At 40.8% G+C, this 141508-nt stretch overlaps 3 protein-coding genes across 6 annotated transcripts; 2 read left to right on the top strand and 1 right to left on the bottom strand.

The window, feature by feature from the left end:
* Positions 1-38240: 38240 nt before the first annotated feature.
* Positions 38241-52808, bottom strand: WDR53 (WD repeat domain 53). 2 transcript variants are annotated; one of them, XM_079922835.1, is made up of 3 exons: positions 52781-52808; positions 47141-47636; positions 38241-39439 (listed from the first exon to the last, which is right to left on the bottom strand). In XM_079922835.1, the coding sequence occupies exons 2-3, from the start codon at positions 47618-47620 to the stop codon at positions 38843-38845; spliced, it is 1077 nt and encodes a 358-aa protein (XP_079778961.1). In that variant the 5' UTR covers positions 47621-47636; positions 52781-52808; the 3' UTR covers positions 38241-38842. The 2 variants fall into 2 exon arrangements, with proteins under 2 accessions (XP_079778961.1, XP_079778962.1); XM_079922836.1 differs by lacking the exon at positions 52781-52808 and adding an exon at positions 51484-51766.
* A 141-nt stretch (positions 52809-52949) lies between these two features.
* Positions 52950-59237, top strand: FBXO45 (F-box protein 45). The gene is made up of 3 exons (XM_079921743.1): positions 52950-53555; positions 54278-54471; positions 59105-59237. Exons 1-2 carry the CDS (start codon positions 53247-53249, stop codon positions 54311-54313), a joined length of 345 nt encoding a protein of 114 aa, XP_079777869.1. The 5' UTR covers positions 52950-53246; the 3' UTR covers positions 54314-54471; positions 59105-59237.
* A 37-nt stretch (positions 59238-59274) lies between these two features.
* On the top strand, positions 59275-140709 carry NRROS (negative regulator of reactive oxygen species; the record flags this gene model as incomplete). Of its 3 annotated transcripts, none has more annotated exons than XM_079921736.1 (3): positions 59275-59461; positions 134344-134464; positions 138557-140709. In XM_079921736.1, 3 exons carry the CDS (start codon positions 59409-59411, stop codon positions 140525-140527), a joined length of 2145 nt encoding a protein of 714 aa, XP_079777862.1. In that variant the 3' UTR covers positions 140528-140709. The 3 variants fall into 3 exon arrangements, with proteins under 3 accessions (XP_079777862.1, XP_079777863.1, XP_079777864.1); XM_079921737.1 differs by lacking the exon at positions 59275-59461 and adding an exon at positions 116806-116935; XM_079921738.1 differs by lacking the exons at positions 59275-59461; positions 134344-134464 and adding an exon at positions 116819-116935.
* Between the last annotated feature and the right edge of the window lie 799 nt (positions 140710-141508).

The raw sequence follows: 141508 nt of genomic DNA, 5'->3' as shown, positions 1-141508 counted from the left end.
GAGTGAAAAGGGAAAGGGACAGACCTTAGAGACAGTATGAGTCCCCAAGGCCTCCTGGGGGTTGGAGTCAGTAAGTCTCACATGAATTTTCAGAAAAGTTTGGGTGTCCTAAAGGAATCAAGTCCTTCCTTGCCTCAGTGGGAAAACCTTGCTAGAGTCTTTGTATCCTACCCAGTGGCCATCCTCCCCAATACCTCCCCACCCCTGCTATTTTTCCCTCATTAACAGAATCTAAATCCAAATACTGTTCGAGCATTGGGCAGCTGTGTACTTCAGGGGACTCTGGGTCTACCCACCCCCTTAGTCACAGGGTGGTGAATCTTGATTAGACCAAACCAATCACAGTAATTTTATTATTGTTGCCATTATCATTGGTTTAGGAATGGGCAGGTGGCAGAATTCTGCCCTATGAAATGTGAGAGGAGATTTACTGTGGGGCTTCTGAGAAAACATTTTTTTAAACTTGTGATAAAATATACATAACATAAAATTTACCATTTTTGGTTGGGGGGGGTGGGTGAAATGGGTGAAGGTAGTCAAAAAGTACAGACTTCTAGTTATAATAAATAAGTCCTGGGTATGTAATGTACAGCATGGTGACTATATTTAATAACACTGTAATTGTATATTTGAAAGTTGCTAAGAGACTTGATTTTAAAAGTTTTCATCACAGGAAAAAAAATTGTAACTGTGTGTGGTGATGGACATTAACTACACTTACAATGGTGATCATCATGTACTGCATACGTATATAGAATCATTACGTTGTATACCTGAAACTAATACAATGTTATACGGCAATTATATCTCAATTTTAAAATGTTACCATTTTTGACCATTTTAAGTGTACAGTTCTGTGACATTAAGAACATACACACTGTTGTCCAAACATTACCACCATTTCCATCTCCAGAACTTTTTCATCTTCCCCAGCTGAAAGTCTGTACCTATTAAATACCAACTTCACATTCTCCCCTCTCCTCAGCCCCTGAAACCACCATTCCACTTTCTGTCTCTGTGAATTTGGCTATTCTAACTCCTCACATAAGGGGAATTGTGCCTTCTTGTGACTGGGAGAAGAGTTTTTCTGATGATAAAAAGAAACACATGGGAGAAAATGTTCTCTTCATCCCTCAATATTGTTGGATTTTCCTTCATATGATGCCAGGGACTGCAGCATCCAGCCTATTACGGCCGTGAGGGGAACCAGCCTCAGGGAGTAAGCCAGGGCAGCAGAGCAGAGAGAGGAAAAGAACCTGTCCCAATGGAAAATAGTATGGAAGTTCCTCAAAAATTAAAAATAGAACTACTACTCTGATCCAGCAATCCCACTTCTGGGTATATATGTATATCTGAAGGAAATGAATACCGGGTATCAACGAGAGACCTGCACTCCCATGTTCACTGCAGCATTATTCACAATAGCCAAGATATGGAAACAAGCTAAGTGTCCAAGAAAGAAGAAAATTCTGATGTTTGCAACAACATGGATAGACCTAGAGGGCATTATGCTAGGTGAAATAAGTCAGACAGAGAAGGACAAATACTGCATGGTACCACTTATATGCGGACTCTAAATATAAAGTTAAATTCATAGAAACAGAGAGTAGAAAAGTGGTTGCCAGGGACCGGGAGGTGGAGGGTGGGGAATAGAAAGAGATTGGAAAAAGGGTAAAGTTTAAAAAAAGGAAGAAAGAAGCTGTCACTGAATTAACCTCCCCTAGAACTCTTTCATTGCTAATGTGCTTATGAGGAATAACAACTTTGCCTTATTGATTAAGCCTTTTATAGTTGGGGCTCTGTCCTTAAGGAGTTCAGCAAAGTGAAGGAGACTTTTTTTTTTTTTGCCACACTGTGCGGCATGTGGGATCTTAGTTCCCCCACCAGGGATCAAACCCGGGCCCCCTGCAGTGGAAGCAGAGAGTCGTAACCACTGGACAGCCAGGGAATTCCGTGCACGAGACTTTATACATCAAGTTCTTCTTTGCTGGGGTTTCTTCAGAAGCCCTTCATTTCTCTGGAGCTAACATTAGTTTTCTTATGGGTAGACCTGTGGCCAGTACCTTGACAAGGAAATAAAACAGAGAAGGAAGGAAACAATGGTGGAAACTCTCACGTAACCTGGCATCTCTGTCCTCAGCGCACTCAGCATGAGCCATTGGGGGACCAGCCCCCAGCCTCTGGAATAATGTTTAGAACAGGGTAAAGAGCAAATGGTTTGGCTCTGGGATCAGAGCCTGCCAATTCCACCCACCAGTGCTGCTTCCTTTAGGATACTGCCTGCCCATCCAGATCCAATACTTGTTCCCTTCTCCCTACTTGCACTGACGACCTATTGTCTGTACAGACCTAAACAGAACCTGCTGATCATTCCATCCTTGATTGCCTCTCTGCTATTTGGCCTGTTGTCTGCCCAATCTTTGAATTTCCTCTTCTCTTCTGCCAGGTTCACCTTCTGGACCTTCCTTGTCCCCTGTCATTTTGCTTTCCAAACTTTTTTTTTTTAACTAATGAACTTTATTTTTTAGAGCAGTTTTAGGTTCCCAGGCAAAAGAGCAGAAAGTACAGAGAGTTTTTATATATCCCTCCCCTCACACAGACTCACCCTCCCCCATGTACCACAGCGGTACATCTGTTACAAGTGATGAACCTACATTTTCACATCCTTATTATCCAAAGTCTCTAGTTTACGTTAGGGTTCACTCTAGGTGTTGTCCAGTACCATGTACCACAGCGGTACATCTGTTACAAGTGGTGAACCTACATTTTCACATCCTTATTATCCAAAGTCTCTAGTTTACGTTAGGGTTCACTCTAGGTGTTGTCCAGTCTATAGGTTTTCACAAATGCATAGTAATCTGTATCCACCATTGTAATATCATACAGAATAGTTGCACTGTGTGCTCTGCCTATTCATCTCTCCCTCCCCACAAATCTCTGGCAGCCACTGATCTTTTCACTATCTCCCTAGTTTTGCTTTTCCCAGAATGTCATATGGTCAGAATCACACAGTATGTAGCCTTTTCAGATTGGCTTCTTTTACTTAGTGATATGCATTTAATTTTCCTCCAAGTCTTTTCATGGCTTGATAGCTCATTTCTTTTCCTTTTTTTAAAAATTTTTTTAAAAAGTATTTATTTATTTTTGGCTGTGTTGGATCTTCGTTGCTGCATGTGGGCTTTCTCTAGTTGTGGCAGGCGGGGGCTACTCTTCGTTGTGGTGCGCGGGCTTCTCATTGCGGTGGCTTTTCTTGTTGCAGAGCACAGGCTCTAGGTGCACGGGCTTCAGTAGTTGCGGCTCACAGGCTTTGTTGCTCCGCGGCATGTGGGATCTTCCCAGACCTGGGCTCGAACCCATGTCCCCTGTATTGGCAGGCGGATTCTTAACCACTGCACTGCCAGGGGAGTCCTGTTAACTCATTTCTTTTTAGCACTGAATAATATTCCATTGCCTGAATGTACCACAGTTTCTTTATCCATTCACCTACTGAAGGAATCTTGAATGCTTCTAAGTTTTGGCAACTATGAATAAAGCTGCTATAAATACACATGTGTAGGTTTTTGTGTGGACATAAGTTTTCAATTTATTGAGTAAATACCAAGGATCTCGATTGCTGGATTGCATGGTAAGAGTATGTTTAGTTTGTAAGTGTCTTCCAAAGTGGCTGTACTATTTTGTATTTCTACCAGCAATGGAGTTAGAGTTCTTTTTACTCTGCATTCTTGCCAGCATTTGGTGTTGTCATTGTTTTAGATTTTGGCCACTCTAATAAGTGTGTAGTGTTATCTAATTATTTTAATTTGTAATTCCCTAATGACAAATGATGTCGAATATCTTTCATATGCTTACTTGCCATCTGTGTATCTTCTTCTGTGAAATCTCTGTTCAAGTGTTTTGCCCTTTTAAAAATCAGGTTGTTTTCTTATTGTTGAGTTTTAGGAGCTCTTTGTATATTTTGAATAATGGTACTTTATCAGTTGTATATTTTAAAAATATTTTCTTCCACAAACCTTTTTCGTAGCAAAGCTGCAACCTAGATTTCTGCCTGCTTTCTGTTGCAGGGTACAGATCTTTGAAAGAACGAGGAACTCAAGACCTAAACAGCAGTGCCAAGAACTAAATAGTACTTTGGTCTGCTAAAACAAGCATCTGAGAAACAAGCTTCTAAAGCAGCAGCAGGTTTTTGTTGTTCATCCTAGAGCTGAATCAAGTACTAACAATTGAATACTTTGAGTACTACCTTTGAGTGCTGAACTCAAAGTACAGACGCTAAGAGAGTAATGCTATTTCTGACCCAGGGAAAAGATCCAGGAGTTTTTGCCAGAGATGAAGTTACCAATAGTAAGTTTACTAATGGCCACCTTGCCCTAAGAGTTCTTGTAAGAGTAGCACATGTGGATGGAAATAGGGCTTGTTAAAATGATACTTTGTCAGGGGGGCTGCCAACCTGGTTTTTCCCACTTTTTTAGATTGCTCACAGTGCAAACTTCAGGAAAATGCATTCAGTCCAGATACTTACCTACACCGGTACATCAGAGGAAGGGGTTCTTTAACTTATGAATTTATAAAGACTACAAAAGGATTCATTGAGAATGTCTGAGCTCATATTCTTGAAAGAGAATTCCATACATTTTATTAGCTCCATCACCAGACTCAACCTTTCACCTGACCCAGTCATCATATAAAAGCAAAATTCAGACACAGTGCCAGTTCCAGGCGATCACTCCATTTGCTTGCAACCTGCTTGCATTGGTTTCCTTTTCCCTCATTTCTAGATTCCAGTTTCTAAAACCTGGCTTGGTGTCCTTCAGGCTAAACTGTCATTGGTCTCTGATCAGATTGGTACAAATTCTTGTTCTACCACTTCTTAACTCTGTGAGCTTGTGCAGATTACTTAATATCTCTCATCCCCCATTTCTGTATTTTAAAATGGGGGCCATCATCAAAAGGACTTTAGAGGGATTGAGCCTCAACTACCCACAGAGGGAACCTGTACTCTGTGTTGGCTATCTTCCCTTCTCTGTCTCACTTTCCTACTTCTGTACTGTGGGTGCTTCCTGAAATTGTAACTGAGCAGGACGCTATGGGGCCTTTCTGGGACAGAACCCCTACACACACACATCTCCTCTGCCTGCCTATTATCTGTAGAAAAACTTTAGCCTCCTAGGCCTTCCCTGAGTTCCAATGAATAAATTTAATCAGAGAAGTGAGAAAATGTGGAGACAAAGGAAAACAGTCAAATAAGACAAGATAATAATAGTTTAGCCACTAAACAAAGTCAAGGACCTTTAGTTCCTCCTCAAGGACTATAGATAATATTCTAAGCCATATTCTTTGAGCTATTTTGCAGATACTGAAACGCTTGCCAGTTAGAAGAAGTTAATTATATCCCGCCTACAAGCACATAGACTCCAGACTAGTCAGAACCAGAAGGTTGATGCTGTTGACTCCTGAGTACCTCACCACCAACCGATCGGAAGAATGTCCATGAGCTGATCACGTAACCCACAACCCTCTCCTCAGGATGTATCCCCTTCTTTTCCAATATAATTTCTGAGTAAAACCTGGGGAGTCAGGAGTTTGTTCTTTGGGACATGAGTCCACCTCTTCCCCAGGATTGCAAGCTTCCTCAGTAAAGCTATCTTTCCTTTTACCCAACACTTGTCTCTCAGTATTGGATTCTTGAGTGATAAGTGGCTGAACCTGAGTTAGGTGACAGAATCATCTCACAAACTACATGCAATTCTCATCTCAGGTCCTACTCTGGGGTAAACCAAATTAAGACTACACCCCTATATCTGTTTGACATTTCTTGTTCAAACATTAATCTCAAAGAATCTTAGCAGACCCTACTAGCTAGATTGGCTATTGACCCCCACTGTGTCTGTGTGATAGGCATGTTCATAGACAGTGGGGTTCTTATGGAAACTTCCATTAATGAACTGGTGAAAAACAAAAATGGTTTAGCTACTTCAAATCTACTGATTTTTTTTTTTGGCCACGCCACATGGCATGTGGGATCTTAGCTTCCCGACCAGGGATCAAACCTGTGCCCCCTGCAGTGGAAGTGTGGAGTCTTAACCACTGGACTGCCAGGGAAGTACCCCTGAATTTTTTTAAATTAATAAGGGTTTTAAAAACATCAAAGTTTGGGGGGCTTCCCTGGTGGCACAGTGGTTAACAATCCGCCTGCCAATGCAGGGGACATGGGTTCGAGCCCTGGTCTGGGAAGATCCCACATGCTGCAGAGCAACTAAGCCTGTGCACCACAACTACTGAGCCTGCACTCTAGAGCCCGCTCGCCACAACTACTGAGGTCACGTGCCACAACTACTGAAGCCCACGTGCCTAGAGCCTGTGCTCCACAGCAAGAGAAGCCACCACAATGAGAAGCCTGCACACCGCAACAAAGGGTAGCCCCCACTCGCCGCAACTAAAGAAGGTCCGCGCGCAGAAAAAAGACCCAACACAGGCAAAAATAAATAAATTTATATTTAAAAAAATCTAAGTGTAACATGCACACAGAAAGCTGTATATTGTAAACCTGTGAAAATTAATAAAGGGAAACCTCACTAAAAATGGCATCAAGAGGCTAGAAGTGGAAGCTCTCATGCAGTACCACTCAAAGTCAACTACAGATCCAAACAGAAGAATCATCAACAGGAAAAAATCACCAGTTACAGGCCCCAACAGGAAGAGGTGTATATTGAGTATCCTACAAGAATTCGACTACCCCAGCAACTCAGCCAATGAGAAAGTGTCATCACCCTGAACCCTCACTTTTCTTCAGTGTGCTTTCATTCAAAACAACCTTTTCCAACTTCCTCCATTTTCTCTATAAAATAACGTTCCTCTGCTTTGTTTGTTGGACTTCCCTATGGTTTTTGCTGTGGCTTATTTGTCCTGAATTGCAACTCTCTGCTATTCCCAATTAAACCAATTTTTGCTGGTAAAATAACTGACTCTTTTATTTTTAAAATCAACAAGCTTGATGACTGTGATATTTTGATATAATAAGAAATACATATTTGGTCTTTGTCCTAGTTCTTGGCACAGAGCTTCTAAAACTCTTTATCACTTCCTAATTGATAAGAGTAATAGGAACATCTCTTCTTATAATTGTTTTTTCTCCCTGGATCCTAAAACAGGTGAAAGAAGCATCTTTTATTATAATATTTGGTTTTATCCCCAGTTGCTGAAATACCTACAGAGTGATAAAGGTGAAAGGAGTGTCCTTTGTTATTCATAACAAGCCACTTTCAAAACACCTGAGTTTATGTTAGTGAGGCAATTTTTATTTTTTATTTATTTTTAATTTCTTTTTTTTTTGCAAATTCAAAGCAATAAAATTTGGTATCCTTTAATCCATTAGATCACATATCCCTGACAATATGTACAATGTTTCTATTTTTTTGTTTTATTTTTTTATACAGCAAGTTCTTATGAGTCATCAGTTTTATACACATCAGTATATACATGTCAATCCCAATCGCCCAATTCATCACACCACCACCACCACCGCCCCGCCACTTTCCCCCCTTGGTGTCCATATGTTTGTTCTCTACATCTGTGTCTCTATTTCTGCCCTGCAAACCGGTTCATCTGTACCATTTTTCTAGGTTCCACATATATGCGTTAATACATGATGTTTTTCTCTTTCTGACTTACTTCACTCTGTATGACAGTCTTTAGATCCATCCACGTCTCTACAAATGACCCAATTTCGTTCCTTTTTATGGCTGAGTAATATTCCATTGTGTATATGTACCACATCTTCTATATCCATTTCTCTGTTGATGGGCATTTAGGTTGCTTCCATGTCTTGGCTATCGTAAACAGTGCTGCAGTGAACATTGAGGTGCACGTGTCTTTTTGAATTACGGTTTTCTCTGGGTATATGCCCAGTAGTGGAATTGCTGGATCATATAGTAATTCTACTTTTAGTTTTTTAAGGAACCTCCATGCTGTTCTCCATAGTGGCTGTATCAATTTACATTCCCACCAACAGTGCAAGAGGATTCCCTTTTCTCCACACCCTCTCCAGCATTTATTGTGTGTAGATTTGCTGATGATGCCCATTCTAACTGGTGTGTGATACCTCACTGTAGTTTTGATTTGCATTTCTCTAATAATTAGTGATGTTGAGCAGCTTTTCATGTGCCGCTTGGCCATCTGTATGTCTTCTTTGGAGAAATGTCTATTTAGGTCCTCTGCCCATTTTTGGATTGGGTTGTTTGTTTTTTTAATATTGAGCTCCTTGAACTGTTTATACATTTTGGAGATTAATCCTTTGTCCATTGATTCGTTTGCAAATATTTTCTCCCATTCTGAGGGTTGTCTTTTTGTCTTTTTTGTAGTTTCCTTTGCTTTGCAAAACCTTCTAAGTTTCATTAAGTCCCATTTGTTTATTTTTGTTTTTATTTCCATTACTCTAGGAGGTGGATCAAAAAAGATCTTGCTGGGATTTATGTCAAAGAGTGTTCTTCTTATGTTTTCCTCTAAGAGTTTTATAGTGTCCGGTCTTAAGTTTAGGTCTCTAATCCATTTTGAGTCTATTTTTGTGTATGGTGTTAGGGAGTATTCTGATTTCATTCTTTTACATGTAGCTGTCCAGTTTTCCCAGCACCATTTCCTGAAGAGACTGTCTTTTCTCCATTGTATATCCTTGCCTCCTTTGTCATAGATTAGCTGACCATAGGTGCATAGGTTTATCTCTGGGCTATCTTGTTCCACTGACCTGTATTTCCGTTTTTGTGCCAGTACCATATTGTTTTGATTACTGTAGCTTTGTAGTATAGTCTGAAGTCAGAGAGTCTGATTCCTCCAGCTCCGTTTTTTCCCCTCAAGACTGCTTTGGCTATTCAGGGTCTTTTGTGTCACAATACAAATTTTAAGATTTTTTTGTTCTAGTTCTGTAAAAAATGCCATTGGTAATTTCATAGGGATTGCACTGAATCTGTAGATTGCTTTGGGTAGTATAGTCATTTTCACAATATTGATTCTTCCAATCCAAGAACATGGTATATCTCTCCATCTGTTGGTATCATCTTTAATTTCTTTCATCAGTGTCTTATACTTTTCTGCATATAGGTCTTTTGTCTCCCTAGGTAAGTTTATTCCTAGGTATTCTTTTTGTTGCAATGGTAAATGTGAGTGATTCCTTAATTTCTCTTTCAAGAGTTTTCATCATTATTATATAGGAATGCAAGAGATTTCTGTGCATTAATTTTGTATGTTGCAACTTTACCAAATTCGTTGATTAGCTGTAGTAGTTTTCTGGTGGCATCTTTAGGATTCTCTATGTATAGTAACATGTCATCTGCAAACAGTGACAGTTTTACTTCTTTTCCAATTTGTATTCCTTTTATTTCTTTTTCTTCTCTGATTGCCGTGGCTAGGACTTCCAAAACTATGTTGAATAATAGTGGTGAGAGTGGACATCCTTGTCTCGTTCCTGATCTTAGAGGAAATGCTTTCAGTTTTTCACCATTGAGAATGATGTTTGCTGTGGGTTTGTCGTATATGGCCTTTCTTATGTTGAGATAGGTTCCCTCTATGCCCACTTTCTGGAGAGTTTTTATCATAAATAGGTGTTGAATTTTGTCAAAAGCTTTTTCTGCATCTATTGAGATGATCATATGGTTTTTATTCTTCAATTTGTTAATACAGTGTATCACATGGATTGATTTGAGTATAGTGAAGAATCCTTGCATCCCTGGGATAAATCCTACTTGATCATGGTGTATGATCCTTTTAATGTGTTGTTGGATTCTGTTTGCTAGTATTTTGTTGAGGATTTTTGCATCTGTATTCATGAGTGATATTGGTCTGTAATTTTCTTTTTTTGTAGTATCTTTGTCTGGTTTTGGTATCAGGGTGATGGTCGCCTCATAGAATGAGTTTGGGAGTGTTCCTGCCTCCACAGTTTTTTGTAAGAGTTTGAGAAGGATGGGTGTTAGCTCTTCTCTAAATGTTTGATAGAATTCACCTGTGAAGCCATCCAGTCCTGGACTTTTGTTTGTTGGAAGATTTTTAATCACAGTTTCAATTTCATTACTTGTGAATGGTCTGTTCATATTTTCTATTTCTTCCTGGTTCAGTCTTGGAAGGTAATACCTTTAGAAGAATTTGTCCATTTCTTCCAGGTTGTCCATTTTATTGGCATAGAGTTGCTTGTAGTAATCTGTTAGGATGCTTTGTATTTCTGCAGTGTCTGTTGTAACTTCTCCTTTTTCATTTTTAATTGTATTGATTTGAGTCCTCTCCCTCTTTTTATTGATGAGTCTGGGTAATGGTTTATCAATTTTGTTTATCTTCTCAAAGAACCAGCTTTTAGTTTTATTGATCTTTGTTATTGTTTTCTTTGTTTCTATTTCATTTATTTCTCCTCTGATTTTATGATTTCTTTCCTTCTGCTAACTTTGGGTTTTTTTGTTCTTCTTTCTCTGGTTCCTTTAGTTGTAAGGTTAGATATTTTATTTGAGATTTTTCTTATTTCTTGAGGTAGGCTTGTATAGCTGTAAACTTCCCTCTTAGAACTGCTTTTGCTGCATCCCATAGTTTTTGGATTGTTGTGTTTTCAGTGTCATTTGTCTCTAGGTATTTTCTGATTTCCTCTTTGATTTCTTCAGTCATCTCTTGGTTATTTAGTAACGTATCCTTTAGCCCCCATGTGTTTGTCTTTTTTACATTTTTTTCCCTGTACTTCATTTCTAATCTCAGAGCATTGTGGTCAGAAAAGATGTTTGATTTGATTTCAATTTTCTTAAATTTACTGCGGCTTGATTTGTGACCCAAGATGTGATCTATCCTGGAGAATGTTCCATCCCCACTTGAGAAGAAAGTGTAATCTGCTGTTTTTGGATGGAATGTCCTATAAATATCAATTAAATCTATCTGGTCTATTGTGTCATTTAAAGCTTGTGTTTCCTTATTTATTTTCATTTTGGATGATCTGTCCATTGGTGTAAGTGAAGTGTTAAAGTCCCCCACTATTATTGTGTTACTGTCTATTTCCTCTTTTATAGCTGTTAGCAGTTGCCTTATGTATTGAGGTGCTCCTATGTTGGGTGCATAAATATTTACAATTGTTATATCTTCTTCTTGGATTGTTCCCTTGATCATTATGTAGTGTCCTTCCTTGTCTCTTGTAACATTCTTTATTTTAAAGTCTATTTTATCTGATGTGAGTATTGCTACCCCAGCTTTCTTTTGATTCCCATTTGCATGGAATATCTTTTTCCATACCCTCACTTTCAGTCTGTATGTGTCCCTAGGTCTGAAGTGGGTCTCTTGTAGACAGCATATATATGAGTCTTGTTTTTGTATCCATTCAGCAAGCCTGTGTCTTTTGGTTGGAGCATTTAATCCATTCATGTCTAAGGTAATTATCGATAATTATGTTCCTATGACCATTTTCTTAATTGTTTTGGGTTTGTTTTTGTAAGTCCTTTTCTTTTGTATTTCCTACTTAGAGAAGTTCCTTTAGCATTTGTTGTAGAGGTGGTTTGGTGGTGCTGAATTCTCTTAGCTTTTGCTTGTCTGTAAAGCTTTTGATTTCTCCATCAAATATGAATGAGGTCCTTGCAGGGTAGAGTCATCTTGGTTGTAGGTTTTTCCCTTTCATCACTTTAAATATGTCATGCCACTCCCTTCTGGCTTGTAGAGTTTCTGCTGAGAAATCAGCTGTTAACCTTATGGGAGTTCCCTTGTATGTTATTTGTCATTTTTCCCTTGCTGCTTTCAATAATTTTTCTTTGTGTTTAATTTTTGCCAATTTGATTATTATGTGTCTCTATGTGTTTCTCCTTGGGTTTATCCTGTATGGGACTCTCTGCAGTTCCTCGACATGGGTGGCTATTTCCTTTCCCATTTTAGGGAATTTTTTGTCTATAATCTCTTCAAATATTTTCTCAGGTCCTTTCTCTCTCTCTTCTCCTTCTGGGACCCCTATGATGCGAATGTTGTTGTGTTTAATGTTGTCCCAGAGGTCTCTTAGGCTGTCTTCATTTCTTTTCACTCTTTTTTCTTTATTCTGTTCAGCAGTAGTGAATTCCAGCATTTTATCTTCCAGGTCACTTATCTGTTCTTCTGCCTCAGCTATTCTGCTATTGATTCCTTCTAGTGTATTTTTCATTTCAGTTATTGTATTGTTCATCTCTGTTTGTTTGTTCTTTAATTCTTCTAGCTCTTTGTTAAACATTTCTTGCATCTTTTCTATCTTTGCCTCTATTCTTTTTCCAAAGTCCTGGATCATCTTCAGTATCATTATTCTGAATTCTTTTTCTGGAAGGTTGCCTATCTCCACTTCATTTAGTTGTTTTTCTGGGGTTTTATCTTGTTTGTTCATATGGTACATAGCCCTCTGCCTTTTCATCTTGTCTGTCTTTCTGTGAATGTGGTTTTTGTTCCACAGGCTACAGGATTGTAGTTCTTGCTTCTGCTGTCAGCCCTCTGGTGGATGAGGCTATCTAAGAGGCTTGTGCAAGTTTCCTGATGGGAGGGACTGGTGATGGGTCTATTTTTAATTTTTTATTTATTTTTTTACCAGGAATTTTTATTCATTTTTTTAAACATCTTTATTTGAGTATAATTGCTTTAAAATGGTGTGTTAGTTTCTGCTGTATAACAAAGTGAATCAGCTATACCTATACATATATCCCCATATCTCCTCCCTCTTGCATCTCCCCCCCCCCCACCCTCCCTATTCCACCCGTGAGCCAATTTTTAGAAAGCCCCTAAAGATGTGGGGCTGGTTGCCAGGAGAATCAACCACGTGATTAGACGGTTGGAATTTTCAGCTCTACTCCTTAACCTCTGGGGAAGGAAGAGTGGCTAAAGGTTAAGTTAACCACTAATGCCAGTGACTTAATCCATTATACCTGTTGTAATGAAGCCTCCATAAAAATCCTAACCAAAGGGGTTTGGAGAGCTTCCAGTTTGGTGAGCAAGAACACATCCATATGCCAGTAGGGTGGTGCACCCCCAACTCTACAGGGACAAAATCTCCTATGCTTGGGACCCTTCTGAACCTCACCCTATGTATCTTTTCAACTGGCTATTCATTTGTATTCTTTAATATATGCTTTGTAATCAATTGGTAATAGTAAGTAAGCTGTGTTCCTGGGTTCTGTGAGCCATTCTACCAAACCATAAAACTTGAGGAGGGGGTCGCAGGAACCCTGGATTTATAGCCAGTCATTCAGAGGTACAAGTGACAGTTTGGGACTTCTGATTGGTGCCTGAAGTGGGGCAATCTTGGGTGACTGAGCCCTTAACCTGTGGGTCTGTGCCAACTCCAGGCAGTTAGTTTTAGAACTGAGTTAAATTGTAGGACATCCAGCAGGTGTATGCCAAGAACTGGAGAATTGTTTGGTGTGGAAAACCCCACACATCTGGTGTCAGAAGTATTGTGTATAGAGGGGAAATGGTGTTTTTCCTTTTAATGATTTATTGCAAAATGAACACATTCATGTAAACTTAACCCAAATTTAAAAAATAGAATATTGCTAATATGCCAGATTTGTCATGGCCTTTGTGGCCCCTCCCAATTACTGCTTTCCCTCTCCTCCTAAAAGATAACCACTATCTCATTAACATTAATTTTGCTTATTTTTGAAATTTTAACAAATGGAATCATACAGTATATATTTATAACAGCTTTACTGAGATATAATTCATATATCATACAAGTGACTCATTTTAAATGTACAAGTCAAGAGTTTTTAGCATATTCACAGAGTTGTACAACCATTACCACAGCAATTTTTGAACATTTACATCACCACAAAAAGAAACCCTATACCTTTCAGCAGTCATTCCCCATTCCTTCCTAATCCCTCCTCCCCCTGCTTATAGATTTGCTTATTCTGGACATTTCATATAAATGGAATCATACAATATGTCGTCTTTTGTGACTGGTTTTATTGACTTCGCATAATGTTTCCAAGGGTCATCCATATTATAGCATGGATCTTTATTTCATTCCTTTTTATTGCCAAATAATATTCCATTATGTGGTGTTACGGACTGAATTGTGTCCCCCACCCCCACTCCAAATTCATATGTTGAAGCCTTAACCCCCAATGTCATTTGGAAATAGGAACTTTAAAGAGGTAATGAAGATTATATGAGGTCATATGGATAGAGCCCTAATCCAATATGACTACTGTCATTACAGGAAGAAGAAGATTCACCAAGGAGGTACATGAGCAAGAGAAAAGGCCATGTGAGGACACAGCGAGAAGGCAGCCATCTACAAGCAAAGGAGAGAGGTCCCAGGAGAAACCAAATATACCAACACCTTGTTACTGGATAGCCTCCAGAAATGTGACAAATAATTTTCTGCTGTTTAAGCCATCCAGTCTGTGGTATTCTGTTATGGCAACCCCAGTAGACTAATACATGAACCAAATGGAAATTCTAGAGCTGAAATACGCAACAACTGAAATTAAAAATTTACTGGGTAAATTAGGCCCTGGAGATGAAAAGAGCAATGAATCTGAAGACAGGGCAATGGAAACTCTTTAAACTGAAGCACAGAGGAGTAAGGCTGAAAAGTAATTAACAGAGCCTCAGTAATCTGTGAGACAATATCAAGCGTTCTGACATATGTGTGTTGGAGTTCCAGCAAGAGAGGGAAGCAGCAAAAAACAGCTGATGTCAGAAATATTTCCAAATTTGATGACACATTAAATTCCAAGAAGTTCAAAGAAGTCCAAGCAGAATATACGTAAGGAAAAGCATACCAATGTGACTACAGTTGATTACACTGTATTGTATAAGTAAAATTTGCTAAGAGAGTAGAACTTAAATGTTCTCACCAATAAAGAGAGAGAGAGGACTTCCCTGGTGGTGCAGTGGTTGGGAGTCTGCCTGCTGATGCATGGGACACGGGTTTGTGCCCCGGTCCGGGAGGATCCCGCATGCCGCGGAGCGGCTGGGCCTGCGCTCCGGAGCCTGTGCTCCACAACGGGAGAGGCCACAGCAGTGAGAGACCCGAGTACCGCAAAAAAAAAAAAAAAAAAAAAAAAAGAGAGAGGGAGAGAGAAAGAAAGAGAGAAAGGGAAAGAGAGAGGTGATGGTTGTGATAATTAACTGGATGGGGGAATCCTTTCACAATGTATACCTATATCAAATCATCATGTTGTACACTTTAAATATCTTACAATTTTATTTGCCAATAATGCTGAAAAAACACCCAGCCATACCAAAGCACAACAAAATCAAATTGTTGAAAAACAGTGAGAAGGGAACATCATAAAAGCACCAAAGAGGGACTTCCCTGGTGGCGCAGTGGTTAAGAATCCGCCTGCCAATGCAGGGGACACTGGTTTGAGGTCTGGGAAGATCCCACATGCCGTGGAGCAACTAAACCCGTGTGCCACAACTACTGAGCCCGTGTGCCACAACTACTGAAGCCTGAGCGCCTAGAGCCCATGCTCTGCAGCAAGAGAAGCCACCACAGTGAGAAGCTTGTGCACCGCAACAAAGAGTAGCCCCTGCTCACCGCCACTAGAGAAAGCCCACGCACAGCAATGAAGACCCAACACAGCCAAAAATAAATAATAAATAAATAAATTTATTTATTTTAAAAAAAAACACCAAGGAATAAATGATGCATTAAATACAGAGAAACCAAGATAAACATTACTGATGAGTTCTCATCAGAAACAATACAAGCCAGGGGAAATTGAACTATCATCTTGAAACTGATGAAACCAAATAAAAACAAGGGTAAAAAAACTACCAACCCACAATTGGTAATAATACCTTTCAACATGAAGGTGAAATAAAAAGATATTTGCAAACAAAGAAGATCAGACTGGAGTAAGGTGGGCAGTTAATCCAATACGATTAGTGTTGTCTTAGTCCCTACAGGCTGCTACAACAAAATACCACAGACTGGGTAGCTTATAAACAACAGACACTTATTTCTCACTCTTCTGGAGGCTGGGAAGTATAAGACCAAGGTACCAGCATGGTTGCCTTCTGATGAGGACCCACATTCTGTTTCCTAGCTAGCATCTATTTGCTGTGTCCTCACACGGTGGAAGGGGCTAGGGATCTCTCTGGAGCCTCTTTTATAAAGCTCACTAATATAAAACTTACTAATCCCATTCATGGGGCCTCCATCCTCATGACTTAAGCACATTCCAAAGTCCCTACCTCCTAATATCTTTGGGGTTATGTTTCAACATATGAATTTTGGGAGAACACATTCAGACCATAGCAAGTGTCTTTATAAGAAGAATAGAAGAGACACAGAGACACAGACACACAAAGGCAGGCTGCCATGTGAGGACAAAGGCAGATAGTAGTCCTACAGCTACAAGCCGAGGAACACCAAGGATTGATGGAAACCCACCAGAAGCTAGGAAGAGGCAAGGAAAGATTCTCCCCTACAGGTTTCTTTGCTTGGCTTTCTATTTGGCCAAAGACACAAGGGAACTCCTGTGCAGATTTCTGGATCTCCTTTGCATATATATGCTCCCATCTCTCTGGTAGTCTGCTCCACAAGTTTTAGCTGCCTCAGTCTCTACAAGCTCTGACTCTTTTCTCCTGAGCTCAGCAAGTCTGTCATGCTTTACTTGGAACCCCCATTCCTATGCTGATATTTGGTAAATGCCACCAGGCAGAAAGCTAGGGAAATTGTAGGGCTTACTCCACTTCTTCCTTTCTCACAGAAATCACTGTCTTGGGCTGCCTATGGTCCAATGACTGAAGACAGTTATTTCATACATATTGTACAGTTGTCTAATTGCTTATGACAGGAGGTTTCGTCTGGTACTAGTTACTCTAGTAACTAGTGTGGCTAGATATGTGTATAATTTTTTGAGTGGTTCCTTTTGCTTAGCATTATGTAAGATTCATCTTTGCTGGTGAGTGAAATAGTTTTCTTTTACTTCTGGACGGTATTCCATTGTATGAATATATCACACAATTTACTTATATATTCTATTGTTGTTAGACATTTGAGTAGTTTCCATTTGGGAGCTATTATAGATAATACTGCTATGAACATTCTTGTACATGTCTTTTGGTATAGAATTCCTGTTGGGTATATATCTAGAAATGGAATTGCTGGGTCATAGGCTGTGCTGATACTCAAGTTTACACATACTGCCGATTAGTTTTGCAAAATGGTTGTACCAGTTTTTATTCTCATGTGCAGAGGATGAGAGTGTCAGTTGTTCCACACTTCATCAACACCTTATATTGTCAGTTTTTAAAATGTTAGCCATTCTGGTGGGTGTGTTTTAGTTTGTAATTTCTAGTTTCCAATAAAATTGATCACCTTTTCATATGATTATTGCTCTTTTGGATATCTGTTGGCCTATTCATGTCTTTTGCCCATTTTTCTGTTGGATTCTCTGACTTTTTTCTCTTATTGATTGATCAGTTAATTGATTGAGTTATTTACTCACTCTGGATTTGAGTCCTTTGTCAGTTATACACATTGCACATATCTTATTCCACTCTGTATCTTGCCTTTTTACCCTCTTAATGATGTTTTGATGAACAGAAGTTCTTAATTTTAATGTAGTCCAATTTATCAGTGTTTTCATTTCATCTAATATATGAAATCTTTCCTTCTCCCAAGGTAATGAAAATGTTCTTTTTCTCTTTAGAAGCTTTATTACATTATCACATTTAGATCTGCAACACACCTAGAAATAGTTTTTTTGATAAGTCTGAAGAAGGGATCAAGATTCATTTCTTCATCATGTAGGTATACAACTGACCGAATCCCATTTATCACAAAGACTGCCCTTTTCTCATTGCTCTGCAGTGCACCTTTGTCATCAGTCAAGTTTCCATATTTGTAAGCATCTATTTCTGTCCTCTATTCTGTCCCATTTATCTATTTATCTATTCTTGTGCCCATACCACAGTCTTAGTTATTGTAGCTTTATATAATAACCCTTAGTATCATATAGTGAGGCTTCCACCTCTGTTCTTCAAGATTATCTGGGCTATTCTGAACCATTTGCATTTTCATATAAAATTTACAACAAACTAATTTTTATAGTAGTGCTAGCTGGGATGTTAATTAGGATTACACTGACATCTTTATAATATTTAGTCTTCTAATTCATGAATATGAGAAAGACTTCTTTTAAATTTTCTTTTTCTCAATCATGTCTTGCAGTTTTCTCTATAGGTTTTTGCATGACTTTCATTAGATTTATTACTAAGTATTTGATGTTTTTTGATACTGTTGTAAATGATATTTAAAATTTTTCCCCTATTGTTGCTGTTATATAGGAATATCAGCAATTTTTGTAAATTTATCTTTTTATTCAGCAACCTCAATTTATTTTTAATTTTAGTAATTCATCTGTAGATTCTTTTGATTTTCTGGATACACAATCATGTTGTCTGTGAATGACAGTTTTACTTCTTACTTTCTAATTCTTATGCCTTTTATTTCTTTTTCTTGCCTCGTACTATCTAGGACCTCCCAGAGGACATCAAATAGAAATAATGAAGGAGATATCCTTCTCTTCTCTTGTTCCCAATATCAGAGGAAAAAGTGTTAATATTTTACTATGTTTCTAAATAATCCATATCTCAAAGAAGAAATCACAATGGAAATTTAAAATGTTGTATTGGAACAATAATGAAAGTGCAGCACACGAAACTGGAAGGATGCAGCTAACGCTATACTTAGAAAAAAAATCAGTGAGTTCTGAGTATCCATCTCAAGATGTTAGAAAAAGCAAGTTAAACCTAAAGATAGTAGAATGAAGGAAATAATAAAGACTGGAGTAGGAACTAATGAAATAGTGATAGAAAACAAATTAATAGAATTATCAAAGGCAAATTTTGGTCCTTTGAAAAGGCTATTAATATTGAAAATCTCCTGACAAGACTAATAAGAGAGAAGCCAGATAGGCAAATAACAGGATTGAAGGAGGGAACATCACTATACATGTAAACAAATATCAAAAAGTGAAGAGGATATTATAAACAAATTCTTGACAATAAATTTGAAAATCTATATGAACATCCAGGTTGCTTCATGTATCAAGTTTGTTCTTTTTTATTCTGAGTAGTATTCCCTGGTGTGAATATATCTCAGCTTGTTTAACCATTTACCTGTTAAAGGAATCTCAGCTGATTCCGGTTTGGGGCTATCATAAATAAAGTCACTATAAACATTTGTGTACAGGTTTTTATGTGAACACATATTTACATTTTTCTTGGATAAAGGCCCAGGAATGCACTGCTGGATCATACGGTAGTGGCATTTTTAGTTTTGTAAGAAACGGCCAAACTGTTTTCTAGAGTGGCTATAGCATTCTACATTCCCACCAGCAGTGGAGGAGAGATTCAGTTTCTCCATATCCTTACCAGCATTTGGTGTTTTCACTTTTTTTTTTCTATTTTTTATTTTAGTCATTCTGACTGGTGTGTAAATCAATTAAAAAATGTCATTCGGGGCTTCCCTGGTGGCGCAGTGGTTAAGAGTCCACCTGCCGATGCAGGAGACACGGGTTCGTGCCCCGGTCCGGGAAGATCCCACATGCCGCGGAGCGGCTAGGCCTCTGAGCCATGGCTGCTGAGCCTGCGCGTCCGGATCCTGTGCTCCGCAACGGGAGAGGCCACAACAGTGAGAGGCCCGCGTATCGCAAAAACAAGAAAAAAAAATGTCATTCAGATTATCTAGTATTTTTGAAGGGTGAGTTGATCTGCAACATGTAAAATCTCTGTAATTGGTACTGAATCAGATATTTGAGGGATAGGACACAGGCATCTAGATATTTTAAAAATGTTAATTGGAGAATCTGAATTGCAGCCAAGATTATGATGATACCTTGGTCTCAGAAGACACAAGCTTTGAAGGAAAAGCCCTATAAAGAAACAGCCTTTCCTTCCTTTCTTACTTCCTCCCTTCCTCCCTCCCTCTCCCTCCCTCCTCCCTTCTTCCCTCCCTCTCCCTCCCTCCCTCCCTTCTTCCCTCCCTCTCCCTCCCTCCCTCCCTTCTTCCCTCCCTCCCCCTCCCTCCCTCCCTTCTTCCCTCCCTCTCCCTCCCTTCTTCCCTCCCTTCTTTTTTTTTTTTTCCCCAAACATAGGATTTTTATGAAAGTGCTGTGGGCAACAAAAAAGAGACAAAATAGCAGTATACCCACTAAAATGTCTGTTCACCTCTTGTTTGACCTTTGATGGCAGTAGAAACATCACAGACACCAAGAGGATTGTAACGTTAGGCTCCTGAGAAGCAGAAAGCCAGCACTGGAAGTCTCTTCAAGGGAAACATCAAATAGCTATTTCCAGTTGTGTCAAGCTTTACAAACAAGCTGAATCCGAGCTCTACAATTTTGCAAATAATTCCACGCAGAAGCCAATGGCACACACATTCCTGAGACTTTCATTGCAGTCGATAAGTTTGCTGTTGCTGTCAGCCTGTGCAATTTCCCTGATTAACTTGCAAAAAGTGTTCTCCTTTATGAATGCTGTTCAGAAGAAAAACAGATATTGTAAAAGGAGACAAGGGCAGGTTCTGGAACTTGAATTCTTGGTGATCTTAAATGATGGTGTATGAAAGAAAGAAAGAGGGAGAACAGTTTGATTTGCTGCAACTAGGTTGACCCAGAAAGGAGAAGAGCAGAAAAACTGCTTTGCCTAAGCAAACATGACGTCAAGTCAGACAAGAGCAGCACTCACAATATCCAGTATTGAAAGCTCATTTAAAAAATATGTAGTCTGGGGGGCTTCCCTGGTGGCGCAGTGGTTGAGAGTCTGCCTGCCGATGCAGGGGACGCGGGTTCGTGCCCCGGTCCGGGAAGATCCCACATGCCGCAGAGCGGCTGGGCCCGTGAGCCATGGCCGCTGAGCCTGCGCGTCCGGAGCCTGTGCTCCGCAACGGGAGAGGCCACAACAGTGAGAGACCTGCATACCGCAAAAAAAAAAAAATAAATAAATAAAAAATATGTAGTCTGGATCTGAAAGACATTTAAATGCCAGTAATAAGTCGTTGCTCAAAAAAAAGAAAAGAAAAACAGCCATATTAAATGATGGGAATGTCATAGACAATGAAAATATGTGGTAGGATACTAGAGCTAAATGTTTCAGAAATATTAACAAGGACTCTATGACCCTGAAAATTACCATATTTTGGAAAATAATTTTTTAAGCTTTTGAAGATTCAAACTAGATTAATTTAATTTAATTAAAAAATTTTTTTTGTTGAAGTATAGTTGAATTACAATATTGTGTTAGTTTCAGGTGTACAGCAAAGTGATTCAATTCAATTATACATGCATATACATCTATTTTTAAAGATTCTTTTCCCTTATAGGTTATTACAAAACCGGATTAATTTTTAACGGGTCTACTTAGACCAAAAGAAAATTTTTAATTTGAATATCAAAATAATAAATGGTTACTTAGAGCCATGAAGAATTCCTTATTAACAAGAAAGAAAGAAAGAAAGAAAGAAAGAAAGAAAGAAAGAAAGAAAGAAAGAAAGAGAAAGAAAGAAAAGAAAAATAAGTTAGTTGATAAGGAGATGTACAATTGTCCCACTCAGAAAAGAACAAAAAATAATAAACTCAGGTAGTGATTAATAAATTAATTGATCAATTTGAGGCTATCAAAATCTCTAAGGACCCGGAAAAAGTTGCGGATTGTGTCTCTAGGGGGACCTGAATCTCTGCAGAGCAATGCAGGAAGGGAAAATATTGAAAATTCTAAGAACCAAAAAAGTAATCCCTCATGAAAAGCATTAGCATCAAGTAGAAAATTAGAATATGTTATTAGAAAGGGAGCAAGACTAAGAGTAAGAGATTTAAGGGAAACAAAGAGAAACAGAAGTGTCTGCTTAGTCCTCCCTCTGGCTTTGTTAACAGACTCTGAACCACCCCTGCCTCTCCAGTGGGATTCTGTCTTGTGCAACCAAAGAGTACTGACTAATAAGAGCAGCTGTGTGTCATTTTGGAGAACTGATGGTAATGACACCAGAAATGCTAGCCAGGGCAAGTCAGGGCAGATCAGGTCTAAGTAGTCAAACCTGTTCACCCTCTTGTGCTCCCTACCTGGATTTATGGCCTCAGGATCCACCCAGTCACTGAAACCAGAAATCTGGGCTTCCTTCTTGACTCCAGTACCTCATACTGATAATTTGACTAGTTTTCCTACCTGGCTACCTTAGAATTTATACTGAAAAGTTCTCTGTGCTCCTTCAGAACACCCTCTTCAGAACAAACTATGAGTTCTATCCTTGCTACTTCCCCACATTCCCCAGCAACATCATTGACTTAGTTGTAGTATCACCTAGAAATGCTAAAAGTCACTCAAGAGGATCTTCAAGACTCTGTGTACAAGCCCATGCATTCAAGCTTGAGTACTGTCCACTTTTAAAAGAAAAAAAATTATTAGACTTCTATGAGTGATTATTATTTAATTATTATACCAAAATTATTTGTCCAAATCCAGCATTAGGTATAAACTTCTTATAACTCTTACATAACTATAAAATCAAAACAAATCTACATATTGAATACAAACCAAATTACAACTAACTAAATTGTCAATATTAATTTATTATGATGGCTGATGCTGTTTTGCTGAAACTAAATCACCTGTAACATCATAGATTTGGTACTACCTGCTTTAGAGGAGATTCTTTTGCATTTGGCAAGTTGATACTACCTTGGGCAGAGTAATGACAATTACAAAACATTTCTGTAATTGAATTACCTCCATCACTTGGTGTATGCATTCTTAGTTTGTAGATTTTAGATTAAAAGAAACACAACACTCTGAATATTTACACCAGCCATGTATTTGAAACATTTTTAGATTTCATGAGTTCTTTTCAAGGCAAAGATACTCTATGACATTGACGACATATTTAAGATCATTTAAAAATCAAAATGGAGTAACTATGGTTCAGGTGTCCAAAATGGAGCTGGGTGGCCATTGTGGATGTGGTTTCAGACATGTTCCTGCATCTCTGAGAACCTGAACTTTCTGAACTGTATAAAACTCAAAGACACCACCAGCCATTTTCAAAACAATATCTACTAGCAGCTGCTAGATGCAACCTTGTAGTTTCAAAGTTCCCCACCCCTACTTAGCAACTATGTAATCATTTTGAACCCCAAACAATCCTTGCTTAACAAGCACCCTTACTTCCCGCCAGCTCCAATCCTAATTCTTTTTTTTTTTTAATAAATTTATTTATTTTTTATTTTTGGCTGTGTTGGGTCTTCGTTGCTGTGCACGGGCTTTCTCTAGTTGCGGCGAGCAGGGGCTACTATTTGTTGTGGTGCGCAGGCTTCTCATTGCAGTGGTTTCTCTTGTTGCGGAGCATGGGCTCTACGTGTGCAGGCTTCAGTAGTTGTAGCATGTGGACTCAGTAGTTGTTGCTCGCAGGCTCTAGAGCACAGGCTCAGTAGTTGTGGCACACGGGCTTAGTTACTCCGCGGCATGTGGGATCTTCCCTGACCAGGGCTCGAACCCGTGTCCCCTGCATTGGCAGGCAGATTCTTAACTACTGCGCCACGAGGGAAGTCCCCAATCCTAATTCTTGACAAACAATTTATGTAAAGCTTCCTCCATTTTGTAGTCTGGTGGGACACAATTCAAGTACTTTCTTGGATTTGTGCTTCCCAGGCTGCAGTTCTAACAAATCCCAAATAAAAGCTTTTTGTTTTGTTTTGCCTCAACCAGGTCTCCATTCTTTGAATTTCTAGTTAACAACATGATTTAGAAGATACATTCTTTCCGTTACTTCTGCTACTGCTGTTGATGAGTGGAGTACTGATCATGGAACATTGGGAGAGTGTTTATTGACACATACTGAGTAACTCTTTTGGCTCTGGGGGGACCTGTGCCTGCTGAACAACCAATCAAAGTGTTTCTGTTGAACACATGCTCAGTTTAAACTCTTGTTTGTGCTATTATTTCTAACACAACTTTCAAACTAAAAAAGAAAGTGTGGAAAAAGTATGTGAAATCTAAGGGGAAAAAAAGCCTAATTTTAAGTGAAAAATTAGTGATAACTCAAAGCAAGACAAACCTTAAAGTCATGAAAGCCTCAAACTTTCTATGTACAAGGACAATGGGTGGTAATAGGTTTGGAAAGGACACTAAGAAACTTGTCTTGAAAATGTACTTTATATAGCAAGCAATCTTTTTTAAAAAAATCTGTTTTGAGATATAATTTACATACAATAAAGTTCAACAATTTTATTTATTTATTTATTGGCTATGCCACATGGCATGTGGGATCTTCCCCGACCAGGGATGGAGCAGGGATTGAACCCATATCCCCTGCATTGGGATCGTGGAGTCTTAACCACTGGACTGCCAGGGAAGTCCTCAATTTTAAAAGGTACAATTTGTTGAGTTTTGACAAATGTTTATAGTCATGTGACCCCCACCACAATCACGATAAACATCACAGAACATCACCCCTATCACCCCCAAAAGATCCCTCGTACTTCTTTGCAATCAATCCTATACCCACCTCTGACCTCTGGTAACCTCTGATCTGCCTTCTGCTTTGCCTCTTCTAGACCTTCATATAAGAATAATACAGTATTTTGTGTCTGGTTTCTTTCACATATCATAATGCTTTTGAAGTTTTGTTGCATGTATCAATAGTTTGTTCCTCTTACTTCTCAGTAATATTCAATGGTATGGACATACTACAATTTGTTTAAATAGTCACCAGTTGATGGGCATTTGGTTTGTTTTCAATTTGTCTATTTTGAATAAAGTAGCTATAAGCATTTGGGTAGAGATCTTTGTGTGGACCTAAGTTTTTATTTCTCTTGGGTAAATATCTAGGAATGGATTTGGTGGGTCATATGTAAATATGTTTGACTTTATAAAAACTGCCAAACTTTTTTTCCAAAGTGGCTGTTCCATTTTTCATTCTTAACAATGTAAGAGAGTTCCAGTTGCTCTGCATCCTATCTAACACCGTCAGTATTTTTTTTTTTTTTTTTTTTTTTTTTTTTTTTTTTTTTGCGGTACACGGGCCTCTCACTGTCATGGCCTCTCCCGTTGCGGAGCACAGGTCCCGGACGCGCAGGCTCAGTGCCATGGCTCACGGGTCCAGCCGCTCCGCGGCATGTGGGATCCTCCCAGACCGAGGCACAAACCCGTGTCCCCTGCATTGGCAGGCGGACTCTCAACCACTGCGCCACCAGGGAAGCCCAACTGTCAGTATTTTTAATTTTAGCCATTCTAATGGGTGTGTATAGATATAACATTGTATTAATTTGTGTTTACCTAGTGACTATTGATGTCAGGTACCTTTTCATGTACTTATTAGCTATTTGTATATCCACTTCGGTGAGATGTCTCTTCAAATCATTTGTTCATTTTTTAATTGGACTGTTTGTCTTTTCATTACTTTGTAAGAGTATATTATATGTTGGTAAATCCTATAACAGATATGTGTTCTACAAATATTTTCTCCCAGTCTATGGCTTGCCTTTTCATTTTAATAGATTTTTTTTTTTTTTTTGAAGAGCAGAAGTTTTCCATTTTGGTGAGGTCCAACTTGTCAATTTTTTTTCTTTTATGGTTCATGCTTTTTGTGTCCTAAGAAAGCTTTGTCTAACTCAAGGTCACAAAGATCTTTTTCTATGTTTCCTACCTTTTACAGTGTTAGCTCTTATGATCCATTATTTATGGTATGATGTACGGGTTGAGGTTCATTTTCTGGCATATGATATCCAATTGTTCCAGCAATATTTGTTGGAAAGACCCTAACTGGATTGTTGTCCATATTGGACCATGTTGGAAAGACCACATTGAATTACTTTGGTAACTCTGCTGAACATTTGTTTGCCATAAACGTGCAAGACAATAAGTGCATGAAAGGATGCTTAAGATCATTAGTCATTAGGGAAATGCAAATCAAATCTACAATGAAATACCAATTCACATCCACTCCGATGGCTACAATAAAAAGGAAAAAACAAATGTTGGTGAGGATGTGGAGAAATGGGAATCCTCATAATTTGCTGCTCAGAATATAAAATGTTGCAGTAACTTTGGAAAACAATCTGGCAGTTCTTCAAAATATTAAACACATAGTTACCATATGACCTAGAATTCCACTCCTAGGTATATACTTGTTCTCAGCAGCATTAATCATAGTAGCCCCAAAGTGGAAACTACCTTAAACATCGATCAGCTGATGAATAAACAAAATGGGATATATATATATATATATATATATACACATACACATACAATGGAATATTATTTGGCCATAAAAAGTAATGAGGTACTGATACATGCTATAACATGGATGAATCTTGGAAACATTATGCTAAGTGAAAGAAGCCAGTCACAAAGACCACATATATTATTACATTTATATGAAATGTCCAGAATTGGCAAATCTACAGAAATAGAAAGTAGATTAATGGTGCGAGTGGTGGTATAGGGGAAATGGGGAGTAAGTGCTAATGAGTACAGGGTTTCCTTTCGTGGGGGAGAGAAATTTTCTACAATTAGGTTGTGATGGTGGTACAACCCTGTTCATTTATTAAAAACCATTGCATTGTACACTTTAATTGGGTGAATTATATGGTATTGAATTATACCTTAATAATGTTGCTTTAAAAATCCCCCTCAAAATTATTGATTTAAATTTTTTGTTCTCTAAAGCTACATTCTTGTTTCTACCAGTACCATAAAACAATTGTTATTTCCAATGTTTGAAACAGCAGCTTCTCTCTTACACTGTTAAAATAAAATTTCTTCTAGTCACAAAACACACACAGGCACACTAAGATTAAAAAAAAAGTTTAGTTTCACTGATGTGTCAATTACATAAGAAACAGCAAGCTAAAGTAAACAGAAAGTATAATGGAGAACTTGCAGACCACTGGGGATACAAACTCAGACCTTAGTTTCACTCTCTGGTTTTCCTCCTGCTACGTGGGTACCACCTGACTAGTGAGAATATGGAGGACTGCCGCTTCCCCAAACCCTTCGTGGTATAGGAGGACTTCAACCTCGTGACCTTCCAAATTCTCCTCGCATATTGTCCTGTATTTTTTATATTAGAAACAAAATTTTTCCATAGGTTTAATTCCTCCTTTCAAACAAGAGCATATAAAGGAATCAAGAAACAGTCAAGAAGGGAGGAAATTGCCATCACCTGTGTCTTTATAATTCACAGTGTCAGCATATGTCAGCATGTGCTATACTGTTTGCAGCTGAGTCTTTAGCTCCTGAACCTGAGACGTAGAGTTGGAATGCTTGTGAACACTTGGGCCAGCCTCAGAGCTTGGCTGAGAAAGGACTATAAGCTACAAGAAAGATGCTGGGCAGGTGGGGGTGCCATCTATTACTTTCTGTTTTCAGAGGGAGGGACAGAATTACAGAGAAGCCTCATCAGATGGCAAGATGAAGCCAGGATCCTGGGTCACAGAAGTTTACTTCAGTCCTTCAGACAAATATGTTCTGTTCAAATACCAATTTATTCAACTTTCCTTCTTTCATGAGTACACTACACTAAGCTACAGAAAAAAGGCTCTCCTCATCAGTCCATGGTTATATAACCCCCTGTATCTGGCATAATGATATTCTATCTTTTTTTAAAATTTATTTTTGTTATTGGAGTATAATTGCTTTACAATGTTGTGTTCATTTCTGCTGTACAATGAAATGAATCAACTATATGTATACATACATGCCCTCCCTCTTGGACCTCCCCTGCCCCATCCCACACATTTAGGTCATCACAGAGCACCAAGCTGAGCTCCCTGTGCTATACAGCATGTTCCCACTAGCTAGCTATTTTATACGTGGCAAACCTAATATCCCAATTCATCCCACCCTCCCCTCCCACCCCGTGACCACACATCCATTCTCTACGTCTGCATTTCTATTCCTGCGCTGCAAATAGGTTAATCTGTACCATTTTTCTAGATTCCACATATATGCATTAATATACGATATTTGTTTTTCTCCTTCTGACTTACTTCACTCTATATGACAGACGCTAGGTCCATCCACATCTCTACAAATGACCCATTTTCATTTCTTTTTATGGCTGAGTAATATTCCATTATATATACATACCACATCTTCTTTATCCATTCATCTGTTGATGGACATTTAGTTTATTTCCATGTCCTGGCTATTGCAAATAGTGCTTCAATGAACATTGGGGTACATGTGACTTTTTGAATTATGGTTTTCTCAAGGTATATGCCCAGTAGTGGGATTGTTGGGTCATATGGTAGTTCTATTTTTAGTTTTCTAAGGAAACTTCATACTGTTCTCCACAGTGACTGCATCAATTTATATTACCACCAACAGTGGAGGAGGGTTCCCTTTTCTCTGCACTCTCTCCAGCATTTATTGTTTGTAGATTTTTTGATGATGGCTATTCTGACTGGTGTGAGGTGATACCTCAATGTAGTTTTGACTTGCATATCTCTAATAATTAGTGATGTTGAGCAGCTTTTCATGTGCTTCTTGGCCATCTGTATGTCTTCTTTGGAGAAATGTCTATTTAGGTCTTCTGCCCATTTTTGGATTTGGTTCTTTGTTTTTTTAATATTGAGCTGCATGAGCTGTTTATATATTTTGGAGATTAATCCTTTGTCTGTTGATTCATTTGCAAATATTTTCTCCCATTCTGAGGGTTGCCTTTTCGTCTTCTTTGTAGTTTCCTTTGCTTTGCAAAAGCTTTTAAGTTTCCTTAGGTTCCATTTGTTTATTTTTGTTTTTATTTCCATTACTCTAGGAGGTGGATCAAAAAAGATCTTGCTGGGATTTATGTCAAAGACTGTTCTTCCTATGTTTTCCTCTAAGAGTTTTATAGTGTCCGGTTTTACATTTAGGTCTCTAATCCATTTTGAGTCTATTTTTGTGTATGGTGTTAGGGAGTGTTCTAATTTCGTTCTTTTACATGTAGCTGTATAGTTTTCCCAGCACCACTTATTGAAGAGACTGTCTTTTCTTCATTGTATATCCTTGCCTCCTTTGTCATAGATTAGCTGACCATAGGTGTGTGGCTTTATCTCTGGGCTTTCTATCCTGTTCCATTGATCTATATTTCTGTTTTTGTGCCAGTACCATATTGTTTTGATTACTGTAGCTTTGTAGTATAGTCTGAAGTCCAGGAGCCTGATTCCTCCAGCTCCGTTTTTTTCCCTCAAGACTGCTTTGGCTATTCAGGGTCTTTTGTGTCTCCGTACAAATTTTAAGATTTTTTGTTCTAGTTCTGTAAAAAAGGCTACTGGTAATTTGATAGGGATTGCATCGAATCTGTAGATTGCTTTGGGTAGTATAGTCATTTTCACAATATTGATTCTTCCAATCCAAGAACATGGTATATCTCTCCATCTGTTGCTATAATCTTTAATTTTTTTCATCAGTGTCTTATAGTTTTCTGCATACAGGTCTTTTTTCTCCCTAGATAGGTTTATTCCTAGGTATTCTATTATTTTTGTTGCAATAGTAAATGGGAGTGTTTCCTTAATTTCTCTTTCAGATTTTTCATCATTATTATATAGGAATGCAAGAGATTTCTGTGCATTAATTTTGTATCTTGCAACTTTACCAAATTCATTGATTAGCTCTAGTAGTTTTCTGGTGGCATCTTTAGGATTCTCTATGTATAGTAACATGTCATCTGCAAACAGTGACAGTTTTACTTCTTCTTTTCCAATTTTTATTCATTTTATTTCTTTTCCTTCTCTGATTGCTGTGGCTAGGACTTCCAAAACTATATTGAATAGTAGTGGTGAGAGTGGACATCCTTGTCTTGTTCCTGATCTTAGAGGAAGTGCTTCCAGTTTTTCACCATTGAGAATGATGCTGGCTGTGGGTTTGTTGTATATGCCCTTTCTTATGTTGAGGTAGGTTCCCTCTAAGCCCACTTTCTGGAGAGTTTTTATCATAAATGGGTGTTGAATTTTGTCAGAAACTTTTTCTGCATCTATTGAGATGATCATATGGTTTTTATTCTTCAATTTGTTAATATGGTGTATCACATGGATTGATTTGAATATATTGAAGAATCCTTGCATCCCTGGGATAAATTCCACTTGATCATGGTGTATGATCCTTTTAATGTGTTGTTGGATTCTGTTTGCTAGTATTTTGTTGAGGATTTTTGCATCTGTATTCATGAGTGATATTGGTCTGTAATTTTCTTTTTTTGTAGTATCTTTGTCTGGTTTTGGTATCAGGATGATGGTCACCTCATAGAATGAGTTTGGGAGTGTTCCTTCCTCTGCAAGTTATTGGAAAAGTTTGAGAAGGGTGGGTGTTAGCTCTTCTCTAAATGTTTGATAGAATTCACCTGTGAAGCCATCTGGTCCTGGGCTTTTGTTTGCTGGAAGATTTTTAACCACAGTTTCAATTTCATTACTTGTGATTGGTCTGTTCATATTTTCTATTTCTTCCTGGTTCAGTCTTGGAAGGTAATACCTTTCTAAGAATTTGTCCATTTCTTCCAGGTTGTCCATTTTATAGGAATAGAGTTGCTTGTAGTAATCTTAGGATGCTTTGTATTTCTGTGATGTCTGTTGTAACTTCTCCTTTTTCATTTCTAATTTTATTGAGTCCTCTCCCTCTTTTTATTGATGAGTCTGGCTAATGGTTTATCAATTTTATCTTCTCAAAGAACCAGCTTTTAGTTTTATTGATCTTTGCTATTGTTTTCTTTGTTTCTGTTTCATTTATTTCTGTTCCGATCTTTATGATTTCTGCTAACTTTGGGTTTTGTTTGTTCTTCTTTCTCTAGTTAGATGTAAGGTTAGATGTTTATTTGAGATTGTTCTTGTTTCTTGAGGTAGGCTTGTATTGCTATAAACTTCCTTCTTAGAACTGCTTTTGCTGCATCCCATAGGTTTTGGATCATCGTGTTTTCACTCATTTGTCTCTAGGTATTTTTTGATTTCCTCTTTCATTTCTTCAGTGATCTCTTGGTTATTTAGTAACATATCATTTAGCCTCCATGTGTTTGTTTTTAACGTTTTTTCCCCTGTAATTGATTTCTCATCTCATAGCGTTGTGATCAGAAATGATGCTTGATATGATTTCAATTTTCTTAAATTTATTGCAGCTTGATTTGTGACCCAAGATGTGATCTATCTTGGAGAATGTTCTGTGCGTACTTGAGAAGAAAGTGTAATGTGCTGTGTTTGGATGGAATGTCCTATAAATATCAATTAAATCTACCTGGTCTATTGTGTCACTTAAAGCTTCTGTTTCTTTATTTATTTTCATTTTGGATGATCTGTCCATTGGTGTAAGTGAGGTGTTAAAGTCCCCCACTATTATTGTGTTACTGTCGATTTTCTCTTTTATAGCTGTTAGCAGTTGCCTTATGTATTGAGGTGCTCCTATGTTGGGTGCATATATATTTATAATTGTTATATCTTCTTCTTGGATTGATATCTTGATCATTATGTACTGCCCTTCCTTGTTCTCTCATAACATTCTTTATTTTAAAGTCTATTTTATCTGATATGAGTATTGCTACCCCAGCTTTCTTTTGATTCCCATTTGCATGGAATATCTTTTTCCATGCCCTCACTTTCGGTCTGTATGTGTCCCTAGGTCTGAAGTGGGTCTCTTGTAGACAGCATATATATGGGTCTTGTTTTTGTATCCATTCAGCAAGCCTGTGTCTTTTGGTTGGAGCATTTAATCCATTCACGTTTAAGGTAATTATCGATATATATGTTCCTATGACCATTTTCTTAATTGTTTTGGGTTTGTTTTTGTAAGTCCTTTTCTTTTGTATTTCCTACTTAGAGAAGTTCCTTTAGCATTTGTTGTAGAGGTGGTTTGGTGGTGCTGAATTCTCTTAGCTTTTGCTTGTCTGTAAAGCTTTTGATTTCTCCATCAAATCTGAATGAGGTCCTTGCAGGGTAGAGTCATCTTGGTTGTAGGTTTTTCCCTTTCATCACTTTAAGTATATTATGCCACTCCCTTCTGGCTTGTGGAGTTTCTGCTGAGAAATCAGCTGTTAACCTTCTGGGAGTTCCCTTGTATGTTGTCGTTTTTCCCTTGCTGCTTTCAACAATTTTTCTTTGTCTTTAATTTTTGCTAATTTGATTACTATGTGTCTTGGTATGTTTCTCCTTGGGTTTATCCTGTATGGGACTCTCTGCGCTTCCTGGACTTGGGTGGCTATTTCCTTTCCCATGTTAGGGAAGTTTTCAACTATAATCTCTTCAAATATTTTCTCGTGTCCTATTCTCTCTCTCTCTTCCTTCTGGGACCCCTATAATGTGAATGTTGTTGCGTTTAATGTTGTCCCAGAGGTCTCTTAGGCTGTCTTCATTTCTTTTCACTCTTTTTTCTTTATTCTGTTCCTCAGCAGTGAATTCCACCATTCTGTCTTCCAGGTCACTTATCCATTCTTCTGCCTCAGTTATTCTGCTATTGATACCTTCTAGTGTATTTTTCATTTCAATTATTGTATTGTTCATCTCTGTTTATTTGTTCTTTAATTCTTCTAGCTCTTTGTTAAACATTTCTTGCGTCTTCTCGATTTTTGCCTCTATTCTTTTTCCAAGGTCCTGGATCATCTTCAGTATCATTATTCTGAATTCTTTTTCTGGAAGGTTGCCTATCTCCACTTCATTTAGTTGTTTTTCTGGGGTTTTATCTTGTTCCTTCATCTGGTACATAGCCCTCTGCCTTTTCATCTTTTCTTTCTGTGAATGTGGTTTTTGTTCCACAGGCTGCAGGATTGTAGTTCTTCTGCTGCTGTCTGCCCTCTGTGTGGAAGCTTTTAAATTCGATGGAGTCCCACTGTCTTTTCTTTTGTTGTTTGTGGTTTTGGTCCAAAAAACCATTGTGAATACTGATATTGAGGAGCTTCCTCCCTCCTGTTGAGGAGGTCCTATGTTTAAGTCTTTATGGTTTCAGGTCTTATGTTTAAGTCTTTCAAGTTAATTTCAAGTTGGTTTTTGTGAGTAGTGTAAGATAGGGGTAAAATTTCATTTTTCTGCATGTGGCTATCCAGGTTTCCCAACACCATTTGCTGAAGAAACTATCCTATCCCAACCTGATGTTCCTGGCTCACTTATCAAGTAATAGCTGACCATATATGTGGGAGTTTAATTCTGCACTATTTTCTTCCATTGGTCTGTGTGTCCATTTTTATGCCAGTACCATACTCGTTTAATTACTATAGCTTTGTTGTGTAGTCCCATATCAGGATGTATGGTGGCTTTGTTTTTGTTTCTCAGGATTGCCTTAGCTATTTGGGTTTTTTTGTGGTGCCATACACATCTTAGGATTATTTTTTCTCTATTTGAAAAATGCCATTGGAATTTTGATAGGGATTACATTGAATCTACAGATGGCTGTGTGTAGCATGTTCATTTTAACAATATTAACTCTTCCATTCCATGCGGACACGTGTCCTTCCATTTGTTTGTCTTCTTCGATTTCTTTAAGCAAGGTCTTGTAGTTTTCATTTTACAGATCTTTCACTTTTTTGGTTTATTGATTCTTAGGTATTTTATTGTTTTGTTTTGCTTTTTTTTTTCAGTATGCGGGCCTCTCACTGTTGTGGCCTCTCCCGTTGTGGAGCACAGGCTCCGGACATGCAGGCCCAGCAGCCATGGCTCACAGGCCCAGCCGCTCCATGGCATGTGGGATCTTCCCGGACTGGGGCACGAACCCGTGTCCCCTGCATCGGCAGGCGGACTCTCAACCACTGCACCACCAGGGAAGCCCCATTTTATTGTTTTGATCCTATTGTGAATGGGATAGTTTTATTCCTTTTCAGATGTTTCACTATTGGTGTATAGAAAAGCAACTCATTTCTGTGTATTCATTTTATACACTTCAACTTTACTGATTTTATTGAGTAGAATCAACAGTCTTTTAGTTGAGACTTTTATATCTTAATTTTTAATAAAATATTAACATTTGCATTTATCTAGCCACACATTGGTTTGTAACATGTTTAACCATCTTTTTCATAACAGAAAAATGCATTCAATTTTCAGGTTGCTACTTATTTGTGATCTGTTGTATCAACATTTATAAGTCAGTAAGAATTGGGGGTTTTTTGGGTTTTGTTTTTTGGCTACGTTCGGTCTTTGTTGCTGCACGCAGGCTCTCTAGTTGTGGCAAGTGGGGGCTACTCTTCGTTGCATTGCGCGGGCTTCTCATTGCGGTGGCTTCTCTTGTTGCGGGTGTGGGCTTCAGTAGTTGTAGCATGTGGGCTCAGTAGTTGCGGCACACAGACCCTAGAGAACATTGGCTTCAGTAGTTGCAGCACGTGGGCTCAGTAGTTGTGCATGGGCTCAGTAGTTGTGGTTCTTGGGCTCTAGAGTGCAGGCTCAGTAGTTGTGGCGCATGTGCTTAGTTGCTCTGCAGCATGTGGGATCTTCCCGTACGAGGGATTGAACCCGTGTCCCCTGAATTGGCAGGCAGATTCTTAACCACTGTGCCACCAGGGAAGTCCCAATAAGAATTGTTTTTATTGATACTTGATCACTGCATGCTCTGGATGCTTCTTCATTCATTGCCTAGAATGATTATAGGAAAATCATGCTCAAGTGAACTTTGGGTCACTCTCCTCAAGCGTTTTTTATGGCGATAGAGAAGACGACCTGATGGAGGCTCTATTAAACCCCAGCCCAGTCCTTTCCTCCACCAAGGATACGAGGGTATGGCAGGGGCTCTCTCCAGGTATATGAGGGTTGTTCTGAATTTCTCCCATGTCCTCTACTGGGCCTAGATTAAATCCTGTTCCTCTAGTTGGAGTATGGCCCAGGTGGTGGTGGTGATAGGGTATTTTGTTCACTCCAGTTGAGACTCATGTCCTCACTCTTCAACAATGTCCCTTTTGCCTGAAAACTTAGTCTCTAAAATGAACCTTAGCCCAGAGGAAGGGGCAGTGTTCCCCACTGGGGATGTGCCACGGGAAGAGGGTTGGCTACAAGGGACAACTATCTCTGTTCAGACCCCAGACTAAGCCACAAGGTCCTTCTTGTTCCCTCTCATTTCCATAAGCCCTGCCCATGGCTGAGGGACCCATCTTCTGCAGTTCTGGCTGCCACCCTCTCTCACCATCAGACTTTAGTGCAGTAAGGATGATATTAGTCACAATTGGCTGGCTAAGGGCAAGAATGTGAATTATTGCTAAGTTTCTTGGGTATGAGATCAGTACTATGGTTATATATAAAAGTATCCTTTTTAGGAGATGCATGCTGATGTATTTTGAGGTCAAGTGTCATGGTATCTCACTTTCAAATAGTTCAGAAAGCCAAATACACACACACAGCACATGTGCAGTATAGTACTCTGTTTTTCATTAATTCTTTGCTTGTAAATAGGAAAACTGAGGTCATGGGAGAGCTATTCATAGGCTAAGGCATCAGGATTATACATAATTCTGCCAGAGGGTGATTGGAAGGTATTTCTGCTCTTGGAAGGGAGAAGCAACTGGGTGGGCACTGCATCAGCCTCAGGATTGTCTATCCTGGACCACAACTGATTGTAATTTGGAGAGAACATCAAATGTGAAATGATGAGCATGTCTGGGTGTTTGTGAATTGAGCACTGGTTGGGAGAGCCATGTTTAGTCCTGATAGCTGGTGTTAAAAATAACCTGAAGCATAACAAAGAAAGGGTTCAATCTGGTTGCCAGGCAACCCTGCTACTAGCTCCCTTCAGGTTGACCTTTATTGTTATTTTGTTCTATCCACATCTCTTAACATTTTCACCTTCTGAACCTCCCTTGATTCATCCAAGATTTAATGATTTTTTTGTGTGTGAGCTGGGTGGTTCAGGTCAGGCCAAACCACAAGCTCTGAAACTCAAAAGGCAGATCCTTGCCCCCAAGCATCTTACACTCTAATAAAGTATAAAGGTAAGTATACAATTATGTTCCTTTAACATAATCCTTTACTATTTGTAACTTATATCTACAAAGATCCTTTTACCAAATAAAGTAACATTTACAGGTTCCAGGGATTAGAACCTGATATCTTTGGGGCACATTTTCAGCCTTCTATAGATTGGGGACATTGGATGCCCACTTCTAAAGCGAGGCCACTTAAGTTCTTACTCAGTTATCTGAGGGGCCAGCTGACTAATCGAGCTAAGAATATTCAAAATAGTATCCTGGGAGTTCCCTGGCAGTCCACTGGTTAAGACTCTGTGCTTCCACTGCAGGGGGTGCAGGTTCAATCCCTGGCCAGGGAACTAAGATCCTGCATGCTGCATGGTGTGGTAAAAAACAAACACACCCTCCCCAAAAACCCCCAAACCAAAATGGTACCCTGATTCTCTGTAAGCCCAGGCTGAGGCACTTTATTTTGCTTACTTTACCATTCTTCAAACTCTCATTAACTAAAGTAATCTGGGTGTATCTTATTGTTTGAAAATTGAAAGTCAAACTAGTAAAATGGCTGACCCAAGAAGGGTTCATTTTGCATATAATTTTCACACTGTAAATCTGCCAAAATCTCAATTGTTGGTTGTAGATCTTCGGGGACTATTAGTTCAGCTCATACTCCCCTTCCCTGAGAACTACCTCCCCACCTATGGGGGCCCCATTGGCAATGTTGATACTAAATGACAACACCCCCCTGATCAGAGCTGACTGGATCAGAGCTAGGCACTTGACGAAGTTAGACCAATCAGATTCTCTTCAGGGCCTTGGAACTTAGACACTACTCAGTTTCTGGAATTGAAATGGGTTGCTGATGTAGCCCTGGAAGGCCATCTTTTGTCAGGTGAAAGCCACTATGCAGAAAGAAGCAGAGACACGTGACCACAGGAACTCAGAGAGACAGAAAGGGTAGCTGCTCTGGTTTTTGATGGCTTCCCTGGTTAGAGATTTCCCGGGTTAGAAACGTAGAGCCAAGCGACATTTCTGTTCTGGGTTGAGAGAATTCTGCTCCTCCACTCCCCATAGTAAATTTCCCTTTTTGCTTAGGCAGTCTGAGTGGGTATCTGTTATTAGCAACAAAAAGAAGTTTAAAACTAATGTTTCAATCCTGGTTAGGGGGAGGGAGGGGGATGGACTGGGAGTTTAGGGTTGCAAACTATTACATTTAGCATGGATAAACAATAAGGTCCTACTGTGTAGCACAGGAAACTATACTCAATATCCTGTGATAAACCATAATGGAAAAGAATATAAAAAATGTACGTATGTGTATAACTGAGTCACTTTGCTGTACAGCAGAGACTAGCACAACACTAAATCAACTATACTTCAATAAAAAAAAAAATCAATCCTGGTTTAAATACTTCTTACCTTGTTCCCATAACATTATTCAGGCTCAATAGCTAAGATGATGCTGTACTTGGGTAATTTTTCAAAAGATTCCTCTAAATCTCCAGCGATTGCCCATGATAATGAGTCTTTACTGACATTTTAATAAATATTAGAATCACTGGATAAACACAGTATTATGACCATGTTTTCATTTCATAAAACAGTGGCATGGAAAGGACCTTAGGGGATGTCTAATTCAACCCTTCGTTTTCAAGAAAGGAGATCAAGGCCCAGAATGGCCAAGAACTTTGCCCATTGCTGGGATTAGAAACTTGTTTCTGTCAATACTCAGGCCAAGGTCCTTGTCAATGAATTTTTTAGGGCCAAGATGGTATTCTCCTTGCTTTAAATTTTAAGTGAGATCACTAAACAATATTTACTGACCACCCACTTAATTGGTCAGGACACTTTTAGTCACAAGTTAAAAAAAAAAAAAAGGCTCCAGAAATAACTTGTTTCAGGCATGGCTGGTTCCAGGCTCAACATTACTTTGAGGATTCTCTCACTCCATCCCTAGGAAAGACTGTTCACAGGTGAGGCACCTATAAGACTCACATCCTTTCAGCTTAGCTACCTCAGCAGTACAAGCCTGATTATCCTTGGACTTCTCAGTTACATGAGCCAATAAATTCCTTTTTATTCCCTTAAGTCAATTTGAGTTTGGTTTCTGTCATCTGCAGCAAACATTCTGACTAAAATTGAGCTTATCAAAGAGTTCTCCACAAACAAGGATAATGGTAACCAACAATAAGAATCTCTCTTTAAACCTTTGAATATAAGAGTAGGCAATTTAAGCAGAAGCTGAAAGAACATGCAGAGAAATCAGCAATCCAGGGCACGATGAAAAGAAAACTTACTCTCTACACAGTCTTGGCTTCTCTTCTCTACCTCTTCTATCTACCTTACATCTTCTGCTTAGTCAGAGTTTCTGCTTATTCATAACTTCAGCTTGTTCTTGGTCCCATCAGCACCACAGCCTGGATTGCTTCGTAATATCCTAAACTGATTTGACCTGGAACACTTTTCTTAGAAATGGCAAAAGGTGATTGTCAGCAAAGCCTTCTGGGCTTTACATAGAACAAGCAAGAACAGGTTTCCTCTTTCAACTTGGTAAAGTTCCTAAGATCAGAAACTACTAATGTTATAACTAATGTGGTGACCATATTTGGATCAGGATGTGGGCTTCCCTATGGCAGGAGGCTTGACAAGACAATGAAGATCCTTTGCAGGTAGGTAATCGTGCCTGCAATTTTCTTGGATCCTCAGGTTACTTAACATCTCTGAGTCTTGATTCCTGTGGCAAAAATGAACAAAGTAACCCACTTCACTGATTTGGAATAAGAAAGGAAGCATGTAAAATGGCTGGTACACAATCAGTACTCAGTGAATATTAGTTCTCATTCTCCAAATTTTAATATGTCATTTACTATAACAAGTGTTACCCAATTATCTCCTTTTGCTCAAATGTTTTAAAATTTATATGATGGAATGGTATTATTTCCACACATGACAAATAGTTCAAACAAAGAATCAGGATTTTTTTTAACCCATAAAAAGTTCTGCAGTTTTTCAAATGTTTTATTGGATTTAAAATTCTTTTAAAGGATATACAGATATACAATTAGTTTGATCAGCTACCAATATATTTTGGTATCCCTTTATTTTTGTACTCAAGAGCCAGTTCACTTTTTCTCCATGTTCAATACTTAACTTCGGTAAAATTTTGCCATCTTCGTCTTCACCTGCTGCTGAAGCATGAGTGTTTCCACCCTGCTTGGTATAAGCTGCCCTTTTGGTTTTCTTCTTGTGGGTATGTTTTATAGGACTCTTCTGTTTTTTCTCAACTTCACTGCTTACATCCCACAACATTATCTTCCCATCATTCCCTCCAGTAAGCAGCAAATAGGATTCTGGCAGAAAGCAGACATGGGATACCCCTAAGGTGTGGCCCTTAAATCCCAGTTCCTGTTCACACTTGACTCCCATCACCCTAAAGATTCGAATCTTACCATCTTCTGCACCACAACTAAAAATATTGCCACACGATGCCACAGACACAGAGTGGGCTAGGGCAGGGTTTAGAAGCTGACCAGGTGATTGTGGGTCTTCCATTTCTTCTGTTTCATCCTCCTGCAAATTTGTAATCCAGAGTGGCCGGGCTTTCTGAAGGTTCCACAGCATCACCTTTAAATAAGAGGAAGTTACATAGTTACGGTTCTAGTCAGTTTGTTTAACTAACATGCTTATTCCACTTCTAACAAAATCATCAAAGTAGTCTGAGAATGATTAATAGGATACATTTCCAGCAATATTAAAAAAAAAATTCAGATGGCACCACGACATGCCAGTGGGATGCAACCCTGGTGCCAAAACTAGAATGCCAGTGGGCAGTAAGGAAGATAGAATTTAGAAAACAAGATCCTGAGTAACTTCTGATTAACAAACCCATTAAAGTGTAATCCAAATTCTTAAGCAGATGCCAGTTTCTTTGAGTCATTCTACCCTGATCTCTGCAGGTAAAATTGAAGATTATGAAATTTATTAATTTTCGTCTATGCTTGTTAAAGTAAAAATACCTATCAACTAAATAAACTAAACTAGAATACCACTGAAATCATTTTTATCTGGAATGCTTTTCCTTTCCTTTCACATTACCCAAATTACTCATCCCAGGGGCATAGCTCAAATTGTGTCCCTCTAGGAAGGCTTTCCTAACTATTCCAGCCCCCTTCTCTCTCTCCCATATTTAATCCCTGTTCTCTTAATTGACATATACTACTAGCTTTTCAGTTTCTTGAGATTTAATTCATCTTTGCTAATGCCTAGCATAGTACCTGGAGAAAAGAGCAGAAATTCTAAACAAGTCTGTTGACTAATTTGACATCCTGGTATACTTAGCTTTTTTTTTTTTTTAACATCTTTATTGGGATATAATTGCTTTATAATGGTGTGTTAGTTTCTGCTTTATAACAAAGTGAATCAGTTATACGTATACATATGTTCCCATATCTCTTCCCTCTTGTGTCTCCTTCCCTCCCACCCTCCCTATCCCACCCCTCCAGGCAGTCACAAAGCACCGAGCTGATATCCCTGTGCTATGCGGCTGCTTCCCACTAGCTATCTACCTTACGTTTGTTCGTGTATATATGTCCATGCCTCTCTCTCGCTTTGTCACAGCTCACCCTTCCCCCTCCCCATATCCCCAAGTCCATTCTCCAGTAGGTCTGTGTCTTTATTCCTGTCTTACCCCTAGGTTCTTCATGACATTTTTTTTTCTTAAATTCCATATATATATGTGTTAGCATACGGTATTTGTCTTTCTCTTTCTGACTTACTTCACTCTGTATGACAGACTCTAGATCTATCCACCTCATTACAAATAGCTCAATTTCGTTTCATAGCTGAGTAATATTCCATTATATATATGTGCCACATCTTCTTTAGCCATTCATCCGATGATGGGCACTTAGGTTGTTTCCATCTCCGGGCTATTGTAAATAGAGCTGCAATGAACATTTTGGTACGTGACTCTTTTTGAATTTTGGTTTTCTCAGGGTATATGCCCAGTAGTGGGATTGCTGGGTCATATGGTAGTTCTATTTGTAGTTTTTTAAGGAACCTCCATACTGTTCTCCATAGTGGCTGAACCAATTCACATTCCCACCAGCAGTGCAAGAGTGTTCCCTTTTCTCCACACCCTATCCAGCATTTATTGTTTCTAGATGTTTTTTTTAAAAAATATATTTATTTATTTATTTGGTTGCACTAGGTCTTAGTTGTGGCAGACGGGCTCCTTAGTTGTGGCTCCAGGGCTCCTTAGCTGCAGCACATGGGCTCATTAGTTGTGGCACGCAAGCTCCCTAGTTGCATCATGCATGTGGAATCTAGTTCCCTGTCCAGGGATAGAACCCAGGCCCCCTGCATGGGAGCGCAGAGTCCTATCCACTGCGCCACCAGGGAAGTCCTCTAGATGTTTTGATGATGGCCATTCTGACCGGTGTGAGATGATATCTCATTGTAGTTTTGATTTGCATTTCTCTAATGATTAATGTTGAGCATTGTTTCATGGGTTTGTTGGCAGTCTGTATATCTTCTTTGGAGAAATGTCTATTTAGGTCTTCTGCCCATTTTTGGATTGGGTTGTTTGTTTTTTTGTTATTGAGCTGCATGAGCTACTTGTAAATTTTGGAAATTAATCCTTTGTCAGTTGCTTCATTTGCAAATATTTTCTCCCATTCTGAGGGTTGTCTTTTGGTCTTGTTTATGGTTTCCTTTGCTGTGCAAAAGCTTTCAAGTTTCATTAGGTCCCATTTGTTTATTTTTGTTTTTATTTCCATTTCTCTAGGAGGTGGGTCAAAAAGGATCTTGCTGTGATTTATGTCATAGAGTGTTCTGCCTATGTTTTCCTCTAAGAGTTTGATAGTTTCTGGCCTTACATTTAGGTCTCTAATCCATTTTGAGTCTATTTTTGTGTATGGTGTTAGGGAGTGATCTAATCTCATACTTTTACATGTACCTGTCCAGTTTTCCCAGCACCACTTATTGAAAAGGCTGTCCTTTCTCCACTGTACATTCATGCCTCCTTTATCAAAGATAAGGTGACCATATGTGCGTGGGTTTATCTCTGGGCTTTCTATCCTGTTCCATTGATCTATCTTTCTGTTTTTGTGCCAGTACCATACTGTCTTGATTACTGTAGCTTTGTAGTATAGTCTGAAGTCAGGGAGCCTGATTCCTCCAGCTCCGTTTTTCGTTCTCAAGATTGCTTTGGCTATTCGGGGTCTTTTATGTTTCCATACAAATTGTGAAATTTTTTGTTCTAGTTCTGTGAAAAATGCCAGTGGTAGTTTGATAGGGATTGCATTGAATCTATAGATTCCTTTGGGTAGTAGAGTCATTTTCACAATGTTGATTCTTCCAATCCAAGAACATGGTATATCTCTCCATCTATTTGTATCATATTTAATTTCTTTCATCAGTGTCTTATAATTTTCTGCATACAGGTCTTTTGTCTCCTTAGGTAGGTTTATTCCTAGATATTTTATTCTTTTTGTTGCAATGGTAAATGGGAGTGTTTTCTTGATTTCACTTTCAGATTTTTCATCACTAGTGTATAGGAATGCCAGAGATTTCTGTGCATTAAGTTTGTATCCTGCTACTTTACCAAATTCATTGATTAGCTCTAGTAGTTTTCTGGTAGCATCTTTAGGATTCTCTATGTATAGTATCATGTCATCTGCAAACAGTGACAGCTTTACTTCTTCTTTTCCGATTTGGATTCCTTTTATTTCCTTTTCTTCTCTGATTGCTGTGGCTAAAACTTCCAAAACTATGTTGAATAATAGTGGTGAGAGTGGGCAACCTTATCTTGTTCCTGATCTTAGTGGAAATGCTTTCAGTTTTTCACCATTGAGAATGATGTTGGCTGTGGGCTTGTCATATATGGCCTTTATTATGTTGAGGTAAGTTCCCTCTATGCCTACTTTCTGCAGGGTTTTTATCATAAATGGGTGTTGAATTTTGTCAAAAGCTTTCTCTGCATCTATTGAGATGATCATATGGTTTTTCTCCTTCAATTTGTTAATATGGTTTATCACATTGATAATTTGCGTATATTGAAGAATCCTTGCATTCCTAGAATAAACCCCACTTGATCATGGTGTATGATTCTTTTAATGTGCCGTTGGATTCTGTTTGCTAGTACTTTGTTGAGGATTTTTGCATCTATGTTCATCAGTGATATTGGCCTGTAGTTTTCTTTCTTTTTGACATCCTTGTCTGGTTTTGGTATCAAGGTGATGGTGGCCTCGTAGAAGGAATTTGGGAGTGTTCCTCCCTCTGCTATATTTTGGAAGAGTTTGAGAAGGATAGGTGTTAGCTCTTCTCTAAATGTTTGATAGAATTTGCCTGTGAAGCCATCTGGTCCTGGGCTTTTGTTTTTTGGAAGATTTTTAATCACAGTTTCAATTTTACTTAGCTTTTTGTTCTTGTTCCCTACCATGATCTTGGACCTACTAAGCGAATTTAAATTAAATGCTAATTAAAAACTGATTAAAACAAAACAATAAACTCTGTGAACTGATTTTACTCTATTATCTAGCAATTTTCTTCCCGTAGCAACCAATTTGAAAAAGAAAATATTCTTCATACTTTCAGAGAAAACAGACAGCTGTATTTTACCCCCTAGTACTATCCCTGAATTATGACTCACAATTTAAAATGGACACTAGGATAAGCATGACCTTCTTTAGTCAAAAGCACAGATCTGAATTGATAAGATTACTACTGTTGATTATATTAAGGATTTGGTTTTCTATTCAAGGTAACTTCCTTTAACTCGGCCTACTTTCAAAAGAAGCAACATTTAGTAACACTTATATTCTGCTTATACTAGGGAAAACACTGAAAATCTCTTTGGATTGGATTTATAACATTATACCAAGAGGCCACCAATTGTTATACATATGGGTGAAGCCAAAATACTAATAAATTGAAATAAAGTAAAATTTTAAAAATAAGAAAATATAACAAAAATGAATGAGTAATAAAACTTGAGGGAATTCCCTAGTGGCACAGTGGTTAAGAATCCACCTGCCAATGCAGGGGATGTGGGTTTGATCCCTTCCAGGAAGATCCCACATGCCACGGAACAACTAAGCCCGTGCACCACAACTACTGAGCCTGCACTCTAGAGTCTGTGCGCCACGACTACTGTAGCCCACGCGCCTAGAGCCCGTGCTCCGCAACAAGAGAAGCAATCACAATGAGAAGCCCCGCACACTGCAACCAACAGTAGCCCCTACTCACTGCAACTAGGGAAAGCCCGTGTGCAGCAACGAAGCCCCAGTGCAGCCAAAAAAAAAAAAAAAAACTTGACATGGCAACAATCTCTATAAAAAACCTGAACACAAGGAAAATGGACATTCCAAAATATACTAGCTTAACTGTATGGCAGGTATCCCCAAATTCTTTTTCACATAGCCCCATAATGCCTGGATTATATTTTCTGCCCTAAGACATCCAAACATGAACTACACCCAAAGTGTTTTCAGCAGCTTAAACATTTTTGTATTTACTTAAATCATCTAAACGTGTTAATAGCCATTTCAAATTGTACCAACCCAGCAGTCATTTCCAAGTGTTGAAGATTCCCAAATTGTTCCTGCCTGGACATTCCCTTTGTACTTCTTTACTCTTCCTAACTGCCCAAGAGTCCAAGGTATCTCACAATTTCTCAACCACCTGATCAAGCAGTATCACCCTAAGCAAGAGAGGTAAGGTATTAAAGGAAAAGAATATTAAAGAAAATTGATTTGAAGGAAAAGTATACAAGCGTTCAGGGCTTAAGGTCCAATAAAACGTCAAAGGGAGAGAAAGTGGACAACTGGCAAATGTTCAGAAGTGAATGCAAGCATATCAAAGTGACCCTGCTCAAAAATTTCTCCTACAAAAACATTCCTTTCCACATAAAAGATTCATTTTCAAGGGGGTAAAAAAAAAGGCTCCTCTACTGTCCCAGTCCTTAAGTTCTGTACTAGAGATCTTTCAAACTCCAGAAAGAACAAATCTTTGAACCATTTATTTTCAAATGTGGAAATGAGAGAGAAAGAAAACCAATGTGTATGCTATAGAAATTCATGATGGCTTCAAATTTCCAAAGGTCCTTATAAGAAAAAACTATATTTGAGTGGTGGTACACATGTATTTGTTTAATGTTATTTTTTATAACTTATACATATATTATGACTATTATTTTGGGCCTATTTAATAAAAGATTAAGCAGTCTCAAGTGTCTTAATAAATCATACTTCATTCTTAAGGTCCCTGCCTCTTTGAGTAAGCTTTGCCTATTTAATTTTATTTTTTATTTATAAAATTTTATTTATTTATTTATGGCTGCATTGGGTCTTTGTTGCTGCACACAGGTTTTCTCTAGTTGCGGTGAGCGGGGGCTGCTCTTCGTTGCAGTGCGTGGGCTTCTCATTGCGGTGGCTTCTCTTCTTGCAGAGCACAGGCTCTAGGCACACGGGCTCAGTAGTTGTGGCTCTTGGGCTCTAGAGCGCAGGCTCAGCAGTTGTGGCGCATGTGCTTAGTTGTTCCACGGCATGTGGGATCTTCCTGGACCAGGGCTCAAACCCATGTCCCCTGCATTGGCAGGCGGATTCTTAACCACTGTACCACCAAGGAAGCCCGCACTGCCTATTTAAACCTATCTAAATCAAAGGGTATAATTTTTATAACTTGTATAATAACAAAGATAGGTGTGTTGAACCCATCTATTTTATGTGGCAATAATTCAATTCCTGCCTTGAGATAAAACACACTTGTTCAGAGAGAAATAACTCATCATTAATCTGATAAGAACTCCCTTCCACTATTATGCCTACATTCTTGGACTCCCCCATAGACTAGCTATTCTTAAGGTTTAGAAAAATACCAGATAACCAGGTTTTAAGAAATACTGATAAATTGGAAGAAATTATAGTTTCAACGTCAGTTAAAGAAGTAATTTTTTAAAAGCCTGGCTGTATTATCTTAGCCACTGTTGTTACATCACAACCCAATGCAGAAGTTAATCTACAGTGTATTTTTAGCAATTCTTGACAGTCAAATCAAAATGCAATTACCAAAAAAAAAAGAAAAAAAAAAAAAAGAAAAGAAAAGAAATTACCTAAGCCTTCTTCTCACAAAACATTTATTTCCTTTACTGTTCTCTAGCAGCTGCCTGCCACTAAACATTCTCATCTAGAACTGGAGGTAAAATGGTAAATTCTGGGTGCCTGCTTCTTATCTAATCTGTGATTGCTGCACACCTAATTGTTTATTGCCATGCCTAGTAGTTAATGAACCAGTGATTGAAAACTGGTATAGCTTAAGGATGAAAGAATGACTAGTCAAAGAGACACTGTACAATCTGCCTACTTAAAACAGATATCTGACTGGTTGTGTACGTCTTTCTGCCCAACCAAGTAAGCAGATTATCTCCACTAGGACAGAAAATATAGGAGGTTTATTAAAGTTTTGGACAAGACCTAGGAGTAGAAAAGGAGTTTAGAGGTTATGGGGTCACTAAGCCTTGTAGGTATAAATGTTCTCAATAGAGGCACTACAAATTTTTGGTCAGACAATTCTTTATTGTTTAGGGGCTGCCCCAGCACTGCAGGACAACTACCAATTCTTCCTACTAAATGCCAATAGTTTGGGGGGAGGGGCTGGCAGTCATAGTGACAACAACTAAAATTAGCCTCATTATTTCTAAATTATAAGGAGGTGTGGAGGGTAGAGGAGGGAATGGTAAAGACCACTGGCCAAGAAGTGGCCACAAGTCTTAGAAGATACTAATATATAGTTGGGAATGTAGATTAAATGCCTAGAACAGTGCTGGGAGAGCCCGTAAACAATAAAGCAGTGGGAAGTAGTAAATGTAAAGCAGTGGGAAGTAGTAAATGCTCACCAAAGAGAAGCCATGACTATTCTCACTCCAGTGATTTTTAGAGTAAAAACAATAATAGATCCAGGCCCTCCAACTTTTTTTTTTTAAACAACAGACTCTGTAGAGAGTGGGTGATAAACTCTGACTTTAGCATGACTTTGTTTAAACAGATGTTTAGAATCAAATATTTGAATTCTCATGTTTTAGGAATGTCTTAAAGCATAGAGAAAGGAACAGTAAAAGATTAATAATTACTCTGTGAATAAAATCTACTAAACTTTGTCAAGTTAGCATTAAACATGCAGTAGAAGTAAAGCTTATGGTTCATAAAATACATAAGACATGTTAGTAGAGAATAGAAAATGGAAAGATATATTTAGCCCAATTAATAATTTGATTCTGTTACCAAATCGCATCTAGAAATTACCCAAGTACTCTCTGCAAGACATCACCTGCATATCCAGTCCACATGACACCAGGCTCTGAGGTCTTTGAGGCCGAAAAGCTACAGAAGAACAGATATTGGAATGTCTCTTCAGTGATCTGCTAACTTTCTTATTTTCCAAGTCTAGGATTTTGATTGTTCCGGAGTCATCAGCAGAAGCCAGAAGGTTTTCAGTTTCATTCAGTGAAACACAGTTGATTTCTTCTTCATTCGCATGAAAATCGTCCAAGGATCCTTTGAGAGACCTGACATCCAGTATGCTAATGGTTTCTCCATGTGAGGCATAGAGCTTGGTGGGGCAGGAGGGAGCGAATAAGACACTGGTAACATCATCTGCCCCTTGGAAGCGTGTGTGTCCTAATGGAGTCCCATCTTCACCCCAAACCATGAGATCTCCACCTTCTGCTCCAGAAGCCACTAGCCCTTCTTGACTTGCATTCAGGCAGAGAACAGGAGAAAAATGTCCACCAGTCCACTTGACTGCCATAATGGCTCAGGTGACTCTGTGAAGGGGGAAAAATTATAATCTCGTGTTTTATCTAAGAACTTCACGAGAGACATATTCAATAAGCAGTATTTCATTTAAATATTAAAAGACATCTAAAAAACTCAATCAATAAAAAAAGACATTTGAAGATCAAGCCTACAAAGCCTAGTTGAACACAAGATTGTGGTGCACCTGGCTGGCACATGCCTACATGGGCTTTCCTTGCAATCAGGGGCACAGGTAAGCCTGGTCCTCCAGCCTTTGATGTGAGGCTCACATAAGAATAACAATAAATATATTTATTTTAAATTAAGAAAAATCCTTTTGAAGAAAGGGCTGCACAATCATCAGGTTATATCCTTTATCTGAATAATGTTTATAGAGAATGAGCCCTGGAACTAGACTCTCTGGGTTTGAATAGCTCTATTACCTATCAGCTGGGCAACTTTGGGCACATTACTGAATCTCTCTATAATTCACTTTCATTCTCGATAAAATGGGGGTAATAATAACATCCATTTCACAGGATCAGATCGGATTAAATGACATAATAAATGTCAAGCACATATAACAGTGCCTGGTACATAATGAGGGCTCAACAAATATTACCACTGTCACTTTTCTTACTTTTATTAGGCTAGTCAAAGTGGCATCATATATACTACACAAATGGTCCTCAAAGTATAGTCTCCAGGAGCATTAGCACCACCTAGGAACTTGTTAGAAATATAAATTGTTGGACCCCACTCTAGACCCACTGAATCAAAACTCTGGGGTTGGCACACAGCAATGTGTTTTTTGTTTTGTTTCGTTTTGTTTTGTTTTTGCAGTACGCGGGCCCCTCACTGCTGCGGCCTCTCCCGTTGCGGAGCACAGGCTCCGGACGCACAGGCTCAGCGGCCATGGCTAACGCACCCAGCCGCTCCACGGCATGTGGGATCTTCCCGGACCGGGGCACGAACCCGTGTCCCCTGCAACGGCAGGAGGACTCTCAACCACTGCGCCACCAGAGAAGCCCCCAGCAATGTGTTTTAACAAGCCCTCCAGGTGATTCTGATGTATGCTAGAATTTGAGAACCTGTACTACACCAGTAATCATCAGGGGAACTGGTTACAAATGCAAACCCTTGGGTCTTACCATCGGAGACTAATTCAGTACATTATTTAATTTTATTCTCAAAACAACACTTCTGATTGGTAAATATTATTCCATTTTACAGGTAATAAAACTGAGTCTCAGAAATGTTAAATAATTTTCCCAAAGTCACCTGGCTCTTAGGATTTGTACTTGGGATCTAATATTAAGGGATCCTAAACTTCTAAACAATGAAGACCTTTTTCTAACAATTCTACTTGACAACAGGTTTAACTTGTTAGTATTCTTTGAAAGTGCAGAAAACGATTATTAGAAAGCTGCTAATAATTCATTACTGCTTCTAAATATATTCACATATTTTTAATCACATTATCACCTACTTGAACTTATATAACAGTAGTATTTATGTGCAAAATTTAGTTTCCTGATACGCTAGGCAGCCTGTATCTATAATTGTAACTGCCACATAATACTACCCCCTCTCGTAACTACCTCCTGTGCAAAGCGAAAAAGGAAATAGGGGCAATTTCTACAACTCTAAGTGGTCAAAAGGAAGCAAACAAATCTATCTAGATAAATTTAATTTTTCATTCCACAAGACAAGGGAGAATTTATCTAGTAAGAAACTGCCATAGTTGCTTTACTATTTTCAGATACAATACCTGAATTTAGTTCAATTGTACAGAGATAAATTTCCTAAAATTGTTTTGAAAATAATTTTAAAATAATCTGGTGATCTGCCTAAAATTTCTATTCCCAACACAAAGGTTATTTCCTCCACTTTTAGCCACACACACAAACAAAATCACTAACTAGACTGCAAAAAATCACCAATCTAATAGTAATCGAAGTAACAGAAACAAGATCACAAAATCAGCAATTTTCATACAGATAAAATGGAAAAAAGACAAAAAGATACATTTTTAAATTTCAGCAGAAGCACTCAATTAGTAAACAGAGGAAACTAATTAAATAGAGACTGAAACAAGTTTTAAAGGAGAGGTTTGGAGAGGAAATAACTCAAAGGGAGATAAAGACAGGGAACTCTTGTGGTTTGATTTTTGCCAACAAGTACTGAAATAGTAGTTAAATAACAAACTTTTGCCAAGTGTTCCAGATAAACCAAGGAAAAAGGACACTTAACACAATTTAAAATGAAAGGTATTAATATTATTTAGGCTTAGGAACTGTCATTTGTGGTGACTATTGACTTATATGATAAATACAATATCCTACCTTAAAATATGAAATTTGAATTAATCACTGGAAAGTTACAAATAGTTTTATTTAACTCTGTCATGAATCTTTAGGGTATTGACCACTTATTTCCTAAGTCAGAGTTTTAATTTTTCTACAATGAATTAACTTTAAAGTCCAGAAGTCTGCCCCCTACAGCTTTAGGATTTTGTGTCCATATAGGTTTTGGATCCCTGTTGGGATATATTAGGTTTTTGCTAAGACAAGGATGAGGCAGGGTTTCTAGTACTTCTATTTCTCCATCACTAATCTACTCACAGGGGACCTAAGTAAATGCTGACTAGCAGACAAAAGTTTTAGCAGGTTTTCTTCCTAATATAACTCTTTTCCAGAAAAGATTAACTCAATTTTAGAGATACATTTGGTTAAACTCCACCCCAAAGTGTGAGAAGTTAGGCAATAAATGAATTTTGTATTTAAAGAGACTATTATAGACAACACCACAGTTCCTGTAAATTTTTCCATAATGGAAGCAGTAGTAACTCTTGGACTATTACTCTCACAAGTCCAAGGTCAGCTCTACCTTAACCTCTATGCACCAGAGTAAAGAGCAAATTAAACTTCTAATCTCTACACCACATGGATGATATTCACCGATCACCTAGCTAGTCAGAAAAATTAAAATAGAGACCTATTATGTGGAATGTTAGGAAAAAGAGTTGGGAAAGCCCCAGAAATCCATACATTCTGAGGCTTTTAATTTTATCATGCAGAGTATTGATCAGGGATTCAACGAGAGCCCCCCAGATCACCTGTTTACTTAGTCTACAAAATTAAAATTCTTTGTTATTATTTGAAACACATTCGAAGATCACCATCAAAAAGTGTTAAACAATCAGACTGCTGCGGTACGAGGTAGCGGGAAAAATTAACTACATATGGGTTAAATCAAAATAATCTTTCAGAAATGAGTTGGCAAGCCACTGTTTCTTGTTTTTCTTTTACTGGGACTGGAAAGCCTACCTGGAAATAGCTAAGTGCCACTATCCCCACACTCAGGTATCAAGTCAACTAACTTTTCTCTTAGGTAGATGACTAAAGGGTCAAGCACGGTAATTAATCATATCCCAGTGTGAATTAGTTTAATTAGATACTGGATTCCTTCCTTCTTACACCTAATGAGATCATGGAGTGAGAGGGGGCGAGGAAGGTGGGGTACTATGAGAACATTTTTATAAAGGGTGCAGTGCAAAGATGGAAGTTCTAAACAGTGAGAGGGCAGAAAAAGGGTACTGAACATGGCAGAGGGGACATGATCAGGAGGGTGATGAGCAGGCAAGAAAGAAAAGGAGGTAGTGATAAAGGAAATCTTTTCCTACTTTGAAATCCTACCTGGGCCACTTGGGGGGTACTTTGCCACAAAAAGTCACCTCACTGAGTGGACAAGATGTGCCAGAATTATTTCATCAGATCCTTCAAAGGCTCTACCTCACACCATGGCAGACAGGATAGAGGGCAATGTCTTTAATAACTGAATGCTCTCTACTCTAAACACTTACTCCTGTCATACCTCCATGTATCCATTTGTCCTTTTCAAGTGTCTGTGCCTTTAAAGCTATTCATTCTGTCTGTTCTTTGTCCCCTTCTTGGATGGACTGACTCTACTTATCCTTGAAGGTGTAAAAGAAACTTCAGTGCCTTTCCAGACAAATCTTGGACTGTCTTCCTTTGATGGCTGAAAGCTGAAAGCTGAATAATAAATAAAACTCCGAAGCCTGAAATCTAAATAATGTGATAGTCACTATCACTGTAATAAGTATAGGTCAACTTTTCTTGACATGTTTGAGTTTTCCAAAGTTGGTCTCGATGTGGAGAAGCTAGACAGCAACCGAAGTGGCTGAAGGGCTGTGGTACTGGCACTAGTAAGAATGAAAAGAATCTGGGTTACTAAGCTTGGAGGAAAAAACATCTGGGAAGAAGGGACTGGCAAGTAATAACCAAACACCACCCATCAGAGAGTAGAGATGGTAGGTGCTGTTCTTTTGTTTTTACTGGAGAACGAGAAATTGACTATACACAGCAAGGGAGCTTTGGGAAAGATTCCTTACTACGTAAAGGCAAGACAGTGGAATTGACTACTAAAGGAATCTGTGAAACCTATTATTATAATAATTATCTCATAGTTGTTTAGAGAGTTATATAAACACCCCTGTAAAGGGCCTCAGTAGGTTGCCTGGCTTACACGATAGATATTATTTTCTCGTACCAAGCATTCTTTAAAGGCTGTCAGAAAACGTTCTGGCCACCTAGGAAAACGCAATATGACTAAATAATGCTGAAACTCTTTCCCTTCCAGGAAGCCTTCTATAATTATAGCCTCCATGTCATTCTCCCTATTGGAATGTCTCATTAGTTAAAAACACACTGCTTTAATTCGCCTACCAATCGTGGGTTAGTAGGAAAGACTAGGAAAAGCCACCTTTTGTCCAAAAGAATGTAGCACTTAATAAGCACTTAAACGGCACTTTAAGGTTATCCAAACACTGGGGGGTGGGGGGGTGGGGAAGGTGTTCAAATGTGGCGACCTCACATGCTGTATATACGCTGGGACACACGTTCTGATAAGCACTGATACTAAGGGAGAACAAGAGGGCCTGACCAGAAAAACACGACCTCACCTGCCGAAGGACTGGCTAATAAGGAGAGGGAAATTTCATGCGTTACATTGGAAAGGTGAAGCAGGGACCCAAATGACTCAGCGAAAACTTATAGGAAAAGTGGTCCAGAAAAGCCGACGCGAAACCACTAGATTAAAAAAGAAAAGGCACCGGATGATAGCCCGGAACCCACCAGCGATAGCCTCATACCTGCGCTTCCAGCTTCTCTCCTAGGCGCCTGGTGATGACCTCACCCGTGGGCGCCCAATCCCATCTAGCGTAGTGGGGGGAGGCGCCTCAGCCAAACAGTCACATCCGGGGCCGAGAGGAACCGCGCGAGCTGGGCGTGCGCCCTTGCTTCGTGCCCTCAACCCGCATGGCGGAGGCACGGGCGCGCCGCCGGGAGGCCGTGCGAGTCGGGCCGTTCCGGCGCCCGCGCTGAGCCGCGGGGGAGGGGCGGGGGACGCCCGTGCGGCCGGTGCGTCTGCCCTCAGTGAGGCGGGGCGCGTGGCGGACGCCCCCGGGCAGGGGCGGGAGTGGTGGAGGGGCCGGACGGTAGTCTGTGAAAGGGGCGGTGAGCGAACTGCTCCTGTCTCAAGGCGAGGCTTGGCCTCCGGAGCAGAGACGGGGGGAAGCGGCGGCGGCGGCAGCGGCCCTCGGGCCGGCTGTTGAGGCGATGGCGGCGCCGGCCCCGGGGGCTGGGGCAGCCTCGGGAGGCGCTGGCTGTAGCGGTGGCGGCGGCGCGGGCGCCGGCTCCGGGGCCGCCGGGGCCGGGGGCCGGCTGCCCAGCCGGGTGCTGGAGTTGGTGTTCTCCTACCTGGAGCTGTCCGAGCTGCGGAGCTGCGCCCTGGTGTGCAAGCACTGGTACCGCTGCCTGCACGGCGATGAGAACAGCGAGGTGTGGCGAAGCCTGTGCGCCCGCAGCTTGGCAGAGGAGGCTTTGCGCACGGACATCCTCTGCAACCTGCCGAGCTACAAGGCCAAGGTGAGGGAGCCCCGCGCCACGCCGCTGCCCCCGGTCCCGCTTGTCCGGGCCGCTCTCAGTGCTTCTCAGCTAAGCTTTTGAGTCGGAAGCCTCGCCTCACTATCCCGCCTTTCCACCGCTCCAGTCAATACCTTACCTTACCTCCCCGCGCCATGGAGATCCTCTTCTCTTTGGGTTGAAGTTCTGCTCCTTAACCCACCCCACTTCCGCGATACACTTTTTGAAGGGCCAGGTGGTTTCCCATCCCTGGTTTCCGTCACTCATTCTACTTTCCACAGTCTTTACCCTTAAAAACAGACCACCTCATTGTTGTAGGTTTCAATACTCATCCTATTTTTCTCCCTGCCCTTTATTAAATCACCTTGGCTGCCTTAACATCGGCTTAGTTTCTCAGATCTTTGCTTTCACCGCACCTTTTCCAAGCTCTGATTTATAACTATCTTTTCTTTATTTTTGACCAAGCACTCTTTAATTCCCTCCACTATGTTACAGGCTTATAAATGAGTGTGGTCCAAGGCATCGTGCTGACTTTCAACATAGAGGCTTTAATAGAATATCCTCCCATCGGCACCACTTAACAGTCATAATACTGCCATGTCCCACTATTATTAGCTACTTCCTTGCCACCTTTTTCGTAGTTCCACCTTGGTGTTGTGTCTCTTATGTTCTATTTGTCATCTAACATGCTGATTCCATTTTTGCTGCCTTTTTTCCCCTGCCAGATTCTTGTGATTAGTCTTGCTTTCATATGCAAGTAAAAATGTCAAGTAGCAGATAATGGTAGGACTGAGAGGATTCTTCAAGCAATGTAAATAAAAGGCCTTAAACTTGGGTTCAGTTTGGATGGAAACCACTCTTCAGAATAGCAGTCACCAAGAGCATATATGAGACAGGATGAAGTCTGACCTAGAATATAGTAAACATAAAAATACATTAACAACTAAAAAGGGAAAACATACCTTTTTAATGCTAGACTGCCAGTGGGGCCAGAATAAGGAGTAAATTTTTTTTCCATGTGAAATAGATGTAAAATGTATTCTTCTGTAATAAAACAGGTTTTAGTTTAATAAGATAAGGAATATCGCTTTTTAATATGTCAGCTGTGAAGTTGTTTTTCTATTAAATGAAATAATGTTAATTTGCGAGGACAGTATTTGTACATGGTAGATTCTCAATGGATACTAGTTGTAATTCATATAGTAGAGTGCAGTAGATTGCAGTTTTGTCTTACTGTGCCTGATAAACGTGTAGATTTCATGAGTCTTATTTTTTACTTTTCCATAAAGTTTATTGTTTTTACCTATTTTAAATTAAGACATTTTTGTAATTGGTCTGTAATAGTCATGTTCACATGATTCAAGATTCATATAATAATATGTAATAGATAATGTATTCATGTGAAGAATACATGATTCAAAAGAAGCAAAGTGATGTAAAGCAAAATGTCTTCCTTTTGTCCTTATACCACCGCCATCCAGGTTGGAGGCAACCTATGTTACCTATTTCTTCTGTATCCTTCCAGAGATATTTTAGGTTTCATAAGTTTTTAATACTTTGTATGCCTTTGTACTACTTGCACTATAGGTATTATAGACCTGTACTAATCACATGTACATTCAGATATTGCAGGACTTTTCTTGAATATCTTGAAGATAAAAGATTAATTCAGAAGGAGTCATATAGCCTAGTAGGGACGTCCTCAGTCTAGTAGAGGAGAAAAAAATGTATAGAAATAACTAGTGGTTATTAGTTAGAAATGGTAGAAATTGTTGCTAACTGTTAGAGATATAAATATATATATATACTAGAAGTTTACTGGAAGAGATTTACAAGTTGAGTGGATGATTGTAGAAGGTTTGGGGTTGAGATTGTATTTGAGCTGAACTTTAAAGATGGGGAGAATGTGAACATTTTACTAAGAGGAAGTACCCTGAACAAAATCAAGGCAATGGAAAGCAGAGGGTTTGTACAGCATATATTTTTATTTAAAAAAATATGAATGTTAGGCACTATGCTCAGTTTTGCAGATGCAATGGTGAATAAAAACAGATACAGACTCTTATGGATGCCTTGCCATATGGCACTTACAATCTAGTGCGGGGAAGTGGGTATTAATCAAATAGTCACACAGTTGTAAAATTGCATTTGTGTTAAGTCCTACGAAGGATGGATACATGATGCTCTGAATGTCAGTAATGGAGAATTTGAACTAAGTAGGGAGGTCAGGGAAGGCTTTCTCTGAGGAAATAATGCATGAACTGAGACCTGAATGATAAGGATAAATAGGCCAGAGAGAGAGAAGAGCCTTCCAGGAAGGAACCTGATGAGTATGAGGGACAGAAAATAATCGATGTGGCTGGAGCATAGACAGCAAAAGTGAGGCACGTTTGAGAAAGATGGAAGAGGTGGACTGGGGCCAAACAAAAGGAAGCCATTTTAAATTGTAAGCAAAAGGGGGTTAGGAGTGTGGGGATTGGTGATGTGATATTTTTCCATTTTTTAGAGGTTATTCAGACTTAAGAATGGAGAACAGGTTGGAGGGAGACCTTAGAAATATGAGTATTAGGAAGTATGTAGTAAAAGAGATGGGGAGAAATTTAGAATAAATTTAGGAAATAAAATCTACAGCACTTGGCAATAGATTTGAAATAGGGGGGAGGAAGAGGGAGGTGCTCAGGGTGACTCCTAGGTATCTGGCTTATATGATATAGGGATTACCTGGGCTAGATTTTGGATGAATAACAATGAGTTCAGTTTTGGTAGAACAGAGTTTACAGTGTTTTTAAGACATCCGAGAGTTTTCAGATAGGCATCTGTTACAATTTGTAGCTTGGAGGAAAGGCTAAAGATATAAAATAGTTTAGTTAGATTGAATTGTGATAGGAAATATGATTGTAAAGTTAAGCTGAAACTAGATATATCATGGAGGTCCTTGACATACAGCCTTCAGTCTGTAGTTTGGGCTTTGTCTTACAGCTGGAAAACACAGAAATTTGAACAAAGGAGGGACGAAGTAAGAGCTGTGCTTTAGAGAAACCAGTCCATAAGGTGAATTCAGGAAGGCAGGGGTTGGTGCCTATACCAGAGGTACTTAAGACCAGAACAAGTGTATAGAGCAGAGACGGGGGTGGCTGGGAGAGGAATTGCAAGAAAACAAGTCCACATAGGTGGACAGCTGACTGGGTGAGGTGGGATGAAGAAGAAGGAAGGGTCAAATAGGATTTCCAGGGAGCCTGGGTAACTGAGAAAATGATGAGAACAGGCTTGGGATAGCATAAAACTGGAAAGTATTTGGAGTTGTCAATCTAATTAGGATTTGTCTTCTTTTTTTTCTTTTTGCGGTACGCGGGCCCCTCACTGCTGCAGCCTCTCCCGCTGCGGAGCACAGGCTCCAGACGCGCAGGCTCAGCGGCATGGCTCACGGGCCCAGCCGCTCCGCCGCATGTGGGATCCTCCCGGACCAGGGCACGAACCCGTGTCCCGTGCATCGGCAGACGGACTCTCAACCACTGCACCACCAGTGAAGCCCCTAGGATTTGTCTTCTTTTTAAAAGTTCATGTTTTACATATTACCAAGTAACATCAGTTATTCCAGTCATACTTGGCATCTAGCTATAATTGTCTAAATTTCAGACTTACATCCTAAATTAGGTCTTAAAGCTGTTTGCTATCATGCAAAATCCAGGTTACGCATGAGACTGTGTAGCAAGAACTATAGATTGTTTTTATTTATTTGTGTATTTTTCCATTTTATCTGATTTTTCACATTATCTCTAAAAGATAAGGACACTTAATCACAATACCATTAGTACATCTAAAGTATAAAGAAATTAATGATAATTCCTTTATATAAAAAGTTTGGTGTTCACATTTCCAATTGTCTCATAAATGTCAAATGTTATATCTTTAATTTTCAGTTTATTTAAGCAAGATCTATATAAAGTTCCCATGACAAACAGTTGATATGTCTTTTAAGGCTATTTTAGTCTACAGATACACCCTCCATCTCTCTCACCTCTTACCCCGGCAGTTTATTTGTTGAAGAAACCAGGTTGTTTACCCTGTAGAGAGGTTCCCTCAATCTGGATTTTGCTGATTTCATTCCCATGGTGTTGCTTAACATGCTTTCTGTCCTCTGTATTTCCTATAGAAGTTTGATCAATTTAGGTTCGATTAGATTTTTTTCAAGATATGTTTTACTAGAGTCAAATGGTTGAGGTGTGTACAGCACTTTTAGGTACTTAAAAGTGTGTTATAATAAGAACAGATCGGAAAAAATTTAGGTATACTTCAGGTTTACATCCTGTTTATGAAAATATGGGATACCTGAACCAAGGAGGTTTTTTGTTTTTGTTTTAATCTGTCCTCTGGAGTACAACAATTAAACAGTGAAGTACTTGCTAATGGTAAATGAGAACTGGATGAGGGGACTGGATGCTTGATTTCTCTTTGGGGCTCTTGTGCTAACTACCTGTTGACTTTACGCCTGTGTCCCCATCCCTGAGTTGAAGTAGGTGAACTTTAACGTCTTTCCTAATGCTGAAATTCTGTGATTCTGGAGTTGATTTCTCAGGTTAACTAAAGCAATAGGTCCCAGCCTTCAGCTGCTTTTGGGTTGTTTGAATAAAGAAGGGATTTTCTAAAAAACGTACAAACTAAAACCTATAAATTATTAAAACATGAGAGAATGTTATTATTTGTACAGAGTAGCAATTTTCATATTGTCTTTATTTTGGAAACTTAAAAAACTGGATTACTGAAGGTCAACTATCCTGTCCTGTCAGTGGTAGCTGCTGTTAATGACTATCTCTTTATAAATTTTAGTGATTGAATTTATGCTATCTAGGGGATTATTTGATTTGGTAAAATGAGAGTGGTGATGTCTCAGTGTATGAGTAATACCTAGCAAGGAGGCTGAGGATCTAAGATAGTTTGTGGTTATTAAAATTTTTCATAAACTCTAGAGCTGATATGCCTAAGTTCTCTATTTTACTTAAAATACAGTTCTTTTTGGTGGCAGCATTGCCAACACGAAAACTGTGCATATCTTAACTTTTTAATGTAAAAATATCGAATATAAACAAGAGTATAGAAAATAACCTCCCTATACCCATCACGAAGCTTTACCAGTGATTAATTCATGGGCAGTCTACTTTCATGTCTACCTTGCCCACTCTCCCATTCCATTCCTGGATATTTCAAAGCAATTCCCAGATATGTCACCCATAAACATTTCAGTACTATCTCTAAAATATAAGGATTCTTGTGTATATCTTTTGATGTGTTAAGAAGTCTATTTGGAGAAATTATACTGTGGTTTAGAATTTTAGTCAATAATGAGACAGCTGGCAGTTTTATTTTTAATGTTGCATAATTTATTATGTTAGGATCCCATGCTGAAACGTGAGCCATTTTTGAGAAATAATTATTGTATTACTTAAAATATATAACTTTATTGTTTAAAAACATGTAGCCTAAAGTTTGGGTACTTTTTAATGTTTAAGAAAAATTAAATTTCTGTTTCTTTTGTGTGCTTTCCATCTTTTCAGATACGTGCTTTCCAACATGCTTTCAGCACTAACGACTGCTCCAGGAATGTCTACATTAAGAAGAATGGCTTTACTTTACATCGAAACCCCATCGCTCAGAGCACTGATGGTGCAAGGACCAAGATTGGTTTCAGTGAGGGCCGCCATGCATGGGAAGTGTGGTGGGAGGGCCCTCTGGGCACTGTGGCAGTGATTGGAATTGCCACAAAACGGGCCCCCATGCAATGCCAAGGTTATGTGGCATTGCTGGGCAGTGATGACCAGAGCTGGGGCTGGAATCTAGTGGACAATAATCTACTACATAATGGAGAAGTCAATGGCAGTTTTCCACAATGCAACAATGCACCAAAATATCAGGTGAGGAACTGGCTTAATTTGTTTTAAATTTACAAAATTTTATATAGCAGCATTATTTGTCTTTTTGGTAACTTTTAAATATATAGTGTAACTGGCCTTTTTTGGCTACTCTGACAATAATCTTTAGTATCTCAGTATTTGTTTCCTAATACATATTCAATCTGAGCAATCTGTCTTTAAATCAGGTTGGCAAACTTTTTGTATACAGGGCCAGATAGTAAATATTTTAGGCTTTGTTGTCCATACTGTCTCTCACAACTGTGCAACTATGTTGTTATAGCACAAAAGCAGCCGTGAATTATGTAAATGAATGAGCATAGCTGTATTCCAGTAAAACCTTATTTATAGACTGCAAGCCAGATTTGGCCCAGGGGCCATAGTTTGCCAACTTGTGCTTTGGATTGTAATCTTTCTTATATCATGCACATCGAAATTTACTTTTTCTGGATACCTCACCCCCTCACCCCCACAACTGCACCTGTGTGCATGTGCATACATACTTACCCTCTGCTACTTATTAATCTGGATTGTATTTAAAGCGTCTGGAGGTGTCAGCAATTTCCATAAACATAGGTGAGTTCAGGCACACTACTGCCTATTTATTTATTTGGCCACCCCGCACGGCATGCGGGATCTTAGGTCTCTGATCAGGGATCGAACCTGTGCCCCCTGCAGTGGAAGCACAGAGTCTTACCACTGGACCGCCAGGGAAGTCCCAAACTACTACATTTAAAAATTCTTCTTAAAAAAAATATTTATTTATTTATTTGACTGCATCAGGTGTTAGTTGCGGCACGCAGATTTTTCGTCGTGGCGTGCGGGCTTCGTGGTCCCACGGCATATGTGAGATCTTAGTTCCCTGACCAGGGATCAAACCCGGGTCCCCAGCATTGGAAGGCAGATTCTTAACCACTGGACCACCAGCAAAGTCCCTAAAAATTCTTAGCCTTAAGCCATACTCACTTGATTCTAGGGTCATAATTATAGTTCCTATTTGTAAAAGCTATATGATTACCATAGATTCAGCAGAGTGTAAAAAATAATAATCTGATAAGAACTTGGAAATTTTAAGGAATTATAGATAGTACATTTCAGAGGAACATGTGGTTTGAAAGCTCTAGCCTCAGTAATGACCTCAAGTGAGACATAATAAAGTAGAAGAACTAAAATATATCTCATTTCCTGATGTATAAAAGCCTGGAAGGATTTTCTTTCATAGAATCCTTTCCTTACTGTCCTTTCAGGCTCTGCAAATGCCCTAAGGAGAACGGACTTAATAATCATTGAAGATAAAGACCTATGACTAACCTTGTGACTTTGTAGTGAAAGTCCTTTATTCTTTATTTTTCAGAGAACATACTCTGTGTGATTTCAGTCCCTTTAAATTTATTGCAGCATGTTTTATTCCCAGCATATGGTTTACCTTGATAAATGTCTATGTATGCTTGAATATATATTCTGTTGGATGGAATAATCTATTAAGGACAGCTAGGTCAAATTGGTTGGTAGTGTATAAGTCTTCTATCTGCTTTCTGTATTTTCTTTCTACCTGTTCTTTCATTTACTAAGGAGTATTAAAATCTCCAACTACAGTTGCTGATTTATCTATCTCTTCTTCCAGTTTTGTCACTTTTTGCTTCATGTGTTTTGGAACTGTTATTAGGTGCATATACATTTAAAATTGTTATATCTACCTACCTGGTTAACTCTTTTATCATTATGAAATGACCTTCTTTGACTCTAGTAATATTCCTTGTCTTTACGTCTATTTTGTCTGATATCAATAAAGCCAATCCAACTTTCTTATGCTTACTATCGCAAAGTACCTCTTTTCCCTCATCCTTTTACTTTTAGACTGTCTTTGTATTTAAAGTGGGTCCCCCAGACAGCATGTAATTGGATCTTGCTTTTTATCTAACCCAGTCTCTTGATTTGAGTAGTTAGTCCATTTATATTTAATGTAATTGTTGGACTGCTTGATATCATCCTTGTTTCTGTGCCTCTGAAGCTGTGTTCTTTTTTTCTCTGTTTTTTGGATTCATTACTTTCTGTTGTTCTGTCTTCAAGTTCATAGATTTTTTTCTTCTTGTCATTTGAACTCTGCTATTGAGCCAGGCTAGTGAATTTTGGTTATTGTGCCCCTCAGTTCTAAAATTTTCATTTTTATAGTTTCCGTTTCTCTACTGAGATCTCTATTTGTTCATTTATTAATACTATATTTTTCTTTAATTCTTTGGGTATATTTTATAACTACTTTAAGTCTTTGCCAAATCCAGCATCTAAGGCCCACTTGGAGTCTGTTTCTACTGACTGCTTTTTTCTCCATGAGTATGAGTTACACTTACCTGTTTCTTTTCGTATCCAGTCATTTTTTAAATGAAAATTGGACATGGTAGATAATATATAGTAGTGACTCTGGAATGTTTTGTTTCTTTAGAAGCTACTTTGTACTTCTGAAAACTGTAGGCTTTCTTGTTCTAGTAGGCAGTTAACTTGCCTGCACTGAAACTATACAGCAGCTTATGTCTTTATTCAGTTTTTTTGGCCTCTAGCTGCTACTTTTTCTGCCTGGTTCCCTGGGGGTTTCCCCTGTGTTTGTGTAATACAGTCATCACATGAGGATTTGGGCAGAGTTTATTTTCAGATTTTGGGGCTCATCTTCTTTGTGGTTTTTTGCTTGCAGAGTTCCTCTAAGTTTCCAGTTGCTCTGCTGTCTCCAAATTTTGTCCTCTGACACCTAAAACTGTAAGACTGTCTTTCTGCTCTCTGTGCTATGTGTATGTATGCTGTATGCTCAAACGTAAAGCAAACTTGCAGATTTCACTTGGAGTGGTTCTATTTTGTTATTTTCATCTTCTGTAAAACAGGGATAACTCCTGGGATTGATATGAGAATTAAATGAGATAATATAAAATCACTCAACAATACTCATGAAAATATTAGCTTTTATTTCCTTTTTTTTTTTGCGGTACATGGGCCTCTCACCGCTGCGGCCCCTCCCGCCGTGTAGCACAGGCTCCGGACGCGCAGCCCCAGCGGCCATGGCTCACGGGCCCAGCCGCTCCGCGGCATGCGGGATCCTCCCGGACTGGGGCACGAACCCGCGTCCCCCGCATCGGCAGGCGGACCCTCAACCACTGCACCACCAGGGAAGCCCCTAGCTTTTATTTCTGATTTTTGCTGTTGTTCGTGTTTTGTTTGTAACAGTAGTGATGATGGTGATTTGGAGGTTCTTAAAATGGGGTTAATCTGTGAGTTGGGCAGAGGGAGAGAAAAAGTAGATGTTGGTAGTTATTTGTGATAGGAAATACAATGAAGGAAAGTAATGATAGCAGCAGGGGGTATCATAATTTGGAAGTATTAAATTATGGTTTTTTGATTGCAAATGTTAGGACTTTCTGCCTCCAAGTATATAGATGCAACAGCCTTTAATACATGCAAATTATAAGGATAAACATGCTCTTTCTTTGTTTACTTTTCCAAATGGGAAAAGAAATGGGTAATTGTGCTTCCAGTTTAGTTTAACAATCAGTACTGCTATTCTTATAACAAACGGGTGTTTCAGAGTAGTGGACCACAAAGTGATTGTTTAATAAGCCTATTCTGCATCTTTAGAACCTATAGTCAGATTTGGCTATTCATGATTATGTAAGTTCCGTGTTGTATGTAGAACTGCTTTGTAAATTTTAAAGGTTGTGGAAGTGTTTTATTATAGTAATTTTTTTTATTGTGGTAAAATATACACAACAATCTTTATTCTTTTAACTATTTGTAAGTGTATAATTCAGTGGCATTAAATACATTCACAATGTTGTATAACCATCATCACTATATATACCCAAAACTTTTTCATCATCCCCAGCATAAACTCTGTGCCCACTGAACAATAACTCCACATTTCTTCCTCCCCCAAGCCTCTGGTAACCTCTATTCAATTTTCAATCTATATGAATTTGAATATTCCAGGTGCTTGATACAAGTGGTATCATATAATATTTGTATTTTTGTGTCTGGCTTATTTCTCTTAGCATAATGCTTTCAAGGTCCATTCATGTTGTAGCACATACTAAAATTTCATTTCTTTTTAAGGTTGAATAACATTCCATTGTATGTATGTACTATAGTAATTTGAGAAAATTTAGGTAGCCTTTTTTGGTAAAATATGCCAAGTTATAGATTTTAGTGGTAACCTTCTTAAGAAAAGTCTTTAAAAAGAATAAATAAAATCTGGGGACTGTTCAGGAAGAATATTTAAATTTTCAGTATTAAATATAAATCCCACACAAGTCTTAAGTTTTTTTTAAAAAAAACTATCAAAACAAACATTTATGATGAAATTGATGTATGTTCTTTTTCTAGATGTTTCTCCCTGACCAAATAACTTTTTTGGTTTTTCTAGATAACTTTTGAGATATATTCTTAATAATATTTTTAACTTGATTACATCTAGCTGTGCCTTTGATGGGTTTTCTTCTTACCTTCTTTTGATGTCTGTTTGCAGATAGGAGAAAGAATTCGAGTCATCTTGGACATGGAAGATAAGACTTTAGCTTTTGAACGTGGATATGAATTCCTGGGGGTTGCCTTTAGAGGACTTCCAAAGGTCTGCTTATATCCAGCAGTTTCTGCTGTATATGGTAACACAGAAGTGACTTTGGTTTACCTTGGAAAACCTTTGGATGGATGACAGTGGCTTTCTTGGGATGAAAGACAGAGTGGAGGAGATACCTGCTTATGGAAAGTAGAATCATGAAGTGACAGTGTCATACATGCATGCCCAAGAAACATCCTGAAAAAACACATGATATTGTTAACTGGAGAAGCAACTCTACAGCAGAGATTATCTTAGTGTTTCCTCTTTTCTACTGGGCCAGAAAAATCCTCAGGGTTGCAGTTGGTTGAGTGGGCAGTTGACATATGCATGTTTCAACAGATTTTGTCTCTAAGTTAGCGATGTGATATTTTCAACTTCTAAGGTGAGATCTTAGAGATGGTGTAAAAGGGATAAGATAGGGAACTAGCAAGAGTTTTAAGTAGTGTGTTTGTGAAGAAAGACTGATCCTGTTTTACAACTGCCTGTTTTTTCTCCAGACCCTTTTTTCCAGCCAGCTTGACTATTAGAAAAGTATGAAACTGGTTGGATTTTATTTAATATTTTTAATATATTGAGAAGCATGGTCTGCCTGGACTGCACTTCTCTAACGGTGAGATATAAAATTGTGCAGCTATTTTAAAAGTTGTATATACAATATGTGTGTAAAAAAAAAACTGTAAAAAAAAAACAGGACAAAGGAGTTGCTTTGTTCTAGTTCAGTTTCTTAAAAACCACTACATGGTACAAAATTAGAATAACATTTAGGGACAGTTTGGTAACTACAAAGAAGAAAATTTTAAGAGGAGATGTGTTGTATTGGCTCATTTTGTATTATATTTGGCTTACAGTTTCCATGCCTATTACAGTCTGATTTATTTTTTTAGCCATCAAAATTATTATACAGGTCCCTCAAATCTCCAGGCCAAGATTGAGGGAAGGCAAATCTATTTCTAATCATTCGTATATCAATAATAATAATAATGTGCATCTTATAGAATCTGGTTTTATTTTTTGACCTGCAAGAAAGTGTCTCATAAGAACAGAGAGCATTGCCATTTGTTCTTATAGGCCTCAAATATGAAAGCTGTTAGTCACAGACCTTAAGAAAATAATTGATCAATGGTCCTTTTATTTTGTAACTTTATAATGCTGTAGATATTATAATTTTTTAATTTCATATTGTTTACATCATGCAACAATCTAAGCCTCAAACTCTTTATTGGGGTTGTCAAGAAAATGTTTACTCATCCATCTGAAACAGTGCCAACCTGAACCCAGCTTAAGAATGTTCTTTATCTCATTATAAATAATTGCCCCCATGGGACTTGAAATAAAATACCTTATGCTGGAAACTTCAGGTTGGTGATATTTTGAAGGTTTTATTGTAGAAGAGTTTAACGTTAATTCCTATTCAGAATTTTTGACTAAGAAATCTGATTTCACTAATACTCTTTCAAATTAATAATTCAACGTACATGAGCTGAGATTTTCTTTTGTTAGAAAGGAAACAAACATCTTTCTGTATGAAAGTATAAATTGTATGGTTTCAGATACATCTTTGTGATAAGAAGTGACTAAGGCAAGTGGAATCTTTGTAGTTTTTAGGTTTTGCTGTATGCATATTTTGTTTTGAATCTAAAAAAATTAGGGACAGCAAGCATCTGGCTGTGGTTCTTGGGTTGCTCCTTGCGAGTTAATATTATCAGTACTCCTGTGAAACAAGGGATTTCAGTCATGAACAAAGATTTCATTTTTGCCACCTGAAAGGTTTACAAGTATTTGTTGTGTATTTGGTGTGTTGCTTAAAGGTGTAATCTGTTAAAGATCCTTTTTGATACCCACATCAAGAAAGAAACCTCCTAGAAACCATATTTAATACTACAGAGTGAAATTATATGTTAAATGTATTAGAGAACATAGCTGCTACAGAAATTGATTTTTCTTGGTGTAGAACAACTCAATTTGGCAAAGTTTAAAATTTAATTAAAGAAGAGATCTGGTTCAGGATAAAGATTGAACTAGTTAGAAAGCTATGAGGTCTTTTAAGCACTTGTTTCTTTTTCAGATTGTGATATGGTCAATTCAAGAGCTTTTGCTCAGAGTTTTGTTTATATCTTCTGTTTTGTCTTATTAGTAAACATTGATTTGTAACAAAGTTTTGAAGGTGCTGAATGGAAAATGGAAACACATGGTTATTGCATATTGAACCTAGAATCAAATGATTGCCTAAATATTAATAACAAGCCATTCTTGTCTCAAAGACTTAAATTCTTTAATATCCAATTTGCAAATTTTATAAAATGGAGGTTCATATTTAGCATGAGCATCAGGGGAATGAAGAGCCTTCATTTATAACCTGGTAAATTAATTTGTTACTGGAGACCAATAGTAGTTGTACAGAATACTAAGACAAACTGTTATAATGTTTGAGGAAATGGAATCTCTTTTTCATTGGTGCTGAGAGAGCACTTAGGTAGAAGCCAGTTGCCTCTGAATATTGAATATAAATCATCTAAACCAGTGGTTCTCAAACTTGGCTATAGTTTGGAGTCACAGGCATTTTGAAAAATATTGATGCTTGGGTCCCATACCCTAATATTCTGATGTTGGTCTGGGCTATGACATGACCATAAGGATTTTTAAAAACTTCTTAGGTGATTTCAATATGTTGCCAAGGTTGAGAACCACTGATCTAAATTCACCTTAAGTTTTCTCATCTGCAAAAAAAAAAAAAAAAAATCCTTGCTCCCTCCCTTCACTACCTCATAAGGATATTGGGGGTAAAGAAGAAAATAATGGGAAAGTGCTTGTGCTATGGATAAAAAGTGCTATTGAAAGGCAAAGTTATATTTGTTGTATTTCAGCTGAAACTATGATCAGGAAGAAATGTGTAATTGAATTTGCTCTGTTGACTTTGGAAACCAGGAGCACTCTCTTTGGTTCTTAAATTTAGCAAAGCGTGCAGATGGGTAAGAAAACATTACTATTACTCTTATTCATTCTATGGTCTTCTGTCATACTTGGGATAGGCTGGTTTAATTATCTGGTTTTACACAGGAAAGAAGAAATATTAAGTTTTAAAGTCTGTAATGGTCAATGGCTCACAATTCATTAAAACTTTTCATACAAAGAATTCTGTGGTTAATATATGTCATTTCTTAGTTGCCGTTATTTTTTCATTATCTGACTTTTGAATATTGAACCATTTATTTCACCTTCTTCATTCTTATTCCTGTAAGTTTGGATATAGATTTGATAAGGCACCTAAACCAAGTAGGTGTTGCTCAGTTGAATACTTCAACTCATGGTTCCGTGATTAGGCATCTTCCATCTTTTAGATATGATTTGACCTGGGAGAGAGAGTTTTGAAAAGAACAGAGCCCTAACCCACGTAGTAGGTATTACAATTAACTTTTAATTTATGTCTCCAAACTGCTGTTTATATAGACTGTAATATTTATATTTTTGGTCGTTTAAAAAAATGAACAGTTTGATAAGATAGAAACTTGAATTTTAAAGATGAGTATTGAGATTACATTCTAGAACTCAAGACCACCACTTTAAAGCCTTCCTGAAAGGAACAGTTCATACCTAACCCAAATGCTATTCTAATAAAGCATTCCTCAGTTTCTCCAGCTGAATGTAATCTCTCCTTCCTTGAAATTTCCTTGTCTTTATATTTATCTATACATAGCTCATGCTGTATTACTTTGTACCTTGTATAAATTTATTTATATTTATTATTTGTTTATGTCTTAGCTCCCCTAAACATCTTAAGAAAGAATCTCTGATGGACTCATCTTTATGCTCATGTTATCAAACCCAATGTAGGAAGAAAAAAAGCTCTGAATTTACAGACGATAGTAACTAAAGATAGATGAGAAAAATTCTTTTTGTATCCTATCCGAGTGAAGCAAATCTGAGGCTTGTAAGGAAGAAATAGTGACTGTGAATGCATTTTAGCCATTCCCCTTTATTCTTAAATATTGGTAAACTCTGATACTTAGTTCTTGGTATAGATTTCTTATTTGTTTAGAATTAAAATTAGAATTCTGTATATTAATTTTTTGAAATTCTTTTTTGCTTTAGTTTCTTAATAAAAAATTAAGACAAACATTAATCCCCTGTGATTGCTTACATTTAAAACAAGGAATTTTTTTATATATTGGTCAGGAAGAAAAATGGTAATACCTTAGTAGCCAAATGTGTTGATGGAATTTACCTATAAATTCCATGCCTTTTAATAATGGAATCCACATTTTCCATGTTTAGAATGGACCATGGCCAGGGAATAATAATTCACTAGAATCCTGTTTCGCTATCGCCTCCACCCCCAGCTAACAGTTGTTTGATAATGCAGTTGTTTGCCAAGAGTTATGAGAATCAGGCATGGCTGAACAAATGGCTCCTGTGATCTAAAAGCTTAAAAGAATCAGTTGATCATGTTGCTGAAAGTTGCTTGATGTATTAATATGTTAAAATTTATACAAAGTTTTAATTTTCTAAAGGAAAATTAAGTAGGTGTAAAATTTCTGTATCCTTTTGTTTAGTGGGAAGAGATACCAGGGACAGCTTTACCAGTCTGTTGTCCTAATTTCTTTTTTGAATCCTCCCCCAAGCCATTTGCTTTTTATTTAATGTAGTCATTAAAATATTTTTGAGAGCAACATGTTCTCTACTTTGCAGAATATGGTTTGTTGAAAGAAGTAGCCCCTCAAGATTTAAGATTGTCATTGTTCCGCTTGTGTGTATAGGATTTCATGATGAATGAGTGACTCAAGAAGTAAGAATCATTTAGAGAGTTTTCCTTAGGTCACTCTGTTGACAGTCCTTAATTTCTGTTTCTTTTCTGAGAGGGGGGGGAAACATATAAGAGAAAGATTAGGGATTGTCTTTCTTCTCCCTCTTTTTCTCTATAAATGAAATGGAGGATGAAATTGAGTAATGGGAATGGTGTAGAGGTCCTATCTCCTTTGAGAAGGCTCCTGAAATGATTTATTAAAATGCTAATATCCATTTAGATTAATTAGAGGCATATTGTAATGGGAGTAGGCCAGATATCTTTATTCTAATGTATAAAAGGTTTTTTTATTCAGCCGTGCCCTTTGTTGATTACCTTTACTTTCGAAAGAAAGGATACTTAAGGTTCAAATGGGAGGGGTCAATGACTTCTCTCCCCACCTCAACAGTCCAGAGAGTGATATATGTAGTTCACAACTAAATTGCCCAGAGCTCTACCAGCCTCACTAGACTCCACAACCCAGTGGACAGAGTGAGGGGAGGGTACGCCTGGAGTACATTGAAAGGACAACCAACTGCTCTTTTAAGTAGTAACTCTACCAGGTAAAGGCTGGTGGGGTTTTTTGGTTTTGTTTTAATTCTCATGGCCTACATCTGTGTAACAATCCCTGCACTTCAGATTTTTTCAGATGCCTCTTTTAAAATGTTTTGAGGAGCTCAGTAATGTTCTAGCATTTTGGTTTTAAGGGAAGAACACTGGAGTAATAGTTCAGGAGTCACAAGCTCTAAGGCCTGGCAGTCCTGGTAGCCATGACATGGTTCCTGAGCAGATTTCTTCCCTTTTAGGGCTGTTTCTTTACGTGCTTAAATGAGGAGATTGACCCAGCTCAGTGGTTCTCATTTTGGGCTGCTCACTAGAATCACCTGGGAAGCTTTAATTTTTTAAACATCTTTATTGAGATATAATCAACATATAGTAAGCTACACTTATTTCAAGTGTGCACTTAGATAAGTTTTGACATAGGTATACACCCATCACAATCAAGTTAATATATACCTGGGAAGCTTTTAAAAGATAAGATTTCCAGGCAAATTAAATTAGATGGGGTAGGGGGGATGCACTCAGGCATCAGTAACACTATTTTTTTTTAAAGTTCCCAGTAATTCTCCTCTGACTAGAAATCACCATTCAGGACTGACTTTTGAAGAGACTGAGAGCGGAGGCAAAATCTCTTTTATGACCAGGAAAAACAAAACAAAACAACAACAACAACAAAATATATATATTTAGTTTATATAATATATAATTTGTTTTATATATATATTCATATATAAAACTCTAGCCCTTTACTGAGAACAAGTCAATGGCAGAGCCAGAGCTAGTAGCTAAGGCATCTAATACCTACCTCTTCTGTTTGTCCTTCTGTCATCCTTAGCTAAATATATGCAGTCATTTAAAAGAGAATGGACTTGAGGACACGGAGAGGGGGAAGGATAAGCTGGGGCGAAGTGAGAGCGTAGCATGGACATATATACACTCCCAAATGTAAAATAGATAGCTAGGGGGACGCAGCCACATAGCACAGGGAGATCAGCTCGGTGCTTTGTGACCACCTAGAGGGCTGGGATAGGGAGGGTGGGAGGGAGACGCAAGAGGGAGGGGATATGAGGATATATGTATAGGTATAGCTGATTCACTTTGTTATAAAGCAGAAACTAACACACCATTGTAAAGCAATTATACTCCAATAAAGATGTTAAAAAAATAAAAGAGGTCAGTGTCCTTATTAGGATTCTTTCAGGGACAGTGGATTTAGTATCCTTCCTGAATCAGGGTGGTTATGAAATTTGAGTGCTAAACCAAAGCTGAGAAGCTGCACCTGTGGTTTGTCACATGTTAGAATCAAACTTTTGACCTCTTCGAAAAAAAGGGAGATATAATCATTGAAAATTGCTGCAGGAGAGAAATGGTAAAAGCTGGTGTTACGGGTTGAGTTGTGTCCCACCCCCACCCCCAAAGTCCCAGGTGCCTCATAATGTGACCTTATTTGGAAATAGCATTGTTGCAGGTGTAATTAGTTAAGATCATACTGGAATAGGGTGGGTCTCCAATCCAGTGTGATTGGTGTCCTTATAAAAAGGGTATATTTGGACCCAGACATGCGCAGAGGGAGGATACCACATGAAGATAAAAGCAAAGATTGAGCAGAAGCCATGGAATATCAAAGATTGCCAGCAAAACTACCAGGTGCTAGGACAGAGGAGGCATGGAACAGATTCCTCCCTTACAGCTCTTAGAAGGAACCAGTTCTGCCCACACTTTAATCTTGGACTTCTGGCCTCCAGAACAGTGAGAAGATAAATTTCTCGGTTTTTTTTGTTTTTGTTTTTTTTTTTTTGCGGTACGCGGGCCTCTCACTGGTGTGGCCTCTCCTGTTGCGGAGCACAGGCTCCGGACGCGCAGGCTCAGCGGCCATGGCGCACGGGCCCAGCCACTCCAACGGCATGTGGGATCTTCCCAGACCGGGGCACGAACCCGTGTCCCCTGAATCGGCAGGCGTACTCTCAACCACTGGGCCACCAGGGAAGCCCCAAATTTCTGTTTTTAAGTCACCCAGTGTGTGGTATTTTGCTATGGCAGCCCTAGGAAATCAATATACCTGGTAAGTTTTTGCTCTACCAATTTTCCTATTTCTCTCTGGGGGCAACTTCGACGCTGTACTGTGTTGTTCACTGAATCAAGAGTAAGGCCAGGAAATATTTTCAAGGGTGTTATAGATTTGTTGGAAGGTCTTTTGTCAGGTTGCATTGGTAACCCAGAGTTTGTAAAGTACAATACGTAGTGTAGTGGTTAAGGGCATGGATTCTGGAGTCAAGACTGCCTGGATTCAACCCCAGTTCTACACTTAATAGCTGCGTAACTTTGGAGAAGACGTTTGATTTCTCTGTACCTCAGTTCTCTGTAAAAGGGGAACGGCGAGGGGAGTGCTAAATCGTTTATAGGATATGGTGAGGTTGAAATGAAAGGCACATTGAGCTGCTTTAGAACAGCGCCAGGAACATAGTAAGCATTCAGTACATTTCTCATTATAATAGGTAAATATCATTAAGAACCGACCTTGAGAAAAAAGCAAGTGTGTGTGTGTGTGTGTGTGTAAAAAAAATTTTTTTAACACATTTGGTCCTAAAATTAGGAATAGGAAACATTAAAAAAAAGTATTCAAAGCAAGAGAAACTTTAGGTAGTTTAAAGCAAAAGAGACAGATTAAGGGGTATTTCACAGAGGACTATGGCAAGAATGCAGTTGGACTTCACAAGGGACTTGCACAAAGCAAGGGAAAGGCATCAGGAGCCTGGGAGTATCGCTTCTTCCTCGTCTCTGAGACATCTCTTCACTCGTTCTCTTCTACATAGTTCACTTTGTGGAAAATGGCTGCCTTGTACCTCTTCGTTCAGATATCAACCCAGGATGAGATTGGACCCCTAGTCCTAATACCAAATTCGAAAGATAGGGACTCCACTTCCCACTCCAGTCAGCTGTGGTCATGTCATAGGGTGGGGAGCAGGTTCACTAGTACCGAAGCTGCTAGGGTCCCAAGTCTGTACCCAATGGCTGGGAGGGGAGAGGAGGGTAGTTGGGAGGCAGTCACAGAGAAGAGAGGCTGGATGCCACACAAACACCAACAAACGTGCTTTTTGTTTTGTTTTGTTTTGTTTTGCGGTACGCGGGCCTCTCACTGCTGTGGTCTCTCCCGTTGCGGAGCACAGGCCCCAGACACACAGGCTCAGCGGCCATGGCTCACGGGCCCAGCCGCTCCGCGGCATGTGGGATCCTCCCGGACCGGGGCACGAACCTGCGTCCCCTGCACCGGCAGGCGGACTCTCAACCACTGTGCCACCAGGGAAGCTCCCAAACGTGCTTTAAAAAAAAAAAAAAAATTATTGGAGTATAGTTGATTTACAATGTTGTGTTAGTTTCAGGTGTACAGCAAAGTGAATCAGTTACACATATACGTATATCCACTCTTTTTTTTTTTCAGATTATTTTTCCGTATAGGCCATTATGGAGTATTGAGCAGAGTTCCCTGTGCTATACAGCACGTTCTTATCAGTTATCTATTTTATATATTGTAGTGTGTATATGTCAATCCCAATCTCCCAATTTATCCCTCCCCGCCTTATCCCCTGGTAACCATAAGTTTGTTTTCTACATCTGTGACTCTACTTCTCTTTTGTAAATAAGTTCATTTGTACCCTTTTGTTTAGATTCCACATGTGATATGATACTTGTCTTTCTGTGTCTGGCTTACTTCACTCGATATGACAGTCTCTAAGTCCATCCACGTTGCTGCAAATGGCAATATTTCGTTCCTTTTTTATGGCTGAGTAGTATTCCACTGTATATATGTACCACATCTTCTTTATCCATTCCTCTGTTGATGGACATTTAGGTTGCTTCCGTGTCTTGGCTATTGTAAATAGTGCTGCAATGAACATTGGGGTGCATGTATCTTTTTGAATTAAGGTTTTCTCCAGGTATACGCCCAGGAGTGGGATTGCTGGGTCATATGGTAGTTCTCTTTTTAGTTTTTTAGGTAACCTTCATACTGTTCTCCATAGTGGCTCTACCAATTTACATGCCCAGCAACATGTAGGAGGGTTCCCTTATCTCCACACCCTCTCCAGCATTTATTATTTGTAGACTTTTTGATGACGCCCATTCTGACTAGTGTGAGGTGATACCTCGTAGTTTTGATGCGCATTTCTCTAATAATTAGTGATGTTGAGCTTTTCACGTGCTTTTTGGCCATCGACCATGCTTTTATTTCAAAGTTTGGCCATATAAAGAGTAGCACGTTTAGGGACTCTGAGAGGGGGGACAAAACCAGGAGGCTGAAAGGGGTGAGGAGAAAAGGATACAGAGAGGAGAGCAGGGCAACCCCATAGAGGGATGGAGGCTCACAGCATGATAGCACCCGAGGGAGAGGACCAGCGAATCCATGCCAGACCCAGTCCTGAGAGGCAGCAGACACCGCCTGGGCAGCAGGGGCTGCACCTTAGCAGGAGCTGGTTTGCTAAATAGAGGGCAAGAATAAAAAGCTCAGGTCCTGTGGATCTTGAAAAAAGAAACTATGCTTCTTGCCTCCTACTTCTGTTCCCTGCTTTAAGACAGAGACTAAAGCATGGTGAGATTTGCAATTCAAAGGAAAGCCAGCTCCATGGTCTGCTTTTTGTTTGGCTGATCTTGCATCATGAGCACCCAGCTACTCATTGGCTGCTCGTTCTGAACAGCCAATGTGTTGCCCTCTGTGAATGTGAAAAATGGGGGTAATTGCATTGTTAAGAAGTTGCTCCCTCTCTTGTGGGAATCATGCTTACATAGTTCATTGGATTCCTTTCCTGGAGGACCCCAAGTTTAATTTCGGTTGTTTTGGGGGTCCTGAAGTGAACTTAGGGTGACAGCCTGGAGGGGAGTTTGGTGATGTGGTGAACTGAGGAAATATTTTAGGGAAAGGACAGATCTCAGTCAGCTCAGGATGCTATAGTGAAATATTATAAACGGAGTGGCTTATAAACAACAGAAATTTATTTCTCCCATTTGGAGGCTAGAAGTATGAGATCAGGGTGCCAGGGTGTTCGGTTTCTGGTGAGAAATTCTCTTCCAGGTTGCACACCTTTCTAGTTGTATCCTCACATGGCTCACGGCAGAGCAGAAAAAGCAAGCTCTCTTGTGACTCTTTTAAGGCCACTAATCCCATTCATGAGAGCTTTACCCTTATGACTTCATCTATCCTAATTACCTCCTAAGGCCCAACCCCACCTCCTAATACCATCACTTTGGGGGTGGAGTTTCAACATATAAATTTTGAGGGGACACAAACATTCAGTCCATAACAGCAAAGGAATCATATGATCAAATCCTCTACTGCTTCAACCAAGTGAAATGTTCCTGCTTCGCATGGGGTGAAACTTGAGAGCTGCAGGTTTTGAGGTAGAAAAGGAGCTCTCATAGGAAGATGGAGCCAGGCATCCTCCCAGAGGGGGCTCAAGAGGACCTACTGCACTGTCCGCACCCTCCTCCCTGCCCAAGCGTGTATGTGTCTCCTGATTCCATGACCTGTTGTGGCCTGCCACACTTGCACCCATGTCCCTGACCTAGGGACCCTCACGAGGAGTTGAAGTCTCTTCTGTGCAGCTGCCCCTCCCATGAGGAAGCACAAGATACAGTAAAGAACAAGGGTATTACAAAGTTTGTCCTCTGTGCATCTCTCACCCAGGGCCTTATCAGAGGTGGCTCGTGGAAAATTATGATTGACGCTTTCTTATCTCTTTTCCCATCAGCATCATGACTAGTGGCATGAATAAAATACTAAGAGCCTCTAGTGTAGGGAATCAATGTAGAGCTCACTCTCCTCACTTGGATGTTCATTCATCTCTCATACATCTATTGAGCACCTTCTTCATAGCATGTACGGTGCTGTGTTAGGACCAGGTCCCTGCACTCCTGATCTTCGTAGATGTCGTGCTTAATATTTCTGAGCACCTGCTGTGTGCTTTGCCTACATTATCTCATTTATTTATCACAACATCTTAATGGTATTCACTTTTTTGGGGATGTGAGTTGATTTACAATGTTGTGTTAGTTTTAGGTGTAGAGCAAAGTGATTCAGTTATACATGAGATAACACAGGGAACTATACTCAATATTTTGTATTCACTTTTTATAGGAGAGACCTGAGGCTCTCAGAGGATAAGTGACTTGCTAAGTTTCGGAGTTGGGATTTGGACCCAGATCTATGACTCAAAAGCTTGATCACTTTCCATTCAAGGGGGAGGCAGACACGTCAATAGACAAACAACCCGTAACAAAGTGGGTGTTCTTGAAGAGGCAGACACAAGTAGTGGTGGTGGCTGACTTGCCTGGAAAGTCAGCAGAGATGCTGTGACAGTTGCTTTATTCATCAGGACTGGGAAGACAAATGGGCACAACACATGTTCCCTGCCCTCAAGCCACATTCAGGGTCTGTGCTAGCTCCTCTTTGCTTCGTCTCTCACCTCTGTGAACTGTCCCCTTTCGTCCTGCCTATTAATTATGATCAGCAGTAACTACACAACCCCTGACCTTTGTCTGGGTGGCCAGATAAAATATAGGATGGCCAATGAGATTTGAATTTCAGATAAATGAATACTTTTTCAGTGTAAATATGTTCCCAGTGTTGCATAATATGTACTTATGCTAAAGAATTATTCATTGTTTACATAATTCAAAAAGAGACACGTACCACAATGCTCATTGCAGCACTATTTACAATAGCTAGGACATGGAAGCAGCCTGTCTATCAACAGATGAATGGGTAAGGAAGATGTGGCACATATATACAATGGAATATTACTCAGCCATAAAAAGAAACAAAATTGAGTTATTTGTAGTGAGGTGGATGGATCTAGAGTCTGTCATACAGAGTGAAGTAAGTCAGAAAGAGAAAAACAAATACCATAGGCTAACACATATATATGAAATCTAAAAAAAAAATGGTTCTGAAGAACCTAGGGGCAGGATAGGAATAAAGATGCAAACCTACTAGAGAATGGACTTGAGGACATGGGGAGGGGGAAGGGTAAGCTGGGACGAAGTGAGAGAGTGGCATGGACATATATACACTACCAAATGTAAAATAGATAGCTAGTGGGAAGCAGCCGCATAGCACAGGGAGATCAGCTCGGTGCTTTGTGACCACCTAGAGGGGTGGGATAGGGAGGGTGGGAGGGAGGGAGACACAAGAGGGAGGGGATATGGGGATATATGTATATGTATAGCTGAGTCACTTTGTTATACAGCAGAAACTAACACACCACTGTAAGGCAATTATACTCCAATAAAGATGTTAGAAAAAAAAAGAATTATTCATTGTTTATCTGAAATTCAAATTTCACTGGGTGTCCTGTATTTTTATTTGCTAAATCTGGCAACTCTAAACCCAGCCAGAGACCTCTTGTTTGGTCCTCACAGCCAGAAGCCATACCTTTCTTAGCCCTTGGCTTTTCTGTGTAGCATCCTGATAGCAGCCTGGCCCTGGGCTCCTGGGCTCCACCCAAGCACTCTCACCTGCTGCTGTACATGCCCCAGCATGGGAGCGGGCTCTGCTGCTGCTGCAGAGAAAAGCTTTCATCATATTTTCTTGCTCTGCTTTCTCTGATAGCACCTCCCTGGCACCACACTGGCAGGCTGGCACAGTCAGCAGAGCATGCAGGTAGAAATTGGCAGAGCTTCATCTCAAAGGAAATGGCCCAAGAGGGGAAAATGTTGAAACAGTAGAAGTCTGCGGCCTAAACTCAAAGCACAGACTGTTAATAAATATCCTTCACTTTGCAGGTTGGAAGAAGCAGACATTTTTAGTTACTCGATTCTTTCCTCAGTTAGGGCTCCTGGTCCCTCTCCTCCTCTTCCCTGTTCAGATGTTTACTAAGGACCTACCATGAACACCATACTATCAGACAGGCAGAGATGAAGAAAACTTCTCCCTCAAGGATCTCATGGCCCAGCAAGGAAACCAAGATCTGCCTAAATAGCTGTAACATACAGTAGAAAATTAACACCTGAGGGAAGTGCAGAGAGAAAGCTATGGGACTTCAGAAGAAGAAGAAGAAGGTGAGGGAGAGGGTCAATCCAAGCTCCTTCGTGAAGGAGGTGTCTTTTGAGCAGACCCTCAAAGGATAAATAGTATTTAAACATTCTCATTTTGCTGAATAACAAACTGTTGAACACTGATTCATTAACAGCAATTTATAATTTGTCAAATGACCAGTTCACTAAAACCTTGTTTCTTTTAAATATTTATAGACTTTATAGCAATTTGTTTTTTACCAAAACTTCCAAATATTGTTTATTATTGTTTTTTAAAATCTCAGGCAATGTTCATGTCCCAAATACCAAAAATATCATAAGGTTTATTTCTCTCTTCCACCCAATTTTATTTTTTAATGTCTAAAAATTGTATAAGTTTCAGGGTACAGCATTATAATTTGACATCTGTATTCACTACAAAGTGATCACCATTACAAGTCTAGCTGCCATCCATCACCATAGAGTTGATCCGCTTCACTCATTTTGCCTACCCCTTAACCCCTTCTCCTCTGGTAACCACCGATCTCTTCTCTGTATCTGTATACCTGTATCTGTGCATCTGTTCTTGTTTCATCCTGTTTGTTCATCCGTTTTGGGTTTTTTTTAGATTCCACATATTGGTGAAATCATATGGTATTTGTCTTTCTCCACCTGACTAGTTCACTTAGAATAATACTTTCAAGTTCCATCCAAGTTGTCGCAAATGGCAAAATTTCATTCTTTTTTATGGCCGAGTAGCATGCCATTGTATATATACACCACATCTTCTTTATCCATTCATTCATTGATGAACACTTAAGTTGTTTCCATATCTTGGCTATTGTAAATAATGCTGCAATGAACTTGGTGCATATATCTTTTCAAGTTTGTGTTTTCATGTTCTTCAGATAAATACCCAGAAGTGGAATAGCTGGGTCATACAGTAGTTTTATTCTTAATTTTTTGAGGACTCTCCATACTGTTTTCCATATTGGCTCCACCAATTTACAGATTAGTAAGTGGATCCCCATCACCTATAGTCCATGTGATTTTCAATCTGGTGGTTTTACCCTGGTTTTTGGGTAGAGTCTGCTCATGAGCGCTTTAAAAGTGGGTTTTCCAGACTGGTGGTTGCTGAGGGGAAGGGGGTTGCGGGAGGGATGGAGTGGGAGGTTGGGGTTAGCAGATGTAAGCTTTTATATATAGAATGGGTTAACAACAAGGTCCTACTCTATAGCACAGAGAAACATATTCAATATCCGATGATATACCATAATAGAATACTTTTTAAAATAATGTATATTGTATATATATGTATAACTGAATCAATTTGCCGTATAGCAGTAATTAACACAACATTGTAAGTCAACTATACTTCAACTTAAAGAAAAAAAGGGAAAAAAAGTGGGTTTTCCATTCCCTGCATTTCTATAGTCTTCCTGAGCATATTCCCCATTGGTTTTTCAAAGCCAAGAGCTTGGGATGCTTGACTGGCTTGTGTCTCCCATGCAGGATCAAGGGGTTGGGGTGCCTGATGTGGAGCGCAAATCCCTTGTTCCTCAGGGAAGAGATTCATACCTTTGTGATCCCTCTGCGTGTGGATCACTGTGGCTAGGGTGTGAGTTTTTCTTTGAGGAGCCCGTCTCTCTGCTTCTCTTACCCGTGTCAATGCTGTCCTTCTACCTTTTGTTGTGGAAGCTCTGTTCCTCCAGTTTTCAGGTCCCCTTCTGAGGGGATTATTCCATACATAGTTGTAGATCTCTTGTGTCCACGGGAGGAGGTGAGTTCAGGATCTTGCTACAACACTGTCTTGAACCTTCTCTTTCCTGATGAATCTCTTCCAACCAACTTTAAACTCATTTCTCTGTGTACTTGGGCTTCTGCGACTCCACTGACTTGATTCCCACGGGTACAATTTTCTGCAGACACATGCTTGAAGCTTTCTCTATCGCATGACTATTCCTATGTAATTTTGACTTTTTTGAAATAAGCAGAATAATAAAGACAATAACAACAAACACCCACTGTTCAGCTTTAGCAAATCTTAACATTTTTCAATATTTGCTTCAGATAATTTTTCACTAGAAACGAATATTACAGATACAGTTGAAGCCCCTATGTACCCTTGCCTGTGATTTGATTCCTTTCCTTTCCAGAATCTGAGACTTCTCTTTCCCATGTTTATTTTTATACTTTTCTACATATGCATGATTCCTTAAAGGCTTAGCATTGTTTTGCATATCTAAAAACTATTTATGTATGTACATATATATCATAATACCATTTATGTCCTTCTTTAACGTTATGTCCTTATGATTTATCCATACCTAAGCATAGAGCTGTTAATTCATTTTAGATTACTGTATAACATTCCATTTTACAAATATACTATAATCTATTCATTCTTCTGTTGATGGACGTTTAGGTTATTTCCAATTTTTTATTATTACAAACAAAGCTGGAATACATTCTGTACATACACTATAGTCTCTCTAGAATATATTACTAGAAATGGCATTCTATAGGTTATACTCATCTTCACCTTTGTTAGGTATTGCCTAATTGATTATCAAAACATTTGGACCAATTTACTCTCACTAGCAATATTTCTGTTTATCGAGCAAGGGGCAAGGGCAAACCCCACAGATAACACGTGGTACATGCATGTTTCAACCTGCAGGTATAAGGGAAAGTATGTGGTGCCTCAGATTCTGACCATTTCATGAGGAAGTGTGCTCAGGCCAGGCACAGCTGGACACACTATGTATTGTGTACAGGAGAAGGACTACACATTTCCTGTGACCTCACATGTTTATAGAGGTGTATGGAGGAATCAGGATCATCTGAGCAAGCTGGCTTTGTGATTAAGATTTTAGCCTTCCTGGCATGAGAAATGTGTCGGAAACAGCCCAATAATTTAGAGAATTTATAGACCGGAGGTTCTGCAGCCCTCCCCGAAGAGCCAGCTCATTGATAGGCTCCCTGAACAAGGCTCACAACGGTCGTCCAGCAGACAACTGGTTTATCTCTCTACGTTACACCTCTGGCCCTGGAGGCTTATTAAACATAGGCCTTCTGACGCAGGGAATGTATTAGTCGACAACATTGTGACAAATGTGCATCATGGGCTATGAAAGGCAAAAAGGTATTTTGGGACTGCTTGTCCACATCTGTAATACAAAGGAAGAAAGGGTGTTCTAAATTTTTTAATATAGGTCTTTAATCTATTTAGAATGTTTTGTTTTGGAGAAAGTGGAAATTTCATTATTAAAAAATATGATTAACATATTATCCTTGTCCTATTTATTAAACAGCTTATACTTTATTCCATTGATTTACAATGCCCCCTCTGTCACTAATCAAGTTTTCATACATACATGGTCAGTTTGAGGGCTCCCTGTTCTATTCCTCTGGTCTATCCTCTACACATAGGCTAACACCATACACTCTTAGTTATTCTTACTTTATAATCAATTTTCATTTTTGAAAGAGTAAGTTCCTCAACCTTGTGATTTTAAAAAATTGTTTTGGTTTTTCTTGGCCATTTGTTCTTCCATAGAATGTTAGATCTAACTTGTCAAGTTACCTGAAAATTCTGTTGTGATAAGTATTAAAAATAGGAAACATAAATCAATATACATATTGAATTAATAGATTTGGGAAGAACTGATTTTTTTTAAAGAGCTTATATCTTTATGATAAAGTGTATTCTCATCCATGATCATGGTATATCTCATTATCTTTTATGTCTTTCAATGTCATCTTTAAGGGTACGATAATTAGATAGGGTTCTTCACTTGGATTTGGACCAAATTGAGAAATAAAGGAGTAGTACTTAGGAGACAAAGATATTACCTTTTGCTGATAGAGACCAGGTTAGAGGATATGGCTTTGGGTCAGATAGTCAAGTTCTTGGTACTAAATATCAGTAAGCATTCAAAAGATTTATACAAACAATCTCAAAGATAGAACTATATATAGGACCCTGTCAGGAGTTTGCACCCCAAGAAGAAGAAAAACAGAACTGAGCCTAGCACGCCCACATTATTCTTCCTAAATTTACTATTTAATATCACTCTGTCCTCCAAGGAGCAAAATGAGTAAAAGGGCAGAGAGACTGAGAGGGTTTGTCATACCAGTAGAGCTCCTTTCAAACGGGTAGAAATCTTACAAGTAGGAAAAAATATTCTTTCTTTATATTATATACCTTATATTAGGTTTTAGTCTTTTTAAATTGAGAATGGAATTTGTTTCCCATTACACTTTTTCATTGGTTATCATGGGTATATAGGAATTCTATTGGTTTATCTATGATGACCTCATTTTCAGCAACCTAAGAACCACCTTATGAGATAAGTAATGTTATTATTCTCTTTTAGGTAAACTGAGGAAAGGAAGAGTTTAAGTAACTTGCTCAGGGTCACAGACGTAGGATATGGTAGAGCCTGGCTCTTGCCTAGGCAGTCTGATTCCAGAGCTTTCACTCTAAATCCCCATGTAAACTTCTTTCACATGAACGCATAGTATCCGTTGTATGGATGACCCATCATTTATTTACTCAGTCCCTATTGATGAACATTCAGTTTATTTCCAGTCTTTCCTTATTACAGATACACTGCAACAAGTAACCTTGTACATATGTCATTTAAAAAACATGACATGAAATAAATTTCTAGCATAACAAGATGTCCTAGGTTCATCTTGCACTTTTCCTGCCCCAGACCTGGAATCAACTGTTCTATCAAGGAGCCTGGTTACTTTTAGTGGGGAATAGTATTTAGAAACCAATATCTGGGCTTTTGTCACGTATCTTTTACTGAGACTCTCTTAATCTTTAAATGTCTAGAAAATGTCTTCATTTTGCCCTCACTCTTGAATAAGTTTGACTAGGGGAACAAAGTCTAAGTTAACAATTCCTTTTCCTTAGCACTTTGAAAATATTACTCCATTATTTTCTGGCATGATAAGAAGTTTGCTGTCAGTCTAATTATCACTTCTCCATAGTTAATCTTTTTTCTATAATGGCTATTAAGATTTTTTCTATAAACTTATTATTCCACAATTTCACTTCAATGTAACCAGATGTGAATTTATTTTTATTTATCTTGCTTGATACTCAGCATGCACTTTTTATATGAGAACTCATGTTTTTCTTCAATCCTAAAATTTTTTCAACTATTTTTATAGCTTTATTGAGACATGATTCACATACGATAAAATTCACCTTTATAAAGTATACAATTCAGTGGTTTGTAGTATATTCACAAAGCTGTACAACCATCACCACTAAGTCAAGAACACTTTCAATACAGCAAAAAGAAACTCCATACCCATCAGCAGTCATTCCCCATTCCTCCCTTCCCTGATTCCCTGGCAATCACTAACCTACTTTCTCTCTCAATAAATTTCCCTATTCTGGACATTACATATAAATTAAATCATGTGTGACCTTTTGTATCTGGCTTCTTTCGCTTAGCATAATTTTTTCAAGGTTCGTCCATGTTGTAGCATGTGTCAATATTTCTTTCCTTTTTATGGCTGTATAATATTCCATATGTATATACTGCATTGTTTGGTCCATTCACCAGTTGAAGGACATTGTAATTTCCACTTTTTGGCTACTAAGAATAATGCTGCTATGAACATTTGTGTCCATATTTTTAGACAAACGTGCATAAAAATATGATTTCAATTCCCATCAGTGGAATTCCATAGGAGTAGAATTGCTGGATAATATAGTAACTCTAACTTTAAAGTTTTGAGGAATGGCTAAACTGTTTTCCACAGTGACTGCGCCATTTTACATTCCTACTAGCAGTGTATGAAGATTACAACTTCTCCAAAACCTCACCAACACTTGTTCTTTTTTTTTTTTCTTCTTTTTTAAAAAAATTCTAGCCATCCTAGTGGTAGTGGTAACTTGTGGTTTTTAAATAATTTTGAATATCTTCTTATGTACTTATTAGCATTTACATAAGTTCTTTAGAAAAATGTCTATTCAAATTTCTTGCCATTTTTAAATTGAAAAACTTGTCTTTTTATTGTTGAATTGCGGAGGTTCTTTATATACCCTAGCATGACGGTGCCCTCTTGAAGTACACAAACTTAATTTGATGAAGTCAAATTTATCTGTTTCTTCTTTTGTCAGTTGGATTTTTGGTATCATACCTGAGAAACCATTGCCTAATCCAAGGACATAAAGATTTATTCCTTTGTTTTTTTCTAAGAGTCTAATAGTTTTAGTTTTACATTTTAGTTTTACATTTAGGTCTATGGTCATTTGGAGTTAATTTTTGTTTATGGTGTGAGGTAGGGGTCCAAATTCATTCTTTTGCAAGCAGATATACATATGAACTTTTTTTTAAACATCTTTATTGGAGTATAATTGCTTTACAATGGTGTGTTAGTTTCTGCTTTATAAAAAAGTGAATCAGGTATACATATACATATATTCCCATATCTCCTCCCTCTTGCATCTCCCTCCTATCCTCCCTATCCCACCCCTCTAGGTGGTCACATAGCACCCAGATGATCTCCCTGTGCTATGTGGCTGCTTCCCACTAGCTATCTATTTTACATTTGGTAGTGTATATATGTCCATGCCACTCTCACTTCCTCCCAGCTTACCCTTCCCCCTCCCCGTGTCCTCAAATCCTTTCTCTATGTCTGTGTCTTTATTCCTGTCTTGCCCCAGGTTCTTCAGAACCATTTTTTTTTGGATTCCGTATATAACACATGAACTATTAATTTTCAAAAATTTCTTCCTCACAATTCTCTCCATTCTTTTCTTATGAGACTTTTTAAAGAGATTGGAATGGAGACACAACCTATTCTCTATGTCACTTGACTGCTGTTACATTTTTTACATAAGAGTATTTTTCATAGTGTTTACTCTGTCATATTTTAATTCACAAACTTTCTCTTTGTGTTCCGGTTTGCTAAATTTTTTAAATCATTGAATAAAGATTATATTTACAATATTTCTAAACTATTTTTTCTGATTAAGGAAAAACCCATTTAATTAATTTATTAGTTTTGAATATGTAATATAGGCACATTGTACAAAATTCAAAAGATATAAAACATAATGAAGAGGTTAGTGGCTTTTTAAAAACACATCTGTTCTTGTTTCATTTTTGCCAGTTTTTGTTTCATAATTTTGTATCTGTGTAATGCATATTATTCACAGAGCTAGATGAGCAGCGGGACGGATAGGAGAGAAGCCCTGATGGTGAAATGACAATGGGAAGGAAAGAGGGAGGGTTTGGGAACAGTTAAGAGTTGAGTTTGATAGGAGAAAAGCTTGTGTAATGAAGTCTAGTGAGAGGCAAGGCTGGAAAGGTGGGTTGGGGTCAGTCTGTGGACTTTGGAATAAAAGGTGAGAGAAGGTTAGTTGAAAAATTTGAACATTATTCTCTTAGCAATGTAGTCTTTGAAGATGTTTTTCACCACACAACAAATACTGTGCTTTAGGAAGATTAATATGTTTTAAATAGGCCAAAGAGAGAAGATTGGTAGTCTAGGCCTCATCAAAAGCTTTCTGTCTCAAGTGAGTACTCTCCCCCTTGCTCTGCTTGACCTCCTTTTAAAAAAATAAAAATAAAATGTCATGTATTGATTTTAATTTTTATGAAAGCAATGATCTACATAGTTTTTTTTAACCTCTTTTAACAGGTCTATATGCTGATTCTAAGCCAGATGTTTCAGATATTTCCTGCAAGGCTTGATTTTAGTGTCAGTCTGTAGTGAAATACTCTGTTTTGTTGACTGCTCCTTAGAGTTCCCACTTCCACTCTGGGTGCGGAAAGGGGCCACCCTCAGAGGCACCCGGCTCCCCGGGTCCTGCAGCATTCTCCCAGCAGGGGGCAGCAGCGGCACACTTCAGAGTCTCAGGGGAGGGTGGGGTGTTGTGTGGTGCCCAGTGGGGAGGAACTCACAGAAGGAAACCCATTGAGTGCAAAAAGTTAACTAGTTCCTCGACCCACTTCAGAGCCAAACCCACACCCTGCGGTGGGTTGAGCCACAAACACTGTTTTCTGTAAAGCTGACAGAGTCTTCTCTTATGGAGGGAGGAGGATGCTCTCAATACTTTAGAGGACCTGGGTTTTTTGTTTTTTCCTTTCTCCTAATTCTTTATCCTCTGCTTTTGCCCATGAAAGTTCTAGTTCCTCCAGCTTTCCTTTTCCATTCTTTCATTTCCTCCAGTTTCCCACCACCATGGTTGTGGGTCCATCCAAATAATCACCTCCTTGACACTGGGTCACACTGGGAAGAAGAGATGCAGTGTGAGGGAGGGGCAAGCTGGCTGGCTTCCTGAGCTCCTTGCCTCCCTAGAGGCATCATTTTTAGATTAGATTAGAGACTCGAATCACCTCTAATCAAAGGCAGCTGGCAATCTCTTGCACATCGTCCTGTTCCCACTCACTTGCTGAATCCTCTGCCTGGACAGGATGAGAACATGGGCACCACCCCTGCAATCTGGCCTGTAACTTGGTCTACACCTGCATGCCATGTGGAGAAGGAATTCCTGGGGGCAGAACACGTGGGGTTGGAGATCAAAGCACAGTGGTGGGAGATAGTTTTTCAAAGATCCCAAAAGAATGTGATCCTAGTACTTTCTCACTGCTTTCCCCCAAATCTGCTGTTACGATGCCCTACGCAGCGTGGCCAGCCTGGCATATTACAGTAGAGGCGGTGTGGTGTAGTAGAAAGCACATGGGACCAGGACACAAGCCATATGCTTGACTTTACTGCTGTGTGGTTTGGGGCAAGTCACTTACCTTCAAGCCTCAGTTTACTCTCCTGCAAATGGATATTGATAATACTGTCTATAACCACCTTACAGAGTGGAGATAGCGAAGTAAGATAATGATATGAAAAGGTTTTATAAACAATAGAATGCTTCAAAACTATCATTTGTCACAACTTTTTTTTTTTTTTTTACTTAATTTATTTACTTTTGGCTGTGTTGGGTTTTCGTTGCTGCGCACGGGCTTTTTCTAGTTGTGGCGAGCAGGGGCTACTCTTCATTGTGGCGTGCGGGCTTCTCATTGTGGTGCCTTCTCTTGTTGCGGAGCATGGGTTGTCGGCACACGGGCTTCAGTAGTTGTGGCACGTGGGCTCAGTAGTTGTGGCTCATGGGCTCTAGAGCACAGGCTCAATAGTTGTGGTGCACAGGCTTAGTTATTCCGTGGCAGGTGGGATCTTCCTGGACCAGGGATCGAACCTGTGTCCCCTGAACTGGCAGGTGGATTCTTAACCACTACGCCACCAGGGAAGTCCATGACTACTTCTTTTTGAAGAGCAGTTTGGCTTCTGTTTCATGGGCACAGAATCAGGTATTGGGACAAACCGGATTCTCGTGGGTTCCAGGGCTATTGGGAGACAAGTCAGGATAGAACAGAGTGGGACTATTTCTAGGGACTTGGCTCCTAGCCCTCTGTGAGAGGAGGGGTTTCTTTCTTTCCCTTGGGCCAAGGGAGACTAATAGGGTGATCTACCTCTAGAATTCTGGGTCTGGACAAGATCACCAAAGGGTCATTAGTCTTAGGCCATTTCCCTGTCTCTCACCTAAGGCTGCATCTAAACTACCTCGGATAGATAAGAAAGAATGTGGTATATAGTCTGTTAAGCTGTTTCTGGGGAGATTCCATATCCTCTCCTGGCAATTCAGAATCAAGTATATTTTACAGTGAGCTGTCATTTGTATTTCATTTTTCGCCTTTTTCTGCAGTTGAAGGTTTTGAACGCTTCGAGGGCAGGAAAAGCGTGCGTTCATTTTCGTATCCCATCTAAGCCCAGCACAGAGTGGCCCTGGGGTCCAGTGTGTGTGGCTGAACTGTATTGTTCTATCCTCACCAGAACTAGGAAATATGCTGGTCACTGTTCTTTGACAGTTTTACATGTAGTATTTGCAAAGTTCAAAACAAACATTGCAGTAATTTGGCTTGCAGCTTCTCTCCTAATCCTCCCTCCTTTGGGGACTAACCAGGATGGGGGTAGGAACTGTCAAGACTGAGCTCCCTGTTTCTGCTCAAGAAACGCCCTGTGTTGGCTTGGCTTGGGCTCCCCTCCCTTTCTTATCAAATGAAATCAGCCACTGAAGGAAATTGGTTTCTCCAGATTGCGAGAGACAGGAAGCAGCATTGAGAAGCAATGTCCTGGGAGGGAAGCCAGAGAATTAGCTCCAGGCCCAGCCCAGTCGGTGCCTGGCCCTGGCCTCCTTCCCTACAGCTCTGTCCTGTTCTCACAACCTCCAGCCCCTCCTCTCCTTTTCCTGGGTCCTGGCATGTGAGGCTGAAAGGGACTGTAGTTATCATCAAGGCCAGTACTCCCAAGTCTTCCAGCCTGTGCTGGATGCTTCCAGAGATGGGAATTTTGCTGCTTCCCCAAGGAATCAGCTCCATTTTTGCCTTTTATCCAGATGAAATCTGCCTCCTCCAACAATCCCCTCCTGCTCACCTGGGCCTCTCTCCTTCCTCCATGGGACAGCCCTTCAGATGCCTTAGTCTGACACCCCCAGGAGAGGTCCTAATAAAAGCATCAGTTTCTCAGAAACGTACAAACCCTAAGGGCATCTGAATTAGAATCTAAGCGGGAAGGAAATGCTGAGGACAATGCCATTGATCATCCCTTTCCTTGCCAAGGAGACCTGTGTGGTTTACCCTGATGTTTTGTATGGCCTTGACATACTGCTTTTGACCCCCCCCCACCCCCGCCACTCTGTGTCCAGTGTCTTCTAGAAGAATTTGTTTTCCCATCCAGCTCACTTTATTAATTTTTGCTAAAATATTTAGAAGTATATTTAAAGACATCATGACATTCTGCCCCTAAGTACTCCAGTATGTATCTCTTTTTAAAACAATGGAACAGGGACTTTGCTGGTGGCGCAGTGGATAAGACGTCACGCTTCCAACGCAGGGGGCCCGGGTTCCATCCCTGGTCAGAAAACTAGATCCCACGTGCTGCAACTGCAACTGCTCCCAACTAAGGAGCCCGCCTGCAGCAACTAAGACCTGGTGCAACCAAATAAACAATAAACTAAAATAAAACAGTGGAACAATATCTTTATTTTATTTTAAAATAATTTTTCAAGATTGAAGTCAAGTTGATTTACAATGTTGCGTTAGTTTTAGATGTACAGCAAAGTGATTCAGTTTCACATATGCATATTCTTTTTCAGATTCTCTTCCCTTATTGGTTATTACAAAGTATTGCGTATAGTTCTCTGTGCTATACGGTAGGACCTTGCTGGTTATCTATTTTATATATAGTACTGTGTATATGTTAATCCCAAAGGTCTAATTTATCCTTCCCCCCACTTTCCTCTTTGCTAACCATAAGTTTGTTTTCTATGTCTGTGGGTCTATTTCTGTTTTGTATATAAGTTCATTTGTATCTTTTTTTTTTTTTTTTTTTTTTGCGGTACGCAGGGCTCTCACTGTTGTGGCCTCTCCCGTTGCGGAGCAACAGGCTCCGGACGCGCAGGCTCAACGGCCATGGCTCACGGGCCCAGCCGCTCCGCGGCATGTGGGATCTTCCCGGACCGGGGCACGAACCCGTGTCCCCTGAATCGGCAGGCGGACTCTCAACCACTGCACCACCAGGGAAGCCCCAAATTTTTTAAAGCACAAAAAATACTTTCCTGCAGAGCTGAAATCAAAATATAATACCCAACAAAATTAATTATAATTTCCTGATATTGTCTAATACTCAATCCAAGCTGAGAAGTGGAAGGGAGCATCCCATCTTCTGGATTTACCTGACTGCTTCTTTGTTGTAGTGTTCTTCTAGCTGGTTCTTCTATGCCCTTTATTTCCTATAAATGGTAAGTTAGATTTTAGGGCTTGATTATATTCAAGTTAAACATTTTTAGCAAGGATATACCCTCAATGATGTTGGGACTTCACGTTGCCTCACATCGGGAGACATGTCTGGTTGTCCTACTATTGGTGATGCTAAGATTACCCCATGGGTTAGGTGTTGACCCCTTCATTGTGTTTTTTCCATTTTGTGACCAGAAAGAAATCTGTGTGGTTGCTGTATTATAGCACTATACAAATGTCAAATGATGTGTATTTTAAAGTCGCAATTGATCAGAAAAAGAAAAGGCAGGGCCGGGATGGATGGAGGTTCCATCTCTGTTCTGTTCTTGTATAAATCATTTAACACTCAAGGCGCCTCAGTTTTCCTATCTGTAAAATAAAGGGTTTGAACTAGAAGATCTCTAAGGTTCCTTCTAGCTTCAAACTTCTTTTTAAAAAAGGTTCAATTGTAGTAAAATACACATAACATAAAATTTACCATCTTAACCATTTTAAAGTGTACAGTTCAGTAGTTATGTATGTTCACACTTTTGTGCAGCCATCACCACCATCCATTACCAGAACTTTTTCGTCATGCAAATATGAAACTTAGTACCCGGTAAACAACTCCACTTTTTCCCCTCCCCTCAGTCCCTGGTAACCACCATTCTACTTTCTGTTTCTATGAGTTTGACTACTTTAAATACCTCATATAAGTGAAATCATATAGTATTTGTCTTTCTGCGGCTGGCTTATCTCACTTAGCATAATGTCTTCTGGGTTCATCTATATTGTAGCATGTGTCAGAATTTCCTTCCTTTTTAAGGTTGAATAATATTCGATTGTATGTCTATACCACATTTTGCTTATCCATTCAGCTGTCCCCATGGACACTTGGGATGCTACCACTTTTGGCTATTGTGAATAATGCTGTTATGAACAAAGGTGTACAGATATCTCTTAGAGACCGTGCTTTCAATTATTTTTCCTGTATATCCAGAGTGGTATTGCTGGATCATAAGGTAATTCTATTTTTAATTTTTTGACAAACTGCCTGTTTTCCATAATGACTGTACCATTTTACATTCCCACCTACAGAGTACAAGGGTTTCAGTATCTTCATACCCTCGTCAACACTTGTTTTCTGTTTATTTTTTGATAAAGCCATCTTAATGGATGTGAGACGTTACATGGTTTTGATTTGCATTTCCCTGATGATTAGTGATGTAGAGCACTTTTTTCATATTCTTCTTGGTCATTTGTATGTCTCCTTTGGAGGAATGTCTATTCAAGTCCTTTGCCCATTTTTAAGTCGGGCTATTTGGTTTTTTGTTGTACAGTTGTAGGAGTTCTTTGTGTATTTTGGATAGTATCCTTATCAGATACATGATTTGCAAATATGTTCTACCATTCAATGGTTTTCCTTTTTGTACTGTTGACTGTGTCTTTTCATGCACATAAACTTAAATCTATAAAACTTGAACCACAGTTCTTCCTCTCATCTTTGGCCCATAGCTGCAGCCTGAGGACCTTAACTTCTCTTCCCTAAATAAGTGGCATTCCTATCTCACTGCTTCTCTGATGATTCAGATCTCAGAATAGAATTCTAAGTTCTTAATGACTAGAGTAGACCTTAGAGGTCTCGCCCAACCTCATTTCACTAATGAACAGACTGGGGCCCATTGTTAGCAACAGAGCTGGATCTGAAATGTGGGTCTTATCCCTCTCTATCCGGGGCTCTTTCTATTTCACCAACACTGTGATTCAACTCCACAAGTCTACTGGTTACTTTAGTAAACTCAAGAAACGTAATCAACTACAGGAAAAGACAACCAGGCTGTTAAGAGGGAATTTTATTCTACCAAAGCTCTGCCATGGGGAAATATGCATGTGTTTGTTACATGTAATCTATTTACATATTCAAAAACCTTTTTACATTCTAAAAGCAATTACACATACCTGGGATCATGTGAGTGCTGTTTTCTGGTAGGTTGCAAGCTGGCTTAGGGACCAGGAATAAGGGGTGGAGGTCAGTGGACTTCTCTGGGTGAAGTGTAACTTGCAGTATTTCCAAGGAATCAACATTAAACTTGTAAAGAGGAGGGTCATTATTTCTCATCTGCCCAGGCTCCATCCCTCTGCTTCTGATAAAAGCACTGGTTTTCTTTAGGATGCCACTCCTTCTCCACATTTAATTCATATAGTTTGGATGGAACTTCAAAAGTAAGCATATGACCCAGTCCACAAACATCAGTACGTTCTATCACCCAGCCACAGTGAATGGTGAGGGGAGAAGCACTTGACCCCAGGTCATACCAAGGAGACTCAGTCCTGGGACTTTTGCTGGGCTATTTTGAAAGAGGCCCTCTTTCTGCTGGGATTGCTAAACTAGTAGGATGTTGGCCTGGAACCGCCAGTAGCCATTCTAGATGCCACCTGGGAAGATTCTGCCTGATGGGGTGGCCACATGGAGGAAGATGGGGGTGAGACCTGGAGAGACAGATTTTTGAAAGCATTATTTGAGCACTTGGATTCAGGTTTGCCTTAAATCAGACTTTTTGAGTATATGAATCAATAAATTCCCCTTTTTGCTTAAGCCAGTTTGAGTTAGGTTTTTATCATTAATAATTAAAAGAATCCCAATTATTCCAGATTGTACTTTAAAATGCTTGTGTAAATTATCTGGAGGAGGGTATAAAAATAATGGGCAAAGAGTGAGACTGATACTAATTTTTTTAGAATAAAAAGTCAAATTGATGGGAATAATTCTGTAGGGAAATTGTGTGAAACCACGTTATCGATAAGAAAATTGACTGTTAGGTTTAGGTTTCAGTGTAAGCAAGTGGCTCGTAACATATTTAGGAAACAATAACGTAAATTCTGTTTATAGTATGACAAGTTGCAAGACAAAGAATGAGAGGCATTAAAGGTTCTTTAAGAACGTATTGTGCGGAGATGCTACTGTTGCCCCAACATATTGGAAAAGTATAAAAGGAAAAAAAAAACAGTTAAAATGATTCATTCCACCCTTGTGTAGAACTACAGTGTGCCGGATTCATTCCGCTTGACTTTCTGGATCCACCCTCCACACTTTATCCTTCCTGCTCTATGCTCAGGGCAGTGGACCTGTGTTGACTACATCAACCGTTTCTGTGTCCTTTGTCTTCTAGGTTGGATCCCTAACTGGGAGCCCTGACAAGAGATTAGAGGCAGAGAGGAGAGAGCAGTTGGGGTATTTATTTCCCTGGTTCCCTCCTATCAGGGTTCCTTCAGGGTGGCTGCTTCCCTAGGTCAAATGTCCTCTCCATGTCACTTTTGGACCTTCTCGCCTTCTGGATTCTGATCATTGTGGCCTCCCCTCAGTCCTAGGGATGTTAACAGCCCTTTGTGGCAAGTCCTGGGTTCCTGTACTACCACATCTTTGTACTAGTCCTTCTATTAAACCCTCCTCGAATTGCCTGATTTGCATGTGCCAAGTCTTCGCTTCTGGGATCCTGTCTGATACTCATAATATGTTCACACTTGGAAAATTACATTTGTTTGTGATTGCTACGCCTCAAGAGAAATACAAGCAAAGTAGGAAAAGTCTAAGGGAGTGGAACCAATGTGATCAAGGGGCTAGGAGTGAGAGTTAGAAGAGTCACGTGGGGACAAATCACAACCTGATGCTTGGGCATAAAATCCTTAAATGAATAACTTATACATTAGATTACAGAACAGGATATTAGTACTGGGAGCACATCCTGACCTGGAGATATATTAAATAAATAAAGTGAAGTATTACTTGTACACTTGTACAAATGTACAAATGAAGGATTGTACACTTGTGAAGTTCATTACCCTAAGAGGTGGTATAATTTGAAAGTAAAGATCAATTCCAAAAATGACTTAAATACAGAAATTAAGGAATTTTAAGTCACTAAGGGAAACTTAAATTTTGAGGTTAATATTGGCATATGAGAGATGGAAATGGGCTGGCTGAAATAGAGCTGACCAGGAAATTCTTAATGTTTAACAATAAAATAAAATTTGAACATAAATAAAACTTAAATTAGCTTTCCATTTTCCGCTTCAGTTAACCCTTCTGAAAACAAATACCTTCAATAGTATTATTACCTCTTTTTTTTTTTTTTGGATTCCAAACTAGGGTCCATGGACCCAAGCGGTCTGTAAATAGGATTCTATTTCGATATATTTATTTCCTTTATAACACTATTTATTTTATTTCCTACATTTAAAAACATGATTCTGAGCTAAAATATTACACAAATGACCTACGTGTGAAACAGAGATAGACTCACAGATGTAGAGAACAGACCTGTGATTGCCAAGGGGGAGGGGAGGTGGGGGGGGATGGATTGGGAGTTTGGGGTTGGCAGATGCAAACTATTATATATAGGATGGATAAGCAACAAGGTCCTACTGTCTAGCACAGGGAACTATATTCAGCATCCTGTGATAAACCACAATGGAAAAGAATATAGAAAAGAATGTATGTATATATACATATATATATATGTGTATATAAAACTGAATCACTTTGCTGTATTCCAGAAACTAACACAACACTGTAAGTCAACAATACCTCAATTTTTAAAAATGTTAAACACACACACACAGACACACGTGATTCTGAGGAGTCCACAGGCTTTTCCAGACAATAAGAGGGGTGTGTAGCATAAAGAAGATTAAGATTCCCTTGTGGACCCACCAGCGATCTGGGGTTCCCATGGTGTTACAGAGAATGACATTGCCTTGCTTCACAACTCTTGCAAGGATCCTGGTTACCAGGGCACTTCCCAGCTCTTGTAGAGGCAGGGAATGTTTTCATTTTGATCTATATGCAGAGGGCATAGAGGACTGAGTTGGGGCAGAGACTGATAAGAAACATGCAGATAAGGGGCCTGGGATGATAGGAGTCATCTTCCAGGCAGAGCAGCAGTGGACACATGCCTTCCTTGGTTGCTGCTAACATAGACTCTCTCCTTGGCTGATCTCATCCTGCAGCTCTGGACTCACTTTTAGGACTGTCAGACCAATGCTTAGGTCTCTTCATCTTTGCCCAGCTCTTTAGAGGCGACACAGTCCTGAGCCAGCTTACTCAGCCAGTCATTGCTTTGTCCTCAGTGTATAACCCTTTGAGGAGCAGACTGATGACTCTGAGACTTTGGATCCCTCAGCTGGTGCTCCTAATCATGTGGCCCGGGGACCAAAGCCTCTGACAAGCTGAGGACCACACCATATAGTTGTGCTGGATCCCTGCAAAAGAACACTGAGCAGAGGGGAGGAGTGGAGGCAGAAATCTCGCCTCTGTTTTACATGTGGGCTGTGTATCTCTTCTAATCACACAAAGACATTGTCCAGCAGAAGTCCTGAACCAGAACTACCAGTGGTACTGCCCACCTAGTAACAAATCCTTCCCCAGATGTTTCACTGTGTAGTTTAACCTTCATAAAATCATGGTCTCAGGCTTAGGGGGTGCTGAAGTTCTGAATAGCTACTTAGTCTTCTAACCCCAACACCAAATACCATATCCAAATCCCCTTTGAATAAAGCATACATTTAGGTTCTTACATTATGCCTGCAGCAATCTCTCTCTCTCTCCTTTGTACTAACTCATTGTTTGCAGTAACCTCATGGATTAGTCAAGAAATAAATATAAACTATCTTTAATCTTTTATCTAATTCATAATGAATATCACTAGTAGACACAATCAACAGAAAATAAAACCGAAAAAAACGCTTATACCGAAATATTTAAAAATTTGTTTTAGCTAAAAATTAAAAAATAAAAATCTTCTAGATAAAATTAAGGCCTGTAAAATTTGAGTCAGAAAATCTGGACTTGATAGAAACAAGAGAAAATCCACAGTGGGTGTATCAGCTAAGGCATTTTCAGTTGCAAGGAACAGAAAGTTCAACTAAATTGGCTAAAAAGGGGGAGTGGGGGAGATTTAATGGCTTGTATAACTGTGAAGTCCATAAATAGCTCTTTCAGGTGTAGCTTTGATCAGGGCTTCAGTTGTTTCCATGGAGACCTATAGGTCCTGTCCTCCTCTATGTGGTGGCTTAGCCCTCAGCCAGGCTTCCCTCATGGCAATGAAATGGCTGCAGTGCTTCCCAGCTTCACAGCTTCATATCACACTAGTCAATGGAAGAGAAGAGAACTGCTTTCCCAGAACACCCCACCAAAAGTTATTTTCCAGCCTCACTAGCCTGAATTAGGTCACATCCTACCCCTGCAATAATAACAGTTCACTGGAGTTGGGATTTTGATGATGAGCCCTGGCTTGAGCCATGGTCCTTTTTAAGCTGGGGGTGGAGTTAGCTTTCCTCAAATCCCCTGGGTTGCCTAGTGGATATACGACTACCGGACCAAAGTTGGGGTACTCACCAGGAATAAGGAAATGGATGGGAGATGATGGGACAATCACAGTGTCACTGAACGTGGCAGAAACTTTAGTAAAATTTGATACAGATCTGATACAGATAAAGAAACCAAGAAATGAGACAAAACTAAATTTAAAAATCTAAATGAAAAAGAATTGATCCTAGTGAAAAACATTTCAGTTGAATAAAGAGAAAAATGGAAATGTTTCAAATGAGTGTCATAGAAAGATGATCAAGGAATTAAATTGATTTCATGGTGTTTGTTCCAGAAAACACATTCCTGATGAAAATTCATCAATGTTAGTATCATTCATTTGAAATGTTGGCATTGAAAACCTCCTTGGGGACAAAATGGCAGGGATGGAAATATTCTCTGGCCCCCTAGTGACGACTGCCTCTTTGAGGTGCCCATAAGCCATCTCATTAATAATCCATTTTGATCCTGGGACTGGCAATAAATACAATGGCTTGTGATGTGTAGAAGTGAATTTTCTCACTGTTTTGAAAATTGTAATGTGTCTGTCTCCAGAGGTCTGTCATTTAGACAATGCCTCAAGGATAATTCACCTGCAAGTCTCCCCGCAGTCTGGAAAATAATTTCTCTCTCTCTCTCTCTTTTTTTTTTTTTTTGCGGTACGCGGGCCTCTCACTGTTGCGGCCTCTCCCGTCGCGGAGCACAGGCTCCCTACGCACAGGCTCAGCGGCCATGGCTCACGGGCCCAGCCACTCCACGGCATGTGGGATCTTCCCGGACCGGGGCACGAACCCGTGTCCCCTGCATCGGCAGGCGGACTCTCAACCACTGCGCCACCAGGGAAGCCCTGGAAAATAATTTCTCTTGTCAGATTCTTGGAATTCATGTAGAAACACTGGGGTTGTCTTTTGCAATTTTCCCTCCCACCTCGGGTTAACTTTCCTCTGGGCTTTTCTGTTCTAAGAACATTCCCTGTGACAGAGAAAACAGAAGCAAAATACAAATTGAGTTCTCCTTTCTCTTTGTCACCCACCAACATGACATTGACCACAGTGTATCCCTGTTTTGCTTTGAATATAACTTATGAAGCCCTTTAAGGGTCTCAATGCATGTGAGGCTTTCACCTTCTCAAAAGCACGTTAGGCATTTGTTCCACCTTCTTGGGTTCATCAGTGGCTCTGCTCCACCATGTCCATCTTAGGCTTACTTTCTCTTACAATCAAATAAACAAATCTATATGAAACTGTATGATTTCTTTAAGTCCCTTCCCCTTTTTTCACTGACTTGAAATTTCACAGGTAAGGAAGATGTTCTTAAGAAGATACCAGATTCTTGAGCATCTTTCTAAAGTTTCAAGATGTGGTATCTTCTTCTAATTGTTAAAATCTGGGGAACACATCTAACCATTTCTGTCCTACCATTTCTCTCACTATCACAAACTTCAAGAAGACACAGTTGCTCTCTCCCAAGGTTCCTGTCACTTCCACTCTGCCAACTAATTCCTCCTTTTGGCCAAATTTAGGTTTAGAGTGGCAGTTCCCCTTATTACTTCCTCTACTCTTTGGAAGATGAAATTGTCAGCAAGCAATAATACTAGCTAATGTCTATTGAGCTCTTGCTGTGTGAAAGGTATCTTTCCTATGAGGAAGCTGAGGCCCAGGGAAGGTAATATCTTGTTCAAGTTCACCCACCTGGCAGGTGGTAGAGCATGGACACTGGTGCCAGAGTCAGACTCCAGAGGCCACGTTCTGTGTTGGGTTAAAAGAGCTTATCACCCGGGCTGGTTTGAGCAGTGTAGACTTCCAGCCGGCCTGAGGAAGTGCTCTTCCCACCAGCATCTTCCCATCTCCATGCCGTTTTTGTGATGTGGAGAGGCTGTGCGCCACTTCCTGCCTCTGGTTGTAGGACCTGTGATAATTCACACCGCAGCAGGCTTCCTGCATCTCTCCTCCTCTTCCACCCTCATCTTTTGATCCTTGTGACCTACCACGCGACACCCTCTTGGTTGTGGAGTTTTCCTTACTAAAGCCCTTCCTAGGGTTACCTAACAGGGTTCCTTGGTTACCTCCCAGGATGTCTTCATCCTCTCCCCTCGCAAGTCACACAGAGAGGCTTTTCTTAACCACCTTTGTTTCCCCCCGCCTGTGGACCACTTTGCACTCATAACAGACTTGGCTGGCAGAAGGATAAGGGTGGCACACCTCTGGGGGCCACTTGAGGTTGGTGATGGGTTTCCGAGCAGAAAGGTTATTTCCTGTGGATCCTCCTTTAAACAGTTCTGTTTTTTTTATTTTTGTTTTATTTTTTCTAAATTTAGGTCAGTTGTGGGAATGCCTCGCCTTTTGGGTTTTTTAAGTCATCTTGTTTCAACTAAATTGCTGCCCAAGCCTGCTTTCCTTTCCATAGCCATTGAGAATACATCTGACTTTACCCCAAGTAATAAAAAAACCAATAATCACAATAAAAACAACTAACGCTTACCGAGTTCTTAATATACTCAGACCCTGTTCTAAGAGCTTACGGTATTAACTTATTTAGTCCTTTCAGAACAATTCTACGAAGTAGCTACTTCATAGAATGGGGAAACTGAGGCACAGAGAGACCACACAACTACTGAGCAGCTCATTTCTGTTGATGATCATCCAGTTTGTGCCTAGCATGGAACAAAGCCTATACGAATCTGTTTATTTTACAAACTTTAATTATATTCAGCCAATCCGTATGATTGAAGGGCTCCTAAGATGGAAAAAGTATCATTTCATTGAAACTACCTTAAATTCCGTGTTACTAAATTTAATCTATAAAACACTACGTACTTAGAAAGTATTACTTTCTTATTAATAATGCCAATTATAATATTTGTTATTAAAGTTATATAGAATTGTAATTTCAGGATAGCTTAAGTAGTAATTATAACCCAAACTATAAGCATTTCTATCACACATAATCATAAACCAATTCTTATTTTTATGTTTGGTCTGACATTATTTCACCTAGAAAAATTTATTGCTTATTAATTTTTTCACTAGTAGTTTTGACTTGCTTCAAATATTTCAGTTCTTCCTATGTTATTATCAAGTTTTGGACTAACATTTAACTCCTGTTCTTTTACGTGTTTCCGGGTCTAACTTATACTAAAGTACACCAACCAAAAAACATCATCTCAGAATATCAGAACTACTGTCTCTGAAAATAATTCTGTCACTCTATCACTTGAGTGAAATCCTCCTAGGGTAGTGGACTATAATTTCTGACTTGTGCCAACTGAATTGCAATTCTGGTTTCCTGGGAGTCCAGCAGCTTTGCTCACAGTTGCAGGTACTGTCTTACTCTAATAAGGCTTGTTGCTGTCACTGCTTTATGCTAATTCCGGGAAAAAGCTTATTTACCTTTCCAAATCCCAATACCTCCTTTATCCCCCTGCTTCTCCTCCTTTGCCCATCACCTTTTTCAACTTCAGGAGTTTTTTTGTATTTTCTTTTTCCCATTTGGAGAATGAGTCGGGGTTCTTGACTGCAAGCAACAGAAGCTGATTCTGGCTCACTTGAGCAGGAAAGGAGTTCTTGGAATGATTGTAGGTGGATGTGAATGTGGCTGGAGATCCAGATGAGCAAGCGGGCAGCACCAGGGGGAGGTGGGCAGCTGTAACCACTGCCATGGTCATGCCATGGGGACAGCCTGGTTGGAAGGCTTCATCACTGTGGCTGCAAAACCCTGTCCCTGGCACTGTTGCCACTACTGCTCCAGACATCAGGAGCCGCTGCCGCCACCTCTAGAGCAGCCAGCTTCTTTGCATCACTTGCTCCAGACCCATGGTTCTTGGCACAGATGGTGGAGCCTGGATTGTGCAATCGTATTCTAATTTCCTAGGGACAGGGCTCTGTTTCCTACCAAGACCATGCAAGAAAAGGCTCCCCTAACAGGAAGGGGGTTTGGAAACTAAGCACCCCTCAAAAACAGCCCAGCAAATATTGACTATTACAGAACCAAGTCCTAGGTACGTAATCCTCTTTTCCCCAAACAGAAGAAGGGAGCCATTTCTGCTCTCAAAAGGATGAGGACCCCTTTCTCTTTAACAAAGAATACCAGCTGCCCAGAGTTTTCTGAAATATAATATTATACAATTAATTTGTATATTTAAATTATATAAATGTATTAGTATTTATATACTTATATTTATATTATACTTACAATATAATAACTGTTTAACATACAACAGTAATATAATTAATATATTCGTGATCTTTTTTTTGACCATGTGGCTTGTGGGATCTTAGTTCCCCAACCAGGGATTAAACCTGGACTCTGGCAGTGGAAACACAGAGTCCTAACCACTGGACAACCAGGGAATTCCTAGATGATTGTATTTTAAATAAGAAATCTAGGGCTTCCCTGGTGGCGCAGTGGTTGAGGGTCCGCTTACCGATGCGGGGGACATGGGTTTGGGCCCCGGTCCAGGAGGATCCCATGTGCTGCGGAGCGGCTGGGCCCGTGAGCCATGGCCGCTGGGCCTGAGCGTCCGGAGCCTCTGCTCCACGGTGGGAGAGGCCACAACAGTGAGAGGCCCGCATAACACAAAAAAAAAAAAACAAAAAAAAACTATAACTTCAAAATCTTCAAAACATTTAAAAACATTTAAACAGGTGTTAAAGGGAGAGTTCAATAACATTGAAATCTTTTTACTTTGAAAAACTAAATATACATGTGAAACATTCAACATCTACAAAGAGAAACTCTGCACAAATTCAAGAGAGTATGGTCAAAATTTTATGTCCCTCTGTCACTTAGTATAATCTTTTCAAGCATTAAGATGTTGATAGTTGCTCCTATATCCCATCTGCTTTAGAGTGCGGTGGTTAGGAAACAAGATGTTTTACATAAATGTATTTTCCAGATAACTGGACAGTATCAATGTAAGCATTAATTTTTTTAATTCTGATTTTTTTTTATTTTTTATTTTTTGGCCACACTGCACAGCTTGCGGGATCTCAGTTCCCCAATCAGGGACTGAATCTGGGCCACGGCAACGAAAGCGCCGAGGTTAACCACGGTACTGCCAGGGAATTCTCTAAAAAAATTCTTAAATCATACAAGATTCTTGTAAAAGAATCTAAGTCTACAGATTCTGGGGTTTTTTTCTAGTTTTATTTTTTATATAAAAGCTTTGTTGAGATACAACTCATATACTAAACACATATTAAGTGTATGATTCAATGTCTTTTTAAAAACATATTAACAGAGTTGTGCAACCATCACCACAATCAATTTTAGGGCATTATCATCACTTCAAAAGGAAACTCCATACCCATTAGCATTCTCTCCCCAACTTTCCCCAAATCCCCAGACCTAGGTAACCCTTACCTTTCTATTTCTACAGATTTGCCTATTCTGGTCATTTCGTATAAATAGAACCATATAATTGGTTCTATTATGTGGTGTTTTGTGATTGGCTTCTTTCACTTAGTATAATGTTTTCAAGGTTCATTCGTGTTGTGGCATGAATTGGTACTTCATTCTTTTTTATGGCCGAGTAGCATTCCATCCTATGGACATACCGCATTTTGTTTATTCATTTATTCCCTCAATGGATATTTGGTTATTCCCACTTGTTGGCTATCATGAATACCGCTGCTATGAACATTTGTTTAGAGGTTTTTTTGTGGACATATGTTTGCATTTGCAGGGTGGGGTGGTGGGTACCTAGGAATGAAATAGCTGATCTGTATGGAAACGCCATGAGGAACTGCCAAGCTGTTTTCCAAAGTTTCTGCACCAGTTTACACTCCTATCAGTGGTGTGTGAGGGTGCCAATTTCTCTCCAACTTCCCCGGTACTTGTCATCTGTCTTTTTTATTTTAGCCATCTTTGTGGGTGTGAAGTGGTATCTGATTGTGGTTATGAGCTACATTTCCCTGATGACAAAAGCTGTTGAGCATCTTCTCATTTGCTTATTGGGCATTTGTTTATCTTCTGGAGAAATGTATGTTCATATCCTTTGCCTATTTTTATTTTATTTTATTATTATTATTATTATTATTTTTTTTTTTTTTTTATTTTTTTTTTTGCGGTACGCGGGCCTCTCACTGTTGTGGCCTCTCCGATTGCGGAGCACAGGCTCCGGACGCGCAGGCTCAGCGACCATAGCTCACGGGGCCAGCTGCTCCGCGGCATGTGGGATCTTCCCAGACCGGGGCACGAACCCATGTCCCCTGCATCGGCAGGTGGACTCTCAACCACTGCGCCATCAGGGAAGCCCTCCTTTGCCTATTTTTAAATTGGATTATTGTCTTTTTATTATTGAGCTGTAAGAATTCTTTATATAAGTCTGTTCTTGATGACTTAGAGCCTTCTTATGGGTATCAATGGCTGGGGTTCACTGTGATACAGAGGAGCTCTCATGGGTTATAGACCCATGCAGGGCTGTCTGCTCTATATTAAAAGGCAAGGTGATGCTATCAGAGAGCACTAAAAAGCAGTTATAAGAGCATGTCCTTATGTGCATCTTTTTTTTTTTTTTTTTTTTTTTGCGGTACGCGGGCCTCTCACTGTTGTGGCCTCTCCTGTTGCGGAGCACAGGCTCCGGACGCGCAGGCTCAGTGGCCATGGCTCACGGACCTAGCCGCTCCGCGGCATGTGGGATCTTCCCGGACCGGGGCACGAACCCGTGTCCCCTGCATCGGCAGGCAGACTCTCAACCACTGCGCCACCAGGGAAGCCCTATGTGCATCTTTTTTTCTTACTCTCTCTGCGATCACCCCTTGTTCTCATGGCTCTAAATATTTATGATTTATGATAATATCAGCTTATCCCATGGATGAGGTGCCTGGGTTTTGAGACAGCTTTCTGCTGTGTTTTGGGTAATTTAGTTATCAGGAATCTGATTTCTGGGAGAATTAGTGGCACTTTACCTAAGTAGAGGTAGTACATTAATAGGGGAGGATTAATTGGGGCAGATTTTGAGGAGGTGAGTCTTTAGTGAAATCCCCGATAAGGTGGTGATGATAACCTGGCAGAGGAGAATAGACTCCTGTTCTAGGGAATTTGCCAGACGTCTATGGGAATTGCATCACTGGTGTGACCAATGTTGGTAGTTAAGACAGGAGGCAATAAATAGGAAGAGTCTCCTTCAGAGTGGTGAAGGGTCTAAATTCAGACTTGATCTCATTGCCAGGCTGATAATAATTGGTCTGATAGGTCAATCTTCCTCTGGTCTGATGGTGTGAGGAAAAAAAAAGATCACTCCTCCCTGTTTCCATCTTATCAGCCTCCCCTGACCTGTCGACCCCGCCCAGCCCCCAGCTTGTGGCTAAATTACCCAACTGCCAATTAAAACCCACACTTCCCAGCGTGCCTTGCACCACCCAGAACCCCAGTCCCCACCATTCATTCTGCTCGCCCGCTGAAAGCAGCTCAAGCAAATAACCTTCCAGATTCAGGGCCTCTCGCTCTCCAGGGGCCTCTCCCCCCTCCCTCCCTTGACTGTGGCTGAGTCTGCTACCACCTGACAGCAAACCACACTTGACAGGGAACAGGAAAGAGAAACGGGCCCACTGCCCTCGGCCTCTATGAAATCAACAAGGTTGTGCTCCTTCTCCCACAGCTGCCGCTTCCAAGCCTTCCACCCTTTTCCCCTCCCTCCCAGGGTCTCAGGAGGCCCAGAAGGACACTTTGGAGGTCTTATCCTGGATGTGTAGAACTTCTGGGGGTAGGTGATGCGGAATGAATTGAGGGGCTTTTGACCTCTGCTTTGTGGCAGTTTGCACCTTGCCCTACTGCCAAGGCCTCTCCGGTCTCAGTCACTGACACCTCCTCCTCCCCCAGGCACTCCCTCACTCCTGAGGACCCTGCTTCTACAGCTGATCTCCAGGCCTGCAGCCCCTCTCTGTTCCAGGAATCTCACCGCCACCTGTTGGCTTCTTTTGCCTCCTGAGCAGCCAGAACCTTGCCTTGCGGTTATGCTTTTCATTCTGCTGCCACTCTAGCATGCCACAGCTGTTGGGAAGCATGGCCAGGATGTGGGACCGGCCAGCTTCAAATCCTGATTTGAAGTCCACAATTCTGAACCCCAAAAAACTCTGAAAACTAAAGGCTTTTTTGGTGAGTTTGACACAAACTCATTTGGTTGCAAAACCTGTGAACTAACAAAAGCCTATTTTGTTCACTTTATCTTTTCCCCATTTAATGTGAATATTTATGTTGGTTGCCAAAATATTAATGTGTTGACTTAGGGTATAGTTCTAGATCCTGTTGGAGGAATTATGTAATATATGGTATATGTACCATGTAACCATGAAAAATTGTGATTTTTGAAACACTTCTGGTCCCAACATTTTATGATAAGGAATTTTGGACGTGTACTGTAATGCCACACAAAATCGACCTGGATTGGGGCTTCCCTGGTGGCGCAGTGGTTGAGAGTCCGCCTGCTGATGCAGGGGACACGGGTTCGTGCCCCGGGTCCGGGAAGATCCCACATGCCGTGGAGCGGCTGGGCCCGTGAGCCATGGCTGCTGAGCCTGCGTGTCCGGAGCCTGCGGTCCGCAACGGAAGAGGCCATAGCAGTGAGAGGCCCGCATACCACAAAAAAAAAAAAAAAAAAAAGACCTGGTTAATTAACTATTCACATCTAAGTGGCAGAATAGCATAGAACGAATCAAAATCATGTCCATGGACATTTAGGGACGTAGGATTCCAATGTTACAGATTATGTATGTAAACTTACAAAAGAGCACGTGGAATCTGATCTCAACATTGTTTTTTAAAAAGCATATAGCACATGCATTAAAAAAAAGCTGGGCCTGCAATACACCATAATGTTAACAGTGAGTTGTTTCTGTGGCGGATTTTCTTCTTTTTAGGCTTCCAGCATCTAGGTAATACTTTTATAATCAGAAACGTTTTATTTTATTTATTTATTTATTTATTTATTTATTTTTTTTTTTGCAGTGCGCGGGTCTCTCACTGTTGTGGTCTCTCCCGTTGCGGAGCGCAGGCTCCGGACGCGCAGTCTCAGCGGCCATGGCTTATGGGCCCAGCCGCTCCACGGCATGTGGGATCTTCCCGGATCGGGACATGAACCCATGTCCCCTGCATCGGCAGGCAGACTCTCAACCACTGCGCCACCAGGGAAGCCCCAGAAACTTTTTTTTAAAAAAACCAGTAACTGTTACTAAAAACAAGCTTCCACTATGTGGCCTTGGGCAAAAGGCCCACAGGACGTGATCAATCTGAGCCCAATTTTCTCTTCTGTAAGTTGAGGCCATTAGTACCTACTTAAATGGAGTTGTTGAGGGACAATGTACGTGCCTGGGTGGAAGGTAGTTATGACTGTAGGTCTTGTGTCAAGATACCTCTCTCCTCCACCAGGTCTGGACTGCCCACTGCTGTTATGCAATAGTGCAGACCAGGTCCCTCACACATTGCCCGCTGTTTTACAAGTGGGTCCTTGCAAATGAGGATGATCAACATCTAACGATGCTCAACAGGCAACCTTTCAGAAGCACAGCTATCACATGGAAAAACTCGCCTGTTGTGTACACTGGATTAAGAAATTCTCTCAGGTGATCCTGTAATTTTTTTTTTATGCTAAAGTAACGTATGCTCGAGCATTCTGGTGTTTTTATATTTGTGTAATAATTTCTTAAAACCATTCAAGACAGATAACTATTTAATTTTTTGAAGAAAGTTGGAAAAGGCTCTCCTCCCAAGGACAGTGGCTGGGAGGAGATGGGGCACAGCCAGTTTCGAATACTGGTAGAGGGTCTAGTGGCTTTTGGGCTCAGCACCCGGAACCACCGACCCAGGCTGGCTCCCCACGTGGCAGCATGTGATCACAGGCAGCTTGGAGTCGAATACAGGCCCTTACGCGGGGGCCTCTGAACCAAGCCTCTCTCCCTTCCTAGGGGTGAGAACTGTACAGAGGGATGGAGTCATCTTCCTCCAGGAAGCCTTCATTCACCCTCAGTGCTGCTGTTGCAACTAGGCTGTTCTGGGCAGGACTCCTGTTTGGGTGTGCATTTGGGTGGGGAAAAAGAACGCGGAGGATGTTGATTCCCTTCCCTTCTCAGCCAGCCTGACCTTTTAATACCTTTGTAAAAAGCATGTATGTATTTATAGCGTTTTAGATTTTTCTAACTTTTATCTTAAGGGCAGAGCACCTGTTTAATAAGCATTGTACCCCTATTGTTGTTGTTGTTGTTTTTAACATCTTTATTGGAGTCTAATTGCTTTACAATGGCGTGTTAGTTTCTGCTTTAAAACAAGGTGTATCAGTTATACATATACATATGTCCCCATATCTCTTCCCTCTTGCATCTCCCTCCCTCCCACCCTCCCTATCCCACCCCTCTAGGTGGTCACAAAGCACCGAGCTGATCTCCCTGTGCTCTGCGGCTGCTTCCCACTAGCTATCTATTTTACGTTTGGTAGTGTACATATGTCCTTGCCACTATCTCACTTTGTCCCAGCTTACTCTTCCCCCTCCCCGTATCCTCAAGTCCATTCTCTAGTAGGTCTGCATCTTTATTCCCATCTTGCCCCTAGGTTCTTCTGATCATTATTTTTTCTTTCTTTCTTTTTTGTTTTTTAGATTCCATATATATGTGTTAGCATACGGTATTTGTTTTTCTCTTTCTGACTTATTTCACTCTGTATGACAGTCTCTATGTCCATCCACCTCACTACAAATAACTCAGTTTCATTCCTTTTTATGGCTGAGTAATATTCCATTGTATATATGTGCCACATCTTCTTTATCCATTCATCTGTTGATGGATACTTAGGTTGCTTCCATGTCCTGGTTATTGTAAATAGAGCTGCAATGAACATTTTATGTACCCATATTGTTAAAGAACTGTGTCCTCTCTCTCCTTCTCTCTCCCCTGTAAGTGCCCTTCTAATAAACTTCTCATTGAAAAGCTAAAAAAAAAAAAAAATGATCAACAGTCCTTTCGGGTCAGTCTTTCCTTCTCCCTGTCACATTGCCTTGATATCTGCCACGTGCAGAGGGCTTGCCACTGTGCCAAGGCTAACCCCCACTTAGAGACTTGATCCCATCTTCACTTATCTCCCCCTGGCCTGTTCTGCCAAGGAAAGAGATGTATTTATATGGCACATCTCATTTTACAAAAGGTGTTCACATACTGATCCTTCCCTTCATGACCTTAATTCTTTTTAAATTAAATTAAATTTATTTTTATTGAAATATAGTTGATTTACAATGTCATGGTATTCTCAGATGTACAGCACAGTGATTCAGTTTTATATATATCTTCTTTTCCAGATTCTTTTCCATTATAGGTTATTACAAGATATCAAGTATAGTTCCCTGTGCTATACATTAGGTCCTTGTTGTTCACCTATTTTATATATAGTAGTTTGTATATGTGAATCTCAGACTCCTAATTTATCTCTCTCCACACCTGCCCCCAACACCTGGATCCCCTTTGGTAACTATAAGTTTGTTTTCTATGTCTGTGAGTCTGTTTCTGTTTTGTAAATAAGTTCATTTATATCATTTTTTAATTGCCACATTATATCTACCTATTCTTTTCCGATTCTTTTCCATTATAGGTTATTACAAGATATTGAATATGGTTCCCTGTGCTCTTGTGGTTTATCTACTTTATATGTAGCAGTGCATATATGTTGATCCCAAACTCCTAATTTATCCCTCCTGCAACCTTTCCCCTTTGGTAACAAGTTTATTTTCTACGCATGATGTTAATTCTTTTTCTTTTTTTTTTAACATCTTTATTGGAGTATAATTGCTTTACAATGGTGTGTTAGTTTCTGCTGTATAACAAAGTGAATCAGCTATACATATACATATATCCCCATATCCCCTCCCCTCTTGCGTCTCCCTCCCACCCTCCCTATCCCACCCCTCTAGGTGGTCACAAAGCACTGAGCTGATCTCCCTGAGCTATGCGGCTGCTTCCCACTAGCTATCTATTTTACATCATGACGTTAATTCTTGAAAGAGCATTTGTCCCTCCCTGGGTTTATTTTCATACCCCCAGTCACTAACTAACCAACACGTGGCAACCTGGCTCCTGACCCCATGACTCTGCTGCAGCTGTTTTTTTTTAAAAAAAATCATTCATTCACTCATTCATGTAGTCCACATAAATTTATAAGCCCCTGTATGTGTCAGTTACAGCCACTGGGATACAACAGCTAATAAACAAATTTCTTTTCCTTAGGAGCACACAGTCTAGTTGGGGTGGCAGACAATTAGCAAGTAAATATATAATAGATATCAGGCAGTGACATGAATAAAAAAATGTTGTGAAGAAAATGTAAAGTAAAGGAAAAGTGACGGGGGTGTGTGTGTGCCACTTTAGATGGTGCGATCAGGGAAAGCCTCTTGGAGGAGGTGACATTTGAGCAGAGGCCTCAGGGAAGTTAGGGAGTGAACTGTGTGGATATCTGGGTGAGGAGGAGAGCATTCTGGACCTAGGAAAGAGAAAATGGCAACAGCCCTGAGACAGAAGCCTGCTTGGTTTAAATGGGCTGCAAAGATGACTTCATGCTTTGAGTGGAGGAAGTGATGAGGAAAGTGGTAGGGTATGAAATCCAAGAGAGCAGAGAGGAGACCAGATCATGCAGGCCATGAGCCCACGGTAAGGAATGGGATTTAGATTTGTCAATCATGAAAAACGATTTCTCGATGACCAGCAAGTGACTTTTCCCAAGTCCTCCACCTCTCCGACTGCTCTAACCTTCATTCATTTAAGAAACCTTCACTGAGCACATACTAGATGCTAGACTAGGTATTGCTGGGGATACATACAAATGTGAATAAACTATAGTCCCAGCCAGCCAGGACTCACTGCCCCAGGGGAAGGGCAGAACTGTGACTTGTAAATGATGAAGCCGCTTGGGCAGCACTGGACAGAACCATGAACAAGATGCAAGATGCAAAGAGATACCATCATCACTCCTACAGTGTCTCCTCCTTGACCTGGCTTTATCTCATCCTCTAAATCATCATCATCTTTATCTCTTCTTCAGTCTGACTTCATGCCCAGTCCCGTCGCATGAGGATCCAGTTCAGAGGCCACCTCTTCCCGAAAGCTTTCCTGGAAGTCTCCACCAGTTGAGCTCTCTTCCTCCCATGACTCTCCCAGCACCTCATTCCTGTTTTTCCATGATTTCCTTCCATTCTGCCCTGAACTGAACCATGGTTAGTTGTGGGTGCCCCTCTCCCTTGATGTCCTACTGCCGCCTGTGCCCTGACACTGACATTATACTTCCGTAAGCATTTTGTTATCTTTGTACAATGTGAAATCTTTATCAAATGTTGATATGGTCAGTGTTTCCAGAAAAGGAAGAGGCAGTGTCCCCCAGACATCAGTCACTGGAATTAGTGGCTGAGGGAGGCCATGGACTCATTATCCTGGGAGAGCTGTGTGAACTGCTTAAGTCCCCACCTGCTTGGGCAACAAGGAGCAAGAGGAAGTGACCTCAGGATTGGAGATCCGCCCCCTCACTCAGATAGTTAGAGAAGAGGAGTAAACATGCCAGGAAGGACCTTCAGCCAAGCCAGCCTCACTTGCCCTCAGTCTTTGCATTGACCCCTAAGCTTTTCCAGGACTGGCGTCACGAGGGTTTGAGTGGTACCAGTGTGGGTGGTGCCCTCTCCTCTTTCCGTTTTTGGTTTTTGGTTCTTAAAAACTACATTCCAAATGAGGGAAATGAAACTACTGAAGACTCTCCCCCAGCAGCCAGCTGACATGGGGCAAGAGAATAATCTCCAGTTAAGGCCCCAAAGGAAATCCCCTCCTTGTCATGTGCCGAGGCCAGGAGAAGTGGGGGAGGCACTAGTTCACTGCTTGGCCAGGCCCAGCCACAAAGGTGAAGGGCCAGGATGGAGGGGCTGTGCTGTCTGTGGCCAGGAGTGGAGAACCCAAGGCAGAGTGGGAAACACCACGTGTGAGAGTGAGGTGACCAAAATCTTGGGCCTGGGTGAGCTGCCAGTTTCAGAGGGAGACCGTGCAACTCCATTGCTGGGTAAAATGGATTGTACTCTTCTCCTGCAGACCCATCTGCAGGAAGGAAGCTGGTCCCCATTTCTCCCACTGAGTCCTTTGCACACTTTGCCCCGACTCGGATGTGTCTCTCTTCCTAGTCTCTGCTGTAGGTCTCTCCACCCCCAAGTCTTGAATAGTATCTGGTTATCATCTGAAAAACCAGTGGGAGGGGAGAGAAGAAGCCAGAGTTCCTTTGATCTCTTTGGGAGACTGAGAAGTTCTACCAGTGGCAAACTATTATAAAGCTTAGTTTAAGAAAGAAAGGGGAAAAAAAACCCGTCAGAAGGCAGTGCCTAGAGAATCATCGACAAGGTAGGTGTATTGCCTTCCTTTCTTCTTTCCTTCTCTTCCCTCTTTCCTTCTTTAAGCAAATATTTACTGAACTCCTTTCCGTGCTTTGGGCAGTATACTTTTTGGAATAACCATGACGCCTTCTCTCAAGAAGCTTATAGTGTAGTTCAGGAAACAAGACAGAAATCCTAAGTTAGACCACAATACAAGAGATATCATGAGGCCAGTGGATACTGTAGACACTTGGAATCGTGTGTTCAGAGGAAGAGATGGAGGCTTCACAGAGGAGGGGAGCTCAAACTGTGCCTTTGAGATGGGGAGGGTTGGGGGGGCATCTGGGAAGTTGTTCCAAGCAAGAGAACCCTCTGATGGAGGGAGCACAGAGTGGGGAGCATTTGCTCTATGTTTAGGGTTGAAACCCACTGTGGAACATGTGTTGAAGTATGGGAGGTAACAGTGAAGAGAAGCTGGAGACAAGATTGGGCTGAATGAGGCATCTGGACTTTCTCCTCCAGCTGGGAAATGCCTAGCTCCTTGCTTTCACCTCAGATCTCCTCAAGAACCTGTGTGCTGCTAGACACTGAACTTGTCTTTGTTGTGGTTGAGCAGGGAATGGGTACAAACTCACAGCAAGTGGAGCAGGCTCAAAGAAAAAGGTACATGGTCCCCCAGACTTTCACCATCCCATGGAGGTATGTGCTTGGCCAGGGCAGGGCTGGGTGCATGACGGGCTGTGTTCTGGAGGTAACAGCATGGTTGGGAGGTGGCCCAGAGCACCCATCCACGTTGGAGAATCCTGAGCTGTGCAGTCAGGGTTACAGCCTTGCTGGCATGTAAATCGTTCTGTTTCCAGCTGCAAATCAGCATTGGTTTCACCTGGAAGTCTTACAGGTCCTCCCTGCTGAGCCAGCTTGCTGCTGAACTAGAGGGAGAGCAGTGGTGTTATCTGAACAAACTGGCTTGTCTTTAACACCATCAGGATCATTGGTTTTCTAAGTTCTTTTGAGAGGTAGCAGCTGCTTCTCTCAAAAGAAATTCTAAGGATAGATCATATCTTGGGTCACAAATCAAGCCTTGGTAAATTTAGGAAAACTGAAATTGCATCAAGTATCTTTTCCAACCACAAAGGTATGAGACTAGTTATCAATTACAGGACAAAATCTGTAAAAAATACAAACACATGGATGCTAAACAGTACACTACTAAATAACCAAGAGACCACTGAAGAAATCAAAGAGGAAATCAAAAAATACCTAGAAACAAATGACAATGAAAACACGATGACCCAAAACCTGTGGGATGCAGCATACCAGTTCTAAGAGGGAAGTTTATAACAATACAATCCTACCTCAAGAAACAAGAAACATCTCAAATAGACAACCCAACTTTACACCTAAAGCAATTAGAGAAAGAAGAACAAAAAAAAACCTCCCAAAGTTAGCAGAAGGAAAGAAACCATAAAGATCAGATCAGATCAGATCAGATCAGAAATAAATGAAAAAGAAATGAAGGAAACAATAGCAAAGATCAATAAAACTAAAAGCTGGTTCTTTGAGAAGATAAACAAAATTGACAAACCATTAGCCAGACTCATCAAGAAAAGAAGGGAGAAGACTCAAATCAATAGAATTAGAAATAAAAAGAAGTAACAACTGACACTGCAGAAATACAAAGGATCATGAGAGACTACTACAAGCAACTATATGCCAATAAAATGGACAACCTGGAAGAAATGGACAAATTCTTAGAAAAGCACAACCTTCTGAGACTGGACCAGGAAGAAATAGAAAATATAAACAGACCAATCACAAGCACTGAAATTGAAACTGTGATTACAAATCTTCCAACAAACAAAAGCCCAGGACCAGATGGCTTCACAGGCGACTTCTATCAAACATTTAGAGAAGAGATAACACCTGTCCTTCTCAAACTCTTCCAAAGTATAGCACAGGGAGGAACACTCCCAAACTCATTCTACGAGGCCACCATCACCCTGATACCAAAACCAGACAAAGATGTCACAACAAAAGAAAACTACAGGCCAATATCACTGATGAACATAGATGCAAAAATCCTCAGCAAAATATTAGCAAACAGAATCCAACAGCACATTAAAAGGATCATACACCATGATCAAGTGGGGTTTATCCCAGGAATGAAAGGATTCTTCAATATATGCAAATCAATCAATGTGATAAACCATATTAACAAATTGAAGGAGAAAAACCATATGATCGTCTCAATAGATGAAGAGACAGCTTTTGACAAAATTCAACACCCATTTATGATAAAAACCCTCCAGAAAGTAGGCAAAGAGGGAACTTACCTCAACATAATAAAGGACATATATGACAAGCGGACAGCCAACATCATCCTCAATGGTGAAAAACTGAAACCATTTCCACTAAGATCATGAACAAGACAAGGCTGCCCACTCTCACCACTGTTATTCAGCATAGTTTTGGAAGTTTTAGCCATAGCAATCAGAGAAGAAAAATAAATAAAAGGAATCCAAATCGGAAAAGAAGAAGTAAAACTGTCACTGTTTGCAGATGACATGATACTATACATAGAGAATCCTAAAGATGCTACCAGAAAACTACTAGAGCTAATCAGTGAATTTGGTAAAGTAGCAGGATACAAAATTAATGCACAGAAATCTCTTGCATTCCTATATACTAATGATGAAAACTCTGAAAGAGAAATTAAGGAGACACTCCCATTTACCATTACAACAAAAGAATAAAATACCTAGGAATAAACCTATCTAGGGAGACAAAAGACCTGTGTGCAGAAAACTATAAGACACTGATGAAAGAAATTAAAGATGATACCAACAGATGGAGAGATATACCATGTTCTTGGATTGGAAGAATCAACACTGTGAAAATGACTATACTACCCAAAGCAATCTACAGATTCATTGCAATCCCTATCAAATTACCAATGGCATTTTTTATGGAACTAGAACAAAAAAATCTTAAAATGTGTATGGAGACACAAAAGACCCCAAATAGCCAAAGCAATCTTGAGAAAGAAAAACGGAGCTGGAGGAATCAGACTCCCTGACTTCAAACTATACTACAAAGCCACCGTAATCAAGACAGTATGGTACTGGCACAAAAACAGAAATACAGATCAGTGGAAAAGGATAGAAAGCCCAGACATAAACCCACACACATATGGTCACCTTATCTTTGGTAAAGGAGGCAAGAATATACAATGGAGAAAAGCCAACCTCTTCAATAAGTGGTGCTGGGAAAACTGGACAGCTACATGTAAAAGAATGAAATTAGAACACTCCCTAACACCATACACAAAAATAAACTCAAAATGGATTAGAGACCTAAATGTAAGACTGGACACTATAAAACTCTTAGAGGAAAACACAGGAAGAACACTCTTTGACATAAATCACAGCAAGGTATTTTTGGATCCACCTCCTAGAGTAATGGAAACAAAAATAAACAAATGGGATCTAATGAAACTTACAAGCTTTTGCACAGGAAAGAAAACCATAAACAAGACGAAAGACAACCCTCAGAATGGGAGAAAATATTTGCAAACGAAGCAACTGACAAAGGATTAATCTCCAAAATATACAGGCAGCTCATGCAGCTCAGTATCAAAAAAAACCAAACAACCCAATCAAAAAATGGGCAGAAGACCTAAATAGACATTTCTCCAAAGAAGATATACAGATTGCCAACAAACACATGAAAGGATGCTCAACATCACTAATCATTAGAGAGATGCAAATCAAAACTACAATGAGGTATCACCTCACACCGGTCAGGATGGCCATCATCAAAAAATCTAGAAACAATAAATGCTGGAGAGGGTGTGGAGAAAAGGGAACCCTCTTGCACTGTTGGTGGGAATGTAAATTGATACAGCCACTGTGGAGAACGGTATGGAGGTTCCTTAAATAACTACAAATAGAACTACCATATGACCCAGCAATCCCACTACTGGGCATATACCCTGAGAAAACCATAATTCAAAAAGAGTCATGTACCAAAATGTTCATTGCAGCTCTATTTACAATAGCCCGGAGATGGAAACAGCCTAAGTGTCCATCATCGGATGAATGGATAAAGAAGATGTGGCACATATATACAATGGAATATTACTCAGCCATAAAAAGAAATGAAATTGAGCTATTTGTAATGAGGTGGATAGACCTAGAGTCTGTCATACATTGTGAAGTAAGTCAGAAAGAGAAAGACAAATACCGTATGCTAACACATATATATGGAATTTAAGAAAAAAAATGTCATGAAGAACCTAGGGATAAGACAGGAATAAAGACACAGACCTACTAGAGAATGGACTTGAGGATATGGGGAGGGGGAATGGTAAGCTGTGACAAAGTGAGAGAGTGGTATGGACATACGTACACTACCACATGTAAAATCGATAGCTAGTAGGAAGCAGCCATATAGCACAGGGAGATCAGCTTGATGTTTTGTGTCCACCTAGAGGAGTGGGATAGGGAAGGTGGGAAGGAGATGCGAGAGAGGGGAGATATAGGGTTATATGTATACGTATAGCTGACTCACTTTGTTATACAGCAGAAACTAACACACCATTGTAAAGCAATTATACTCCAATAAAGATGTTAAAAAAAAAATTCCGTAGGAGAACCTTAATGTATAAGACATTTAAAAGTGGGGACTTCCCTGGTGGTGCAGTGGCTAAGACTCCTGCTCCCAATGCAGGGGGTCTGGGTTCGATCCCTGGTCCAGGAACTAGGTCCCACATGCATGCCACAACTAAGAGTTCGCATGCCGTGACTAAGAGTTCGCATGCCACAACTAAAGAGTCTGCGAGCCCCAACTAAGACCTGACACATCCAAATAAATAAACAAATGTTAAAATAATAATAATAATAAAATAAAACATTTACAAGTGGAATTGCTTGGGATAAGGAGGGGATGTAATGCCCGGAGTCCCACCAGACAGTCCTTAGGAACCCTGAACCTGCTGAACCTGGTTTTAAACTGCTGATCCATGTAAGAGGCAGTGGCAAGCCATGAAAGGGCTGTAGCAGGGAGTGAGATGACTCAATATATAGTTTAGAAGGCTGCCCATGGCTGCTGGGTGGAATCTTTGGAGGCAGGGAGCCCGGTTTAAGGAGGCTACTGAAATGATCCAGACATGAGTTGATGAGGTCTAGATCCAGGGCAGTGGCATCAGGGATTAACAGTAGGTTCGGATTCAAGAAACGTTTCTGAGTTAGAATCAGCAGGGAATATGAGAGGTGGAGTCTGGGAGGGCTGGAGGCATGCCAAAAATAGTGACAGCCAAATACGGGGAGAGACCAGCTAGGCCAAAGGATGAGTTCAGTTCAGGACACATTGTGTTCTGGCCGCTCTATCATTGACCAGTGGACAGTTAAAAATATGTTTGGATCTTCTCTCTTGGGAGAGAATGTTGGAGCTAGAAATTACAGTTTGGGAATAATCAACAAATTAGTAGACACAAAAGACATGAAAGTAGAAAATGTGTATACCATGAGAAGAAAAGGCCTAAAAGATAACCTTGGTTTGTGACAATTTGACTTTTGTTTAGTTTTTTTCCATTGGTGTTATCATTATTACCGTTACGAACGAATATTTTAGGGAGCAGAGACAATTTACTGGATGTTTGGGGCAGGAAGGACTTGCTCCTGTTCTCTTAGGATGAACACGCTAATGATAATAATGCAATACAGAATCACAAATCTACAGGCTACAAGAGATGCGAGCGAGCCCTCGAGGATGCTTCAACTCTCCAGATCTGATGGGAAAGAGCAGAACTGGAGATCCTAGCTCTGACTCACGGAGTGTGCTTGTTTGTAGTACTCTTTCCGAATGCAGCAGACACTGTAAATATTTTGCCTTCTCCACTAGATGGTAAGCTTTTGAGTTTTTTGTTTGTTTTAATGTTTTTAATTAAATTTATTTATTTATTTATTTATTTTTGGCTGGGTTGAGTTGTCGTTGCTGCGCCCGGGCTTTCTCTAATTGCAGCAAGCAGGGTCTACCCTTTGTTGCCGTGTGCAGGCTTTTCATTGCGGTGGCTTCTCTTGTTGAGGAGCACGGGCTCTAGGCATGTGGGCTTCAGTAGTTGTGGCACGCAGGCTCAGTGGTTGTGGCCCTTGAGCTTCGTTGCTCCTAGGCATGTAGGATCTTCCCCGACCAGGGCTTGAACCCGTGTCCTCTGCATTGGCAGGCTGACTCTTAACCACTGCGCCACCAGGGAAGTCCTAGATGGTAAGTTTTTGGAGAAGAGGAGCTATGAGATAATGCATAGAAAGCGCTTAGTGTAGTGCCTGGCACACCTCTTTGATGGCGGCTACTATGAATTCAATTAACCTTTTGCATTCTTGGCAAGAGCTAGCAGGGAATTTTGTACACATCGGGTACAAAAAAATTCATCTATGCTGCCTACGATCAAGCAGTTCATGGCACCACAAAGCAATTTCCATTTCTTTTTCTTTTTTTGATTTGCTGGAGTCAAGTAAAGACTAGCTGAGCGGATGACTCTCTCCCAATTGGGAAACGTGTATCCTACCCATTCTCAAAGTTTGCCCTAGCTTGACCCTTGGACATAACCTTGAAGAGGAGTTTCTGGGTCAGCAGAGCTCGTAGGCAGGGCCCCCAGTTCCCTACCCCCTCAAAATCTCGAAGGCCAGAAGCCCTGGGGAGCCTTGGTTAGCACTGCTGGGACACCATAAAAATATGTGGCCTCTTTCGCGACTAGGTAGTCCGGGGGCCACTGCCTCCCGCCCTCCCTCCCGCCCTCTCCCATCCCCCCTGCCACCCACCCGCGGCTGCAGTTCTAAGATGCCTGCTCTCTGTGAGTGCTGAGTTGCTGAGCTGCTCGTTCTCCATGTGACTTCAGTTTCCGTCAGTTCCTTCCGCAAGTGCTAAAATAACCTGATGCCCCAGAGAGAGCAGGCAGTTCAACCCCGCATTCGGCTGCTGTCGAGGAGGAGGAGGAGGCCAGAGCCCCGGGAGAGGATGCGCCCCGCGGAGCCGCCTGGGCCTGCGGGAGCCGTGAGTATTTCCTGAGGGGCAGCCGCGGTCCCTCCAGAGGCGGGCGGCTCGGAAGAGTGGGAAGGCAGGAGGTCAGCGTCCGTGGCCCACAGCTCGGGGCTGACGGGGAAGTTGTGGCTTGCTGCATCCAAGCTCCACCAGTTCTGTTTGGGGGCTACAGCTCTGGGTGGAGGTGGAAATACCTCCCTCTGGGAGACTTAGAGGTGGCATGGTGTAGTGGAAACAGTGAGGGCTTCAGAGTCAGACCTGGGTTTGATTCCTGACTCTGGGGCGGGGGGGAATTCCTGAGCCTCGGTTTCTTTGTCTGCGAAACGGGAACAGTAATGCTCCCTCCCTGGGCTGGATGACTGGATGTAGTGAGACTGCTCTGTGAACACTCAGCCTGCCTTCCCTGCCCAACAACGTGGACTGAGAACCACGATTTCATAGATGAAGACCCTGCAACTCATTAACAACAACATATTTATGGATATCTTCCATGTGCAGGGGAGTTGGAGTTCAAGGTGTTGGGTGGGGCGAGAGCTGTGAAGAAGACAAAGCCCCTTCCCCACAGAGTGTGTGTCCTTGGGAGATTCCCCAGGTTCTGTTACTTGAACCCACAGCCTGACTAGAGTCCAGGCCTCCGATCCCCTTGTACAGTGTTCTTCTGTAGCCCACGCAGCTTCTCCATGTGGGCTAGATTCTGGAGGATTCAGCATATATCCCCCTGCCCTCAGGAGCTGACAGAAGTAAGGAGCCACCGAGCGGGCTGTGTGCCGCCCACAGAATGGGCTGCCAGCTCACCGCATCCCTGAGGGGAGGCGACCACGTGTCCAACGGTGGCAGGGACTCCGGGAGGCTGAGGCAAGGTCCTAGGAATGGAGCCCCTGGATAGGGCTGGTCCAGGGTGGCGCACTTCCAGGTGGGAGTGAAGGGACTCCACGGGAGGTTTCTTCCATGACGGGAACAGCCTATTAGGAGTCTGGACAGCAGAATCATTCGAGTTTGTAGAGTTGGCCTTCTGAGGTCTCCTGTGTCCCCATCACCTACCGGCTGTGCTGCACAGACTCTTTCTGTGGAGGTTGATGGTTTACTGGGTTTTATAGCCCTGAGACTTATTTATTTTCCTCACATACCACATAGGGTATGTTTGAGAGTTTTCCTCACATACCACATAGGGTATGTTTGAGAGTTCCTAGAGGGGATTATAGAATCATGGGCCCCGGGGATGGGGGGTAACCTCAACTCCCGTCTTTAGGTTCAACAAAAATCAAAACCTCTTTCACAAAGAGGGTGATCTTATCTAATGGGCGCCCTCGTGGGAACTTCATGAACACCCATGTGAACCTGATCCCACAGAGTCCTTAAACCCATCATCCAAGAACAGGAGGCTCCCAAACAGAGAGCAGGCTCCTGGTAATTGCCCCGGGGCCTGTGTTAGGGATACATTGACCTGTCTGTCTCTAGTCTTTTTGATTCTTTCGAAAGAGTGATGCTGGTACTGATTGTAATTTGTGTTCTGGCTGTAGCGTGCATCCACATCACAAAGTGTGAGCTAGATTCTTGGAGGGAACGCTAGGTGTACCTCACATCATGCTCAGATCCACACTGTAACCACATACATTAGGGGAGGGTGGGCTTTCACCCGTGACTGAAAAACATTATCTTTCTAGGACATGCATGTATGGTCAGGGATGCTCACTGATGTATCTGCACATTAGTGACAAATATTTTTCTCTATTATTCTCATTTCCCCCCAAATTATTCTTCTCAACCTCATCATCAAACGAATGTTATGTGTTCAATATGTGGGGGGTTCTGGGCTATGTTAGATGCTGGTCTCTGAAAGCTCAGAGAGGTGAGGAGAGGGAAAAAGGCTACTGATCTTATCAAGCGTCACAAGCAACTGTCAACTTGAGTTTAGGGGTCGTTTAGTTTCACATGATGAAAACCTAACTGAGCTTGGTTTCAGGGGGGAAAAAAAAGAGGATTTATTGTTTCAAATGACCAAAAAGTCTATGGGGAATAGCTTCAGGCATGGCTGGATCTGGGTGCTCAAACATTGCCAGGCATCCATCTATCTCCATTCCTCACCTTTGCTTTCCTTTGTGTAGGCTTCATTATCAGGCAGATCCTAAAGCTGTTGACAAAGAAGGCTGCCTGCAGCTCTCAGCTTAATTCCCACCAGTTTGGCATCTGAAGCAGGGAGAGGAAAGCCTCTTTTCTAATAGTCCTAGCAAAAATGTTTAGATTGATTCTCATGGGCTTGGCATCTGTGCTGTACCTGTTATAAACCAATCACTGTGGTTAAGGAATTAGGAGGCTCTGATGGGCCCAGCCTTGATCATAGGGCTCCTCTTGGAGCATGAGTTGAGGCTAGACCCGAAAGAACACAGACTTTTGAAGAAAGGGAGGGTGTTGGTCGCACAACAGTGTAAATATACTTAACACTAATGATTTCTACACTTAAAAATGGTTAAGGTGGTAAATTTTATGTTAGTGTATTTTACCACAAGTAAAACATTTTTTAAAATAAAAGGAAGAGAGAAAAGAAAGGAAGTGGTGGTCTCCTCAAAGGGGAATTGAGGAGCTGTTACCAGAAGGAGAAATGAACGTGGGTAGGCAAAACCAACTGATTTCCAGAGGGCGTGGAGTCAGCGGCTGAGACCAAACCACACGTGTCTTCTCATTTTGATGCGTGAGTGATTTCAGGCTGAAGAAAGGGCATAAAAGAGGAAGTAGAACCCTGTAGTGGTTCTCACTAGCGAGGTGGGCATGAGGAGCAGGGCTGGTGCTAAACGTGGCCACAAAACGCTGTGAGGACACAGGGACTCCCCACCTCCAACCTCAGCCCACAAGGTCACCTTGCTCAAGTGCTGTGCTGTGTGCCCCAAGAAACTTTCTGTTGGCCCCTCCAAGAAAGAAAAGAATCGGGAGGGGATTTTTCTTCACAAGGTAGCACTTGGGGCTCTCTGTCTTTCCACCCTGGCTCTCTTAAGCAGGACCTAAGTATCTGAGGCAACCCAGCACCCACAATGTTGCTCAGGGGCTCATCTTGGGGTGCACATCATACTCCCCAATAACTTCATATCATTCTATTTTAGATGTCAGGCTGGACACTGGCCCCTCCTGATTGTCTCTACTTTTGCTCCTTATTAGGCCCAGCCATGATCCCTCAGGTCTCTCCTGGCTTTCCAGTGTCTCCCCTCAGTGGTCCCACCAAAGGGAAAGGCTGAGCTCTCTTCCTCAGCCTGTAGGGTCCGTGGCAAGTGGGTCTTTCCATGCCTGGCCCTGGGCCACCTCCTTCACCCTCAGACATGTTAATGGTCTCCCTATCACTGCCCAGCCTGACACCCTGAGACTTCCTCGTGGGACTCTCCTGATGGCCTTTTTCTTTTTCTAGGTTCTTGTACCCTTCCTCGGGTCCCTAAACTGAAGTTTCCATTTTCACTAATGTTACTGTCTTCTTATTTCCTTCTAAATCCCCAGTTTTTTCTAGGCTTTCTAGCTCTTTTTACAGAACCTCCAAAGGCCCTCATCTCTGTCACAGGTACATCCCATGGCATTGACAGGGTACCTCATCCCCAGAGAAGACCATAGCCCTCTGAACACTCAGGGGTGCTCTTCAGGATATCAAACACCACATGGAACGGGCACTGACCAAACAGAATGGACATTGTCCTTAGAAGCAGGGTCCTGGGGGCCCCTGCTGGGTCAGATGTTACCTCCTTGGTTGCTGGATCATGGGGGAGAGGGAACTGGGAGTTACAAGAGAGGGGCCAGGCAGCTGGGGTGGGGCTCATGGGATACCTGTTTACCAACAACTACTTACCTGTGCAACCCAGCTGAACATTCATCCAACATATATTCCTCCCATACAGGTGCACATCCAGCACCTCCTACCTGGGCCAGAACTCAGCTCTGGTTTTGGCTCCACTTTCTATAAGCCATGAGACTTAAGTTATTCATTTTGGCCTTTTTGAATTTTGGATTTCTTACCTGTAAAATGGGGACAATAAGCAAGGACTCTAACATAGATATTTGTGCACAAATGTTCATAACAGTATTATTCACAATGACCAAAAGGTAGAAACAACCCAAATGTCCATTGATGGATGAATGGAGAAACAAAATGTGGTCTATATATTATTCAGCCATAAAAAGGAATGAATTTCGGATGCATGCTGTAACATAGAGGGACCTTGAAACCATTATCCTAAATGAAATAATCCAGGCAGGAAAGGACAGATATTATATGATTCCACTTATATGTGGTACCTAGAATAGGCAAATGTATAGAAAGAGAATAGTGGTTATCAGGGGCTGAGGGGAGGGAAGAATGGGAAATTATTGTTTGAGGGGAAAGAATTTCAGTTTGGGATAATGGAAAACTTCTAGAGAAGGATAATGGTGAGATTGCACAACAGTGTGAATGTATTTAATTCTACTGAATTGTACTCTCAAAAAGGGTTAAAATGGTAAATTATATGTATATTTTACCACAATAATAAATGGAGGTAATAATTCCTACTATGTAGAACTGTTGCAAGTATTACATGAGATCAAATATCTATAAGAAGCCTTTGCAACCTCAAGAGCTATTATTATTATTATTAACCAGTAACACTAAATTATAATCCAGTTGTTTTGGCTTTATCCAACAACTCCCTAAAAATCATTATTTGGGGGAGGGCGTTAAAAATATCACATTACTCCCATTCCTCTGTGAACTCAAATAAGTGTTAGAGAAGGGCTTCCCTGGTGGCGCAGTGGTTGAGAGTCTGCCTGCCGATGCAGGGGACACGGGTTCGTGCCCTGGTCTGGGAAGATCCCACATGCCGCGGAGCGGCTGGGCCCGTGAGCCATGGCCGCCGAGCCTGCGTGTCCGGAGCCTGTGCTCTGCAACGGGAGAGGCCACAACAGTGAGAGGCCCCCATACCGCAAAATAAATAAATAAGTGTTAGAGGGAGAAAAAGAATTGGCCTTACAACAGGTAACCCACCTTGCTAGTATAATTTGAGGATTTTTAAAAGCGTAAAATTATCTCTCCTACTGTCCTGAAACTACACCATGAACGTTTTATTATTTTTCATTATTACCTATATAAATACCTGTTAAAGAGCAGTTCATTAAAGAGGATATCATTCACTCTTTAGTATGAGCTGCTTTCCTGCTAATTCTGGCTGAGAACACTAAGGCAGTGATTATCAAATCTTTTTTTTTTCTTCTTACAAGACAGAAACTTTTTTTTCCCAAATAAAATAGCTGACTTTGCAATCTCAATTAAATTAAGATTAAATTAATTAAATTGACCCAGAAGATTGAAAAAGTAGGAACTTTTTTTTTTTTAAGGTTAAATCACTTGATATGCAGGGGCTTCCCTGGTGGCACAGTGGTTAAGAATCCACCTGCCAGTGCAGGGGACATGGGTTTGAGCCCTGGTCCGGGAAGATCCTACATCCTGTGGAGCAACTAAGCCTGTGCGCCACAACTACTGAGCCTGCGCTCTAGAGCCCGCGAGCCACAGCTACTGAGCCCGTGTGTCACAACTATGGAAGCCCGTGCACCTAGAGCCCATGCCCTGCAACAAGAGAAGCCACTGCAATGAGAAGCCCACTCACCTCAACGAAGAGTAGCCCCCAGTCGCCACAACTAGAGAAAGAACACACAGCAACGAGGACCCAAAGCAGCCAAAAATAAATTAATTAATTAATTGATTTTAAAAGTCAGTTGATATGCATTCTGAAGTATTTAGGAGGAGGTGTACGTATGACTCTAATCTGTTTTGAAATGCATCAAAAAATAAGATGGCTTGAAGGATGGATAGAAGGATAGGTAGATGGATAGATATGAGATTAAAAACAAATATAGTAAACTATTAATAGTAGAATCTAGGTAGTGGGTATACCAGTGATCACTGTTAAATTTTTTCAACTTTTCTGTATGTTAAAAATTTTCATAATAAAAATTGGGGGAAAAGTCAAATTACTATTAATACCCAATTACCACTCATATTCTTTCCATAAACATAAAAATAAAATATTTTTTTAAATGTAAGACTTCCATAGGCATTATAACTACACTATAGTAGCATGTTATTTGGATTATTGAATTATTGTGCATCTGAACTATGAGGATATGATGAGGAGGTGACACATGTCCTGGGCCTTGAAGGATGAATAAGAGTTCAGCAGTTGGAGAATACCAGAAAAAGGACCTTTCCCACAGAGGAAACAGTGTGTGATTTAGTCAGGGATAGCCAGTATCCCAGGATGGCTGGGGCTTGTGGAATTGACACTGAGTTTTGCTGGCTTCACAGACTAAGTTTGAATTGCAGCTCTAACATCTCTAGCTATGTGGCCCAAACCTTTGTGAGCCTCAATTTACCAAGTGTGAGATGAGGATGATAACATTTACTTGCTAGGATTTTGTGAGGATTATTATATGTAGAGCACCTGGCCTAGCACTTATCCCAAGGTGAGCACTCAATAAACATTAGATACTACAGTTAAGAGCCTAGAAGACAATCTGGGAGCTTGAGTACTATCCCAGTTGAGCTGATCAGTTATCAGGAATCTATATCATTTCATTCCTCAGTTGCCCTCTTTCTCAAGGGAACCAGGGTCGGCTGGTTGGGTGGGAGTGATACATTTCCAGTGTGGGCAATAAATCTCGGTTATCACCTATAACTCCTTCCATCCATAATCTCCCACAGACTCTGGGTGTTGTCTCCTCTGAATATCCCAAGGCTCACACATGGAAGGGAGAAGGTACTGCAGTTCCTCTCTCTTAGTTAACACCAGCTCCCTGTTTGCACAGAGGAACTCTGCCTTCCCTTTAGCCTGACACTACCTTATCTTACTAGTGTAATCCACAACATTTCCTTATTGACAAAGCCTTTTCACACACATTCTCTCATTCTTTTTTTTTTAATTCATTTTCTTATTTATTTTATTTTTGGCTGAATTGGGTCTTTGTTGCTGTGCGTGGGCTTTTTCTAGTTGTGGCGAGTGAGGGTTACTCTTCATTGCGGTACGTGGGCTTCTCATTGCGGTGGCTTCTCTTGTTGCAGAGCAGGGGCTCTAGGCACACAGGCTCAGTAGTTGTGGCTCGCGAGCTCTAGAGCGCAAGCTCGAAGTTGTGGCACGCGGGCTTAGTTGCTCTGCGGCATGTGGGATCTTCCCGGACCAGGGCTCGAGCCCGTGTCCCCTGCATTGGCAGGCGGGTTCTTAACCACAGCACCACCAGGGAAGCCCTCTAATTCAGTCTTGACACAACCCTGTGAGGTCAGCAAGGCAGCTGTTATTGTCAACCAGAGCCACCACAGGAGTGAAATGATCAGAGAGAACAAACTTATATACTGAACAGAAACAACAAGTTTGAAACGAATGCGTTATTGGTTGGGTGCCTATCCACAGAGAGTATGTATGTCTCTCTATACAAAGGAGACACCACCAGCCGCATAAGAACAAGGTGTTATCACCCCCGTGGGAGCAGATTTGCATCTTTTAAGACCTGTGGCCAGATGCAGCCTGTGTCTATGGAACGGGACAGAGTGACTTGACTTCTGTTGGTTCTAAAGGGCTGACCTTGACCACACAGGGAAGCTGGTTGACTCATTTGTAGCCCCGAGGAGACAAAGTCAGCAGGGTAGCACTCAGGCAGCGCTCCACACCCTGGCTGCCTGGCTTTGCTATAGGAAGAGCCCAAAGGAAGAAGAGCTGCTGTGGCCTCCAGCCTCCCTCCAGGTGGAGGCAGAGCCTCAACCTTTCCCAGACGAAGACTTTTCTCACAAGAGCCTTTGTGGAGCCTGGCTGACCAGATGTGCTAGGCTCCGAGTAGGAAAAAGAGATCTGGATTTTAAACTGGTGCTTGGAAACCATGGCATTGCATTCTCTGTGGCACCTTGTCCGTGTCACTTCATTTCTCTGGCCTGAGTGTTCTCACCTCCGAAATACTGGTGGATAGTCCCTTCAGAATGCTGCAGTTCTTCTCAAAAGGGTGGTCAGTTACAAAATTTGAATGAAAGTGCAGTTGCTAAGAGTCACGTGCCACAGAACTGTCCTTCCTCACATAAATTCTTAGGACCACATATTCAAGGAGCATTCCAACAAATTCAAATGATGCAACTCCTCATTTCTTTGTCCAGATTTAAAGGGGGATCCAAGTCCTGGAAGCAAATGCAAAGGGGCCCCAATAGTACAATAGGGAAAATACAAAACAGAATGTGTAGTATATTTGTTAAAAAAATATGCATGCATCTGCATGTGTGTAGAAAATACTTGAAAGGGTACATACATGTCAGCATCTCAACAGTGGGGAGAATTGCACCTGATATTTACTTTGTCCACATCTGTATTTTTGCTTCTTTGTATTTTCTAATTTGCCAGCCATCAGCTTCAATTACTATATTAAGATAAGCTTTTAAAGAATAGAAACAATCTATTATTAGCTAAAAATTAAAATATACGTCATAATCAGAGCCTAATAAATATCACTGAAATAGAGAATTTCTTATAATTACTTAGAATTGAGTTGATTGTGAGTGTGCTTAAAAGGATTACGTTTGGAGTCAATGGAAGAAAAAATATCACTGACTAATAACTAAAATAAGTTTTATTATACACACTACTTTTACTTTTCAGAGTCCAGGGTTTTAGATCTGGGGTTGCATATTCTTAGCCCAGCCCCTGGAAAGGTGGCTGCAAAGGTAAAGGAAGAGCCCAGGGTAAGGGGACACATGGAACAGGTTCAAAGCCTGGCTCTTATCTTGAGTACATCACCAACTTCTTGGCCTCAATATCCTCCCCAGTAAAATGGGAATCATAATGCCTGTGTTGCAAGGTTATTACTGTATTAACACAACTTTTATAACAAAGTTCAAAAAATAGTTTTTGTCATCATTATGGTATCCTCATCCCTGGGAGGCTGTCCACGTGCCTGTACTTTAACACACCTGGGGTGGCAGCTGCCTGTTTAGTGAGCAGGTTCCTGACATCTTTCTGTGTTGAATATATTGCTACTGAAGCATTTTTAATTGCTACACATTATACCTATTGTATAGCTGTATCATAATGTATTTAGCCAATCCTTTCATTGTTGGACTTTTAGATGATTTCCACCTTTTTATTTTTATCACTGAATATTTGGTATTATCACTGAATACAGCAATGAATATTTCTGTAAAAATATTTTTACCTACACTGTAATTCTTAAGTATAAATCCCTAGAAGTGGAATTATTGTAAAAAATAATGTTTTCAAGGTCTTTGATAAATCGTGTTAAATTGTCCTTCAGAAAAAGTGTGCCAATTTGCTCTCTCCTATCTGCAGGATATGAGACAATTTCGGGGGGCACTCAAAAGCCATTGTATTGCCTATATTTTAACAAATTCATTATTTTTTAAAACTTGAAGTATAGTTGATTAACTCTGTTGTGTTAGTTTCAGGTGTACAGCAAAGTGGTTCAGTTATACACATACCTATCTATCTATTCTTTTTCATGTTCTTTTCCATTATAGGTTATTACAAGATACTGAATACAGTTCCCTGTGCTACACAGTAGGTCCTTGTTGGCTATCTATTTTATATATAGTAGTGTGTGTTTGTTAATCCTAAACTCCTAATGTATCCCTCCCCCACCCTTTTCCTCTTATGGTAACCATACGTTTATTTTCTATGTGAGTCTATTTCTGTTAACAAATTCATTATTAAGAGAGGAAGCCAGAGAAGCAAATTACGAGGTCTGAATTCACACATCTCAGTTCTAAATGCTCTCTTGTTCCAATCCTCAATTTGCAAGTTCTTTTTTTTTTTTGCGGTATGCGGGCCTCTCACTGCTGAGGCCTCTCCCGTTGCAGAGCACAGGCTCCGGACGTGCAGGCCCAGCGGCCATGGCTCACAGGCCCAGCCGCTCCGCGGCATGCAGGATCCTCCCAGACCGGGGCATGAACCTGTGTGTCCTGCACCGGCAGGCAGACTCCCAACCACTGCGCCACCAGGGAAGCCCTGCAAGTTCTTTTTTAATGAGTCAATATTCTTTGCAAAATATAGGAATGTTTGACCAAAAATACAACTGGTTCTTTACTTTTATAACTATTCTGCATTTTCTTTTACATGTAATTCCAAAATCAAAATTTAAAAATCTTTGGATGCGAAAGTACACATTTTGTACATTTCTCCAAAGAAGATATAGAAATGGCCAATAAACACATGAAAAATGTGCAACATTACTAGTCATCAGGGAAATGCAAATCAAAGCAACAAAGAGATAGCACTTCACACCTGCTAGGATGGCTATAATAAAAACGACAGAAAATGACAAGTGTTGGTGAGGATGAGGAGAAATTGGAACTTTAGTAATGTTGCAGACATCACACACTTTACCTCTAAATAATTCACTGTGTATTTTATAAGAACAAGGATAGGGCTTCCCTGGTGGCGCAGTGGTTGAGAGTCCACCTGCCGATGCAGGGGACACGGGTTTGTGCCCCGGTCCGGGAAGATCCCACATGCCGCGGGGCCGCTGGGCCCGTGAGCCATGGCCGCTGAGCCTGCGCGTCCGGAGCCTGTGTGCTCCGCAACGGGAGAGGCCACAACAGTGAGAGGCCCGCATACCGCAAAAAAAAAAAAAAAAAAAAAAAATTAACAAGTAACTTATATTAATAAGATACTTTAAGACTATATTAATATCTTGTTTCCCAACAAATTTTCACTCTTTAGTTTTACCATCCCTTGTGATTCTTGCCTGTAGGGTGCACTTTGAAAAATACATTCTTGCATTTAGATTTCAGCTACTTTCTAATTTTCAGGTAGTATCATAATGCTTGAATGTGCTCCTTTGAAATATTACGTTCTGTTTTGTCTTTGTGTTCAAGCTTATCAAAGAGCGCACGTCCTGTTTTAGTTAGGTTCTTTTTGCTGCTAAGATGCAACTTTTGGGCCAGCCTATGGGGGTGGTGATGGTGGTGAGGTGCTATCATGAAAAACCATGGAGCTTGGAAATGAGCCCAGCCATTTTCCAAGAACCACCAGGAACCAGAGAGGCAGCCTTGAGCCCATCTCCCCACCCTCTCTCCCAGCCTTCGCAGTCCACCCTCTCGTCATTCTTCCTAGTCCATCTTCTCTGATCTTTGCCCTCTGTTGACTATCTCATTCCTTTCTTGTCGTCTAGCTTCTGCTTTTGCTTCCTCGTGGCAAATCCCTCAAAAATTCAACTCCACCTCCTCTCTCTGTGCCTCTTGGCTCCAATTTCCACTGCTAATTCCCTAATTCTCTCCCTTGTCTCTCTGCGCTGAGATCACTCATAGGGTGATGGCCACAAGTAAGGAGTGACCTCCCCTGGTCAGGTGCTTCCTGAAGGTTCTGTCAGCTTGGTGGAGGTCCAGGTAGTGGTGAGGTCATAAGCTTCTCCTGAGGGCTGCCCCTCCAGAGGGACTGTGGGTCTGGTGGACAGAGCAATTGACCTGGACAGTGGAAATTACAGTAGTACATCAACTGTGTTTCCTGAACCACAGTCAGACCACGTGATCTAACACTTCTGTGCCCCTTTCAGGTGTGAGAGATGCTGTCTGGAAGCTCTAGTTTGAATGTCAAAATGTTAGAATTTTCAGGATATTTTAAAGGTTTATGTGTAATGCATTTTAAATTTAACAACTGTTTCCTGAGTACCTTTCTGAGAAGAAAGTTTGAAAAATGTACATTCCTGGAAATTTGGGGATAAAAGATTACCATAATCCCTCTCCCTTTAGGAACTCCAACATTTATTTTATTTTTCCCATTATTTTTTAATTTTGAAAAATTTCAAATTTACAGGAAAGTTAAAAGAAAGTACAGTGCTAAATTTTTCTGTTGGTAATAATTAGCTTTAATTCTCTCTCTCTCTCTCTCCCTCTCTCTGTCGTTCTCACTCTCTCTCTATCTTTGTTGAGCCATTTGAAAGAAGGTTACATAAATTGTAAACATCTTGAAATTTCACCCCTAAATACTTCAGCATGCATTTCCTAACAATAAGGCATTTATCTGCATAACCACAACATCATTATCATACCTAAGAAAATTAGCAATAATCTGGTAATATCATTTGTACATAATATCACCTAAAAAGACATCACTTAGTACACATGTAAATTTCCCCAATTGTCTCAAATTTTTCTTTTAGAGATTTTTTAAAATCCAAAATCAACTCAAGGTACATGCATGGGATTTGGTTATTATGTTTCTTAGTCACTTGTAATCAGATCTCTCCCCTGCCTTTCTTTGTTTATCAAGACTGACTTTATTTTGAGGAGTCCAAGCCAGTTGTCTTGTAGGACATCTTACAGTCTGAATCTTTCGTTATGACTGGTTCTGGGCAAACAGTTTTCGGCAAGGGTACTACCAATATGGGACTTTGTGTTTCCCAAGGCCCCACACCTGGAGACTCAGGATGCAGGTGGTCTCATCATGGGAGATGCTAAGTATAACCATTTGGTGACAGTTGAGATCACTCTTTTTTTTTTTTTTTGCTAAGAATCAGAGACCAGGGCTGCTTGCCTGAGGCATTCAAATACCTCTTGGTAGCAGGAATTATTTGAAGTGGTCATAGACTGGGGTTTCTGTTCTTTATTATCTGTTTTCTGTGGTCTGTGACCAGCTGCCCTTCCCTTCCTCCCAGGGTCCCAAGTGGGATCTGCTCTTTTATTTTTAAACAAAGGCGGACTCCCTTTCTGTGGAGTCCTCTACCTAGCACCCGTGCCTTTTGTGTTCAGTGATGTCACCATCACACGTTTACACTCCATACTTGTGCAAACTCTGCTTCTAGAGATTCTGCCCCTCATCCCCTCCCCCCGCCCCACCCACAACCAGTCTATAAATATTTGTTTCTAACACTGAGAGTTCCCCACTTTCACCTGCAAGACCTCTTTCTTTAAAGCTTTTTAAGCTTATCTGATTATTTTGCAGAGAAAATTCTCAGTTACATGCTAATGTATGGATAACACTCTTAGCACTTGCTAATAGTGGCATCAGCAAAGAGCTTGCAGTCCCAGCTCTGGAGGCAGCTGCTGTAGTAGTAGCAGCAGCTGGAGAAGGTGGGGAGGTGAGAGGGAGTGAGGAGGTGATGTTCAGGGTGCCCCCGAATACTAGAAATCCAGCATCCTTTCCTGAAAATGAATCAGAAAATACCAACAAAGCAAAACCAAAACTCAGGTCAGAGTTACTCCTTAGTATTCCCAAACGTTGAGTGTGAGGATACCTTTTTATGGACAAAAATACCTGTAGATCAGCCCTTCCCTGATGGTTGTGTTTTACTATCCGCTGATAAAGACATTCCATGACAACAGAAACCTATTTGGAATTAATAACCCTTAAAAGAATAAGAGATATTAATATTTTTAAAAAAATATTAATAAGGAATATTAATACAGGAAAACCTACTTCTCTAACCTCCATGTGAAAAAAAATAGTGTACATGTGTGTTTGTCAGGGCTTCCCTGGTGGCGCAGTGGATGAGAGTCTGCCTGCCGATGCAGGGGACACGGGTTCGTGCCCCGGTCCGGGAGGATCCCACATGCCACGGAGCGGCTGGGCCCGTGAGCCATGGCCCCTGAGCCTGCGTGTCCGGAGCCTGTGCTCCGCAACGGGAGAGGCCACAACAGTGAGAGGCCGGCGTACTGCAAAAAAAAAAGAATGGGACTTACTATTTTCTGCTTCCACACTTGGAAAGAACTCTTCAACCTCTTTATCTGGTTTAAGAAGAACAGATACAAGCAGATTCTGTTAATGCCATCTGCTTCTCATGTCAGGATCTCAGGTCTTCTATGGGTTATTTTCCCAGTGGTCACCTAGACCAGGAGGAAACATGGTACTTTTTCAGACCCTACTTGGAAAATGGGTTGATTTGCTGTTCTTTTGTATTACTCTGTGGCTCCCACAGTGGTTCACAGCCCATGAAATAGGCACCCTTGGTCCAAGCCCTTTTAATTATAACAAGGGGAGGTTCCAGGTGACCCCATTTAAATTGTTAATGTCATACTGTCATGTGTGCTATCCGTCATAATTGTTCTTCATTCACTTCCCTTTCTCCGCCAAAAATGTATCTAAGATGAGAAACATTTGGCTTAAAAAATGGATGTATTTTTCAGAAGATATCAGACAGATAGGAATAAAGTGGGATGGTTACTTTTTAAAAAGCACACTCAAGCGTAGACGCTCTCATACATCTGGAGACACTGTTGAGTGGTCCTCGCCCAGCTGAGGGTAAGTGTGGGTGGAGGGAAGCAGTCCTGTGCACACAGGAGGGGGCTCATGGGATTTTCCAATGAGACTTGGCATCCCAACTGTTTATCTTGTACTCCTCACCATGCCGTGGCTCTGAGGAAGGCTTCTGCAGCCACACACCCCAGGAAGAGTGTTTCTCAACCTAAACGGTTATTATTTTGAAAGTCTCTTATTGCTTTTCAGAGTCATTACATACCTTTTTGTTTTGTATTGTTCCAAGCCCATTCTCACTTACATCATTGTATCCGTCAGGCTCCAACCAGGAAACAGGAACACACAGATTATTTAAAACAGAGGAAATTTAATGCAGGAAATTGGCTACACGTGATGAAAGAGGCTGAGAAGCCAACCGGAGTACAGACAGTTAATCCAGAGATTAGCAACTTTGGGAAGCTGCCACCTCCCCTAGGTAAGGGGAGGATCCTGGGAGGACTACCAGAGCCTGGGAGTCACCAGAAGAAACTCAAGGACTTCTCTAACCTCCCAGTAGTGCTCCCCATTGACCAAACCAGCCGGAGGCCAGCTGACACCCAGAGCCTTCAGAAATCAGTCCCTGCAAACCAGAGCTGGGTGGGGCAGGGTAAACTATGGCTCTGAGGACAAACTGCTCTCAACCAGCACAGTCATCTCTTACTGGGATTAGCCTTTTTTTTTTTTCTATTCAAATAAGTTTTTTCTGGAATTTATTAACGCAGAATTTGTAGTCCAACCTTCCCATGTAACTTTCACACATTTAGTTGGTAGAATGATTTACTCATTCTTCCACCAAATTATTCATTCTTTTCCCTTTTTTCTGTGGCTGTTCAATTACCTTGGAGATTACACATAGGAGTAACAATCACTCATCCAGCTCACTGGTGTTAAGAACTCATAAATAATAATTGTTATTAAGTACCTTCATAGTTGAAGCACTTATGTATATACTATTTGATTCTCATAAAAATTCTGAGTAGTTATTATTATCTCTGTTTTATAACAGGATTATCTGAGTCTCGGAGAATTTATGTGAATTGCTCAAGGACAAATAACAAATACTGGAGCCAGAATTCAAATCCTGGTCTGTCTGGTTCCAAATCCCATAATTTTCTCAGGCTGTCTCATGAGAGACGGAGTGCCCAGAGGGCACAGCAAGAGTTTTTCTGGGCTGGTTGACTGAGTTTAGGAGAAAATATGCTTTAAATTTGCAAAACTTTTCTTGTTGACCCAGAAATTAAAATTACACTCTGGGCATAATGGACACCAGACCCATCGAGCATTCCAGTCTGCACTCTAGACCTGAACACATCTAAACTCAATATCAATATACAGGGTTGACTGTTCTAAAAGGCTCAGTGTCACAGCAGCATGTACCATCCCAAGCCTGACAGAGGAGATGAAGGATGAAGGGAGTAAGTCCATGGTTCCCATCTTTCTGTCTCTCCTCAATTCAAACCCAGTGAAATTTGAATGTTGGACAAATAATGAATTTTTTTTAGTATAAGTATGTCCCAAATATTGCATGGGACATATTTACACTAAGAAGTTGTTTTTTGTTTATCTGGCATTCCAACAGCATCTTGTAATTTGCTAAGTCTGGTAACCTTATCTCAAGGTGGGCAGTGATCCTACCGTGTGTGTGTGTGTGTGTGTGTGTGTGTGTGTATTGGGAGTTCACTGAGGACAGGAGCCCATATGGCCCTGTTTTTGCCATCTGTGCCCTGTACATGCCATGAGGTAATAATTCCTGCACAGGTGCAGAAGTAGAAGGAGAGCCTGGGAAGGGGACTCCCAGTGTCTGGCAAATATGGCTGAATTCTGAATTGGAGGTTCCCTCTGTGGTAAGGAAAGCTGGCCTGACCTGAAGTGAAAGTTAAAGCTGACTTACCTGGATTCACTTAGCTTTTCTGTTAGTCTTTCACTGGTGAGTATTCAAATCTGACCAGAAAGTTAAAATTAGCCTTAGAGATGTGTAAACTTATTCAAAGAAAGGGAAAGAGGAAGGGGCTCAAGATGACTAGATGCGTCAGGCAGAAATGTCTGTGGGTCCCACGGAATAGGTGAGGAGTCCATGTTAGCACTGGAACTGCTGGCCCAGGAGACAATTCAAGGGCAGACCCTGTGGTCCTTCCTGTGGTCCTTCCTGGGGGGATGTCAAGGAGAGGATGGGGCAGGCAAAATGCTGGGACCAGGCTCTTGCCTCTGATTCTGAGGAATGCAGAGCTAGGAGGGGATGCCACTGGGCTATAAACTCTCCCAACAAGAGGGTAGTCAATTCAACAGCGCCTACTGGGAGAGAAATTACCCTGGCTTGGGGGTGGGGGTTCTGGGGGCTACTTCCAGCCCTGCCACTAAGTCGATCTGGAACCTTGAATAAGCCCTTACTACCTGTGGCCTTTTTATCTTTGGCCCTGTAAAAATGTGGCAGTGGAGGGTATATTGCATTTCCATTATGGTTTCTCTTAGTTCTAAAATTCTATTGGTCTATGTATAATTTTATGCCTTCTCATGACTCCAGTTGTGTGCTCACCGGCCAGGTAAGAGAGCCGGTAACCACACTTCATCAATAACCCTTATTGTATCTGAAGATTGCTTTTTCATTTTTCCCTCAGCATTTTCCCTCATGCAGGCAAAATATCAAAATCCTTTTTTCAAAAATCTCTATTCAAATGAGTTAATCAGTGAGGTCTACTCTTTTCTAAAAGCCTCATGTTGACACAGCAATTAGTAACTCTATGAGACCAGAGGTTACAATTAATGTTTCAATCCCAGTTCACTATTCATTCATTCAACAGATATTTATTGAGCTCAGGTGATGCATGGCAGATTTGAGCTTTGAGAGGAACATTTCAAGAGAACTATGAAACATGGCAAACTCTAGGTGAACTGAGACCCAGTTCCTCAAATGATTTGCTTCTCTCTTCTGTTGCTGGACTCTTGGGAGTTTCAGGTTCAGCCACCTGCCCATCAAATGGTAGAAGCAAAATGAAAATGAGTTCTTGTTGACAGTTGAGTGAGAGGTTAAATGTGTTGGCTAAGTTGAGGTATTTGAATAATCTGTGGGTTTCCACCTCCCTGTAGCCGTGGGCCTCCAACAGCGGACATACTGAGAACTGGCTCTTTCTCCCGGGAGCGCATAGCATCCCTCTGGGATATCCTTCTCTTACCCGCTTCTTCCTTGCCCTCTGTCCACAGTGCTGCACTTGAGATGGAGTTACTGCCCCTCTGGCTCTGCCTGGGTTTTCACTTCTTGACAGTGGAATGGAGGAATCCAAGTGGAAATGTCATGGCCACTTCCCAAGGGGGCTGTGAGTTGGTGAGTTTTCCTGGGCACTCCAAGTTGTCTGTTGCTCCTGTCCTGACGAGGTTGGGTCCATTTGGAAAGCTGATGGATTGTCAGTCAAGGAGGGAAGGGAATGGATGAGTCTGAATCACTCTGTACCTACTTACCACGATGCCATGTGCAAGCTGCTCTTTAATCAAAGGTAAAGATGATGCCTGGGAAAGGCCCTGCCCCACCTTTCTCATACCTGCTAAGGACAGGTGATCCCAGAGACAGGCCAAGGTCAGCCACCTGGAACAAGAACACCTTGTTAAGAATCTGGATGATGGAGCTGCACGAATGGTATCAGAATCTCTTGGTGGGCGGGAAATATTAAAGTTGAAGAAGCCCTGACTCAGAGTCTGTGTGTGAGCCCATGGCAAATGCTTAACCAGCTGTACTGAAGAGCACGCTGCCCAGGCTGCCCTGCACAGCAACGTCCTTGACCACGCTCAGGCTTACAGCAATCCGGGGAGAGATGCCTGAGCTTTCACGGTTCACCCTCTCCAGGGCTTTCAGCCTATATGTGGAAGCAGACTTGGCTCCTAATAACTGAGCACTCTCTAGAAATTTTCTCCTTTGCCTATAACTTAGTGGTATTAAAAGTTGAGCAACATACATTTAATGAATATTCCTTGAGCCGTGTTATATACTGGGCACTGGGAAGACAAAATGGATGTCAGGGTTAATAACATTCAAAAATGTGTTCTTAAAGCTGATGAATCTTAAAAACCCAGCTGGTCGTGGTTCTTGACCACTTTTAGTAACCTCTAACCACTGCGCTGAAGTCGACTCCGGTAGGGGGTAGGGATTGTGAGCCAGACCAGGTTTAAATCCCAGCCCCACCACTTACTAGCTGGTGACATTGGGCCAATCTGTGCTTCAGTTTCCTCATCTGTAAAATATGTAGGTAATAATAGTACCAACCAATAATACCATAACACTGGGCTGCAATGACCACTAAATGAGTTAATGTGTGTAAAGCACTCAGAACAGTGCCTTGTGTGTAGTAAGTGCTATGTGTTTTATCTACTGTTATTATTCTTTTTTGCGGTACGCGGGCCTCTCACTGTTGTGGCCTGTCCCGTTGCGGAGCACAGGCTCCGGACGCGCAGGCTCAGCGGCCATGGCTCACGGGCCCAGCTGCTCGGCGGCATGTGGGATCTTCCTGGACCGGGGCACGAACCCACGTCCCCTGCATCAGCAGGCGGACTCTCAATCACTGAACCACCAGGGAAGCCCTACTGTTATTATTGTTGTTAGTCTCTGTCATACAAACGTCCATTATTCCCTTACAGAGACAATGGAAGATTAACTTCACAGTAGCTAATTCAGGAGTTACCAGGCATAAGAAGAGGAGGGAATAAGGCACAAGTTCTTTGACAGCTTGCAGGGTTCAGGCTAGACTCCCTGCCTGACCCTCTGCGGCCTGGTGGGCAGGAGTAGGGACTCGGCTACCAGTGAGATCAAAGAGTGGCTTTCCAGTGCTCTTTTGAATTGAGGGTTGAGAGTTTGAAAGTCCAGCTACTTTCCAAAGCCCCTCCTTGCATTAGCCATGCAACATTATCACGAAGTGTATGTGGTAAGCTTTCTTGGGCTCTGATGGCCACATGGACTTTTTGCAACACGTCAGTGGGGCTGCAGGAATTGCAGAGACATGTCCCCAGCAACTGCAGCAACTCTGGTGAAACAGGGTCTTACAGCTTGAGGAAAGCCCCTAACCACAGCACTCTCCAGTCCCCACGGGGGGAAGACCAACACTTACTCAAATAAAGAAATACATCTTGTTTCTGTGTGGGGAGATTCAATTTTGTAAAGATGTCAGTTCTCCTCCAAATTACTCTGTGATTATAATGCAATCCCAATCAAAACTCCAAAGACTTTTTTGGGGGGGAGGGGAGGTGTAGAAAGAACTAGAAAAATTCATTCTAACATTCATCTGGAAATTAGATATAACTCAAATGCTCAACGATAGGAGATTAACTAATTAGAGCATGCTAATAATTGTTCCAGCAAACATTTATTAAGCATTTATGTGACAGGTTCTATGTTAAGTGCTTTACATAAACAATCACATTTTACAGGTGGTGTAATGAAGGTCCCAACTGGTTAGGTACGAGCCCAAGCTCACCCATTTGATAAAAAGCAGAATCAAGATGGGCTGATCGTAGAGATCTGGCTCTTAGCCACTGTGCTATTCATGCAATGAACTAATATACAGTTGCCTAAAAGAATGTGATCAAATTTACTTTTATTGCCAAGGCAATATATCTATCACATATTATTAATGGGGGAGGGGAGGAAGTTGCTTACTGAATGGTTTGTAGAGTACAGTCTCATTTTAAAATGTTTTTTAGTTTTTATTTTATTTTTAAAATTGAAGTATAGTTGATTTACAATGTTGTGTTAGTTTCAGGTATACAGCAAAATGATTCATATGTGTGTGTGTGTATATATATATTCTTTTTCAGATTATTTTCCTGTACGGGTTATTACAAAATATTGAGTACAGTTCCCTGTGCTATACAGTAGGTCCTTGTTGGTTATCTATTTTATATACAGTAGTGTGTATATGTTAATCCCAAACTGCTGATTTATCCCTCCCTAATGGTAACAATAAGTTCGTTTTCTATGTCTGCAGGTCTATTTATGTTTTGTATATAAATTCATTTGTATCCTTTTTTTTTTTTTTTAAAGATTCCACATATAAGCGATATCATATGATATTTGTCTTTCTCTGTCTGGCTTACTTCACTTAGTATGATAATCTCTAGGTCCACCCATATTGCAAAGAAAAATTTTTTTAAGTTAGAGAATGTCTTTGGAAAAGAGTCCAGAGGAGATGTAACAAAAGGTTAACAACGTTTCTTTGAAGGAGAGGCTGAGGTTACTGAATAGTTTAATTTTCATTATTTCTATAGTGGATCAATTTTTAATTACGAGAAGTTTTATTTTAATAATCAGATAAAGAACTTGGGGTTCCAAGAGGTTAATTCCTTGCCCAGAGACCAAAGCTAATAAGTGTCAGAGCCAAGATTCAGACTTGAGTCTGTCATCTTTTCCAAAGCTGTGCTTCTTCCTCTCTCTCAGGAGTTTTCTTCCCTGTTCCACTACTCTGCTTGCCCCGTGGGACTGGGCCCACAATTTTAGGCAATCACTGACTTGTTGTACTGACCAATCTGTGGAAAGAAATGCCATTGCCCTTCCATCTCATCACTTAAAACTTTTTTCCTGGACACCGAAGGGATACCCTGTGGATGATTGCTTTTCCCAATCTCGTAGAAAGTGGGCTGAAGGAAAGTATCCTGAGGCTTGTGTGATTCCTGCAGTGAGACCAGACCCATCCGTCCTGGCAGCTTTGCCACACAGTCGCGGTAGAATGGCGTTCAGGAAAAGCACTGGATTGGGCAATAAGACCTCTGGGCTCCGGTCCCAGCTCTGTCACTGGCTCTTCACCTGTCCTCTCGAGACCCTTTTACTTCTCCGTATGATTCAGGCTGGTGATGAACTCTCACGTCCTCTTGAGCTGTAATATTTATCAATGGAGAGCGCAGAGGAGCCTCCCAGGCAAAATTCCTTCAGGTAAAATGAAGATGCCACAGTGCTGCTGGTTCTTGGGCAGCGTCCCTGTTAAACACACAGTGTTATGATCATAGCGATAACAATGCAATAGTGACCATTTGCATTAATAGCGTCCACTGTGTGCCAGGCACTGTGCAGCCTCTTGCCTAATCTCACTACAATCCTCTGAAGTAGGTGCTAACTTTGTCTCCATTTTTCTGAGGAAACAATAGATTTAGACTAAATTATTTGCTCAAGGTCACATAGGGAATAAATGGCAGAGGTGGGATTCAAACCCAAGTAGAGACCTGATCCTCAGTTCCTCTCTGTAGTTAACACCAAACTGCAATACCATGGTCAGCACTCAGCACCCGATGGACAGGTTGTCAGATCTTCTCTAATATGCTGTGTGTGTTGAGTGAGGCCTGGAGCCTTAGTGAACAGTCTGATGAGTGAACTAAGTTTCTTTACACAAACCCTCACCTCAGAGGCCCCCGCCCTGCTGACGTGTGTTTTTGGACCTAGCTGGATGGAGTCGCTGACTGTCGAGGGCAGAACCTTGCTTCAGTGCCCAGCAATCTCCCGCCATCCTCCCAGACACTCCTGCTGGATGCCAACCCTCTCAAGACCCTATGGAACCACTCGCTGCAGCGTTACCCTCTCCTGGAGAGCCTCAGTCTGCACAGCTGCCAACTGGAGCACATCAGCCGTGGCGCCTTCCAGGAGCAGGCTCGCCTGTGCAGCCTGGCACTGCCTGACAACTCACTCTCCGAGAGCTACAAGGAGACGGCAGCTGCCCTCCATGGCCTGCGGGGTCTGCGCAGGCTGGACTTGTCAGGGAACTCCCTGACGGAAGACATGGCGGCCCTCATGCTACAGAACCTCTCTTCGCTGGAGTCCGTGTCCCTGGCCAGGAACACCATCATGAGGCTGGATGACTCTGTCTTTGAGGGCCTGGGCCGCCTCAGGGAGCTGGATTTGCAGAGGAACTACATCTTTGAGATTGAGGGTGGTGCTTTCGATGGCTTGCCTGAGCTGAGACACCTCAACCTGGCCTATAACAACCTTCCTTGCATTGTGGACTTCGCCCTCACCCAGCTGCGGTCCCTCAACGTCAGCTACAACGTCCTGGAGTGGTTCCTGGCATCGGGGGGAGAGGCCACCTTTGAGCTAGAGACGCTGGACCTCTCTCACAATCAGCTGCTGTTTTTCCCCCTCCTGCCTCAGTGCAGCAAGTTGCACACCCTCCTGCTGCGGGACAACAACATGGGCTTCTACAGGGACCTGTACAACACCTCGTCCCCACAGGAGATGGTGGCCCAGTTCCTCTTCATGGACGGCAACGTGACTAACATCAGCACCGTCAACCTCTGGGAAGAGTTCTCTTCCAGTGACCTCTCTGATCTCCGCTTCCTGGATATGAGCCAGAACCAGTTCCAGTATCTGCCAGACGGTTTCCTGAAGAAAATGCCTTCCCTCTCCCACCTGAACCTCAACCAGAATTGCCTGATGACGCTCCACATCCGGGAGCACGAGCTGCCAGGAGCGCTCACCGAGCTGGACCTGAGCCAGAACCAGCTGTCGGAGGTGCACTTGGCTCCGGGGCTCCCTGGCTGCCTGAGGAGCCTCCGGTCCTTCAACCTGAGCTCCAACCAGCTCCTGGGTGTCCCCACTGGCCTTTTTGCTGATGCCAGTAACCTCGCTACAATCGACATGAGCCACAATCAGATCTCACTTTGTCCCCGGCCGGGGGACTTAGACCCCGGGGGCACCCCCGGCTGTGTGGACTTCAGAAATGTGGCATCTTTGAGGAGCCTGTCTCTGGAGGGCTGTGGGCTGGGGGCACTACAAGACTGCTCGTTCCAGGGCATGGCCCTCACCCACTTAGACCTGTCTGGTAACTGGGGGCTTCTGAATGGGAGCATCGCCCCTCTCTGGGACATTGCCCCCACGTTACAGGTCCTGTCTCTCAGGAACGTGGGCCTCAGTTCCGGCTTCAAGGAGTTGGACTTCTCTGGGTTTGGGAATCTGAGGGACTTGGATCTGTCGGGAAATGCCTTGACCAGTTTCCCAAGGTTCAGGGGCAGCCTGGTCCTGCAGACCCTGGATCTTCGCAGAAACTTGCTCACGGCCCTTCCTCAGAGGGCTGTGTCTGAGCAGCTCATGGGGAGTCTGCGGACCATCTACCTCAGTCAGAATCCATATGACTGCTGTGGGGTGGAGGACTGGGGGGCCCTGCAGCGCCTGCACACTGTCGCCGACTTGGCCATGGTCACTTGCAACCTCTCCTCCAGGATCATTCGCCTGACGGAGCTGCCCGGAGGCGTTCCTCAGGTCTGTAAGTGGGAGCGGGTAGACATGGGCCTGCTGTACCTCGTGCTCATTCTTCCCAGCTGCCTCACCCTGCTGGTGGCCTGCACTGTCATCTTCCTCACTTTCAGGAAGCCTCTGCTTCAGGTAATCAAGAACCGCTGCCACTGGTCCTCCATATACTGACCTGGCTACGTGCCAACATTAGAAACTTGGTCTGTACACGTAAGGACACTTTCTCTGCCAGGTTTCAAGATCTGGTGCAGAGGACAATCTGAAGAACTGAGGTTTAAATTAAGGTTTAAAATGTTTCCATCCCTTAGTTGTCCCAAGTTCTTCCTCTATCATTGTGATGCATCCTCAGTCATCCTGGTAAAATATTTATTAAGTGACATCCTATGAAAATAAAAAATGTGTCTTATAAATATTTTTTAAATCAAATGCAGCTTGTGTTTTTTTCTTTCCTTACTTTTTTCTTTTTGGTCGTTTCACTTAGATTATTTTTGTGCCCTTCCCTTGGTGACATCCATGGAACAGGTGAGAAAGGGAAATCGTTCAGTGCTACCCTACGGCAAAAACCACTCCAAGAGCACATCCTATGGATGGCGAGAGCCAGTGTTCTGAGGGTTCCCCAAGGACAAGTCTTTCAGAGCCAAGCTGGGTAGTCTGAGATGGGACCTCTCGCCTCCTGCCTGGGCTTGCATCACCGCTGCGGCCAGAGTGGGCCTGCGGCAGAGTCCTCTCTGGGGGCCCTGGTTCCCGCCTGGAGTCTCCAGCAGGCAAACCTGACCCTTCCATGGAAAAGTTAAGAGAACAATAACCGAGGGCCCTGAGTTTATTCAGGCAGTCACTGAACGCTGGGCACAGTCCTTGTTCTAAGGGAAAGTAAAGAGGACTGCAGAAAGGAGGGAATTCTACTAACTTGTGAACTGCCCCTACTGTCCACAAAACCCACAAACAACTTCTTAGCAGATGTTCAGTATCTGTACTCACTACATTCCTAGTTTCCTTTCTCCTTCCCTCCCCTCAGTGAACGATTTCTATGCTCCTCTCTGAGGAAAAGATCATAAAGACACAGCCCTTTTGGTAGTTGAGAATTTACTCTGTCCTTGCCTTTTTATCCCTGCTTACTAAACCATAAAGGGCCTAATGCAGGGGTGGTGTGGG

The sequence above is a fragment of the Stenella coeruleoalba genome (assembly GCF_951394435.1).
Source record: "Stenella coeruleoalba genome assembly, chromosome: 5".
In the NCBI taxonomy this organism is placed as follows: Eukaryota; Metazoa; Chordata; class Mammalia; order Artiodactyla; family Delphinidae; genus Stenella; species Stenella coeruleoalba.
Note: the sequence above shows the minus strand (reverse complement) of the source record. Positions and strands in the feature narration are given on the sequence as shown.

Coding starts and splice junctions, on each gene's coding strand:
- WDR53 (XM_079922835.1), bottom strand. CDS start 47,620: ATGGCAGTCAAGTGGACTGGTGGACATTTTTCTCCTGTTCTCTGCCTG. Junction 39,440..47,140: donor CATGTGGACTGGATATGCAG/GTGATGTCTTGC, acceptor TCTTATTTAAAG/GTGATGCTGTGGAACCTTCA.
- FBXO45 (XM_079921743.1), top strand. CDS start 53,247: ATGGCGGCGCCGGCCCCGGGGGCTGGGGCAGCCTCGGGAGGCGCTGGC. Junction 53,556..54,277: donor TGCCGAGCTACAAGGCCAAG/GTGAGGGAGCCC, acceptor TTCCCCTGCCAG/ATTCTTGTGATTAGTCTTGC.